The sequence below is a fragment of the Coenobita brevimanus genome, chromosome 67 (genome assembly GCF_032717465.1).
Source record: "Coenobita brevimanus isolate Jiangsu-jjx chromosome 67, ASM3271746v2, whole genome shotgun sequence".
NCBI classification, from domain to species: domain Eukaryota; kingdom Metazoa; phylum Arthropoda; class Malacostraca; order Decapoda; family Coenobitidae; genus Coenobita; species Coenobita brevimanus.
The window spans coordinates 6372811-6516989 of NC_137020.1; the positions used below are offsets into that span (position 1 = coordinate 6372811).

The 144179-nt window shown below is 42.2% G+C and overlaps 1 protein-coding gene across 1 annotated transcript; it reads left to right on the plus strand.

The window, feature by feature from the left end:
- The first annotated feature begins 15324 nt into the window (after positions 1 to 15324).
- On the plus strand, positions 15325 to 115248 carry LOC145405502 (uncharacterized). The gene is made up of 8 exons (XM_080276849.1): positions 15325 to 15474; positions 27478 to 27675; positions 29078 to 29155; positions 38121 to 38253; positions 67736 to 67908; positions 68399 to 68528; positions 98444 to 98609; positions 115077 to 115248. Exons 1-8 carry the CDS (start codon positions 15325 to 15327, stop codon positions 115246 to 115248), a joined length of 1200 nt encoding a protein of 399 aa, XP_080132975.1.
- Positions 115249 to 144179: the final 28931 nt, after the last annotated feature.

The window sequence follows — 144179 nt, forward strand, 5'->3', positions numbered from 1 at the left end:
AAAACCCGAGTTTCTCTTGAGCATAATAAAATCGCCTCTCCTATTTGGCAGGTAAAAAATTAGAAATGGGCTACCTGAGCAAGCACTGCTTTCTACCGGTTTGATTTTCTATCACACTTATGGAGTGAGTGGCGGGGGAAGCAATCCACATTTTGTGAGCTGACATACATATTTTAACCATTCATTTAGATCATTCTTTTTTTTCTTTATAAACATACCTCAGTATTTACACATTCGCAGTGTACAAAAGATAGTATTAATCATAATTGTCTCAAGTAGGCAAAAACCATAAGCTTTGTTATTTTTATTGCCTTCCACTGTGACCCATTATCAGTAAGCCTGGTAGTGGTTACAACCATGGGATGGTATTCCAGTGACGTCATGCACAGTTCGCCAAGTTACTAGCTTTACTGTACAGCATTGCCAGCGCTCTCCTTGTGCGAGGCTTGAACTCCTGGAGTTTCGGAGCACGGACTGTCAAATTATAGCAAGGGTATGATCGAAGTTAATGGGTCGTGTGGTCTATAGTCCAGTCAAAGTAGGCGAATTTAGCGAAATAAAAGAAAAAATTTATAAGAAACTGAAAACTGGTATATAACTTCCTTAGACCTCTGGAAATAACATATCAAATGTCCCCATTAATCCACCCTGAGCTTCGGCAGCCATCTTGGAAAATGGCCGCCAAATTTTCGATTTTCGCCATTTTCGTGAAAACGGTTGGTCTGATAAAGAAAAAAACTGTAGAGTACATAACTAAAAATCAATAAATTCTCAAAAAAAAAAAAAAAAGGTTCCATGCATTTTTTGTTTACGAGTGACGGTTTCGTCTGTACATTAAATTTCTGAGAGTGCAGAATAAAATATTAGTACTCCTTTCCACACCACCCATGAGGTGGAGTACGTCTGCTCGTTTTTTTTTTTTTTTTTTTTTTTTTTTTTTTTTTAATGTGGTATCCCCTTGAGGCCTAATCCGCAATATTTCTGGTTGCTTCTCTGTCACATGTGTAGTTCTTTCACTAAAAATTTAATATACTTGCTGCTTTCCTTGGACGCTCCATTACAGTAATGGTAGGTGATAAAATACTTCATTTGTATCTGAATCACTGTGGTTTTCATTGCTAATGACCTGTGGTTTCTCATGATGACTTTCCTCCAATACATAGCCAATTATGGGCTGGTTACCCTCGATATGTTCATCAGGATCTTCAGTGTCATCCGCACCGATAGCTGGACATTCTGAATCTTCCATTATTTCTTCTTCATCAAATTGTGAACAGGAAACTCCTTGACAAAATACACATACAATAGGACATTTTAGACCACCTTTCACACAGCTGCACATCCGAACACAATTCTTTGTGCATGTGCAAAATATGAAATAAAGTAACTTGTCAGGCGCTGGTGGTAAAGTTGTGGCAACAGGAACCAAACCACCAGTTGCTAGTGTCCATTCCCACTGCTCAGAGGGTAATGGAATGCTTTGCCAAAGTTGAACCTGGTGATATACTCGAAGAAAATGGTGTTTTGAAGCTGCTGCTGTCGGGGGAAGGCTTTCAAGTTTTACTTGGTTTTTACAGCGAACTGTTGCTTTCCGAAAACACTTCAATCGAAACGAATTTAGATCTTTCTCCTCTTTGGTACCTCCGTAAAGGGCAATGAGTAACTTTTCTCCTTCATCAGCTATTGCTTCCTGTGTTGATGACCTGCTATTAAATATTGCTGCATGTTCTCTTAATTCTTCTCGATTCTGTAAAAGTCTGAAAAACTTATGCTTTCCTTGTCCGAAGCAAGAGGAAACTGTGGTACAGCCACGTGCAGCATGAAGGAAAAGGATATAATCTTTCAGTGAACTAAGGGAAGCTTGTAGATCAGATGAACTGTATCTGTCTTGCAGGCATTCTGCCGCGACCAGGTTTCAGGATAATTATGCTTCTGTCTTCTGGTGTCAAAGCAGTCGTAAGTACAAGAAGGTCAACGTCATTTTCAACAACAGCAACGGTTATTGTAGCATTTAAACACTCATGTATAGCAGTCTGAATAATCAACAAATCTGCAGCGTAAGTTGCTTGTTTCACTGAAATACCGTTCACAGTTAGTTTTCCTGACAGTTGACTTATAAATCTACCGTAGATTTGTTATGCTCATTTCCTAGAAACTTTTATTGACTAACAACAACTTTGGTCCCACACTCGAAGAGGATATCTGCGCTTCGGAGTATGTGAGATCTTCGTTGTCTCTCAGCCTTTTTTGTACTATATTATTTTTTTGAATAACATAACAGAGGAAGGAAAAACAAATGAATATAAAAAAAACAAATCCATGCACCAGATTACTGGTGTCCTCTGTTCATAAAATATCTGTAACAATTAGACTTGAACAGCAGTAGGTTGACGTTTGGAGGGAAACAGCTCTGGGGAAGCGAGTTCCAGAGAGATGCAGTACGGGGAATGAAAGAATTCTGATAGGCAGAAGTTCTGCAGTATGGCTGAGTGACATTCCAGTCATGAGCGCTGCCAGCTGCCCGTGTAGCACGAGGAAAGGCATGGGGAGGTGGCACCATGGATGCAACTTCGTCTGAGCATTTGCTATAGAAATATCTGTAAAATAATGCAAGGGAGGCAACATTCCTTCTTACTTGTAGGGGAGGTAGTTTATTAGTAATAGCAGGGTTATTAATAATTCTAACAGCTTTGTTCTGAATTTTGTCTACTTGTTTTAATGCAACCTCTCCACATCCACTCCACAAGGGTGAGCAGTATTCAAGCTGAAAGCACATATGACTCTTATAAATTATAACTAACTGCTCGTCAGTGAAGAAGTTACGGACTCTGTACAATAATCCAAGTTTCTTTGAGGCGGTTTTTGCTAGTGATCTAACATGAGAGGTCCAGCTGAGGGCATTGTTAAGCAAGACGCCGAGAATTTCAATACTTTTGGAAATGGGAATATTTGTAGCATTGAAGGTAATATACGATTCTGGCAATACCTGTCTATTAGTAAATTGTATATGTTTAGTTTTACTAGCATTAAATGAGACAAGGTCATTTTGTCCCCATTCACTGATCATGGATAAGTCTTGATTTAAAGAGATGGCTGTACTGAGGTGAGAGTTAGAGATATCGGACTTTGTAAATGGGTGTCTGAGTGTGAATGAACTATGAAGTGTTGAGTCATCTGCATATGAATGGATGGGATTGTGTGTGAGAGATAAGAGATCATTAATATGAATGAGGAACAGGGTTGGTGCCAGAACTGTTCCCTGCGGCACTCCGGCATTAACTGAGTGGAAAGTGGAATATACATTATCTGCTTTTACTATTATTTTTCTATTGCTGAGATATGAGGAAATCAAAGGAACAAAAGAGTTTAGACCATAGCAAGGGAGTTTGGACAACATGGAACAGTGCCCCACTATGTCAAAAGCTTTAGAAATATCCAGGGCTACTGCATGAGTTTCACCATGTAGGTCAACTGATTGATGGATGGTATGAGTCAGGAGATTGAGTATGTCAATGGTGGATCTTTCTTGGCAAAAACCAAATTGTCTATCACTAATTAAGTTGTTAGATTCAAGATGTTTAACTATGTGCTTATTGATTACAGTTTCAAATACCTTACCAAGAGAAGAGGTGACAGCTATTGGTCTGTAATCAGAGGGGTCAGAGGAACTTCCTTTCTTTGAAATTGGGTGGATATTGGCTTCTTTCCATGAATTAGGGAATGAAGAATTACATATGCATAGTCTGAATATTTTTGCAAGAACAGGGGCAAGTTCTGGGTAACACTTTTTCAAAACAATTGGCGGAATTCCATCTGGGCTTGGAGCTTTGTTGGTAGGTAAATTGTGTAGGATGGATTTTACGTATCTTGTCTGTATTTTAAGTGGAACAATGTCGGGAGAGTCAAATTCTAGTGCTGGGACATCCTGGCTGGCTTCCTTTAAGGTAGAATTTCTGGCAAATGTACTGGCAAAGATATCTGCTTTCCTGCGTGGGTCATTTGCAATGTTGCCATCTGGAGATTTTAGTGGGGGAATGGAAGATGACTTGTTAAAGTTATTATCGAAAGAATTGAGAGTTAACCAGAATATTCTATTGTCATTAGGGCTGTTAAGTAGTTTTGATGCTTGGTTTTGAAGAAAGTTTGATTTAGCAAGATTTATTACATCTTTTGCATAGTTTCTGGCAATTTTAAATTGAGAGAATGATTCAGATGTTTTTGATTTCAAGTAAGAGTTATATGCTGATGTCTTTTGGGCTGTTGTTCTGGCACAGTTGCTATCAAACCATTTTGGAGAGTTCGATCTTTTAGTGAACTGTTGACTTGGTATGAATAAATCCATACCAGTTAGTATTAAATCGTAAATGTGAGACTGGGTAGAATTGATATCACTAGAGAAGAAAGACTGCCGCGGAATGTCAGCAAGATAATTTCAAAATTCATCCCAGTTTGCCCTATCAAAGTGTCATCGGGTCACCCTGACAGGTTCAGAATGGGGAGGTTTGGGGGGGCTAACTAATGAGGCTATGATGAGATTGTTGTCAGATGATCCAAGTGTAGACAATACCTCTATCCTGTACTGATCTGGATTATTTGTCAGGAACAGATCCAAAAGATGAGCATTATGGTCAGGATTATCTGGTATTCTGGTTGGTTGCTTTACCAGTTGCGTGAGATTAAACGATTCTGCAAACAGCTCACACTCTAGACCAGCATCGTCAGTCCTGGCAGAGTGCAATAACCATTCAACATTATGTATGTTAAAATAATCCAAGATGGTAATTTCGGTGTTAAGGGCAAGATTAAGGTTACTCACCTGTGTGGAAATGGAATAAAATACACTGGGTTCAGAAGAAGCACTGATGGAGCGATAAACTACTCAGATATATTTGGTAATATTTTGACAGTTTAATTTATACAACGTATCCATCAAACACAATGGTTGCATTTGTGTGGTAATGCTGTTTGATGTAAGAGATGTATGCATCGCAGACTTCATCATAGGTCAGTTCTTGTATGTGTGATGGCCATGTAACACGATGTAATAGAAAAGCACCATCAACGATGAAAACTGCATCATCCAGGTCTTGATATATTTGCTAATGTTATTGGAAACACTATAAAGTGCAGATTTGTTTGTTTTTCTCATTCCCTGTTCAGTAAATAAAGCAGGTGGCATTGGAGCAAGTTCATACTCAAAATAAGTTTGCAAATCATCAGCACTATCCAATGTGTGTATTATTCTTTGAAAGAGAAGAGTTTTATCAACAGGAACTACATCGCCTCGATTTTTGACACCTGAATTTACTGTTGTCAGGGGTAGCACTCGGTTGTTGCGCTTTAACTGTACATCACAGAAATTTTTTACAATAATTGCATTCATAGAATCCAATCCAATTTCATATCTTTTGTAGCAGTTTACATTACCATCACGAATCATTCCTGTTGCAACTGACATAATCTGCATGTTTTCTGAGAAAGGTGGATGAGTTAGAAACCATTCCCGAAACTCTTCTGTATCTTCATTGTCTCTCACAATTCTCGAAGGTCGAAGTTCAGTGTGGTGCTCACTGTATGAACTTCTTAAGCCACAAAACTCTTCAATTTTAGTGCATGTTTAACATGAAGCTGGCATTCCAAGTATCCACCGACTCAACACATGTCAGTTATCCCTCGCCCATGTGTCAAGCCACCTGAGATCTTCATGGTCCTCATTAGTGTTTGTTCCACTGTCAGATCTGCCCATAGGCCAGCCCATTTCTTGTTTGAGCGTCTAATTGTAAAAAATCCTTTCTTTGTGAACTCGACAAACTCTTCCTCAGGCATACGTTGATGTAAATTATGCATCTGTTGCAGGTAAAGGTGACATGATTTTCTATAAGGTAAATGACCGGCTGCATGGAAGTAAGGGATGAACTTCTGAACGCACATTAGGTGTAGATCCCAGTTGCCTAGTCTTTCAACCTCTATGTAGTGTAGCATCAAAGCTACCATCTCAAAATACTGTGTCCAAAGCTTCGCCGTTTTGTCTCTTGAGGCAACTTCCTGCAGATGACTGTTAAATTCCCTTACAATATTACATACTGCAGATGATAATTATTGATGCTGCTGCCAAAGTATGATTTTCGTACTGCTGCAGCATGGTTTGCACTTCTGTTTTATCCTCACTGGAGATTGTTATCATGTCATCTAAAAGGAGTTGACCCAGTGCAGCATGTGTTACCTGGTGTGCTCGAACAGCAAGCTATGTTCTGTCATCATTTTTTCAGTGGATTTTGGAGCATAAACAGTCTCCCACATTTCCTTTAATGCACTACCAGCCATGATGTACCCAGCTGAGCCCATAAATGACATTAACAAGTGAAAGCCTCCTAGCCGTAAGAAAACATTATCTAAATTCAAGCTGTTTTCAGAAGAAGACAAAATCTCTCTTACCTTCCAATATAATGGCTGGTCAGAGGTAACACACGTCACTCTCTTATTCTCCTTTCTACATGTGTCAGCTGCAATATGTAACACACTGTTTATTGCATCAGAAGAGATCGCTTTTAAATTTAGGAAGGGCAAGAAGCGAATAGACGTTGTATCAAAGTCCTCACTGCTAGTGATAGCCTCCATATAACCTTTCCAGTGCGGAAGACCCTGAAATTTCAACCACTTTCCACTCATCCATAACAGCTGACAAGATGATATTAAGAGTGTATCACTAGGGAATGATTTAAGTTTTCTCTCATCCTCAATTTCAACATTAATCAGCCCACTTTCACCATGACTCATGAAGGGTTTCACTGGAACAGATGAACCTGAAGAAATTTCTTTAGCAGATGGCATTTTCTTAAGCCTTTCAGTGAAGTCAGATTTAGCTATTGATCCTGCTGGTGTTACACATTCAATGCCCCCCATCCTGTGAAATGTGTGATAGCCATCTATAGTATGCACATCAAAATCTGCGTTATCAAACACAAACTGTATGAAATTATCAACCGGAATAGCAGATGGGGTAGATTTCATGCAGGAAGCTTCAGAAAGCTGTGCTTCATTATATCCTGTAGAGAAGCCAAGTTTATGAAGAATATGCACCAGGAGTCTAAATCCAAATTTCTCATGTACATAAACAGCAACTCCGAGCAGAATAGGAGAGATAAAAGTCTTGGTCGCACTGTTTGTAAAACTGAACGAGCTATCGCAATACATAACCTGTGTCTGTTTTCTGTGTCTCCTTTTCCGCCTTTTTCAGTTAATTCATGTAGTAACTGCTGAAGAGAATCAAGTACATTATTTTCGACATAATTAAAGAGTCCTTCAGGATACTGATAGTTGCAAGGGTCATACAACTTCGACTTAATGTCCTCTTTAATTATAGCTGCTGCAGTTCTAACAATCCTCAGGCGCTCTTCTTCCTCATTATCAATCTTTTCGTTATGCTAAGAATTACTTAGTATTTTGTGTCCTGAACAGTGAAAACACAGTTTTTTTTTTTTTTTTTTAAATGGAGGCTGGTTATGATTATATCTCCTCCGTACTTTTCTTCTAATTTCGTTTTCAGATATCTTGCACTTATCTGGCAGGATTTGTTCAGATGCATCACATCCACAAATTCCTGCAACGTAAAATGACAGTCTTCACTATCTTCCATGTGGGAACAGACTTTCTCAAAGGCAGTTGCTATATCTTCATCTTCCGGTCGTCCACGTTTGCCCGATGGATTTAACTGCTCATTTTTTACAGAGAAAAACTTACAGCAACATGATTCATGGTATCTAGCTTCTTCTGCAACCAAACACTGAACACCAGCTACCACCGCTTTTACTTTTTTGCCCCATTCATCTTTTCGCTCATTAGCTTTATCCAACATATTTTTTCTGAACTCTAGAGTCATCACTTCACAGATCTTCTGGCGTCTACTGAAAGTTTTTTTCTACTCTGTTTCACCACAACAAACTTCAAAGCAAAATACACAGTTTTCCTTACAATCAAATTTAGCTTGCATTGATAGTAGTTTCTTGCACAATAGGTGACTCTTTTTCCAGTTGGTTAGTTGTGTCCTTTCTTGTAGCAGCTGCAATACTTTTCTCTCTAGTATAGTCTTTTCTGTAGTGAACATGTACTTGTACATGTTAAACTAGTCCACTGCTGCCATTTATTATCTCCTTTCTTACTACTAGCTTCAGCAAACGTTGAAATGCCTTTCTTAACACAGACAGTGTCTTCACAAACTGGACATAATCTACTTTGTTCTGTTTTTCCCTCAATTTCTACACAATATTCTGAAAGAAAACAAAGGGAAACTGAGCTTATATTACAGTGCCAATATGTAGTAAAAATAAAGCAAACAATGACTGATACACAACAGAAAGGAAGTGAATAAACTATGTCCAGATCAGCACAAAATGGAATATAGGGGGCAAAAAAAAAAAAATAAATAAATAAATATCCTTAAAATGATCACTCGTACAGAAAAAATGCATAGAACCCTTTTTGTAGAGAATTTCTATCTATTTATCTATAGCCAGACGCCCTAATCCCGCAAAGGGTGGCCACAGACAAAACGCCTCTAAGTCGCTCTGTCACCCACCATTTGACTACTCTCCCCCAACTCACCCCCCCCTCCCTCATATTCCTCTCAACTCCATCCCTCCACCTCATCCTCGGTCTACCCCTCCCTCTCCCTCCCTCCACCTCACCTGCATACACCCTCTTAGTCAGTCGTTCATTTTCCATTTTCTCCACATGTCCAAACCACCTCAGTGTTTTTCTCCTAATCTTCTCAACCACATCCACATCCACCCCACAACGTTCCTTCACTTCTTCATTCATCAACCTGTCCCTCCACGTCACTCCACATGATCCTCTAAAGTAATTCATTTCCACTGCTCTCACTCTTGACTTGTTCCCCTCTTGCAAGGTCCACGCCTCGCTTCCATACATCAGGGTAGGGATCACAATACTATCATGCAGTGACTTCTTAACTTCCATACTCACCTCCCTATTTCTTATTACTGCTTTCAGTGTACCAACAACCTTCCTTCCCTGCTGTACCCTTTCACGCACTTCATCCTCCAAAGTTCCATCTTTCCTCATCACACTACCCAAGTACTAGAATGCACTCACATTCTCCATATCCTCACCATCCAGCCTCACTGCACACTCTGTGACTTCATTCCTCTCAAACACCATAACTTTACTTTTGTTTACATTAACTTTCAGCTTCCTCCTCCTACACACTGTCCCAAATTCATTCACCAAACCTTGCAACTCCCAATCATCTTCACTCAACAATACTGTATCATCAGCAAACAGCAACACCGGAATCTTCCAAATCTCACCCTCATTCATTAGAGCCACCCCCACATCCACTGCCCTTCCTGGCACCTCCTTTACAACCCCATCCATGTATATATTAAACAGCCATGGAGACATCACACAACCCTGTTTCAGTCCCACATTGAGATCAAAGAACTAATTCAGCTCGCCATCCACTCACACCGTAGACCTAGCTCCTTCGTACATATTCTTCACAGCACTCAACAATTTCCCCTCCACTCCATATATTCTTGATACCTTTCACATACCTTGCCTATCTATTCTGTCATAAGCTTTCTCCAAGCCCATGAAGGCAGCATACACTTTCTTTCCCTTCTGTAGAGAATTTAATGCTCTTTAATTATGTACTCTGGAGCCTCTGTGGTACAGTGGCAAAGTGTGCGTTTTCATACACTGAAGAACGAGGGTTCCCACCCCGCCAGGGTAATAAACTTTAGGAGCATTCTTCAGGCCACGTACTGGGTTGGCAGACTCAAGGGGTGCTGTAGTTGAACTAGTGTCGCATACTATAAAGTATCCTTGCACCCAGTTGGCTTGTGCAGGCCGATTAAACTTGGTTCACAGACTACACACGCATCCAAAGCCACTCCAACACTACAGTTACACTTACATGCACTTCTCACCGTACAAAACAATCTCTACTAGACAGCCTAAGTCACTTGGTTGGGATACGTTGGCTGTATCGTCCCCACTTCGGTCGGGATAGGCCGGTCCTGCAGTGGACGCACAAACGGCTGATGAGATGAGATGAGATGAATTATGTACTCGTTTTTTTTTTTTTTTTTTTTTCATCAGACCAGCCATTCACGAAAATAGCAAAAAACGAAAATATGGCGGCCATTTTCGAAGATGGCGGACGAAGCTCAGGGTGGATTAATGGGGACATTTGATATGTTATTTCTACAGGTCTAAGGAAGTTATATACCAATTTTCAGTTTCTTATAAATTTTTTCATTTATTTTTCCTAATTTTAGTGAACTACTAGGGACTAAGAAGGGTTTGAGTATAGAGGGGAGAAGGATGGAAGAGGTCAAAGGCATTACTTCTCTCGATATAATGTGTACCCCCCAACTTCAACTACATGTACCTTGTCATGGTGGGGGACTTGAGGTTCCTATGACCTGGTAAGCCATACCAGAGAGGGGTTTCAATGAAATACCCTTGTAGAGAACCCATGATGGAAGGGTTACCAGTGAGGAATGGTTCCCAAAGGTGCACCACATCCAGAAGGGCAGATGGTGCACCTCACCCCTGGTCCCACACCTCAGGCTAGGAGAACCTGCTTGCCCATGTGTTTGCCGTGTGTGACTACCCTTGTTACTGGGAGACAGGAGTCCTGGTGATTGAGTCAGTCCACACCATGTGATCTATGGCTAGCCGCTCTATATGCCCCTCTGGTCTTTTAATCTGGCAGAAGGAAGACTTTGACAAAGGCCCAGTCAAGTCAATCGGCTGGGCATGAATGGCCAGGGTCAAGCAACTGCCGTTTGGTTGGCACTGCAAGGTACTGTGGCTGACCTCAGTACCAGGAAGTGGAAGTGTATGCTTCTCCAGTACCTGTTGGGCTCCATGGTGGGTGGGGGGCTGGAGAAGTGAAGATAAAGTAAACAGTGTATAGCTGCCACAACCCCTTCTTTGAATGGTGGAGGCAGTGGCTGAACTGGTAGAGAGGTGACTTGTAGTCCTAATGGACCCTGGTTCGAATCTTGGCTGGGACAGGGAATAGTTTAATTATTTGAATTTCATTAAAGCAGACTTTACTGATATGCTAGAAAGCCCGCTGACATGTCATAAAAATACCCTCGCTAATTCCAGTTCACCAGTCTTGTATAAGACAGCCCTAGCATGTATTCAATATGGATGGTGGGCGTTAGCGCCGAAATGGTGACATGTGGAGGTGTACGGAATATAGGAGGACTACTGGACCTTGGAAACAGGTTGTGAAGCTTATGCCCAGAGATGGACACATAAAAAAAAAAAAAAGAAAGATCGCCAGAAAAAGCATCTCCCCAGACTATGGATATTCCGATCCTAGAGCCATGCCTACCTAGACAAGAGCTTGAAGGTCGAGAGCAGAAAAAGACCACTGGATAAGGGCCTACAATGACATGTAGGATCCCAACATTCATGGACTTAAAATTATCAAAGAAAATAGATGATATCTCAATCTTTCAGATCATGGGAAATATCAAGAACACATGTGGGCCCATTAAGAAGATCCACCAGGTCAAGGAAGACAAGCTACTATTCCTAGCAAACAGTGAAATCCCCTAATGGAAGATCTTAGACGTGAAGAAGATGGCAGGGGTAGATATTTCAGTATCTGCCAACCACTCTTAATCAGGAAGATAACTGCCTACTCAGAGGAGATGTTACAGACCGAACGTGCAGAGCAAGGTGTAACAGAGATCAAAAAGATTAAAAAAAGAAGTGAGAGAAAGCTATAAGGACACCCCATTGCTGATCATGGCAGCATGGTATGCACTGGAGGTCTTTTCATACCTACCTGCTGTGAGGCGTTGTTTTAAATGCCAGAAATTTGAACTCATTGGCGCAAAATGTCTCTTCGTCAAGAAAACCTGTGAAATACGTAGCGAAGAGCTGGTCGAAGGACACACTTTTTTTTTCAAACAGTGTCCTAACTGTGGTGACAAACACCAGACTTCTGACAGGAACTGTGAATCCTACAGGATGGAGAAAGAAGTTATCTCCTTACAGACCACAGAAAAACTGTCTTACTCCAAAGCTAGGAGGCCTGTTTACAGAAGGTACAACAAAACTCCAGGAAAGACTTTCGTGATGGCAGTAAAAGTGATTTTACAACAACAACCGACTGGTACACCTGCCCCAGAAGCCTCAGTAAGACTCGAGGCTTTTGGGCAAAATCCAAGGCTCCCGAAAAAATGCAGCTGGCTCAGGAGAATCCAACGGCTCTAGGAGGATATGATCCTCAGGGAAACTGCTGCAAAACTCTCTGCTTCTCCTGAACCAAAGGAGCAGAGCTATACCACTGCCCTGAGCCATCTGGGGATCGAGGGGAAAAAGGAGGCAAATGCAAGGCTTCAGTGTCCTTTGGAGTAATAAGGATGCACTTCATGAAACCACTGGAGTCAAGGAGTCAAGGAGAAGACCTGGTCTGCTAGGACCAGACCCAAGTCTCCAATATCCAGGACCAAGCAGGAGGTCCAAGGGGCAGAGGGGAAGGGCATGCAGGACCCCCAACCTCCTCCATCTAAGGCCTCCCATAAGATAAAAAAAACAACCTCACTCCCAGATGTTTCACAGAGCCAAGAACATCGGGACAATACGGAGCATGAGGAAGAGAGTGAGAACCATGCTCATCGACAACTCCACCACATGAAGACTATAGATCGATGGGCGATTCTCCTAAATCCAAGTCAGTCAGGAAGTAATGGATATGTTGCAGTGTAGCTGCCAAGGTATCCATGCAAAATGAGAGGAGTTGCAACATTTGATAGCTTCCTGTAATCCGGTTTGTATACATCTGCAAGAGACCATGGGCAGGGAATCCCACCAGATTTCCCAGTGATGGTACAAAGTTTATGATCACTATGGGATCTCTGACACCAGGCCCCATGGAGGAGTAGCAGTGGTGGTGTGACAAAACATTCCCTGCCAACTGCTTCCCATGCACACATCATTGCAGGTAAAGGCAGTAAGGGTAGGATTGAAATAGGCATGCACCGTAGCATCCATCAACTTACCTCCATATACGAGTAATCCAGACATAGAAGATTTGAAAGATCTGATGGAGCAGCTACCCCAGCCAATCCTGCTACTATGTGACTTCAATGGCCGACACCACCTCTGGGGAGGCTCAATGTGCTATCCAAGTGAAAGAGCCTTGGTGTCACTATTCCTGACAGGGACGTAGCTGTTCTCAACAGCGATTCACCTACACTCCTTCAAATTTTAAACTGGAACATTCTCCAGTATTGACTTCTCCATATGTTCAGCCAATGCCAAGCTGAACTTCACATGGAAAGTCATGGAGGACTTACATGGAAGTGACCACTATCCTATACCCTTGAAGGCTGTGGATGGTATGCCAGCTAATGGGCTGCAGAGATGGAGACTTCAGCACGCAGACTGGAAACTCTTCGAATCCATTGGCGCAGTGCAAGGTCCAGCTGAAGAATTCCAAAGTGGTCAGGAAGCCCTGGATCACCTGACATCCCAGACCTTCCTAGCAAAAGGAGCCATCCCCAAGAGTACTGGAAGGTACCACAGATCTCTGGAGGCTTGCTGGTCAGGTGAATGCCAAAAAGGTGTCAGAGTTAGGAGAGCTGCACTATGGCAACTGAAACAGAGACCCAGCGATGTGACCTTCGTCCACCACAAGAAGAGCAGAGCCAGTGCTAGGGGAATCTTGAAAGAAGGCAGATGGGCGTCATGGAAACATTACATGTCTTCCATCAACTCTTGGGCTGTGCTGTCATTCGTATGGAAGAAAGGTGTGCAAGATCACTGGGAAGTCAACCCCGGTTTCATCACCAGCTTTGAAGACAGATGGCACAATCGTCACTGATCAGACACCTGTTGCAAATGAACTAGCTTATTCCATGGAAGTGATCCCCTCTCGGGCATCATGCAATGTTTGGTTCTTCACCCTACAAGCAGAATACAAATGGCGCCCAGTATTATTCAGGAGCAAAGATAACATGCAGTAGCATTACAACCAATAATTCGTCCACAGGAAGCTGGAGTCAGCCCTGCAACTCTGCCATAAGACTGCCACAGGAAGTAACAATAGTCCATATCAAATGATACTGAACTTACCGCAGAGTTCCCTGTAATTTCTGCTAGGCCTCTACAACACGATATTCAGGGAGGGCACAGTGCCACAAAGCTGGAAAGAAGCTATCATTATCCCCATTCCAAAACCAGGCAAGGATGCTGCCATACTGGCAACAGCAGGCCACTCTCTCTGACCAGGCGTCTGTTCAAGCTGTTAGAGAAGATGGTCAGCTTCAGACTGACTTGGTTTTTAGAAAAGAAAAAAGTACTGACCTAATTCCAGTATGGATTCAGGAAGATGAGTTATAGTATATTGCTCTGGTGATACAGAAAACTGCTCCTTCACAGCACCACACCACACGTTTACAGTATTCTTTGACCTGGAAGAAGTCTATGACACCATGTGAAAGCATGGCATACCAATGAAGCTGTACGAAATTGGGCTACGAGGGGCCCTATCCACATTCATCCAGGATTTCCTTGCCAACAGGAAGTTCAAGGTCCAGGCAGGTGGCAGCTTCTCAAATCTGCACTGCCAGCAGGACGAGGTGCTACAAGGGAGTGTCCTGAGTGTCACCCTGGTTGAGATCGCTATCAATGCCATTATGAAGGCTGTTCAAGAGGACATCTCCTGCAGTTTGTATGTGGATGACTTTGCATTATACTCCTCAGGAGAAAGTATACTAGATGTACAAAGATGTATGCAGACTGTAATCAATCAGGTTAAGTAGTTGGCAACATACTGCAGCTTCAGGTTCTCTCCAAACGAGACTGTGGCTATGCCTTTCCACAAAAGAAGAGGAAACTTCCAGCAAACCCTCGTCTTAGAAGCAAACCTACTGCAATTTATGAATGAGGTAAAGTTCTTGGGTCTGACATTTGACCCACGACCTGCGTGGATGCCTCACACCAAACAGTTGAAGCCAAAGGCCACTAAAGCACTCAGCAACCTGCAGGTGCTTGCCCTCATGTCGTGGGGGTCGGACTGCACAACATTTTTGTGGCTAAACTGGGCACTAGTACATAGTAAGCTGGACTACAGATGCGAAGCATATTCATCAGCTACACCCATGGTTCTCAAGATGTTTGATCCTGTCCACAATGAAGCTCTCAGGCTATGCACAGGTGCCTCCTGATCTTCACCTGTGGTAGTCCTTGTATGCTGAGAGCGGAGAGTCACCTCTGTATCTACATCATGAACTCACGAGCCTGGTTTATTACATTAGAATGCAGAGAATCGTAATGCCCACCTATAGGGCTGTTACGAATTGTCTAGCGGATGAGCAGTCCTATGGAAAGAGGCTGAAGAAATCTCTGCATGATCTCAACCTGAATCTTGTGATTCTCCCAGTTAGAGTACCTCAGATCCCACCTTGGAACAATCAACAACAGGTAGATTTGTTTGGAATCAGGAAGAAAGACACATCCAAAGCCAAAATCATGGCAAAATTCTTAGAACATACCTCAAAATCCCGAGACTCAACATAAAGTTGAGCCTCGGGATTTTGATGGCGTTGGCTATGAAGCAGTGAGCAGCAAGAATACTGCTGAAGGCAGTCTTCCCCTTGCAGCCTTGATCTTCACTGCAGAGCTGTATGGCATCCTGTCAAAGATATAAAGAACCAATTTAGTGATATACAGCGATTCTCACAGTACACAGCAGGCTGTAATCAGGTTGAACCTGACACAGTCAGTGGTGAGGGGAAATCCATTATTTGATTCCAATAAGGTCAGTACTGAAGAAGATTACACTATATTGGGTGCCTGCACACATCAGGATTTATGGAAATGAGCCAACAGACCTGCTCCAAGGTCCCCAGCAAGATGCCTGCAGCCAATGTGTGACTCACTTCTTCATTTCTACAACATTTGCAGCCTTTCCTTAAACTCTCTATCTGTGGAGCACCAACTCTCCTCTAAACCACAACTTCTCGTCCTAAGTGGGACTCAGCTGTCTGAGGCAACTGATATGAAACCCTTCTCTGTATCCTCCTACTTTCCCTATACTCATTTCATAGTCAAAGGTGGCTGTTGTGTATATGTACACAACAACATATCTTGCTTTCATGTTCCTGACCTTGATTCTTCTTAATTCTCTGCTCTCTGGCATTGACTTTCGTGTCATTCTCTGACTAAATATATCTGTGGTGTTTACTTATCCCCTGCCTCTACTGACTATGATTTTTTTTTTTTACTATCTTACTTCTAGGACAGAAGACATCCAATCCATTTTTCCATTCTCTGAAATCTCCATTCTCGGATATTTCAGTGCTCACCACCGCCTTTGGTTATAATTTCCTGTCACTGATCCACCTGGTGAACAAGCTTATATATTTTCTATCTTTAATGACCTAGAGCAGTTTGTACAGCACCCTACCCATATCCCTGACCATCTTGGAGAGAGTTCTAACATTCTTGACCTCTTCGTTACAACTAATCTTTCTGCTTATGCTGTTAATCTTTCTTCTCTGTTGGGCTCCTCCGATCACAACCTTATCGCCTTAACCTTTCCTGGAGCTCTCAGGCAGTACTTCTTTTATTTTCCCTGGAATGATTATTGCTTCCATGGCTGATAGCCATCTGAGTTTGCCATGCGCATTATGGAGGTTATTCTCTCAGGCATGAAAGCATACATTCCTTTCTTATATCGACTGACCAATGCAAAAATAACTTGGTTTAATCACGCTTGTTTTAATGCCGTCCACGACAAGCAGATGGCCTGCAAAAGGTACCAGAGCCAACCCACCCCTGAATCTCATCTCTTTTATGTTTCTGCCCGGAATCGTGCTAAGCCTTTTTTTTTTAATGCGAAGAAGAAGGAACCAAAGGCCACGAGCCTGCAATAATTGTTCCTTCCAAAAGAAAAACAAAATGCATGAGACAGCCAAATTCAAGATCCGTTCATTTCAACATGCCTGGACACACTGCTTTTAAAAGACTGGAGATCATAGGAAGCAGGAAATACAGACAGAGGGAGACAGTTCCAGAGTTGACCTGTTGCATAAATGAAGGACTGGGAGTAACTCTTGCATTAGAGAGTTGGATAGAAAAGGGATGAGAGTTTGGTGCTAGACGGGTGCTATGTGCCCGTCGAAGAGGTGGAGGAATGCAAGCAGACGAGTTCAGAGGAGCAGTGACCATTGAAGCAGCGATAGAAAAGAGATGAAGATGCAACAGTGCGGCGAAGAGACAGAGGTTGATGGGAGTCAGTAAGAGGAGGAGAGTTAATGAGACAAAAAGCCTTTGACTCCACCCTATTGAGAAGAGCTGTATGTGGGGAACCTCCCCATACATGAGAGTTGTACTCCACATAGGGGCAGATAAAACCCATGTACAGAGTCAACACTTGTGCAGTAGTAAAGAAGGAAAGGAGTCGGCTTAGCACACCTAATCTCTTGGAAGATTTTACAAGAGATGTAATATGATCTTTCCAAGATAAGTCCTGAGTAAATGAAACCCCAAGCATGTTCAAGGATGATGCAGGATTAAGATGAATATTATAAAACATTAGCGGGTACACCTGTGGAAGATTTTGTCAGGTTGATAGGTGTAAGAACTGCATATTTGATGCATTAAAAACAACAAGATTATTTTTACCCCAGTCAGAGATACGAACCAAGTCAGACATTAGATGTGCCATAGCCTCAACCCTAGTTTGTTGAAGCAACTGCTGAGATGGGCATTGGGGGAACCAAATGGAAATGTGAAGGGTGGAGTCATCAGCGTATGAGTGGATACGGTTAGATGTACAGCTTAGAAGGTCATTGATGAATAAAAGGAAGAGAGTTGGTGATAGGACAGAGCCCTGAGGAACACCACTGTTGATAGATTTAGGAGAAGAACGATGGCCGTCTACAACAGCGGCTATAGAACGACCAGATAGGATGCTAGAGATGAAAGTACATATCGAAGGATAGAAGCCTTAAGAGGGCAGTTTGGAAATTAAAGATTTATGCCAGACTCGATCGGAAGCCTTTGAGATGTCAAGTGCAATGGCAAAGCTTTCGCCAAAGTCCCGAATGGAGGATGACCAGGAGTCTGAAAGGTAGGTGAGAAGATCGTCAGTGGAGCATCCCTGACGAAACCCATAGTGACGTTCAGAAAGAAGGTTGTGATAGGAAAGATGCTTTAAAATTTTTCTATTAAGAACTGACTGTTCTTTGCTGTGCTAAAAATAATATCATTCATACAAAATGTTCTGAACCCCTAACTCGATTTCTTCCCACTCCTTCTGGCACCCTGCCAAAAACCTTTGTAACGACTTTACCTCATCATCATTCCCTTCTCTTGTCCACATTGATGGCTCTGTAGCTATTTCTTCTGCTGATAAAGCAGAATTCTTCAGACTTTCTCCTCCAAATCCATCTTAGATGATTCCAGTGCTTTTCCTCCATCATTTTTCCCTTTTGACTTCCTCATGGCTGACAGAAAAATTATGAAATTGATGTATTTTCTGCCATCACTGGCCTCAATACTAATAAGGCGTAATGTGCCTGATCGGGTCCTTCCTGTTGTCCTCAAAAACTGTGCTTCTGTGCTTACACCCTGCCTAGGTACACTCTTTTGCCTCTGTCTGTCAACTTGCACCTTTCCTTCTTTCCGAAAGTTTGCTCTCATTGAGCCTGTTCCAAAGATGGATGATCATTCCCATCCCTTTAAGCATCGCCCATTTGCTTTAACATTCTGTGTTTCAGAAGTTTTCAAGCCTATTCATAACAAAATAATTTTAAAGCATCTTCCCTATCATAACCTTTCTGATCGTCGGTATGGGTTCCGCCAGGGATACTCCACTGGCGATCTTCTCAGCTAGTTTTCAGCCTCCTAGTCATCCTCCTTTCGGGATTTTGGTGAAAGCTTTTCCGTTGCACTTGACAGGCTGTCGATCGAGTCTGGTATAAATCTTTAATTTCCAAACTGTCCTTTTATGGTTTCTATCCTTTTATCTGTGCCTTCATCTCTAGCTTCCTTTCTGGTCATTCTTTCCTACTGTTGTAGACGGCCACCGTTCCTCTACAACTTTCAGTAATGGTGTTCCTCAGGGCTGTGTCCTATCACCAACTCTCTTTTACTCATCAATGACCTGAACATTAAACCCTATCCAATCATACACTGATGACTCCACCCTTCACCCTTCCATTCGCTTCACGCAGCGTCCATCTCAGCAGTTACTTCAACAAACAAGGGACGTGGCTATGGCACACCTGATGGCTGACTTAGCTCATATCTCTGATTGGGGAAAATATAATCTTGTTTTAATGTATCAAAAACTCAGTTTTTACATCTGACAAAATCCTCCACGTGAGTACCCTCCAATTTTTAACAATATCAACATCAATCCTACATAATCTTTAAACATACTTGGGTTTCATTCTGTTGAGACTTTTCTGGGAAGGAAAGTATTACCTCTCTTGTAATATCTGCTTCTAATAGACTGAGTGTGCTAAGCCGACTCTGTGCGTTCTTTACCCCTGCACATTTGTTGACTTTATACACTGGTTATGTTCGCCCCTGTGTAGAGTACAACTCTATCTGTGGGGAGGCTCCCAACATACAACTCTTCTCAACAAGGTGGATTGAATGGCTTTTGTCTCATTAACTCTCCTCCTCTTACTGGCTTACTTTAACCTCTTTTGCTCCAACACACTGTTGCATCTATATCTCTTTTCTGTCACTACTTCAATTGGCACTGCTCCTCTGAACTGTCTGCTTGCATCCTACCACCACTACAGCGGGCACGTAGCATCCGTCTAGCAACAAACTCTCATTGCCTTTCTGTTCATCTCTCTTAAGCAAGAGTCAACCATTACTCCCAGTCCTTCATGTATGCAACATGTCAGCTATGGAACAATCTCTCTCTGTGTGTATTTCCTATTTATTATGGTCTCCAGTCTTTCAAAGGCAGCGTGTCCATGCCTCTCAAAATGAACAGATCTTGAATTTGGCTTTATGTTCTCTTGTTTTTGTTTTTTCCTTGAAGGGAACAATTTGCAGGCTCCTGGCATTTGTTTCGTTTTCCTTGCATTAAAAAAAAAAAAAAAAAAAAAAAAAAACAAGACCTGAGGGCCAAGGCACCCGCCACCAAGCGCTGGAACGCCTGCTTTCCCCTCCACACACCGAGGTGAAATCCATCATTAGAGAAAGTCATCGTAACAGGTGGAGAGAGCAGTGGAGGCTCACAACCAAGAACAAGCTGCGAGAGATAAAGTAGGACCTCGGCGATTGGATGAACAGCGAACACTCAGACCGACAAATTGAGGTTGTATTAACAAGGCTTCGAATCGGACACACAAGATTGACTCATGGGTGGTTAATTGTTGAAGAACCAATGCAGTGTGAGGCATGTCAGGAGCCATTAACTCGATTTTATTCACCCCACTATTTTCTTCCGTCCTTTCCTCTTAAGTATTTTAGTATTAGTCGTTTGGGTATCACCTGTGTTTTTACGGGGATGTCCCGACTCCTCTTAATATGTTTTTTTCTATGATAGGGGGGCCATGGAGTGTGACAGGATTTTACTACTGAGACGGGTATTGGAATGAAACTATGGTAATGAGTGACAAAACCCTCAAGAGTACAGATGCAGAGATGACCTTTGTCAGAAAACCTTCATCAAAATAGAGTAGATGGTGTATTTCTGAAGGGAAATAACGATGATAAAAATGAGATGCAGAACTAATGTATGGGTGAACACGAATACAGTGAGGATGTACGAACACAAAAAAGCATACGCAGTTTACCGAAAATAATATATTTGAAAGTGAAACGAATTTATAGAGTGCGAGAGGCAGATAATGTGCGTTAGGGAAGAATAGAGGGAAGCGCATATTCGACCGATCGAGAGAGAGAGAGAGAGAGAGAGAGAGAGAGAGACTCATGCGTGTCCATTCCGTTTAGGTGTGAATGAGCGGAGATACCTATTCACTTATTAAATTAATGAATCAGTGTGGTGATGTTTGTGAAGCTTATCTGAATTAAATGCAATGTTTACATAATATGAATGCAATATGTTCCACTCGTCAGTTTATTTCAGATGAATTATACATTAAACTACACTTACCCATATCCGCACTTTTGAGCAGTACCGCTTTCTTACAGCATACATAACTAAGTGAAGGATTCTGAGTAATGAATATGAATGCAAATGTTATGTAAGTAACCTTAGAAAAATATTACAAATCCGCGCTACTTCTGTTGAATAATAAACCAAGGCCAAGTTCGTTGAACTGAATTTCTTCTTGTGAGCAGCATTAGAGGAGATTAATGCAGTTCTACCGGTGTGTCACATTTCGTAAAATGTTCGTTTTACTGGAAAAAAATATATATATATATATATATATATATATATATATATATATATATATATATATATATATATATATATATATATATTTATTACACACACATGTATGTATGTGCGTGTGTATATATCGTATATGTATAGCTGAACGTTGGCCGGCAGTTTTTTGAGTTTGCACATAGATTTATACTATACTACTTTGGTAACCATGTAATGTACCCTATCATACAGGAAACCATATACAGAGGCGTCAGGATATCCTCGTAAAGCACAGTTGCTGGTAAAGCAACCAACCAGACCACCTGATAATCCTGACCATAATGCCCATTTCTTGGATTTATTCTTGACAAATAATCCAGATCAATACAGGATAGAGGTTCTCTCACCACTTGGATCCTCTGACCACAATCTCATCAAAGCCTCATTAGTTAACTCCCCCACACCTCCCCATTCTGAACCTGTCAGGATGACCCGATGGCACTTTGATGGGGCAGACTGGGATGGATTTAGAAATTATCTTGCTGACATTCCATGGCAATCTTTCTTCTCTAGTGATCCCAGTTCTACCCAGTCCCACGTTTGCGACTTAATACTAGCTGGTATGGATTAATTCATACCAAGTCAGCAGTTCATTAAAAGATCGAACTCTCCAAAATGGTTTGATGGCAGCTGTGCCAGAGCAACAGCCCAAAAGTCATTAGCATATAACTCTTACTTAAAATTAAAAAAAAAAAACATCTGAATCACTCTCTTAATTTAAAATTGCTAGAAATCATGCAAAATCTGTAATAAATTTAGCTCAATCAAACTTTCTTCAAAACCAAGCATCAAAACTACTTAACAACCCTAATGACAATAGAATATTTTCTTCAACTCTTAATTCTTTCAATTACAACTTTAACAAGTCATCATCCATTTCCCCACTAAAATCTTCAGATGGCAACGTTACAAATGACCCACGTGCGAAAGCAGATATTTTTGCCAGTACATTTGCCAAAAATTCTACCATGGACGACGCCAGTCAGAAAGTCCCAGTTCTAGAACTTGACTCTCCCGAAATTGTTTCACTTAAAATACAGACAAGATACGTAAAATCCATCCTAGACAATTTACCCACGAACAAAGCTCCAGGCCCAGATGGAATTCCGCCAATTGTTTCGAAAAAGTGTTCCCCTGAACTTGCCTCTGTTCTAGCTAAATTATTCAGAATATGCATACGTACTACTTCATTCCCAAATTCATGGAAAGAAGCCAATATCCACCCAATTCCGAAGAAGGGAAGTTCCTCTGACCCCTCTGATTACAGACCAATAGCAGTCACATCTTCTTTTGGTAAGGTATTTGAAACCTTAATTAATAAGGACATTGTTAAACATCTTGAATCCAACAACTTAATTAGTGATCGACAATATGGTTTTCGCCACGAAAGATCCACCATTGACATACTCAGTCTCCTAACTCATACCATCCATCAATCAATTGACCTACATGGAGAAACTCATGCAGTAGCCCTTGATATTTCTAAAGCTTTTGGCAGAGTATGGCACCGTTCCCTGCTGTCCAAACTCCCTTGCTGTGGACTAACGTCTTTTGTTCCTTTGATTTCCTCATATCTCAGCGACAGGAAAATAAGAGTAAAAGTAGATGATGTTTATTCCAAGTTCCCCTCAGTTAACGCCAGCGTGCCGCAGGATTCAGTTCTGGCGCCAACCCTGTTCCTGGTTCATATTAATGATCTCTTATGTCATCCACAATCCAATCCACTCACATGCAGATGACTCAACACTACATAGTTTATTCACACTCAGACACCCATTTACAAAGTCTAATATCTCTACCTCTCAGCTCAGTACAGCCATCTTCATAAATCAAGACCTATCTACGATCAGTGAATGGGGACAAAACAACCTTGTCTCATTTAATGCTATCTATCTATATATATACCTAGGCTGCTTCCCCCAAGGAAAGGGAGGTAGCCGAGACAGGACGACACACTCCCCTTTTACTCATCCATTCAAACACATTCATTCGCATCTTAGCCCCAAAGGGGAGAACGGACAGATCCTCACCGCACCACACCGCACAAGGGTCAACTGCGCAATGCAATCAGTGACATCCGCAGCAGGGCCCGACAGCAGAGCTGATTTACCCCTGCCACATTTAATGCTAGTAAAACTAAATATATACAGTTTACTAATACAGATATTGCCAGAATCGTACATTACCTTCAGTATTACTAATATTCCTATCTCCAAAAGTATTGAAATTCTCGGCGTCTCACATACCAATGCCCTCAGCTGGACCTCTCATGTTAGATCACCTGCTTAAACCGCCTCAAAGAATTTGGACTACAGTGGGGCACCAATTTTCGCGCCTAATTGGGTCCAAAAATAATGAGCGAAAGTGGAATTAGCGAAAGTTGGGGCATTGTCTTTATGGCAAAAAGGCTAATTGGTTCCCGGTTATCCTAAAGTAACATCAGATTTTCATTTTCACTTTGCAGTACAGTACATCAAATCACTATTGTACATTGCATTGTGAGATACAAACAATAAAAACTGTACAGTACACATTATATGAGGAGAAACATACCACAGAGACCAGGTGTTGAGGTGTTTAATGGATGTTGGGGGTAAGTATCCGAGGCGCGTGGCGGGCTTATTTACGAAGTAGCCACGCCAGACGTATTGGCGCCACCTCTTGCTGCCTCGCTACCACTCTCTCTCTCTCTCTGCACTGTCGATTCTGGGATGTTAAATATACGGCAGATTTCACTGTTTTTTGCGCCCTTGTCCATGTGCTCAACTATCTTCCTTTTCATTTCATTATTATACTGCCGTTTCTTCACTCCAACACGATACTCTCTTTTAGCCTTGGCCTTTCCTCCCGACTTTGAATGTCCCGGCCACTTTTTCTCACCACCACTGCCTCCCGGCCCTCCCCCCACACCACCAGGCTCTCCCCCCACACCACCAGGCCCTTTCCCCACACTACCAGGTATAGTAGAGGCCATTGAACCGTGAGAATCCAACACAATGGAGCTAGCACGCTCGTACACAATGGCGGGAATGGGTGGACGGAGTGTTGACATGACGTCATTCAAGATGGCGGTGGGTTGCGGGCGGGCGGTGCAGGAAATTCAAAGTTCAAAATATTGTCCCAAACCCAAAATTTGTGCGCGAAAATCGATTTTTTTCAAGCGAAAGTGGAAGTTAGGGAATATTTGGTGCATGCCGCGAAAGTGGATTCCGCGAATCCTGCTGTAGCGAAAGTTGGTGCACTACTGTAATGTACAGTGTCCGTAACTTCTTCACAAGAGTCATGTGCGCTCTCAGCTTGAATATTGCTCACCCTTGTGGAAGGGATGTGAAGAGGTTGCATTAAAACAGTTAGACAAAATTCTGAACAAGGCTGTTAGAATTATTAACAACCCTGCCATTACAAATATATTACCTCCCCTACAAGTAAGAAGGGATGTTGCCTCCCTTGCATTATTTTACAGATATTTTTATGGCAAATGCTCAGACGAGTTGCGTCCATGGTGTCACCTCTCCATGCCTTCCCTAGTGCCACATGGGCATCTGGTAGTGCTCATGACTGGAATGTCACTCATCCATATTGCAGAACTTCCTATCAGAATTCTTTCATTCCCCGTACTGCATCTCTTTAGAACTCGCTTCCCCAGAGTTGTTTCCCTCCAGACTTCAACCTTCAGCTTTTCAAATCTGTTACAGATATTTTATGAACAGAGGACACCAGTAATCTGGTGTATGGATTATTTTTTTTTATTCACTTGTTTCTCCTACCTCTGTTCTGTTATTTAAAAAAAAAATGACTAATGCTATAATTCTCATTGGGAAAGGAGAAAAGAAATTTGCGGGCTGGACAAAATTGAATGGTTGAGAAAGTGAGGGAGGGGAGGGGCATAGCGTGACTGCTGGCGCGGAATTTCGTCGTAACTCATAACCGTAAATAGACAAAAGTTGTACTTCGCATGTATCACAACCTTGCGCTGATACCGTAGTGTCAAATAATGTAGCTTGAAGCGTTTATATATTTTTTCAATCGATTTTTATATAGTACATCAGTTGAAGCAATGCCTTTGCTCTCTTCCACCCTTTTTCCCTCCTTAATGAAACCGTTCTTAGTCCCCAGACCACATTACCCGTCGGCGTCAACTTCGCCCATACCCCTGCACCGCGCTCCTGTCAGTCATGAATGATTTACCGATTCATGTTTCGAAAATCCGTGAGTTCAGACCTCGCACAAGGAGAGTGTTGGCCAACGGAGGAAAATAAAAAAAAAGCCCATGGTGCAACATTGGTTCTAGGGAAAACAGGTTTATGGGAAAAATAGGTCTGGGTGAGAAATAGGTTCGTGTCATAGAAAAAAAAGTCCATGGGGAGAAATACGTCCAAGGAGAAAACAGGAGGTAGTTACAAGTGAGAAAACACATCCACTGTGGAAAAAGAGTTCAGTGGGGGAAAATAGGTCTCTGAAGGAATATTATGTCCCTGTGGTGAAACATGTGCACAGGGGAATGATCTAAAGGGATACATAGGCTCCTGGGGGGAAAGAGGTCAGTGGAGGAAAACAGAAAATAGGTCTGAGTAAGGAAAATTGTCAAGCCAGCAACAGATTCCTGAGGTAAAACAGGTGATACAGGTTTATGAGCTGGTAGTACTGTACATATGTATTAGGTAACCATCTTCCATTAAATGATAATAAATTTAAAAGCAACCATTTTATTGTAAAATGATCCTTGAAATAGAATGACGATAAACAAAAAATGAAGAACAGATGGAAGAAATAGGAAGACAGAAGGTATATATATATATATATATATATATATATATATATATATATATATATATATATATATATATATATATATATAAGGAGATAAAACACAAGCTTTATTACTCAGCACACAGTTATGTTCTTAATCAGGCTTCCTGTCAGCTAAGGTTTTTTTTGCACCTTTTCCTTAACGATTTATTTGTCATACTATACTTTACCATTTGCTTGTATGTTACATTGCTTTGTTATATAATTATAAGTTAAATAAATAACGTACAGATTATTAATGTGCCATACACAGAAATGTACAGCTAAGGTAGGGTTGCTGGGCCTCCATAATCGACCAGAATGCAAGGCCTACTGCCTCAGTTTAACTGTTTCTAAACTGTGTTCCTAATGAGTCAACTTCAGCACCGCAGCCCAACACAGCCAGACAAACAACAGAACAACTCCGAAACATTTTCCGTTTTCTGCTTAGGCTACAACAGTGCAGCTGGATAAAAGTTTTCATCTGATGTGACAGAGTTTTTTTTAACGCCTCAAATGTGGCTTGACTACAACCCAACTACATGTAATTAATCTTATTATATTTTAGAGGGACCTCTTCTATTAAAAGTATCGTTCAGTGTTTCTGGTCTGTGTTGTCTGATAGCAATCTACAAATCCAATCTGTTGCCAGGACAAATGGTATTTAAATGACGTTCCGAGCTGAAGGGGTTAACCTCCAAATCCAGTTTAAGTCTGGTTTTGTTTTGTCATTATAGTTCCTTACGTTTGATGTATTTGTATTTCTGTATGTTTTGTACACCCAGCTCAATCGCCGTGAGTAAAGGTATTAATGAACCCTATGTCAGTCAGCCAGTCTACCAGTCTCTCTCTCTCTCTCTCTCTCTCTCTCTCTCTCCATCACCGCATGCAAGAATGTATTTATATCTGTCCATCAAGCCATCCATCCATTTATCTATCCATGAAGTCATCCATCCATCTATTTGTCAATCAGTTTTGCACATACCACTCTGTTTCGACCTAAACTGTGACCGTGGATGCCTCTAGCGCAGCTTTACCGAGGGTCGAGTTTTCTGATAGTAATATCTGTCTTATCACACTTCCACCGTTCTAAGTATCTATTAGTCTATCGGTCAGTCTGCATGTCTGCCTACGTGGATGACTGTGGACAGGGTATGACCGTGAAGGCGGGAAACACAGCATTACCTGGGGCTCAGTCTTCCCAGTCTTTTGTCTAGCTATGTTTCCATCCATCCAGCTTTTTATGTATCTTATTTTATCATACCTGTCAGACTGTCTGTCTTTCTTCGGACACCACTCTGTCTCTGCTCCTAGGGTATGACCGTGGAGGTGGGCAACACAGTATCACGTGGGGTCGTGCCAACAGCCCCAGCTCTGCCGTCGTTGCCAGCTTGCCTGTCAACGTCACTGCCGTCAAGGGACACCACGCACGCCTTCCCTGTCAGATTACCAATATCGACCACAAGGATGTAAGTAACACACACACACACACACACACACACACACACACACACACACACACACACACACACACACACACACACACACACACACACACACACACACACTTTTCCAGTTCCAGTGATAAGTTTTACACAACAAATTTGTATTTAGCCCTTCGCATGCCATGAGGGGTCAAATTGACCCCAACACATTTATTAAATAATGCCATTTAGGGATCAGGCGAACCATGACTTTGTTTGTCTTTGGCCAGTGTATAAGCACACAACATTTGAATGGAAAGACTCCTATAGTTCAGGAGTTAGGAGGGCGCAGACTTCAATGGGGGTTGTCTGGTTCCCCATCTAGCATTCCGTGTAACTTTTTTTTTTCCTCGATTCTAGAAATCATTGACCATGTCACTGAATGTTGATGTGTTCTATAGCCAGAGGGGAAGAATCGTAGACGATCCTTCCATTTCTGATGCTGATAATGACACCTGTAGTGATTTATCTGATGTTAAAATCATTCAGGAGTTTTCTAATTATTAAAAAAAAAAAATGTCAGTCTTGTTTATGTTTATGCTTACATGATTTGTAAATCATTCAGAAGTTTTCAGATATAAATGTCAATCTTGTTTATGTTCTAAACATAGATTCATCCAAATTTTTCACGCCTTTTATTTTTATGATACTGTTCTTTTTTTCTATAGTACTGTATTATAATTTATAATACAGCTATTTGATTATGTTAAGAGCATACTGAATGAGTAAGAATGATGTAACCTAAAAGTATATGTCGTATTATTCATTACATGAGCAGACTTTCAAAAATGTTAAAAATCTTAAAAATTTTACTTTCACGAAAAAACACAAAAGACACAAAAATAAAACACAAAAGGGACACACGGTGGATTGGCTACACTTGCCGTGTCCTTGGCAACATATGTACAAATTTAACATTTGTAACTTTGTGCATATGACGGAAATCCAAAAATTAATTTGGGGTCTTTCAAAACCCCACATGGCGTTCCGGGTTACGTTTTTTCACCTGGCGTATAGTACAAAGGATTAGTCTATCATGGGTAACATTATTATCCATTCGGATCTGAAAATTTTCCATGGAATAATTGCTCCTTCTTGCCAAAGCTACGGCAATCAAATTCAAGCCAGTTTAACCAAACCTAACCTTACCTTATCCAGTTTAACTTGTCCTAGCCTAACCTAACCGAGTTTAGCTTTAACCTGACCCAACCGACCTCACTGCAAACTAACTTTACCTAAGACTGCCTAATCCATCCCAGTGCAACCCAACACAACACAACCTAATCCAACCCAACCCAACTCAACCCAACCCAGTCTAACAACCGTATGTATCTTAAATACCGTAAATCTTCCTAAACCTAAGCTGATTTAACATCTATGTGTTCAGGTGTCGTGGATCAGAAAGCGGGACCTGCACATACTCACAGTGGGCATCTTCACCTACACCACGGACGACAGGTTCAAGGTTAATGCATAGTGCCTTATTCTTTATACCGACTGTGATTGTAAATAATGTTTCGACCAATTAATGTTTTGCTATCAACTGTATTCTTCCTGTGTAGAGCTGTGTTGGTATACAGCAGAGCCTGATAAAGTGTGCCTTTTCTGGTTGAGATTTATCGATGTGATATTAAGATTCCGAGATCCTGAATGGTGAATGAATGGATGTGCAGATTATTCAGCTGGGCAAACCTTAATTAATATCTCATTCTAACAAGCTTTTCCTGGCTCCCTGGACCCTACCTCTACCCACTTTGGGGTCAGAGGGGACGACTGGATGATGATGATAATTCTGATGACACCAAATTTACTGAGATGTATTGTACATTGGTGGTAAAGTCGCGTTCGTGCATAACTTGGTCAAGTGTGCTTCCCCTCGTTGAGACTTAAAAATGGGTGACCAATTGTACAGTTGGCCAACTTTCCAGTTTTAACGCTTAGCGTTGCCAACGCTCTCTTTGTGCGAGAAGTTTGTCCAGGAGTTTCGACGAAAGAATCGATTCATTCAAGCTGAGAGGAGAAGGATACAGGGGAATGAGTACAGCTGGTGCGTGGTGTGGTGTAGAGGTTCAAGAGGTTTTGGGTAAAAACATAGATGCAAAAGGGCAAATTACTTGTTATTATAACTGTAAGATATAACGTACAGTAAGTTTAAAGAATATATTGGTTTTAATCTGTATTATTACACGGTAGGGTATCACTGCAAACTTGCACTACAGTCTGTTTATTTACGGCACTGAATTACTAAGACATACCACGAGAGTAGCATCCTCCCTTCTCTCACCGGCCCATATACTTTCCCATACCATTCATAATGCACTCGCATTAGTCCATCGTGTTGCTTTCCCCCTGCTTTTCTTTCCCCTATCTATTACATTGTCATTCAGGAAGCACCTCTGATACCCCAGCAGTAGGAAAAGCGGGATGCCTTTACGCCTTTAAATATGAGTTACTTGATGGTGGGGTGGGTAACAAGATAATGTGTTGTCATTGTGCTTGGCTTTTGTTGCAGAGATAACACAGTATAAACTTTGTGTCCAGCTAAGATAATAAGTTGACCAACTTCTACCTTTATGTACTCGTATACGTATCGACACACAGGATACGAAAAAATATGCAAAACTCACACACACACCACACACACACACACACACACACACACACACACACACACACACACACACACACACAGAGGCTGAAACAAATAGGAAGAGGAAGAGAAGGAATAAGTGGAAAAGGAACAGGGAGAGGGAAGGGACAAGAACTGAAGGAAGGGGAGAGGGAGAGAGAGAGGTGGGGGGGGGGAGAGAAAGGAGAAGAAATAGATGGGAAACGGGAGGCAGAAAGATAAAGAGGTAGGGAAGGGAAGAGGAAGAGATGACAGAAGGAGAAAGGAAGACTGGGAAGGGAAGAGAGAGAGAGAGAGAGAGAGAGAGAGAGAGAGAGACTCGTGTGTCTTATTTACTACGAACAAACTTCAGTGTCTCTTCACTTATCAAAGTAATTATTCTGTATGCCGTTGTTTACAAAAGTTGTTATAAGTACTAAACGCAGTAATTACGTAACAGGAATGAAAGAACAGCCTACCAATCCTTCTGTTTATTCTAAATGAACGAACATTTAAACGACAGTTATAAACATTCCCACATTTTTTCGGACTAGTAGGACATACAAAACTGATTAAAGAATTACAGGTATCAATAAAATATGTCAGATATAATATTGCAATGTATGCTATATAGTTAGGAAGCCGTGCTAATTAGCCTGTACATTAAACCAATATGTAGTTCTGGAGTTTACCTCCGTCTTTTGAGGAACACTAGCACATACATAGCACCGTTTACAGCTACACTCCCATAAGTCATACGACCTGTTTTCCTCCGTGGGCCTTTTTCGTCCTAGATACTTTTTTTGTTTTACATAATTCTTTTTTCTCCCTTGAACTAATTTTCCCCATGGACTTCCTTCCCCCATGGACCAATTTTCCACATATATATCCTCCCATGATCCTGCATTTCCCTATATCCTTCTTTCTCCCATGGAACAATTTTTCACCTTGCTCAGCTAATGCCCTATGAACGTATTTTCTCTTTATCTGGCGCCAGTCGCCTTAATCCCGTAAAGGATGGCTACAAACAGATCGCCTCCATGTCGCCCTGTCTCCCGCCATTTCACTGCGCTCCCTCCAGCTCACACACCCCTCTCCCCTATACCTCTCCCCTCCATCCCTCTATCTCATCCTCGGCCTCCCCCTCCCTCTCTCCCCCCTCCACTTCACTCATATACACTTTCGTCGTTAGTCCCTCGCTCTCCATCCTCTCTACATGGCTAAACCATTTCAAAGTATTTCTCCTAATGCTTTCAGTCACAATCACATCCACGCCACAATGCTCCTTTACTTCCTCATGTGCCAGTCTGTCTCTCCATTAATTCCACATGCCCTTTCAAGTTAATCATTTCCATTGCTTTCACTCTTGTGTCCTTCCAACAACGTCCAAGCTTCATTTCCATACGTTAGAGTTGGTATCACAATATCATACAGGAACTTTACTTCCATGCTCACTTCAGTTTGTCTTTCCACTGCATTCAATCAGTCAGTCACCTTTCTTTTTTGCTGTTGTTCTGCCTATCAGAATTCATTCAATCCCCGAACTGCATCTCTCTGGAACTCGGTTCCCCAGAGTTGTTTCCCTCCAAACTTTAACCTACAGCAATTCAAGTCCAACTGTTACCGACATTTTATGAATGAAGGACACCAGTAGTCTGGTGTATGGATAAATTTTTTTACTCATTTTTCCTTCCTATGTTCTGTTATTAGAAAAAATCCGCCAATAATCCTCTAAACTTCCATCCTTATTCATCACACTTCACAAGCACTTAAACGCACTCATTTTCCATTTACTCCTCATCCAACCTCGCTGTACATTCAGTGACTTCATTTCTCTCGAAGGCCATAACTTTACTCTTCTCTACATTCACCTTTAGATTCCGTTTCCTGCCCACTGTCCCAGACTCATTCACCAAACCCTCCAGTTCCCCTTCGTCTTCACTTCAACGCAGTATCATCTGTAAACAACAGTACAGGAAGTTTCCAAACGTTGCTCTCTCTCATTAGATCCGCTCTAACATCCACTGCCCTACCTTGTAACTCTTTAATAACCCCATCTATATACAGATTGAACAACCATGGATACATAACACATCCCTGTTTCAATTCAACATTCGGTGAGAAAAAGTCACTCAGTTCACCATCCACACACACTTCAGCCTTAGCACCCACATACACACTCTTCGCATCAATGAACAACTTCCCATTTACTCCATATGTTCTTAATATTTTCCACATTCCTTGTCTCTCCACTCTCATAATTTATGCTTTCTCCAAATCAATGAAGGCCGCATACAGCTTCTTTCCTTTCTCTCTAAACTTTTCTACTAAAGAACTAAGAATGAATATCTGATCTACACTACCCCTTTTGTTTCTCTTTGTTCTTCTACAAATTCCTAAGTTATTTCCCTAACTCTATCAATAAGTATCCTTCCATATACTTTGGATGTTGCATTAAGAAGACAAATCCCTGTATCATTACCACACACATCTTTTTCCTCATTTCCTTTGTACAGGGGAATATTTATGCCTGACTTCTAATCCTCTGGGATTATACCATCCTGGCAGGCCAATCTGTACATCTTTCATATCCATTTTACTACTATATCTCCTCCATGCTTCATCATTTCACCACAAACTTCACCAATTCCTGGGGCCTTCCCCATTTTGACTTTCTTCATTGCTTCCAATACTTCCATCCTACTGATCTCTTCCTCCCTTCTCACCACTGTTCTTCTCCCAGCCATTCCACGGCCACTTACTGTATACTCGCAGTGAAGTCGATGACGACCTCCTCGATTATTAATTAAAACTGTAATCTCTACTCTTATCAGTTAAATCAAGAAGTGTGCTTTGGAAGGTATGTAATAATTTTTAAGCCATGTATTTTCATTACTATTACTACATCTGTCCTTTCTGATGTTTTAGTGACTTTCTTTTCCACAGGAATGATACGCTTTTCAGGTATGCACACTTTATTAGGGCTGCACGGGCATACTGTAGTATTAACATTAGTGAACCCTTACAGACATTATCCAGTAGTTACATTATCTAGTTGCATAGTAACCTGCAGAGTTTCATGAATATAGGTTTAAAAGTGTGGTTCGTGCATGTTCTTAAATGCTGCCAAACTTCAAACTCTCATGTCTCAACACTTGATTTTGGCATATTCACCTCTTGTATTCCAGACTCCTCTTATATTCTCCTTCCATCTCTTACATACAAAAATACATACACACACTTTTGCCCTCTCATTCTCACTTACTCCCACTCATGTACCTCATCCATACTTACATTCTTTCACACTCTCATCTCTCCATTTAGTCTTAGCTAATCCACGTATGTCCTTTTTTGCACCTCAAGCACCTGGACAATCACTCCCTCTTTCACCTTATCATTCTCACTCCTTGCCTTCCACGTTGCAATCCGTACCATGTCCTCTGTCCGGTCCTTGGTCGTCACCTGGTCTGTCCTGAAGTGAGGCTTCTTGATGTTTTCCTGGAAGAGGCACTAACCCTCCACCAACCCACTTGTTGACACATGGGGAACAAGCGTTCTTTGGTTATAAGGTTACCACCCAGCGTATCAAATGATTCCCTGGACATATTCTAACCCATAAACATATGTTCCTCATGGGTCTGCTTTTACCATGAACTTATTCTCCAAACATTGCCGTATTTTCTCCATGGGCCGGCTTTTGCCACTGGACCCTTTTCCTTCCAAGAGAGAAGCACGAATTCCCCACATGGACCCAATTTCTTCTATTGACCTATGTCATTAATGTTTTGTTTAACACTTGTTGATTGCCCATTTCCTCCATGCATGTGTACCTCTTGAAACAATTTTTTCTTAAGGACCGGTTTTATGTATGGACCTGTCTACCACACGGACCTGTTCCCCACTGGACACATTTCCCTCAATCCACCCACTCATCCACCAAGTGTAGTAGGTCCGTCTCCTGCCTTGTCCTCTGGGAAGCCATACCTCCACTCACCTACTCACACAACCCACCCTTCTATTCGCAACCAAACCCATCCTGACCACTCACTCATTTATCCCACCTATCCACTCATCACCCCACCTCATGCACCTACCCCTCCCACACATCCACCTACTCCAACCTTCCATAAATGCCCACCTTCCCTCTCACCCCATCTACCTAGCCACTCTCCACACCCACTTCACCCACCCCTTCCGCCCATATCCCCAATCCAACCACCCTTCCTGTCCATCCACCCATCCAATCCATCCAAGCATCGTGTCCACCCACCCACTGATTCTCCACACACCCTCTGCCCACTCCACCCACTCATCCCACCCATCCTTAACATCGCACCGACCCCTTCTACCCCTCCTATCCATATACACACAGTACCAAGTTATCGTACCCATCCCACTTACTGTGCCTACCCCTCCCACCAGTCCACACCAAACTCACCCTGCCCACTCGGCCAACCCCAGTCCACCCACTTCACCTGCCTCATCCATCCCACCCAATCCACCAACTCCACCCAAGCCACCCAATCCACCTACTTCCTCCAACCCACACAATCCACCTATTCCAGCCACTCCACTCACCTGACCTGTCTACCCACCCACGCATTTGAACATCCACCTACCCGTCCGGCCACCAAGCTCGGACTACCACCAAAGTGACTTGCAAGCTTACACACACACACACACGCACGCACGCACGCACACACACGCGCGCGCGCGCGCAGGCAGAGGCACAGCTGCTTTAAAGTGTAGATTTGAGGAGACTGATAGAGTTATCAATGTTTCATATAAAAATTTGTTCCTTTTTTGAGAGAGAGATATATTCTTTCTTTTTAAATCCATACTTGGAAAACATTCCTGATGTGTCCCACTATTACTTATCTCTCGTTGGGTCACTTGACACTCAGCCCTGTGGAGGCAAATTAGGGAAAACCAACACATTTAAACAATACATAATATTCAATATGAGTATAATGGCAAGTCAGCAGTTACATTAGAGTTTCACTAAATTATATGGTGTGATGTCGCCGTGAACAGAAAACAAACTTGTCAGCACAGAACTCACATCGCCGTCTTTCGTGACACTGATCATGTAGGGCTTGGGCTTCTAATTTGTCTCACCAACATATCCCTGTCTATCTTACTGTGATTAAGTGCAGCGGGAGACTTGTTGACGAGAGAAATATGACAATGGATGAGGATATACCCGTCGCTTAAAAAGTTCGTATCGGTAATAATGCGTCATTTGATTTATATAAAACATTGGAAAATCGTAAAACAGTGGTCACTGTTCGTTATGGCTCTGCTTGCATCCTTCTACGGCGAGCATATAGTTTATCAAGTTACCCAGTTTCACTATATCTGTATCCAGCTCTCAAAGGCAAATATTATATGATATGATAGGATATTCTTCAAATGTTCGACTGACCAACTCTGGAAGTGTTTTCGTAAGTTGTCTTGTTCTAGTCTATTAAAAAAAAAAAAAAAAACGGCTCGATGAATATCGGTATGAATACACCTTCATTATGGCAATTCCTTTGTCAAGCTTCTTCAGGAAAAAAAAATAAATAAATAAAAGAACAAACTCTTACAGACTCCGAGACTTACGTTCCATCACTTTTTTCATAATACAGTAATGATAATAGTTGAAGAAAAAAATAACACTATCAGTCTTGCAGTTTCTCTCATTCCCACTTACGTTCCCCGACTGCTTTACTGTCGCATGAACACTGGCTCTCTGTCACCTCTCTTATTCACCGAACCACGCTCACTCATTAACGCTAATCCAGTAACCCATTCTATCGTACTGATACTTCACTGATTTTCCTACTTGGCCACTCTTTTGCTTTGAGTAGCGTTTATTCACTGTTAACTACCGAGTTCTCATTCGCTCTCGCAACCCGTCACACACTCGTTGTTACTTTCTCTTATATTCTCCGTTTAACCTTTTATTCATTCTCGCACTCGCTTTCACATATACTTGACATTACACTCACTCACTCTCACATAATTTTTACACTGTCAATCTTAGTCTTACTTTTCACCCACTCTCTTACTTCTATTCAATTCACTCACTCACTTCGGACTTACTTTCATCCACTCTAACTCCTACTATCGCTTTCCCGCTTACTCTTTCATACATAAGTTAATGGACCTCACTAACAGACTCTCAATTACTTCTCATTTAATTTACACATACTCCTGAATGCCTTTCGCTCGCTCCTGCAGTGACACCCATACCTCCCACTGTCGCCTACTCTTAAATTTTCCAGTTTCTGTTTTCTTAATGGCTTTCATTTTACTCACTCATACAACTTCTTTCCAGCACCAAGTTAAGCTTATACTCTCCTATCCAGCGAATGCTTAACTCTGTTTCCTACTCGTTTCATTCACTGTTCCTCAATCTCACCCATACCCTCACCATAAAGACTGACAGTCTTTCACACTCCGTCACTCAGTTCTCTGTTCGGCTTCCCATATTCCTTCTATTTTTCTCGCCTGAACACATAATCCTCCTCATAGTATAGGGGCGAATCGTCGTCGACTCTGCGAAAATTATGCCGCTATTCTCACCAAGGATACATGATGGATGAAATGTTTGCTAATATCATATAGCGTATAATAATCAAGACGTTGTATATGGAAATTGGATTTACGCTGCGCTACTTAAGCTGCTGGAAACAAACGCCCTCAAAACTCACAAACATGTTAGCCAACAGCATCGTCTTCGACGCCTTGCTCATTACTGGGCATTCACCAGAGAGAATGGCCATGAGTACTTAGCCTCTCTCTCTCTCTCTCTCTCTGTTACGCTGCTCCACTCTCCTCTTTCGTAACACATAGTCTCTGCCTCATCGAACATTTCCCTTATTTTCAGTTTATTATGATTACTGGCACCGTGTTTAAGTGTCTTTTTTATGTTATTTTTATTTCTATGCATTCCTGCTTAACCTATCAGTAATTTCCCATGTCACTCCTACCGCCATTAGTTACATTCTAAAATACTGTACTTACATATTGCTCTGTTATTTAATATCATATATACTGTTTATGCCTGAAAATGTTTCTAAAAAAGGAAATCGCTGCAGCTTGAGCTTTAAAAAATTCTCTTTCACTCACTGCCCAGGCTACACTGCCATGCATAGGTGTCAGTAGCAAAAAAATTTCCTCATGATGGCCGCCTCATCATATAGGAACCCATGTTCAAAGACGTAAGGACACCCTCCTTTTATTACCGCTGGGTCAACAGAGGTGCTATGTAAATGACAAATAACGTAAAAATTAAGGGAAAGGGAAGCAGGAGGAAGGCAGCACGATGGACTAAACTGAGTGTGTAGGCTACATATGAATGTGACGAGAAGGTAGGTAATTGGGCGAGTGAGGGAGGGGAGAGTCTGTGGCATAATATTTCCGTGAAATTTCTGTAATTAAGTACCATTAAGAAACAGATTGTATTGCAAGCTTGCAGTGATTCTCTACTGCTTAGAGTAATACAGATCAAGGTCAGCATATTCCTTCATATTATGCTGCATTACACTTTACATTTATAAAAGCAAGTCCTTTGCTATTTTCCATCTATCTTCCATTATCCAAACCTTAACCCCTACACCAAACAGCACCACGTGTCAGCTGTGCCCATCATTCTGCATCTCTCTCATCTCAGTTTCGATTCGCTGCATGCGTCAATAGCCCTGGAGTTCAGACCTTGCACAGAGTGAGCGATGGCAACGCTAAATGTAAAAGATGGAAATTTGGCCAACTGTACCTACCGTGTTCATGTAGTGATGTTCATGCCGAAGCTGATATAGTGCTGTTTTCTCCTTAGGTGTATCATCCACCCAACACCGACAACTGGGACCTCGACATCAGCTCGGTGACCTTCCGTGACTCCGGCGTGTATGAGTGTCAGGTGTCCACCAGCCCCAAGGTGTCCTTGCCCATCCTACTCACAGTGCTGGGTGAGTGCCGGAGGGAGTGTCCTGGTGACTTAAGGGGCTTTCATACATTCAGGAGTCGGACGAAGAGTCGCCAAGAGTTCAAACTCCTCACGGATTCTTGTCAATTTGGCCAAGAATCCAGCAATCTAGGAGTGCGCCAGGTGGGCGCTACAATTAGCTACGCATAGCTTACACACTGCTACGAGTTCCCTAGGGCGGCGCTATGAGTAGCTAAGAGTCACTACGCATTGCCGAACCAAATGGTCCGTAAAGGTCTACGAGTAGCCATGAGTAGCTAAGAGTAGCTAGGAGTAGCTAAGACCCCCACTAGAGTAGTTACGAGTGCAGTACGACCATCAAGAATTTGATGCGAGTCTGTCAGGAGTGTCGGGCCAAAAAATAAATATATACTGTATAAAGGATGTGATGCAGATGGACTACTCATTCAACTGCGAGCTTGCATTCAACATAGACCTAAGTATCCCGAACGACCATGGCCGGAGGTGCCCGCGAACTGAAACTACTGAAGGTGCAGATGGATTTGGCATGTGAAGCAGCTGACATCAGTGTGGCAATGCAGGGGCATAGCCAGAAAGTTCACAAGGGGGAGGGGGCGGGAGAAAGATGTCTATACATTCTTGAAAAGGTGGTCGAAGGCGGGCGAAGTAATCCTTTGCAGCTGGGGGGTCTGGGGGGTGCTGTGAGCCTCCCAAGGAAAATTTTTGAAAATTAAGTACTTTTAGGGGCTTTCTGAGGCCTATGAAAGTATGTAATGCAGTATTTAGATGATAACTCATAAAACTGAAAATGGCAAAAAGTAGAGCAAGAAAATGATTTTAGCTGACAAAGAAGCATTTTTAACGATCATTATGGAATAAAAGAACAGTAATGCATCTGGGAGTCTCATGTGCATTGTCCTCGCCTTTGTGAGCATAATAATCTTAGCTAAGTTAGTAGGAGCCTGGAAATGTCAAAATTAATATGACAATAGGTAGACTGTAGCACCAGTCGAGCAGGACATTACTCCCGAGGTGGATGGAAAGCTGACGACAGGGAGTGCTGGAGCTCCCGTTTCATCAGCACTCGGGACTAGTTCCTGACCATCCCCCTTTGCTGAACTTCTTCAGTGTCTCAGTTACACAGACAGTAAGCCAATATGCTCTCCAACACAAATTGCTCTAACTATCTACACCAAACTACATGCACAGTACACACTACACTTCCTTTTCCAAAATTCAAAAAAAAATCATGGCGACTTATCACCCAGCCTCGGAATCCCCAGGGGGGGGACCATAAATGCCCCCACCTTCCACCCCTCTCCCGGTGACGACTCGAGGTGCCTGAAACCACTGTCTGACTCTCTTCTTCTTCATTTCTGCAACATTCACGGCCTTTCCTCTAACTTTCGCTCTGTTGAGCACCACCTCTCCTCCTCTAAACCTCACCTTCTTTTTCTAACTGAGACTCAGCTGTCTGAGGCAACTGACAGCAAAGCCTTTTCTGTGTCCTCCTACTTTCTCTATACTCATTTCAAAGCCAAAGGTGGCTGTTGTGTATATATACGCAATGACTTATCTTGTTCTCGTGTTCCTGAACTCGATTCTTCTGAATTCTCTACACTCTGGCTTCAGCTTTCCTGTCATTCTCTGACTAAATATATCTGTGCTGTTTACTTATCTCCTAATTCTACTGACTATCAAAAATTCTTCAACTATCTTACTTCTACGATGGAACACATTCTATCCATTTCTCCTTTCTCTTAAATCTCCATTCTAGGAGATTTCAATGTTCACCACCACCTTTGGCTCTCCTCTCCTTTCACTGATCCACCTGGTGAACAAGCCTACATCTTTTCTAACCTTAATGACCTAGAGCAGCTTGTACAGCACCCAACCGTATCCCTGACCGCCTTGGAGACAGCTCCAACATACTTGACCTCTTCCTTACAACTAATCCTTCTGCTTACACTGTTAATCTTTTCTCTCCGTTGGGCTCCTCTGATCACAACCTTATCACCTTAACCTGTCCTATCACTCCGGTATGGCCTGTGGACCCTCCAGGAAAACGTCATCTGTGGCATTTTGGAGCCGTGGATTGGGAGGCCCTCAGGCAGTACTTTTTTTATTTTCCCTAGAATGATTATTGCTTTCATGGCCGGGAGCCATCTGAGTGTGCCTTGCACATTACAGAGGTTATTCTTTCGGGCATGGAAGCATACATTCCTTTCTCATATCCTTTGACTAGCGCAAGAAAGCCTTGGTTTAGTCATGCTTGTTCTAATGCTGTCCGCAACAAGGAGAGGGCCTACAAAAGGTACCGGAGCCAACCCACCTCTGAATCACATCATCTTTACGTTTCTGCCCGGAATCGTGCTAAGTCTGTTCTTCGCTCTGCTAAAAATAATTTCATCAGTACTAAATGCTCTCAACTCTCCAACTTGAATTCTTCCCGCTCCTTCTGGCACCTTACCAAAAACCTTTCTAACAACTTTACCTCATCATCCTTCCCTCCTCTTTTCTACTCTGATGGTTTTGTAGCTATTTCTTCTACTTATAAAGCAGATCTCTTCGCACAGACTTTCTCCTCCAATTCCACCTTAGACGATTCCGGTGCTGTTCCTCTATCACTTCCTGCCTCTGACTTCCTCATGGCTGACATTAAAATTTCTTCAGCTGATGTATTTTCTGCCATCACTGGCCCCAATACTAACAAGGCATATAGGCCTGATGGAGTCCCTCTTGTTGTTCTCAAGAACTGTGCTTCTGTGCTTACACCCTGCCTTGGCAAACTCTTTCGCCTTTGTCTGTCAACTTGTACCTTTCCTTCTTGCTGGAAGTTTGCTCTCATTTAGCCTGTCCCAAAGAAGGGTGACCACTCCCAACCCTCCAATTATCGTCCAATTGCTTTAATGTCCTGTATTTCAAAAGTTTTCGAGTCAGTTCTCAATAGAAAAATTTTAAGGCATCTTTCCTATCACAACCTTCTTCTGATCGTCAGTACGTGTTCCGTCAGGGACACTCCACTGGCGATCTTCTCATCTACCTTTCAGACTCCTGGTCATCCTCCTTTTGGGACTTTGGCGAAAGCTTTGCCATTGCACTTGACATCTCAAAGGCTTTCGATCGAGTCTGCCATAAATCTTTAATTTCCAAACTGCCCTCTTACGGTTTCTATCTTTCTATAAGTACCTACATCGCTAGCTTCCTTTCTGGTCGTTCTATAGCCGCTGCTCTAGACGGCCATCGTTCTTCTCCTAGATCTATCAACAGTGATGTTCCTCAGGGCTCTGTCCTATCACCAATTCTCTTCCTTTTATTCATCAATGACCTTCTAAGTTGTACATCTATTCCTGTCCACTCATACGCTGATGACTCCACCCTTCACATTTCCATTCAGTTCCCGCAATGCCCAACTCAGAAGTTACTTCAACAAACAAGGGATGAGGCTATGGGACACCTAATGTCTGACTTGGCTCGTATCTCTGACTGGGGTAAAAATAATCTTGTTGTTTTTAATGCATCTAAGACTCAGTTCTTACACCTATCAACCCGTGAAAATCTTCCACAGGTATATCCACTAATGTTTAATAATATTCAGCTTAATCATGCATCATCCTTGAATATGCTTGGGGTTTCATTTACTCGGGACTTATCTTGGAAAGATTATATTACATCTCTTGTATTATGTGCTTCCAAGAGATTGGGTGTGGTAAGCCGACTCCGTTCCTTCTTTACCGCTGCACAATTGTTGACTCTATACGGGGGTTTTATCCGCCCCTGTGTGGAGTACAACTCTCATGTGTGGGGAGGTTCCCCACATACAGCTCTTCTCAATAGGGTGGAGTCAAAGGCTTTTCGTCTCATTAACTCTCCTCCTTTTACTGACTCCCTTCAACCTCTGTCTCTTCGCCGCACTGTTGCATCTTTATCTCTTTTCTATCGCTACTTTAATGGTCACTGCTCCTCTGAACTGTCTGCATGCGTTCCTCCACCTCTACGACGGGCGCGTAGCACCGGTCTAGCAGCAAACTCACATTCCTTTTCTGTCCAACTCTCTAATGCAAGAGTTAACCGTTACTCCCAGTCCTTCATTTATGCAACAGGTCAACTCTGGAACTGTCTCCCTCTGTCTGTATTTCCTGCTGCCTATGATCTCCAGCCTTTCAAACGCAGTGTGTCCAGGCATCTCGAAATGAATGGATCATGAATTTGGCTCTCTCTTGTATTTTGGTATTCTCTTGGAGGGAACTCTTATTGCGGGCTCATGGACTTTGGTTCCTTCTTCCTCGCAGTAAAATATATATATATATATATATATATATATATATATATATATATATATATATATATATATATATATATTATTGTGTTCTAAAGGAAAGCAATTATTTTAAATGTTTCACAAATCTCTTAGTACCTCAAGACTCAAGTATTACATAATATATTAAGAACCACATCCATAGTCCATACATCAGTCTTAATCATAAATGTGCCATGCATTAGAAGTTTACTCACTTTGTTACACCAAAATAGTTAGCCTTTGAAGTATGCCAAATTACTTAGACTTGTCTGATATTTATAACTGAGTGTTTTAAGAATATATATATATATATATATATATATATATATATATATATATATATATATATATATATATATATATATATATATATACACACACACCTGATTTCTACTCTGAGCAAAGGCAATAAAAGCTCTAGCACTTTAGCACGGATCGTTTTCATACTCTGAACAGATATTGCTTAAGAAATCATAGTTCCGATTAATTTAATTTAAGGAAACACTGATTAACAAAAACATAAGATTCTGTCGAACTCAGACAAATAAATGTAGTTTCATTTATACTGGTACTCTATAAGCGCTAGATCAACTAAAATGAAAAAAAAAAAAAATCCAGATACACATAATATATATGCTCTCAGCAGTTTTGCATGCCATGATAGTACTGTATATTCATAAAGGGAGGTTCAGTCTTCTTGTTTTTCTCTTTGAGAACTGATCCAAAATTACACTATGTCTGCATGACGCTGACTCATCATTATTCTCTCTCTCTCTCTCTCTCTCTCTCTCTAAGTGATTTATTTATATATTTTAAAGATTTATTATTATTATTATTTTTTTTAGCCCCATACCATTTCAAGACCCTCAAGGGGGCCGGCGGCCGCCTCCTCGCCCCCCCCCCTTCGCCACGCCCCTGTGGCAATGTGTAGGCTGTTACTTGAGAAGGAGAGTAGGAAGGAAAGAGGAGAACCCTTTGGAGTATGTTATGGCTGCTCCGACGTCCTATGAACGGCCAGTAGGAGGAACATATTGAAGAGTTGAAATTAGAGGAGTACCATTGCTTCAGGAATTTTCTTCGAGTGGATGACAACATCCACTCGATGTTCATGGAACTGCTGGAAAGGGTTGGTTCCCGTATCGAGAAGCAGGACACCTTCTGAAGGAAGTAATTGTCACCTGGGCTGAGGTTTGCTGTCACTCTACACTACCTGGCTACTTTAGATAGCTACAAAACCCTTTCATATGGCTTCAGAGCGGCCCAAAATATCATCTACTTATCATTCCCGAGACCTGCGAGGCCATCATTGCAGAGTACCTGAAGTATGTCCTGGCCTGCCCAACAACGCCAGAACAGTGGAAGGAGATGGATTCCCTTTTCTCTAACAAATGGAATTTCCACCAAGCAGTCGGTGCCTTGGACGGCAAGCATATTGCAGTCAGGTGCCCCCCCAGTGGTGGATCCCACTACTACACCTAAAAACCAACGGTCACCGACTCCCAGCAAACTCGCAGAGTCTCCTACCACACTTTTACCATGCTCTTTGCATATTCGTAGCGACTCATAGATAAATCTTAGTTACTCTTCGCAACTCGTGGATGAAACGAAACGAAACTTTCGAACATACCTGTGAAACTCCTGCCTACTCTTGGAAATCTCTTTGCTACTCTTACCAACTCATAGCGACTTCTAGCTACTCTTAGTTACTCATAACGATTCTTCAACTCGCAAAGGTTTTTTGATACAAGAATCCGTTGAGAGTAGCTATGAGTCGCTAAGAGTCGCCGGAGTAGTCACGAATGCCTTAGGTACGCGCTAGGAGTTTAAAAAATTCGTAGCGGTTCTCGACAAATTTTGAACATGTCAAAAACATCAGGAGTGCGCGAGGAGTCCTGAGACAGTGCCGAGAGACCACAGGACTATAAAGGAATTGTCAGGAGTAGGGTGCAGAGTGTCTCAGGAGTAGCAACTCACAATGATTCTTCGTACGACTCCTGAATGTGTGAAAAACTCTTTACATTTCCAGTAAACTCTTGCAATGACAATCATATCACTTAGTTCCCTGTGCAATGAATATCGTTGTTAGAAATAGCTAAATTACATAAAGGGATAAAAACCATTCAAATTTACATTCGTAATTATACTAGAAAATTCGTGAACACGTTTACTAGGATTTATGAATAACTTCGTTTTTTCTTAATTTTTCCTTCATTCTTCTTCCCCCCCCTCAAAAAAAAAAAAAAAAAAGGCACGATGCGCTGCTGACTTTCTGTAGGTCTGGTCTGTGTTCTTAGCTCAAAAACAAATTGAAAGTCTGAGACTATAACTACATTTCTGGACATAAATAAATAATCATCAGGTTAATACATTCTCTGACTTGTTGCTCGTAGCAATATCTGTTTAACAACTTGTCTAGAAGCAGAATATTCATGAGCCTACGAATGGCACTTTCGGTCTTTTAACTGAACAAACTGTTTCTTGAAGAAAAAGGTGAAAAATACGACTAATCTGGCAAAACATGATATGTGAGACAGCAACCTCTGGTGCATCCCCTCAAACATTGGAGAGGATAAGAGAGTTGCCGATTGTTCTTTCTGTGCCACTCATGTCCCACTGTGACACATTAGAATATAACGAGAATGGTTTGAATGTTTTCTAGAGCTGTTTTTATAAATTTGCTGTAGTTTCCCCCTCATATGAAAAGGGCTGGAGCTTCTGCCTTCGCGTTACTGTAAAACGATCTCGTGCACCAGGTATAACTCACTGCACTCGCTCTGCTCTACCCCCTCTTAGTACTGTTAACTGGTATTAACTTTATTGTGCTTTTGGAGAGAGTGTGGCGGAGGAGATTACTGTTACGTGCCGGGGAGTTATATACTTGTTAAGTGTCTTGTATATATTGTCTGTATATTAAAGTTTGGATGATTTTCCCGTGTTTTTGTTTTTCCATTTACTGCCTCCCGAGCACCATATCTAGATACCTGAAGGCGGAGACGAGAACGTGGCTCTCTTGCTCCTCTGCCTTTACATACGTGGCGCAGTGAGTAGGATATGGTGACTTGGTAGTTTGTGAATGGGTGGTTGTTGTAAGTCGCCTAGAGCGCGCCATTGTTGTCTGAGGCCCGGAAACAAGGTTTCACTCCTACACAGTGCTACTTATAGGTTTTGTCAGCCTTTTCTGTGAAGTGGTGAAGCTGTCTGAGCCAGTATATTACCCACTTACCGCGTGTATTTAATGCGTGTAAAGGACAATATAAGACACAACTCTGTTCCTGAAATTTGGTGAAAACATGCTGTGAAGGACGAACATTACGGTACTCGCTTCCTGACATGATCAGAGCAGGTGGTACTGGTGTCTGAGGAAACTTTACAGTTTCTCCAGTGACTCTGCCACGGAATGTTAACAGTGATTCAGCGTGACTGCTGACCTCTGCCACCTGCAACTATGTGGACGTGGCAAGCCTTCCATTATTTTTCGTCAGTTGTAATTATACATCGGACAAAAGCAGGAACAGAGTTGTGTCTTATACTGTATATTTTTTCCTTTGTCTGAGTGTTGCCGTGTTCCATTTTTTTTTCTAACTTTCTTTTTGTTTTGTGTGTCCTAAATATGGAATTTAATAACTGTAATTTGAGTACTGTTAATTTGCTTCTTTCTCTTGTTGGGGATCTTATGGAAGGTTTTGTTTTGAATGGGTTGTTTTGGGTTTCCTTATTGTAGTCTTCATTGTTGGACTTAAAGGTCTTTATACTTCCGTGTGTTGCCTTGTCTTTTATCTTTATTTTCTTTCTATTGGGTATTTATTAACTACTAAAATGTCTTCCTCCAATAAAGAGACTTTAAAAGCCCAAGTATTGAACTTAGGCCTCTCGGGAGATGATGTTGGAAAGTTTGTCCTACAGCAACAAGCCATCGAATGGGAGGAACGAGCAGAAGAGCGAAGAATGAAGGCAGAAGAAGAGGAGTGTACGAGTAAGCTGCAACTGGTCAAGGTGGAGGCAGATAAGGAGATAGAGTTGGCTGGTATAGCTGCTCAAGGATCTACTCCTTCAACCCCGCTTGAGGAAAATTTAAGTAAGGCTCGCCTTCCCCAGTACAAGGAAGGGGAAAACATAGCTTCCTACTTTGTTCGTTTTGAAAGAGTGACAGATTTGCTGGAAGTTGAGGACGAAGCCTATGCAATGTGGATCGGAAGTTTACTAACGGGTAAGGTTGCAGATATTTACACCTCTTTATCACCAGATATAACCAAATCTTACTCCCTCCTAAAGAAGGCTCTCTTGAAAGGATTCCATAAAACTCCAGATGGATATCGAGCAGAGTTCCGCAGTGGAAGATACAGAGTGGTGAAAGTTTCCTGCAATTCTCCACCCACCTGACACGACTTTTCCTGGCCTGGCTAGAGACGTCTGGGATTGCCAACACATACGACTCATTGAAAGACTTCATGATTCTTGATCAGTTTTTAGCTTCTCTCCACCCCGAGCTACTCCTCTTCGTGAAGGAATGTCTGCCAAAAACTCTAGCTGATTGTGTTAAGCTAGCTGATACTTGGGCGTCCACCCACAGCGCTTACTCCAAACCCCACTCCACCTTCTCGGGTAAGAGATCCTCTAAGACTACTTCTCCTAAGCCTACTCCTTTTTCCCCAAAAGAACAAACCACTCAATCTACCCATGTTCTGCAGGCCGAGAGAACTCCACCGTGCGGTGCCACAACTGTGGAGAAGAGGGTCACATACGGCCTGGTATCCCAGAACCCCCGGCCTTCAAGGTTGGCACCGCCAACCAACCTCACAAGGTGGGTTTCTGTCTATGCGACCATACTGTGCCTAACTATAGGGTTGTTGGAACCATCAGTGGTGCTTGGACTTCCTCCATAGTTACGGACACTGGATGCTCCTGCAGAGTTGTTGCTGAGGAAGTCTTACCAGACGCTGATGTTGTGAACTGTCGGAAGGTCCACGTCGCCGATTATCTTGGGTGTGTCGACGAGTTCCCAGTCTTGAGGTGATTTTTAAATTGCTCCTATTTTGTTAGATGGATGGATATAGTCAGAGCCCCCATTAAATTTGCTACTGCTTTGATTGGCAATGTTCCTGGTGTCAGAGCTCCTAACGACCCTGACCATGTACTTGCTTCCCCAAAGTACGACCTGCCAGTCTCAGCCGAGTACATGGAATGTCCATGGAGCACCTCTTCCATCAGCAACATTACATCCGCAAATCACTCCACACCAGCCGTCATCACACCTACGAGCACATCCAGTTTTCCTCCTAACTTCAGTTCAGATGCCACTGATTCTTCCATTCCACAGGTGCATATTGTGCAGACACAGGCCAGGAAGATGAAACGCATACATCCGCTCACCCTACCAGCCCTTCAGTCTTTGTCCATAACGCCTGACGAGTTCAGCACGCTCCAGACATCTTGTGCAACTCTTGGTGACATTAAGGATAAGGCCAATGCAGGAACCATTGACCTTTCATTTCGTCGTAGACAACGGCCTCCTTTACTGCCGGTGAATCTCATGAAAGAGGCCTGATAAGGTAGGCAAGCTAGCTTTAGTTGTTCCAAGAGACTGTCGTCCACTAATTCTTTCTGTTGCCCATGAGAGTCCCCTTGCTGACCACTTTTCACACAGGAAGACAGAGATGAAAATCATGGAGCATTTTTCTGGCCAGGTATAGGTGCCGACATAAGAGACTTCTGCAGGTCCTGCAACAAGTGCCAGCGGTTTTTCGCAAAAGGCAGAGTCTATCCAGCTCCTGAAGGCGATGCCTATAATCACAGAGCCGTTTTCACGTGTCGCCATCGATCTTATTGGTCCCCTCTCACCCCTGTCCTCGGAAGGGCACAGGTATATCCTAACATTAATTGATTTTGCCACTGGTTTCCCCGAAGCAGTACCTCTGAGGGATAAGGATTCTACAGTATATCTGTAGCTGAGGCTTTACTGTCCATCTTTGCCAGGGTCAGCATCCCTAGGGAAGTCATGTTGGACCGCGGGACTAAGTTTACCTCTACTCTGATGGCTGAATTGCACAAGCTGCTAGGCGTGAAACCCATGTTCACGACCCCCTACCATCCTTCTGGGAATGGGTGGATTGAGAGGTTACACGGATCCCTGAAGGCTTCACTTAAGGAACTGTGTGAAGAAAAACCAAGGGAATGGCACAGGTACCTAATCCCTACTTTGTTCACCCTCAGGGAAGTTCCCAGTAACAGGACCAGCTTCACCTTCAACTTGCTGTATGGTCATTCCATTAGAGGACCTCTGACGGCACTGAGAGACCTCTGGGAAGATCGTACTATCTAGGGCCAAGAGTGAAGCAGCTATCAATATGTCATTGAACTACGGGACAAGCTCGAAGAATGTGCCAAGATTGCTGCTCAAAATGCAGACATCAGCAGAAGCAGGTATAAGGCCTACTTTGACATACACTCTAAAGATCGGCAGTTCAAGCCAGGAGACTAAGTGCTAGTTCTGCTCCCGAGTGATACCAGCAAGCTGCTGCTCTCCTGGAGTGACCCACATAAGGTCCTGGAGAAAAGGGGTAAAGTAGATTATTTAACTGAAGAGCCTAAAGGACCTAAACTTTATCATGTAAATTTATTGAAGAAATACCACCGCAGGGCAGAGGTTATGCAAGTAGCTGCTTTGGACGAGGTTGATATGCTCGAACATCTGGATCCCCATGCCATCGGAGAAGTAGCTCCAGTCATCAGGAATGAAGATCAGGACTACTCCAGACAGTTACCAGTGACCCCCGGTGGCCTGAGTGACAAGCTCCTGAACACTGGGCCAGAAATTGGTTCTTCTCTGTCAGAACATCAACAAGCAACCCTACACGAGCTACTGGGTGAGTTTGGTGATATTTTTTCCAATAATCATGATTGTACTATCACCATTGAACATGACATCTTACTCACCACCACTGACAGAGTGTGAGCTATGGTCTACCCAGTCCCAGTTCACCTCAAACACTTCTTCGGCAAGAGGTTGAGACACTCCTGCAGCAAGGAATAATCCAACACTCCTCCTTGCCTCACTGTTCTCCAGTGGTAATCGTAAAGAAGTCTGATGGTATATACAGGATGGCCGTTGATTACCGTCAGTTAAACTCAATTACAGTTTTCCATGCAGAGTGTACCTGTAATGGAAAAGGACTTGCATAAGTTTTCTGGTTGCAAATATTTTTCAGAACTTGATCTCTGCAAGGCCTACTATCGGGTACCTATGTCCGACAAAGCAAAGCCCCTGACAGCTTTTCCCACTCGTATGGGTCTAATGGAATTTACCCGTATGCCATTTGGGTTAGTCACTGTCTGTGTTATGTATATTTGTTTGATGAGAGTTGTTCTTGCTGGCTTACCTAATGTGTCCTGTTATTTTGATAACATTCATCCACTCTAAAGACTGGTCAGAACACCTTAACACCCTTCGCCCTGTGCTGGACAGGTTGAGACAACACCAACCCACCATCAAACCTTCAAAATGCAGATTCGGGGTACAGTCCATCCAATATCTTGGGTTCCGGCTGGATGGTATGTATTTCTGGCCCCTACATGATAAGCTCTCTGCTCCGAGTGACATCACCCCCCCAACTACTAAGAAACTCTTAGGTAGCTTCCTGGGTCTTGTGTCAGTCTACAAAGTTTTCATCCCTCAGGCCTCCGAATACACCAGCCCCTAGTTAGACCTGCTGACAAATACTAGCCACGAGCCTCCCGCTTGGACTGAAGATCTGCACGGCTGCTTCAACCATCGCTAGTCAACATTGTGTTCTGACCCGATTCTTCACCTCCCTGATCCTAACCGCACGTTTGTTCTATGAACCAACTCCTCCCAAAATGGACTGGGAGCTGTGCTCCTCCAGTATTACGACGACTGTCCTCATCCCGTCTCCTATGCAAGGAGAAAGTTACTCAACAGGGAAAAGAGGTACTCAACAATTGAGAGAGAGTGCCTGGCAATCGTGTTTAGAATTTTAAGGTTTGACTTTTATCTCAGAGGGAAAGAATCTCTTTTAGCGATAGATCATCGGCTGTTGGTATACTTAGCAACTTTCAGAGGTAAAATTGACCGCCCTAATTCGATGGTCTTTAAATTTGCAGGCCTACAAGTTCAGGATTGTCCACATTGCCAGCAAAGATAATTTACGGGCAGACATTTTAAATAGGTTACCCTAGATCTACTAATCTTTTGTATCTACTTTGCAGTAGATTCTTCTTTGGGGGACAGAGTCAAGGCTTCGTTACGCCCTCTTTGGGAACAGTGCATTGCCACTTCACGGAGCTGCCGTTCGCTCATTATTGACGTCATTCCAACCAATACCTCATTCTTTGCTGCTGACGTGGCGTTTCAAACTGCAGATCGTTTGAAGCCCCAATACCACCTCAGGAGTCATTTGGGAGGTTTGTTCTGCTGCAGCCGTCACGTCCTCTAGCAGAACACAGCTAGGCTTCTCCACGGCAACACCTTACCTCCTGATACCCGCTAGCTGTTCTCTGAAGCACAAGTTCCTTTGGGCTGGAGCTTCTGCCTTCTCGTTACTGTAAAACGACCTCGTGAACCGGGTATAACTCACCGCTCTCGTTCTTCTCTACCCTCTCTTGATACTGTTAACTGGTATAAACTTTATTGTGCTTTTGGAGAGAGAGTGTGGTGGAGGAGATTACTGTTACGTGCCGGGGAGTTATATACTTGTGAAGTGTCTTGTATATATTGTCTTGTATATTAAAGTTGGGATGATTTTTCCCGTGTGTTTGTTTTCTCATTTACTGTCTCCCGAGCACCATATCTCGATACCTGAAGGCGGAGACGAGAACGTGGCTCTCTCGCCCCTCTGCCTTTACACACTCCTAACATGGCCATCATAACATTAAAAAGATTTGTATCCTTGTGTAGAGCTGAAAGCCAGTAACCTAAATTCGTTCATTTCAGTTCCGATGATGTGACTCATTGTTTCTCTGGAAATTTGGTCTTGGCCTATTTTTGCAGCAATATCATTACTAAAAATACCGTGGTCTGATCTCTTAAGCTAATTCACACAAACCTAGATATGATAATGTGGTTTGAAAAGATAAATCATGTGGTATCCAGCGTGAGTGGCGGTGGGTGCTGGTGACCATCATCCACTCACTTGACATACCGGTGGTGCTGTCTACTTCTACACCTTTATCATTAGTTTTCTGTGTCTGCCTTCATCTGTTTCAGTTTTTCCCATCTTTCCTGTCACTTTATATTACTCTTATTCCTTTTCCAGATGTCTTTACATTGACTGAGAAGCATAATGGTTTCCTGTAAATCAGGAAACCATTTACAGCGCTGGGTGGTAACCATTTAAACAACCCATACATGTTCCCTACATGTCAGCAAGAGGGATGGCAGAGGGTTATTCCTTCCTGGTAAAAGAAACTAACTTAAACAGCCACTCCTTATGGGTTTTGGCGTCTGGCTACAGACGGATAGATAGACAGATCCAGTCTGTTTACGGCTTTGGAAAGGCGATATGGGAAGAAGAATATACAGATGTACCTGAAAATCCGATAATAGTTTTGTGATCTGGTTTCAGTCAAGTAGGTTACTTAGACTTCATTCCGATAATCATGTCGAGTCCCAGTAACAGTCCACCACACACACACACACACACACACACACGCACACATCTACACCCTGTCTACGAATTGCACTCAATACAGCTGTTGGTTCGACCGAGTCGACGCACACACACACACACACACACACACACACACACACACACACATCTACACCCTGTCTGCGAATTGCACTCAATACAGCTGACCGAGTCGAAGCCTTTTCCATAATGACTGAATGCCATACACAGATGATTCCTACATTCATTTTTCTTCTCAGTTATTTGCTTTATTGTATGTATGTGGTCGATAGTTCAGAATCCACTTTTAACCCCCAGATGCCGGGCAGTTTATTGCGGGAGAATCCTCTCACTACTGGCAACTTCCCCAAAGCAGCCTGTATTCAAACCTTCATATTAGGGAAAACATAGTTGTTAGGAAAACAAATTAAAGACCATATTACTCACCAAACTTTTTTTCTTGCGAATGAAACCATCCCCATGTCTGCAGCTGGTCCCGTCGATGAGTAAGCAGGTGAACAGGATGAGTAACTTTGGCACTTGAGGCAGCCTGTCTCTGTAGCTAAGTTCATGGCCCGGCCTTGGGCTCACAGCAAAACAGAATGGCCAACGTTTGTAACACTGGCTTGCCCAGTTGGGTGTGTGCTTGTGATGCTGGCCTTCCTCCCGCCCCGTGAATCTGCCATTTTGTTACACATATAATGTACTATCCATTTTCAAAGCAATAAATTTGAATCATCACCCAATACATGTGGTCCGTCTTTTGTTTTCCGGCCATAACAGAATGACACTTTGTCCCATAGGTGTTTGGGAGAATTCACATACATGCATTTTAAAAGGTAAAAAAATAAATTGTTCTTATTGTCCTATGATTGTCCAAGAATTTTGTACTTTGTAATAATTGTGGGAGCAAACAATCTTTTCGATAAATAGTGTAACTTTGGCTATACCAGGAGATAGACACTTGTACTAAATGTTATGCAGTTTGGCAATTTATTTTGGCAATTTATTTAGGTATGAGCAGTGTGTAACTGTCCAAGATGGGGATATCAGGAAGGTGTAAGAAGGTCTTCTTGCACCACCGGTATGGTTTACGGAGGCAATCAGTCTCAATGATCTCCATTTCAGACTCATCAACAAGCTGCATGTTGATGTGGTCATTGACGGAACCTGGCTTGAGTATGGGTTGCCTGGTCCTGAAGTCTGTCTTGCCTGTGTCCTGCTTAACCCCCTGGTGAATTGTGGTCGACATGTTCACCTTTTGCTTATCGTGCCAGTGAATGGCCAACATGTTACCACATTTCCGGGTTACTAGTGCGCCTTCCTCGGTCTTCCCTGGGAATGCTGGAAAAGTATTCCTAGTGACACGGACAGTCCCACAGGTTCCAGTACCATGCACAAGTAACTACTTTGTCAATGCCAGGGATGTGTAACAGTTATCCGTTTACAGGCTGTGGCTTTTGTGGAAGTATCTGTCCATCAACAGTTTCATCACAGCAGCAGAAAACCCATGGGGATTGTCACTTGGCATATCCACATCTGTAACTGAATAAACTATTACATCTAGCACATATCCAGTCTGATAATCACATAGGGCAAAGAACTTTAGTTCAAACCTGTGATGTTTAGATGGCACATTCTGTATAAATGCAAGTCGTCCTTTGAACAGGACTAGCAACTCGTAAATAACCACTTTCTGAAATGGCAAGAAAAGACCAATAGATGTCTCCTTCAGCATGGTCAGAATGGGCCTAATCTTCCTCAACCTGTCACAGGGTGCAGGGCCATAACTGCAGTTGAAGTATAGGAATCTCAATATGGCTAGGTACCTGACACAGACCATTTATTATCCAGGACTAGGTACCTGTCACAGGCCATATATTATCCAAAGACAGATGTGTGGACGATTTCATCCACTGCTCAATAGTCATGGATCACATGCTTTTTTGCGAGTGCCATTGCCATAGTCAATGCAAGCCACAAATACATCTCCCCCACCTCCGCTGGCTGCCACTTTTTCGTTTTTGCACTCCTTCTCAGACACCTGCAGCCAGCGTATAGATATGGCCTGGTGGAAGTTCATCTCATCCACCAGGTACTGCATAATTGAGGTGGTAAAAATGGCTTGGAAGAATGACAGGATTGCAAATGTTCCTGCCTGCAGGAGCTCCCTCTTTGCACCTGCCCCTGTTGCATCAAAGGCAGGTAAGGCTGGCTGGAAACCTTCCCCCTCCTTCTACACAAAAGTGTCCAGCCAGCCGACGCCGGGCCTGCTTGACCATGATGGTGCATCATTAGGCAGTTTTGCAGCACCACGTGCACGCCCACGCCCACTGGGACGGCATGGGCACGGCCAAAGGCAAGGAGGGGATGGGAATGAGAGGTGGAGGTGGAGACAGGGGAGGGCAAGGGTGATGACTCACCAGACTCGGGGACTCCTTGGGGTGATGATGGGTGTTCAGACTGAACACGTGGGGCCAAAGATGGTGTTATCCCAACATGTGAAAGGCCAGGCTTTCGGGATATGGCCCTTGAATTGCTTGGTTGCGGTGATGAGGGTTGGGATGGGGATAGAGTGCAACGCACCTCACAGCCGCGTGGTGGTGAGACACGGCATTGGTATTTGTGTCGAATGTGCCTTCCACACTCACCACCAACTCCCTCACTTCCAACTGCTCCTGACTTCTCAGTCTCACAGCCAGAGGGAAATGCTTCAATGTCATAGGCACTCACAACCTCCTGAAGCACTGTGAGGGCCTTTTCAGACGTATCAGAGCAGGCAGGCGAAGGGGCACTTGTTACCTCACTCTCTACATGGTAACTTTCCCCTTATTTAAGAGGAAGTTTTGCCACTTTCACTTAGACTGGTCACTCTCATGTCCAAAGCACGCCCTATTGCACTATTACTGAGCCCCTTCGATCTCTCCTTCGGCAGGAGTTTCGAGAGGGTGGATGATGCAAGGAGTGTGTCACTGGTGGGGATGAAATCAGACATGAAGGAACCAGAAAGCATCGCTCCTCATCAGGCCAAGGCGTGGATCGGACTGAACAACGCTTATGTGCCCGGGTGGGAGTCTCTCCCAAGCCTTTGGTGTTAAAATATAACATGAATCAGTTCAGACTATGGCGGGATGGAACGTGCAACATACACCGTCATCCAGCGGCCTCTCTCTACCTAAATTGCTACTGCATATCATGTTCCCTGGTGGATGAGGGTTAAAGCCTGGTTGTTTCTTAGTCTGGTTACAATATACCATGTCTGAAAGTATATATGTTATTGTCACTGTGAATAATTTGTATATAACTGACAACAGGCAAATTGGTGGGTAGTTTTTAACATAATTCAATTCTGCTTTCATTTGTTTTAAGATAATTGCTGTTTCTTTCCTGGCTCTTGGGTCTTTTCCTTCTCTGATATGTTTCTTTGTGAGTTATGATAGTTTTTCCAGGGCACTTTTTTTTTTTTCATCTTTGATTAAATCTACTGTGATACCAACTTCTGATGCTCAGCTTCTTTCCGTAATTTTCAAAGATATTTTTGTCTCTTCTGTAGTTTTGGCTGGAATTTCTGTCGATATTGTGTTTCCTTCAATGCCTGGTCTGTCGTCCAATTTGTATAGATGACCATAGCTTTCTTCCATCACTGATAATGTCTTCCCTATTCAGTGCTGTTTCACCATTTAGTTTCTCTAAAGGGTACATCTGATTTTTCCCTGTCCTAGTGTCCTCTTTTCTCTCTTTCAGCTAGTTCTTGAGGTAAAGGCTTCGTTTATTTTCTGCATGTTGAATTTCCGCACATCTTACTGATTTTTCTCATTTCTCTGTTTTATCTCTAGTAGATATTACTAGTAGATAGGGAAGTGAACATGGAAATGAAAAAGTTATTGCATGAGAGTACTGTGATACCAGCTCTAACATATGGAAGTTAAGCATGGCCCTTATTGGAGGGGCACAAGTCGAGAGTGAGACAGTGGAAATGAGTTATTTGAAAGGACCATGTAGAGTCACGTGGAGAGACAGACTGATCTATCTATCTATCTATTGCCAGACGCCTCAATCCCGTTTGAGGTGGCCACAAACAAATCGCCTCCAAGTCGCCCTGTCCCCAGCCGTTTCACTCCCCTGCTCCCAACTCACACCCCCCACTCTCATATACCTCTCCACCCCATCCCTCCATCTCATCCTCGGCCTTCCCCTCCCTCTTCCCCCCTCCACCTCACTCACATACACTCTCTTCGTCAGTCTTTCACCCTCCATCCTCTCCACATGGCCAAACCACCTCAGTGTGTTCCTCATAACACTTCCTATCACATCCACATCCACACCACAACGCTCCTTTATATCCTCATTCGTCAGCCTGTCTCTCCACATGACTCCACAGGCTCCTCTTAAATAACTCATTTCCACTGCTCTCACTCTTGACTTGTGTCCTTCCAACAAAGTCCAAGCTTCACTTCCGTACGTTAGAGTTGGTATCACAATACTGTCATGTAGTAACTTTTTCACTTCCATGCTCACTTCCCTGTTTCTTATCACTGCTTTCAAAGAACCAGCAACCTTTCTTCCCTTCTGTACCCTTTCAAGCACTTCACCCTCCAAACCTCCATCCTTACTCATCACACTACCCAAGTACTTAAACGTACTCAAATTTTCCAATTCCTCACCATCCAACCTCGCTGTACATTCACTAACTTCACCTCTCTCAAAGACCATCACTTTACTCTTTCCTACATTCACCTTTAGATTCCGTTACTTACACACTCTCTCAAACTCATCCACCAAGCCCTGCAGCTCCCCTTCGTCTTCACTCAACAACACAGTATCATCTGCAAACAACAGTACAGGGAGTTTCCAAACAATATCCTCTCTCACCAGGATCATTCCAACATCCATTACCCTACCTTGTACCTCTTTTATTACCCCATCCATGTACAGATTGAACAACCATGGAGATATGACACATCCCTGTTTCAAACCAACTTTCAAAGAGAAAAATTCACTCAGTTCACCATCCACACGCACTGCAGCCTTCGCACCATCGTACATACTCTTCACAGCATTCAGCAACTTCCCATCTACTCCATATATTCTTAACACTTTCCATAATCCTTGTCTATCCACCCTGTCATATGCTTTCTCCAAATCCATGAAAGCCGCATACAACTTCTTTCCCTTCTCTAGAAACTTTTCCACTAAATGAGGAAATGAAGGAGCGTTGTGGTGTGGATGTGATAGGAAGCGTTAGGAGAAAATTAGGTGGTTTGGCCATGTAGAGAGGATGGACAGTGAGAGACTGGGAAGAAGAGTATATATGAGTGAGGTGGAAGGGAGGGGAGAGGGAGGGTGAGGCCAAGGATGAGATGGAGGAATGGAGTGGAAAAGTATATGAGAGAGGGGAGTGTGAGCTGGGAGCAGGGCAGTGAAATGGTGGGGGCAGGGTGACATGGATGCGATTTGTTTGTGGCCACTCCTTACGGGACTAAGGCGTCTGGCAATAGACAGATGATTTTATTTTTGTTTCTATGATTAGACATAAATTGTTTTGTTTCATTTGAGAGTTTATTGCCTTCAATTCTATTTCCAATACTGCTTGCTTCAGTTTTTTGGTGGTTTTATTTTAGTTACTCAATGTCAAAACTTTCTTAATTATTATGGACTAAGTACGTGTTATGGAAGGTGATACTAAATTCTCTTTCCCTATGACGCAAGTTAGCTAAGTTAGAAGTCACTGTATGTATGAGATTATTCCTTTCTTTTTTAAAATTAATTTTCAGTTCACATTTAATCGATGTATCATCGCTTGAGGTTTCCAAGTCCATTTGGTACATGACCTCTTCTCATAGAAGGAATTCACGATTTTCTGTGTCAGAGTTTCTGCAAATTCAACAAGAGCTTGACCTGTCTCATTTCTTGAGTCTGCTACATTACTTCTGACTGCAGTCTTTCATGCTACTTTTTTTCCTACTTTACCAATGAAGTCACCCATAATCACAGTATAGTGAGCCTTCCTCTGTTGATAGCTGACTTCACATTTACATAGAACTTAATAAGATCTTCATCTCTATAACGTCTTGTTGACATACACTTGAACTTAATCGAATTTGTATCTATCATTTACTTTTATCATGACAATAACTACTTTTTAATTTTTGCAAAAAAAAAAAAAAAAATCTACGACTTACCTTTAAACATTTTTGTTAAGTAGGAATCCTACTCCACGCTCTTTCTTTCGGCCTTCAGATTTGCCTTTCCAGTATAAGTCCATTGTTATTACTTTCTGCCACTCACCTGATCTGATTCACTAAGTCCTGTGACCTCCCATCCGATATTGGATAGCTCTTCAAGCAACATGAACAGGTCAGCATCTGTTCCAATACTTCTTATATTATAGGTGCAGATGTACATTAACATATGGAGGCCTAATCCTTTACACTGGAGATTCTTAGAACGTACTCCAGAGATATTCCGTTATCATCGAAACCTATAGCTCTTTTGCTGCAAGGTATTGGGAGCCTCTGTCTTAGGTGTCTGCCTGTGGTTTCATCTGGCAGGAAAAACAGCCTACTAGTATTACCCATCCTGTCTGGCTTATGACTCAGATGGGGTAAGTGGTATTAGTCTGTTTGCTACTTTCAGGCTCTTCTAGCTTAGGTTTCACCCATTAAGGGCCATACTATAAAAACTAAACGCCAGTATTGACGAAAGTGAGCGTCTGATGTTCCTGTTTTTCGTACCATAAACAAATCTGCTGCTCACGCCAGGCGTTCGTCACCTGGTTATGGCGTAAAATAGTATTGGAATGTCACAGGAGGATAAACGCCACAAGAGACCCCCCTTTCGTATAACAAATTTAAATATTCATAAATATGATAACCGGTTTTTCCATTATAAAAACTGAATAATTGAGGAATCAAATTTTCCCTAGCAGGCTAAAATATACGAGAAACACAAGGCTGTTCATAAGATTTTACAAGACTAAACGCTTCCGTAACGAATACGAGTGAACAAAAACTACTATGGCGGCTACGTGGCGTAATATTGAGTTAGGATATTAAATTACGCTTTCTAGTTTATTTCAGACTACCTGTGTACTTTCTGAATAGATTTTTGAAACGGCAACTGTGAAAGTTTGTGTGTTAGCCAGCTTAATGCTTTACTTAGCACATTTGAGGGCAAGCCAGTAAGCTTCTGCCTCTAGTCCAACAACATCATTGTATGACACTTCTTGCATATGAAAAGACATGAATAAATGACGTGTAAGAAATGCATATACAATATTATATTACATGGCAGAAATTACACATCAGTTTGGTCAGCGTTGGTAAATGGTTAGTTTGGTTTCTATGATTCACCTGTTTTAGTGTTCTTTGTTACAGTTAAGTTTCAGAAATTGGTAATAAAAGACACATTCTTCATCAGTACCGAAAAGTATGTGCAATCACTTCTTTCATGAAAAATGTGATTCGTTTTTGCACCAAAATAAATCGATAAGCTAATGTAGTAAAGATAGTTGGATATGTTTACCGGATACCGGTATGAGTGAATTGGTTGGTTAGGGTGCTGGCTGAAATATTACCTGTTTCAATCAAGCACTCAGATTTTGGCATAAGTGTGTTGGCTTTAAAGCAGAACTTGTTAGTAAATGCAGATTTTTTCATGCGAATAAAAAAAAAAGAGAAAAAAATAAAAAAAAGGCATCTTTCGATCTCGAGAGCTGTTCTTACAAATAGCTACAGGCCTGAGGAAATAGCCTGTTCCATGCATATACCCATATAATATAAAAACTAGTTACAGTAACTGGATAGAAATGACATTTATTGTAATGGAGGAGTAGATAGGTGTAGAAAAGTCATGGAATATTCGTTAAGGTGGAAAGGTTATACTAAAGCATGAAAGGTGCAGTTAAGCATTGACTAACAAATAGGAAGTAATGAGATAAATATTAAGTGAAGGAGACAAACATCAAGCATATGACCAGAGTAGGAGAAAGCTAGGAAAACAGAACAGTAAACAGTCTGAAAATATATAAAACAGAACTGGATGAAAGTACTATAAAAGTGGAATGATTTCTGGGAATCAAAAAGGAAAGCTTGACTAGCAGACTGGGATAGAAATAATTAGCTACTGTATGTACCATGTAACTTGGGAAATCATTGCACGGCTTGAAGGGAAAGATAATGATCAAGAATGTGAATCTCAGAGTAGTATAATTACTGAGCAAAACCGAAAATTTACTAGTAATACCTCAAACAGGGAAGGTGACAATTTCATTCATTCATTCATTCATTGCCAGACGCCATGTATCCCAAACGGGGTGGCCAAGGGCTCAGAGTTAATTGTTTTACAGGGAGGGGCACTAATCCTCCACCAACCCCACTTGACACATAGGGAATGTAAGGAAAAAACTATAGCTAGATATATAGAACTTAAAAGAACAACTGTTACAGTACACACATCTCATAACCTATATTTTCCAATGTGGTCTGCTGGTCATGGGTGGATGACAGGTGTGGAAAGAAGCAGCTGAAAAAGAATGGAGTGTTACTGCATCCCACTTGTGTTGGTGCTGCAATGAATATCACCATTCACCCAGCTTTGTAAAGAAGTAAATTAGTCTCCAGGCTAAAAATAATTCTCCAGTAACTCTGTACTTACATTTTGCAAATTTAAGAACACATGATATATTGCTGCATGAGTGAAAGTGCACATAACCTGGATAAACTGCTGTATAATTCATGACTGGTGAGCTGGCCAGGAACAACATGGAAATCTATGAAGAATGCAATAATACATTCACATTGCTCGTATGAAATCAAGTCTGGATAATCTCAATAATTATTTTCATGCAGATAACTGCAAAAGGAGGATAAATCATAATTCAGTCTAGGTTATAAATTACACTGTATCTTGGTTGTAAATGCATCCTCTTTATGCATTCTACCATCATTTGATACCAATTCTAGCGCAAATATACTTATTTCGTACATAAAAATAACAGTTTAGAATGGGTTTGCGAAGTGTCTGGTTTATTAAACAGAAGAAACATTCAAAATTTGCGCGCTTTTAGTGCTCATGCAGCGCATTCTCGCCCAATCTAGCGACTGCCGTGGCATTCAAACGCCAGAACTGGGCATTGCCAAGATTAATGGTCCAGATTTTTTATAGTAAGGATGACTGACGTTCAGGAACGTCTGACGACTGTCGCCGTTGGACCGCCTAAACTCTGGGTTTTTATAGTACGGCCCTAAGTCTGGCCTTACTAGGTCCAAGCAGTACTTAAGCCTGCTGCCCAATAGTTGGCAACATTCATCTGACTGGCTTATCTAAACCCCCAAAGGAGTATGGGTATGGAATAGCCTGGCTGACTTCCTCTGTGCCCAAGTCATCCCTGCCCTTCAAAAATTAATACCAACATTTCTGGTTGGGATATGGCTCAATAGGGTCTCAGCAGAGGTTGGGGATTGAGGTAGCTATCCATCCTCCTCTGTGCCCTCCTTGTCCCTACCCCCGAAGGACCACCACTGTTAGGGGCTCTGGCTCTCGATTGTGTCGGAACAAGTGGAAGATGAGGTGGTCATGCCGTTCTTCACTGCACCCTCCCACCCTCATATCCAAAGGGGGTAGTTGAGGGTGGAAAACAGTCAAAACATCCTCTCTGGTTGGCTGCAATTCAGGTGGGGCCGGTGATTTAGTCTGACTGCTATTATAGTCGTGGCACACGTCTGAAGTTTGTATTATCGTGCCCTGGCAACCTAGCGGTCAACAGTGCATCCAATTTCGTGTAAAATATAATACTCATAGGAAACAATTGTGAGTATTAATTGAATGGCCAAATGTGCAGGCAGTAATGAAGAATACTGTCCGTTATAGTCTATTTTGAGTTTCAAAAAATAAATACTGTCATAGACAGCTGCCTTGTTAAATTATAAGGTCGCTGATTATAATTTATAAAGGGCTTGAACACTGCCCTCCGCGGACCAAAGTAGTGCACGAAGCTGACCCATATTATGTTAATTATAAATATCTTTACCGTATTCTGACATGTCATAATACATAAGTTACCTTGTACCCTTATTTCGTGGATTATTATCTGCAAAATATGTGACATTGCAATATTGTTGGTTATTGCTTTGTGTGCTCTCTCTCTCTCTCTCTCTCTCTCTCTCTCTCTCTCTCTCGTGTTAGAGCTACATTTTAAAATAACAGAAATAGTTATCTGCAACAGTATTTATTCTGTGAAACTTAAAACCGAGTGAATGAACTGGATTCTTCATTACTGCCTGCACATTTAGCCATTCAAACAATAATGACAGCTGTTTCCTATGCATATCATATTTTACATGAAATTGGATGCATTGTTGTCCGGTAGGTTGCCAGAGCACGATAATGAAACCTTCAGACTCGTGTGCCGTGACTGTTAATAGACCCTTCTAGCATGGCTGCACCATAACTAGTCTGGTCCCTCTAGGTCTAAGCAGTACAAGCCTACCCACCAGTACAAGCTAGCACGCCATTGAGCAGTAGATTTTTTCCTCTCATGAGAGTGTTGATCGTCACAGTACCAACAGCCTTTCTTAACTAAGGAATATCATTTGGGTCCAACTGGAAAATAGTTTTAGAGAAACTGCCAACCATAAATGGATTAGGGCTAATGCAGTTCCCATCATCATGTAAACTACATCACCTGGTTCCTTACCTACTCATTTTGCCAGAGCCACATTGTTGGCAATAGATCAGCTGAGGGAAGCTGTATTCAGATAGGATCCTCATCATGCAACTACTTGCCGGAATCATGCTACAAAACTGTCTCTGTAAGTTGGAGTCCAATATAAGTATACATGAAATGATGAGAACTCGGAGTTCGAGTTATCAACACAAAGCATCACACGGTATGCCTCCGCTAAGCCTTGCACACGGACTCGCCATAGAACCACCATAACAGGGTTTATTGTGGGTCAGTTCACCTAGGTCAAAGGGTCAAATGTCAAAGTCATATGGGGTCGACTTATTTTATACTTGTGGGTGAGATATCCCCTGTACCCCTTGGCGGATTTCAACCAAACTTTTGTCAGTGATACAGGATGATGAACCGATTAGGTCAACAAGGTCAACGGTTGAAAAGTCAAGGTAATATGGGGTCAGCTTAGTTTAACCTTGTAGGCACGATGTCTCAAGCCCCTCAGCAAAATCCGACCAAACTCTTGTCAGTGATACTTTATGAAGGGATGATGAACTAATTAAGTCAGCAAGGTCATTGAGTCTGTACAGTGAGTCCGTATGCAGGGCTTGGTGGAGGAATACCAAGTGACACATTGCGTCAACAGCTTGGGTCCGGGTTCTACGCATTTAATTTTATCCAGCTTTACTTTTAATGGCATTTTACCAAGAAAAAATTCTAACATAAAACCCCTAGAGTAAGGGAATGGGCAAAAAAATGTTTTTAGGGACACATTACGTATTTCAGCTATCATACCCGATCTGCCAAAGCAGATTTTCCCTAGAGTATCCAAACCTTAGTTGAGTTTGTCATTTGTTTAATGTAACAGTGTTCAGCACAGAATCTTAACTGCTCCATAGTCTCTAGTGGTTGTTAATGGAATAGTTGTATTAAATGTAGGTAGCCTGCATGTCGCCTTATAATGCACACTCAACATTGAGATACAGAAGCCAAACTCACTTTATTATTATCAAGGGTTTAACAAACGATCGTAAAGATATGAGAGTTTGCCCAGCATACTCACGTGCACTTTAATTTCCTGATGTCTTGAGTTATTTACAGGATCATTGTAGTTTGTGTAGTCATGGTTCAAAGTGTTTTGCATTCAATATATGTTATAATTATTAAAAATCTCATAACATATAATCACCCACCGATTTTTCGTGGAGGCTTATGTTTTATTAAACACATTCGGTGATTTTACCAGCCCATAATATTTCTCCTTTTTTAGTGTAGGGTTTGGTTGACAATTTTCTACACTATAACCCAGTGAACTAAAAGAAAAACGGTTGTGTTAGTGTAACCTGCACCTGTGTCACTACGTTCTCCTGAGAGTCTGATAAAGGAGTGAGTTCAACCTGCAGCTGTCTTTCTGGAAGCTACTGAGAGAGTGTAACCTGCAACTGTGTCTGAACTGGCAGTATTCCGTTTGCTACCATCAGAAGTGATAGCGGACTACAAAATTTGCTACATTGCTAGTATTCTATCTATCTATCTATCTATTCCCAGACGCCTCAATCCCGTTCGGGGTGGCCACAAATAAATCGCCTCCACGTCGCCCTGTCCCCCGCCATTTCACTGCCCCGCTCACAACTCACACCCCCCTCTCTCATATACCTCTCCACCCCATCCCTCTATCTCATCCTCGGCCTCTCCCTCCCTCTTCCCTCCTCCACCTCACTCACATACACTCTCTTCGTCAGTCTTTCACCCTCCATCCTCTCCACATGGCCAAACCATCTCAGTGTATTCCTCCTAACGTTTCCTATCACATCCACATCCACACCACAACGCTCCTTTATATCCTCATTTGTCACCCTGTCTCTCCATGTGACTCCACAGGCTCCTCTTAAATAACCCATTTCCACTACTCTCACTCTTGACTTGTGTCCCTCCAGCAACGTCCAAGCTTCACTTCCATACGTTAGAGTTGGTATCACAATACTGTCATGTAGTAACTTTTTCACTTCCATGCTCACTTCCCTGCTTCTTATCACCGCTTTCAAGGAACCAGCAACCTTTCTTCCCTGCTGTACCCTTTCAAGCATTTCACCCTCCAAACCTCCATCCTTACTCATCACACTACCCAAGTACTTAAACATACTCACATTTTCCAATTCCTCACCATCCAACCTCGCTATACATTCACTGACTTCACCTCTCTCAAAGACCATCACATTACTCTTCCCTACATTCACCTTCAGATTCCGTTTCTTACACACTCTCCCAAACTCATCCACCAAGCATTGCAGCTCCCCTTCGTCTTCACTCAACAACAAAGCATCATCTGCAAACAATAGTACAGGGAGTTTTCAAACACTACCCTCTCTCACCAAGGTCACTCCAACATCCACTGCCCTACCTTGTACCTCTTTAATTACCCCATCCATATACAGATTGAACAACCATGGAGACATGACACATCACTATTTCAACCCAACATTCAAAGAGAAAAATTCACTCAGTTCACCATCGACACGCACTGTAGCCTTAGCACCATCATACATACTCTTCACAGCATTCAACAACTTCCCATCTACTCCATATATTCTTAACACTTTCCACAAGCCTTGTCTATCCACCCTGTCATATGCTTTCTCCAAATCCATGAAAGCCGCATACAACTTCTTTCCCTTCTCTAGAAACTTTTCCACTAAAGATCTAAGAATGAATATCTGATCTACACAACCTCTTCCCTTCCTAAAGCCTCCTTGTTTCTCTCCAACTAATTTCTCTGTTCTTTCTCTAACTCTGTCAGTTAGTATCCTACCATACACTTTTTCTATTATACTAAGAAGACAGATGCTCCTATGATTACCACACACTTCTTTTTCCCCTTTTCCTTTGTACAAGGGAATAATTATACCTAACTTACAATCCTCCAGGACTCTGCCTTCCTCCCAGGCCAATCTGCACATTTTCCACATCCATTCTAATACTATCTCTCCCCCATACTTCAGCATTTCACCACACACTCCATCAATCCCTGGGGCTTTCCCCAATTTAACTTTCTTCATTGCTTCCACAACTTCTATCCTGCTGATTTCTTCCTGTCTTCTCACCTCCCTCCTTCTCCCAGCCATTCCCCACCCACTTATACTCGCATTACTTTCATCCTCTATGTTCAACAATTCCTTAAAGTGTTCTCTCCATCTGCTCACTTTTTCTCCCTTCTCCACTAGTAATATATCATTTTTATCTTTCACTCCCCTGCTAACTTCACTTCCACCCTGTTTTACTCTTTTCACCTCTTTCCAGAACATTTTCTTACAGTCCCTCCACTTTATACTCAAGTTCCAAATTCCTCATCCACTCTCTTCTTACTCACCTTTTCACCTCTCTCTGTCTTTCTACATATAACTCTCTCTTCCGCCTCTCACCTTCTTCCACGCCCCTATTTCTCATCCATTCATTGTATGCTTTCTTCTTTTGTGACACAGCCTGTCTCACCTCTTCATTCCACCACGCTGATCCTTGCACACCTCTCCGTCTTCTCTTCCTCCCACACACCACATCACATGCTGCACATATTTCTTCTGTAAATATCCTGCACACACATTCCACATCCCCCATCTAGTCCAATTGCCCAATCGTTCCTCCACTTCTCTCTTATACTCTGCCTTTTTCTCGTCCTCTTGTAACCTTTCCACTCTCCTTACAAATACTCCTTCTTCCCGGCCTTCCCTTCTTCTATTTCTCCATCCTAATTGAACCTTGACTCTGGCCACCACCAAGTAGTGGTCAGAAAGTCCACTCCCCCAATCTCTATAAGCTCTGGCATCCATTACACATTTTCGCATTCTTTCATCCACACACACATAATCAATCATTGCCTTCCTTTCATTCAGTTAACCACCCACCCTTCTCATCACTCACCGTGTATACCTGTGGATAATTTTGTGCCTGAAGAGGGTATTGGCTATCACCAACCCCCTCCCAGCACAAATGGCCACTAACGCACTGCTATTCTCATCTATCACAGCAGGCACACCTCACTCACCAACTATTACATCCACCTTCACATTGCCTACTTTACCATTCATGTCACCGATCAAAAACACTCTCATTCCTTCCAAACTTTTCCATGCACACTTCCACATTTGTCCAGAACTCTTCTCTCACTCTGCTTGCACGATCTTGCGTTGGGCATACACACACACACAATCGCCCACATTTGTATTCCAACTTTCAATCTTACCCACACAATCCTTGAGCCAACTGATCCATACTCTCTTATGCTCTTTTTCCATCTTTCTGTTATAAGAAAACGATGCAAGATGTAGCCACATTATAATATAAAAGAAAGTACCACATGCAGGTTGATGATTATGCCCCATCTCTAAATATGAATTAACATTTCTGTTTTAATGCGAATATTATAATTTACCCGAACTGTAATTGGAAGATTCTAAATTCATGCAGTATGCAAATATTATGACTACCTGAAACCCCAGTGGACTACTTGTCCATCTCTAATATCTAACCCTGGCTTCTGTAAGCTGACAGTCTGATAACTGCGGACGTGTCCTGTGATTGCTTCCATGTATGCAGCTGTGTAAGTGTATCCTGTGATTGTGTTCATGCAAGCAGCTATGTGAAAGTTGCCTGTGACTGGGTTCATGTAAGCAGCTGTGTGAGTGTTACCAGCGATTTCCATGTAAGCAGGTGTGTGAGTGTAGACTGTGATTGTGTCCATGTAACAGCTGTGTGAGTGTACCCTGTGATTGTGTGTATGTATGCAGGTGTGTGAGTGTAACCTGTGTTTGCATCCATGTAAGCAGCTGTGTGAGTGTTGCCTGTCACTGGTTCAGTATAAGCTGTTGAAAGGATGATGAATGTGGGAGCAACTTTGCATTGCCTTGTGCAGAGCGCCAGGCTGCAGTGATCCAGGGCCCCAGTGAGGTGTTTGTGCAGCGGGGTTCCACTATCAGCCTGGTGTGTGTGGTGCCGGCGGGGCCAGACGTAGTAGACACTGTGGCCTGGTTCAGAGGCCACCATGCACTCAACTACAGCTCACCTAGAGGAGGCATCAGCTTGGAGGTGAGAAAGCAGCATGAGAGAGAGAGAGAGAGAGACAGAGAGAGACAGAGACAGAGACAGACAGACAGACAGACAGATAGACAGACAGACAGACAGATAGACAGACAGACAGGCAGAGATGGGAAAAGTGGTTCATTAGAGAGAGAGAAGGTGCCTAAGTGGTAGGTCGGTGAATATTGGAAGGATAAAATTGTTGGATATGTTTACTTAAGTTGATGCAAAAGTTGAAGGGAAATGTAACTATATTTAATAGGCAGCACAGTGGTGTGAAGAAATAACGTAAGTGGTTATAATTATGATGGTCTTAATACATAATAGAGATCTGAGTACTGAAGCTCTGATAGGACTATATGAAGATGTTAGTAACCACAAGTGTTTGAAACTTTGGTACACCATGATTGTCAAAAGATGAAAAGAGAAAGCAACAGAAATGGGAATGTTAGGGATAAGACTAGGAATTAAGACCCCTGTTGACTCCCCTCTGTGGTAGGTGGAGAAGACGCCGCAGCAAACGACCTCCAAGCTGCACATCACGCGGGCGGTGCATCAAGACTCCGGCAACTACTCCTGTAGACCCAGGCTGGCCACACTCGCTTCTGTCACTGTCCACGTCGTAACAGGTCAGTCACTCCATCATGATCATGATGGGTAAACGTGCTGCTGGGGTGAAGATACTATATTCTGTTATCATTAACTTGGCTTTAGATTGCACTCTCTCCACTTTGAACGACGAACTGTATGACGAGATTAACAAAGGATGACTTTAATCACGAAAAAATATAGTATACAATACAGTCTTTTTCTGTCATTGAACGACGTATAAGCTTTACCAAAATTAAGGAAGACGACGTATAGTGAGGTGAAGGTGCTACTGCTGTGGGATGTGGGTGCTGAAGGTGGCGATGGTAAGATATGTGAGCTAATGTGAAAGTGCCGTTGTACTTACCCTGCAAAACTGCATCAAAGATGAATGCGTAGAGTGGACTGTGGCCATAGTGGGTGGTGAGGCCTGCTGTCGAAAGTATACACCATGAAGATAGATGTTGTAATTTTGCTCTCATGGTGCAAATAAAAGGTACTTGGGAAAAAGTTGGTGGAGTAAACACAAACATTTGAGGTGGGATGGCTTTATATGATGTTGGGTGTGATGATGGGTGATGGCCAGAAGGGAGTGAGTACATCCGGTACGGATGGATATTGCGTAAAAGTTGACGGGGGCGGTCGTAAAGGTTACAGATTTCTCCCCCAAATGCATTACAGGTAATCGGGGATGAATATATATATATATATATATATTGTTACGGTGGCGCCAGCCCGGGGCTATTACAAAAAAGACAACAAGTCAGCCTTAGATGATCGGCCTCCACTGCGTTGCAAAAATAACGCAGACCCCGGCACTGACACTCCGCAAACTAGAGAAAAACTGCGCAACGGAAAAGTACTTACTTAAGAACGCAACACTCTGTACTTTGATAATAAAACGGAACAGCCTACCTATAGATCTAGCCTACTATCGTCACTACCGGAAGTAATACCGCCCGAGACAGTATACAGGAACACCTCCCACTTACTTCCGGTGGTGACGACTTTCTACTTAACCCGTGTCCAAGGGGAACGCAGTTAATAGCTCACGATGGTTCTCACTAGCCTTGAGCAAAGAGATGGGATTAACTGTGTAGGGGTTAGGGGTGTGTGTGTGTATGTACGTGTGTTGGGGAACGTTAACAAAGGCAGCGAGAAGAGCACGGTGAGCCAAACTGGCCCTCCAAAGACAACACGGTCACAAAACAAAATAAAATAACTACTTTCCTCAGTCAGCAACAAAAGAATAAAAATAAACTTAAATGAAAATGCCAGCTCGGCATAAAAATGACTGGGGAGAGAGAGAGTGTGCACACACGCACGATACGGAAGCTAGCTGGGAAGATACTGCCTCTGATCAAGGCTCGCGCACGGCCAAGCGCGAACGCATAATCAAATTAATTAATAAGAACTTATATTCGTGCCCCTCTCTCTCTCTACAATAAACTGGTACTTCTAATGCAAGCAAAACATCATTAAATATACTGGTAGCTCACACAAGACAATCAAAATAATCAAATGCATACTCAGCATGGTATAAAATAAAATTGCCCTCAGTGGCGGGAACGAAAGAAACAAAAGAATTTGTAGCACTCGCTAATATAAACTCCGCGAATGACGCGGATACATACTGCATAATCCCCCTAGCCCAGCTGTAAAGGCTGCACCCGTGGGAACGGAAAGGCGGACAACGTAACACGCCCTTCCCCAAGGGAAAATTTTGAGCCCTGGATCAAAATTTTCGAATCAAGACCCTGACCCCTCCCTGGATAAACAATCAGCAATTACGTTATCAATCCCCTTAATATGCTTAACTTCTAAATTGTACTCTTGCAAAAGCAAACTCCAGCGGGTCAAACGCTGGTTCTTAAATTTAAACTTGTTCAAAAACTGCAGGGGATGATGGTCTGAATAAATCTTGATCACAGGGCCAAAAGGGGGCAGGTAGACAGCAAAGTGTTGCAGGGCCAGGATAATCGCTAATAACTCCTGCTCTATGACGGAATAGTTCTTCTGGGCTCTATTAAACTTCTTTGAGAAGTATGATATGGGATGTTCAACCTGGCCCTCATCTGGCTGCATCAACACTGCTCCTACCCCTACTCGGCTAGCATCAACTGCCAGCACAAAAGGTTTGTCAAAATCTGGTGCACGCAATATAGGGTGGTGGCACAGCAGAGACTTAACCGTAATAAGCTTGCTCACACTCGGCTGTCCACTGCCACTTCTTATCCTTGCGCAATAAGTCAGTAAGAAGGGCAAGCACTGTGGAGTAATTCCCAATGAATCTTCGGTAATAGCCGATCATGCCCAAAAATCGCTGGAGGGCACGGCGACACTGGGGTGCTGCAAAGTTGGAAATGGCATCCACCTTAGCCCGAGGTGGAGCCACTTGCCCATGTCCCACAACAAATCCAAGGTACTGGACCTTAGCACGTACGAACTCGCACTTGTCTAAGTTGACTACTAAGCCAGCTTCCTCCAACCGCTTAATGAGCATTTCCACATGATCAAGGTGCTCCTCCCACTTGGTGTCATACACAATGACATCATCGATGCAAACGACACAATTGGGTATGCCATCCACCACTTTATCCATAAGCCTCTGGAAAGTGGCTGGAGCATTCTTCAATCCATAAGGCATCACCTGGCACTGATATACTGCACCACTGACAACAAAGCTAGCCACTTGTTTAGCCCGTTCCGTCAGCGGGACCTGCCAGTATCCTTTTACTAAGTCAAGTTTGGTGATATAAGTGGCATTTCCCACCTTGTCCACGGAGTCATCGACCCGAGGTAAAGGATAAGCATCGGTCTTAGACAGTGAATTAACTTTCCAGAAGTCCACACACAACCTAACCTTCCCATCTGGCTTCGGCTGCAAGGTAACTGGTGAACTCCACTCACTGAAACTCCTCTTGATCAATCCTTGGTCCAACATATACTTGATCTCATTATCGAGAGCTTTCTGTCTGATAGGGTTGATGCGGTAGGGAGCTAATTTTACAGGCTTACTATCCCCAACGTCAATGTCATGAGTAACCCAAGTTGTCAATCCCGGTGAATCTCCAAAAACTTTCGGATGTTTCCATAATCTGTTGCACAGCTCTTCTCGCTTTACTGGATCAAGGTGTCGCAATTTCTCCACCAGAGCTGCATAACCATTGCCCTCCCATAGGTCAGCTGGTAACATCTCACCACGACTAAGCACTTCCTCCTGCTCCTCCAACTCACTACCAACCACCAAAACTACAGGAGCGCTCTTATCCCTGGTTCCCTCAACGTCCACTCCAAAATCACCTTCCAGGGACTGTGGCTGTAACCCTGGTCCACTACTCACATCACCGGCACCAACAGCTCCCTCCACAGCACGTTCCTTTGATGCCACGTCCTCCTTTCCCCGTCCTTCACATCCCAGGTGAGAGACATCAGCAGTCATCCCACAATGAGAATCAACTGGGCGGTAGTATGGCTTCAACATATTAATGTGGCACAACTGAGTACTCTTCCGCCTATCTGGGGTAACAATTAGATAGTCAAGTTCCCCAACTCTCTTCTTCACAATATAAGGACCACTGAATCTAGCCGCCAGAGGTTTTCCTTGCATGGGCAGCAATGCCAAAACTTCATCTCCTTGCTTAAACTCACGACTTCTGACCTTATCGTAATGAGCCTTCATTTTCGCTTGAGCCCCGATTAGATGGTCACGGGCAAGCTCTAAAGCGCAATGCAGTCTCTCCCGAGTGCGGCAGACATAGTCAAGCATGGATTCCTGGTTGCCAGATTTGTTGTTACTCCAGGCCTCTCGCACCACATCCAAGGGACCACGAACTCTGTGCCCAAACACTAACTCATTGGGTGAAAACCCTAACGACTCAGTTGGTACCTCTCTCACTGCAAACATAACAAAGGGTACCGCTAGGTCCCAATCCTTTCCACTATCATAGCAGAAGGTGCGCAGCATGGTCTTTAAGGTCTGATGATGCCTCTCCAGGGCACCTTGTGACTGCGGATGGTAGGCACTGGACAAAATGTGTTTGATGCCCAACTCTGTCATTGTCTGCTTAAACAAATTAGATGTAAAATTCACTCCACGGTCTGACTGCAACTCCTTGGGCAGGCCAAAATGAGTAAAGAACAGGATAAGTTGCTTGACTACTGACTTCGCCTGCATGCTTCTGATTGGTATAGCCTCTGGGTATCGCGTTGTAACATCCATTATGGTTAACAAATACTTGTTTCCAGCAGAAACAGGAGGTAAAGGGCCCACGATATCAATGATTACCCGGGTAAACGGAGGTTCAACTGCAGGAATGGGAATCAAAGGGGCCACAGGAAGAACTTGATTAGGCTTGCCCACTATCTGACACGTGTGACAGCTCTTGATGTACGCAGCAACTTGTCCCGGCATACTTGGCCACCAAAAGTTATATCTTAAGCGCTGCACTGTCTTTCTGTTTCCCAAGTGACCTGCTAAAGGTCCCTCATGTGCTAACTGTATTAACGGCACCCTATACTGCACAGGCACCACCACCTGCACTAACTCACCCACTCCTCCATCCACCGTGGCGCCAGTGGGCGTCCATCGGCGATATAAAACATTGTCTTTAATCAGGAACTCCTCCTTACCACACTCCACACTTCCTTCCTCCCCTACTCGAGCAAACAAGGGCTTTAATGTTACATCCTCCTGTTGCTTCACCCTCAATTCTGCTGGCCCAACACCCGCCAGCTCTACTGAGGACTGAGATAAGGGACTGGTCGGGACACTGGATTGCGAAGGGCGATCAATCTCAGCGTCACCTCTAGTACACTCGACAGGGGGAGGAATGTCAGACTCCACACTGACATCATCATCACCTCTACCCTCAACAGTGACACTCTGTTCCTCAGGCGCGTTTGACGGTGGTCCTGCATCCCTGCAGTCGACCCCAGCGTCCTGAAATTCTCCTAATTCAGTCGATGGGCTGGGTTCAGTCTCCACACAGACACACTCAACACCACCTCTAGTGTCCTGAGTGGGAAGTGGGGCGGCGCCCATGCACGCATTCCCACTCTCCTCACCCACTACAGCAACACTCTGCTCACTAGGTTCCTCCATTGGTGGCCCTGCCTCACCACAGTCGACCCCAAGAACCTGTGACTTCACCAGTTCTTTCTCCCGGGCTGCAACCTGTGCCATAGATCTTGTAATTGCACAGACCGGGAACATGGCTTCCACTTCTGCATCAACTTCAATACCAATTTCTGGGGCATCAAAACACTTCTCTGCCACAACTGGTGGGGGAAGAGATGGAAATACTTTCTCCCCAGCCAGGTCGTTCCCCAGCAGAAAATCAATCCCCTCTACTGGCATTACATCAGCAACAGCTACTTGAGCTGCAGCCTGAACAATGGGGCAATCGAGTTCCACATGAACATAATCATAGTATTCATCTGAGTTCATGCCTCTACACAGCACATACTTCCCTGAGTTTACAGGCCCTCCAGTCACGTTTCTGCACACAGACTGTTGTGCACAGGTATCACGAGCCACAGTAACTGGATAACTGATCCCATGAATTTTCACTGTGCCGTGACATATAAAAGGTTTACACCAGTCTAGGGACGATTTCTGAGGCAGTTCATCCGGAGGTGGCGTAGCATGTTGGGTAACCTTTTCAGCCTGAGCTGGCAGCGAGCACAGCCGGCTGCACTCCAGCTTTCCACAGACTTCTCCCTCACCGTTACCACTCTCCCAACTCCTCTCGTTCACCTGACTCGAACCTACAATTAGTGCCACTGGTTTGGCATTTTGGGAGGCCTTCCACTTAGGGCAGTTAGGCTTGATGTGCCCACTCTGTTTGCAAAAGTAACAAACTAGCTTCGAACTGGATACAGGGCTCTTTCTCCCTGAATTCTTTTTCTCCTCTGAACTTCCCTTGGACTGATTCACGGGAGATTTATCCCAGGCAGGGCCACTCACAGTCCTCTCCCTGGAATACTGAAAATTAGCGTACTTGACCCCCATACTCCGCAAGGCAAACACCCGGTCATCAGCCCACGTCGCTGCCTCCTTCACGGTCTTGAATCTCTTCTCCCTAATTTTAACACCAATTTCTTTGTCAGCCATGTTGGTAAAATGTTCCATCAAAAGCAGTTCACGCACCTCGTTATACGAAGTGGCGCTCTCACTCAGCAACCACTCGTCTAACCTCTCCTCCAGATACCTGGCGTAGGCCATATAGGTGTCAGCAGGCCTTTTCCGAGCACCACGGAACAACAACCGATAAGCCTCTGGTCTAAGTTCATATGCCTTCAGGATGGCTGTTTTAAATTCATCATAATCATCTACATCCTCAGGGCTCAACCTATTATACACTTCCAAGGCTTTTCCCTTCAGCACATTAGATACCAACCCCACCCAGCGCTGCCTTGGCCACTCAAACTCCCTAGCCTTCTTCTCAAACCTGACAAACCATTCTGTCACCTTCAACTCATCAAATGCCGGCACTAATTTTAGACTCCTTGAGAACCAACTCTCCCTATCCTCTGCACGACCTGAGGTTTGGGTATCTGAAGTTGGTCTATTAGCAGTCACCTCCAAGCGAGTCTTCTCCAGCTCAAATCGCATTTTTTCACGCTGCAACTCCATCTCCTCTCTTGCACGCTGCATCTTCATCTCCCTCTCTTCTTTTGCACGCTGGATCTCCATCTTTTTTAACTCCAACTGCAACTGAGCCTCCGGTGACAAGACTCCAGGGTATATGGGAGTGGAATGAACAGCTCCAGGGAAAGCACCAGACATACCCGGGGGAACTGCTCTAAACTGGCTCGGCGGCATCATAGATGGTAATAGTGGGGTAGCGAAACGAGGCAACTCAGCACCATAGTCAAACTCAGGGCTCACACGGGGAGTACCTTTGCTATGTGCCTCTCGTTGTTCCATATTTTCCATATCCACAGGTGACTCAGCACGTACGCGATCTGGTGTAGACACGCGTGACTCCATGGCGACAAATCAATGGCAGTACTGAATAATGAAATACTAATGCTGACTGAGAAACTACAAACACATCAACTTCACCTCAAAGCACAGAGAACGCCAAGGTAACGATATCCTAGCAAGAAAAAGGCACTGTTAGGATATCCTGATCCGAGGTCGCCACTGTTACGGTGGCGCCAGCCCGGGGCTATTACAAAAAGACAACAAGTCAGCCTTAGATGATCGGCCTCCACTGCGTTGCAAAAATAACGCAGACCCCGGCACTGACACTCCGCAAACTAGAGAAAAACTGCGCAACGGAAAAGTACTTACTTAAGAACGCAACACTCTGTACTTTGATAATAAAACGGAACAGCCTACCTATAGATCTAGCCTACTATCGTCACTACCGGAAGTAATACCGCCCGAGACAGTATACAGGAACACCTCCCACTTACTTCCGGTGGTGACGACTTTCTACTTAACCCGTGTCCAAGGGGGAACGCAGTTAATAGCTCACGATGGTTCTCACTAGCCTTGAGCAAAGAGATGGGATTAACTGTGTAGGGGTTAGGGGTGTGTGTGTGTATGTACGTGTGTTGGGGAACGTTAACAAAGGCAGCGAGAAGAGCACGGTGAGCCAAACTGGCCCTCCAAAGACAACACGGTCACAAAACAAAATAAAATAACTACTTTCCTCAGTCAGCAACAAAAGAATAAAAATAAACTTAAATGAAAACGCCAGCTCGGCATAAAAATGACTGGGGAGAGAGAGAGTGTGCACACACGCACGATACGGAAGCTAGCTGGGAAGATACTGCCTCTCAAGGTAAAGAGAATGAAAGGTAGTTTCATGGGGGGGTGAGGGGGAGCTAAAATGCGTCTCGGTCTGCGCATGACGTCATAGTTAATACAGACTGCAGCTCATCCTGCTCAACACACGCCAGTCACACACACACCTGCCTGTGAATAAGTACTCCGTTTTCTGTTTTTAGGGGTGGCTATGGCAATACAGATAATTTTGTGAACATGCCAACAATTTGTATAGTTCGTGGATGCAAATCCATTCATGTGAAAGGTGACAAGAGAATACATTTTCATGCACTGCCGAAAGATGAAGAACTTAGAAAAAAATGGATTGAATTATGTGACACAAAGAAAAATCGGTCATCTGGTTTTGTATGCAGCCGTCATTTTGAGAGTACTGCCTTTGAACGCAACCTTAAGTATGAATTGCTTGGTTTACCAGTGCCTCCTGGACAAAGGAAATTCAAGAAAGGAGCAGTGCCTACTCTTCAACTACCGAGTTTAACAAGTTAGTTCCATTACTGTGTGAGTGTGTTGAGTAGCGACCTGTGTGAACATTCATAATACAATAGCGTACCATACATACAGATGGTTTTCTGTCAAGCTCCCGTTTTCTTCCACCACCCCCACCTCTCTCTCTCTCTCTCTCTCTCTCTCTCTCTCTCTCTCTCTCTCTTATTAACTTTGACGTCACAGAATCTGCGCGGCTCGGGGGTGCTGTACTTACCTCTCAGTATACTCTTCTCTTTACCTTGCTGCCTCTGATCAAGGCTCGCGCACGGCCAAGCGCGAACGCATAATCAAATTAATTAATAAGAACTTATATTCGTGCCCCTCTCTCTCTCTACAATAAACTGGTACTTCTAATGCAAGCAAAACATCATTAAATATACTGGTAGCTCACACAAGACAATCAAAATAATCAAATGCATACTCAGCATGGTATAAAATAAAATTGCCCTCAGTGGCGGGAACGAAAGAAACAAAAGAATTTGTAGCACTCGCTAATATAAACTCCGCGAATGACGCGGATACATACTGCATAATCCCCCTAGCCCAGCTGTAACGGCTGCACCCGTGGGAACGGAAAGGCGGACAACGTAACAATATATATATATACCGTTTGAGGAAATTGGCTGTGATGGTTGGGTGGATGGGCAAGGCTGGCACAATATACAGTATTCAGATGAGCTTTACAAGTATGGACGTGGCAAATAGTTTAATTTAAAGTTTTCTGTCAGAGATGAAAGAAAGTAAGTATGTAATCCTCTCATATACCAGGAATTCCAATGACCAAACTATGGATAAGAGTTACATTTCTGTTGTGCCAGCATATATGCGCATGAGTGTAGTGTACCACACGTAACTGCATGGTGTGTGCGTGTGTGTTTGTGTGTAATAACACCTATAAAAATTATATATATATATATATATATATATATATATATAACCAGACGCCATAATACCGTAAGGAGTGGCTGTTTGTCTTTGACTTGTTTTACAGGGAGGGGAACTAACCCTAAGCAAACCCACTTGTAGACACATAGTTTTATGGGCTGGATAAATGACTACAACCCAGCGCTGTAAATGGTTTCCTGGCTTACAGTAAACCATTAGGCTTGTCACCAAATGTAATGCCACCTGAGAAGGAAAGAAGAGTATGAGAATGTCAGAAAAGATGGGAGGAATAGGAAGAGAGGGAAGCAGAGAGAAAAAGAATGATAAAGTTGAAGGAGGAAATAATAATATAAATAATAATAATAAGAAGAAGAAGAAGAAGAAGAAGAAGAAGAATCGAAGAGAGTGTACTGACATGGTATTGTCATGTGTAGAGAATGGATAACAATGGAGTAGTGAAAAAGGTATATCTGAGCAAATTTGAAGGACGGAGGAGGCGAGGTAGGCCAAGAAGGTGGAGAGATATGTGGACGAGTGTGTGAGGAACAGAGGTTTGGAGTTTGGTGGGGCTAGGGAAATGACATGAGATCAAGCTGGCTGGATGAGTATTGTGAGAAGAGCATGATCAGGGATTTGGCACCCCTTTTTAACGTGCCAGCATCCGGAATGACTCTATTAGATACGTTTGTCTAAAGATACAGAATGTGGTGAATGTTTTGGCTTATCCGATAGAGCCAGGATTCCGGAGGATTAGATGATGAGTGAATGGAAGCGTGGCCCATTCGATTGGGCAAATTTGGGTTGTGTGGACATTGCTACTCCTCACCCTGCCCTAGGGTGGGGAAGGAGGACCGGATGATGCTGATGATATTGACAAACATTGGTTTATTGGTAATTTCGCAACATTTTCGCTGAAAGTATACAGGTAAAGTCTTTACAAAGTGCTATTAGTATTATATATATATATATATATATATATATATATATATATATACACACACAACCTACAAGCAGACTGTGAAATCAGCCATTTCATGAAATAACTATGCATTTCGTGAAATGAATTTCAACTGGTATGGTTAAATTTTGATTAGGTTATTTAGGCTGCGATTATTTTAGGCTGGGATAATCTAAGTTAAGGTCAGCAGTGGTTAGGTTAGTTATATTAAATTAGGAAATTTAGATAAACGCATAGCATAACTTAGAGTTCACCTAAGTTAAACTAACTTAACGTAGCTTGACCTAACCAAACCTAAATTAACTCATCCCAGTTTACAATGATTTCATGAACTGATTACGCATTTCACGACCTGACTGATCACAGTCTGCCTGTAAAACACACACACACACACACACACACACACACACACAAATATATATATATATATATATATATATATATATATATATATATATATATAGATAGATAGATATTCTTCGCATTTTTAGTTAGTTGTTTTCTGCGGAGGGACACTAACTCTCCGCCAACCCACTTGTTGTCACGTAGGGAACACGTGTTGGTTGGTCATAAGGTTACCACACAGCGTTGTCAATGATTTCCTGGTTTCCAGGAAATCATTATGTCTTATATATAAGCCAAAAATTGCAGCAGCACATCTGTCTGGGGTAGCGCACAGGGTGATACACAACGCAGTGGCATAATGGTGGAGACTGACCGTGGTGATAGATGTGGTGTGACCCTTACATACAGTGCATCCGCCCTCACTAGCATTGAACATTCAGCTCTACTGGACTTTGGTCCTTTTGGCAAAACATTGCTACCCCTCCTGCACGTCTAGTTATCCGCAGATGGTAAATAGACTAAGTTCTCACTGGTGCAAATCTCAAATGTATTTTGCCAGGGTTCTGTTATTGCAGTCACTTGACTATTAACTGACTTGACAGTGACTGTTAGTTCCTCCAATTTATTGGGCAGTAACGTGACATTTGACATCATCAGAGTTGGCAGGTCGTACTGCATCCTTGGAACTTTGAAGTGTTTGTAGGGTTTGTGAGCTTTTTCTTTTATTTTTATTTTTATTTTTTTTAACCAATGTTTGAATAACGTTGTTTTTATGGCTGTTTTCTCGGGCCTCTTGCATGAAAGATGTTCATTGTTTTCAATGATTTACAGGCGTTTGTATCAGGCCATCCAATCATTTCTTCAAGCGACAAAGCTGTGTTCTGTTGTATGTCAGTCTGGCTAGTTGACCAAGGGATCGACCCCTCGACCGTAACCACTGTGCGGCAGATAGTAACTCACTTCTTTCTCTCTCTCCTTTCCTTGTTTTCATTATATTCTTAGTTTTTCAACAGTCATATCACATTTGCTTGAGGTTAACTGAGACAAACCTTGCATCAAGTGTTACACCCGTGTCCAGCGTGAAAGCTGGGAGATGGGACAGGTCAACAGCTGACCCAGGCAGCTCCGGGGAATGCCAACAAAGCACGTCCTACACCAAGGAAGGTCGGACACTGTGTGTGTGTGTGTGTGTGTGTGTGTGTGTGTGTGTGTGTGTGTGTGTGTGTGTGTGTGACATCCATTGCTCATGTAACCAGCCGGATTTATCTTGACCCACTGTACTGTTCTCGTGGAAGTGGTATTTTTTTTTTTTTTTTATATATACCTAGGCTGCTTCCCCCAAGGAAAGGGAGGTAGCCGAGACAGGACGACACACTCTCCATTTACTCATCCATTCAAACACATTCATTCGCATCTTAGCCCCAAAGGGGAGAACGGACAGATCCTCACCGCATCACACCGCACAAGGGTCAACTGCGCAATGCAAGCAGTGACATCCACAGCAGGGCCCGACAGCAGAACTGGTTTACCCCTGCCACATAATAACAGACCCATCCCCTTACCCGCACCTGACCTGACTAGCTGATCAGACCAAATGCGGGAGAATATCCCCTCAGGGCTGCGTCATCACTTATTCATTCACAATTTCTCTCCATTTATTTCTGTCACGCACAGCCACTCTTCCTTGCTCAACAGACATCCCTCTCGCATCCAGCGCTCTCTTCACACTGTCCATCCATCCTATTCGTGGTCTTCCTCTCAGTCTTACACCTCTCACATCAGATCTAGTTATCTTTTTCACCAATCGCTCATTATCCATTCTCTCCATATGCCCAAACCATTGCAACACCCTCTGCTCAACTCTACCAGCCATCTCCCGAACAACTCCAGTTCTCCTTCGCACTTCATCATTTCGCACTCGATCCATACGCGTCACTCCACACATACTCCTCAGACATCTCATCTCCATTACATTCAAACTTTTCCTCTCTGCTACACCCATATTCCATGTTTCAGCCCCATATAACGCAGTCGGTACCACAACACCCTCATACAGCCTTCTCTTTACATCCATTCTAAGCGAACGACATTTAAACACTTTTTCATTCCTCCCAGCACCTTTCCTACTTCATTTATTCTAAACTTCACTTCTGCATCTATTTTTCCATCCACAGCAACATGTGACCCTAGATATTTAAAACAATCTACCTCCTCAAGCAACTCACCATTCAAAACTATATTCATCCCCCTACCATCTATCAACCTCGTACACTTCATCACTTTACTCTTATTCTCATTTACTTTCAATTTCCTCCTTTCACACACCCTTCCAAACTCCTCTACCAACTGTCTCAATTTCTCCTCTGAATCGGTCACCAATGCAGTATCATCTGCAAACAGCAGTTGCTTCAGATTCCACTCTCCTCCATCAACATTTACCAGACTCAGACCACCTAAAACTCTTGCATTCACCTCCTCTTACAACACCATGTAAATATTAAACAACCAAGGCGACATCACACATCCCTGTCGCAGCCCCACTCTCACGGGAAACCAATCACTCACAGCATTTCCCACTCTTACACACGCTCTACTATTTACATAAAAACTTTTCACCCCTTTTAGTAACCTACCATCAAGTCCATACAATCTTAAAACAGTCCACAAAGCCTCCCTATCAATTCTATCATACGCTTTCTCTAAATCCATAAATGCCCAAAACACATCCTTGCCTTTCGCTAAATACTTTTCACACACTTGTCTCACAGCAAACACCTGATCAACGCATCCCCTCCCTCTCCTAAAGCCACACTGCTCATCACTAATCACTCCCTCTGTACCCTCTCTAACTCTCATAATTAACACTCTACCATACATTTTACCTACAACACTCAACAGACTTATACCCCTAAAGCTAGTACATTCATACTTATCACCCTTGCCTTTATACAACGGGACCACACAAGCACTTGCCCAGTCAATTGGCACCATACCTTTCTCAAAGCACACATTCAATAATCTTACTAACCAGTCAACAATAGTCACTCCACCACCCTTCAGGCATTCCACAGCACACCCATCCATACCTGCAGCTTTCCCTGTTTTCATCTCCTTTACTGCCTTCTCCACTTCCTCCTTCGTGATCAAAGAATCATTCAACTCTCCCAACACATTTATTCCTTGCACCCTTCTATCTGCCACAATCTCAGCCACGTTTTCCTCCTCTACATTACCCTGTGTAAATTTTGAGCTATGACTGGGTGAGTATTAACTGTATGTTGTTTCACCAGTAAGAACAGTTTATACCCAGTTTAAACATTAAGAACTGAGTGGAACTTTGTTACCTCGCCTGGACGGACTCTGGCGATGTATTGCTTTTGGTCGAGTTTGTTTGTTTGTTTGTTAGCAACATTATGGAGAAACGGCTGAATGAAATTGCATAAACCTTTCAGGATATGTGGGCACTCGTCCCAAAAGAAAGTGATTCAGTTTTGCGGGTATGTGATCAACTTAACAGGTCAAAATCAAGGTCACGGATTTTCGGAGGGCTATACCTTGAAACCGGTTTGAGATAGAGATATTTACGCTAATGAACATACAGTAACTCGTAATATAGGCTTCCATTTGGCGCCAAGACCTTTGACCTTGAGTGACCCTGAAAGGTCAAACTCAAGGTCACGGATATTCAGGGGGTAGCTCAAAACTAGTTGAAAATAGAGGTATTCACTGGTTTCATCATATAGGTAGTTCCCTATTGGTTTTTAACTGGTACCATGATCTTTCACTGTAAGTGACCCTGACAGGTCAAACTCAAGGGCACGGATATTCCAGGGAGTTATAACTCGAATCTGGCTGAAGATAGAGTTATTTTCTGTCATCAGGATATGGTAAGTCTCATGTGGGCTTTCATTTGGCACCATGACCTTTCACCTTGAGTGACCTTGAAAGGTCAGACGCAAGATCACAGATTTTCAGAGGGCGTAACTGAAAACATTTGTGCCGTTACCTTAAACTTTGGTTATGTACAGACACTAAATGGCAGTACCAAGTCAGTTTTTAACAACAATAAAATAACTGCTGTTCAGCGTGGTTTGTTGTGCCTGGCACCACTTGTTTTGTTTTTTACTTCTTTTATTAGAGCTAACATTGTTGGCTGAGTGGAACTGTAATGCCCAGAGATTTTTTAGACCCCACCGTAATGCTGAGAATTAGTCACCATTGTAACACAAGGAATTTTTGATACCACCAGTGTAACGCCGAGAATTTTAGAGACTAATGAAAACGATGTAGTATGATCTTATTAGAGAATTTTAGAGATTAAGAGAAATATGGTAGCGTGATCATATCTGAGAATTTTGGAGGTTAAGAGAAAGAGGGTAGCTTGATCTTATTAGAGAATTTTAGAGATTAAGATAAACACGGTACCGTGATCTTATTTGAGGATTTATGGGAAATGAGGTAGTGTGATCATATTAGAGTTTATGGGAAATGTAGTAGCGTGATCTTATTATAGGGTTTATGGGAAATGTGGTAGCGTGATCTTATTTGAGAGGACGTGAGTAGTTAGATATTAGCACACCTTGTGGGCCACTCAATGTAGTCTGTACCACTCCTTAAAGTATAGCAAAACTCGAACTTGAAATAACTTAACCTAAGATTTACTAAGCATTAAGATTGAGACAGATTACTCTTCAAACTGTGAATGGACTCATACGAAATAATAATAAGGAGCTACATCACTAGAAATATGAAACTTTATGAGCTAAATTAATATTGAAAGAAAATTGATACACATAGATATATTAATCCCGTGGTCACAGTTGGACTCTCGGGAAGATTCAAAGAATACTGATTACCACCAAGATATTCTCTTAATATTAAACTCGTATAACTCAAGAATCATATGCAGTAATGTTACAGTAATTATATAAACAGTGATCAAATGGTTTGTAATCAAAATGGACCAGCCGATATATTCGGTACTTAAGCTACATGAAATAAGAGGAGGGGGGTTGATTTAGTGCGATGCGTTTGGCAGTGGCTTGAGCTGTAATGATGGAGAGAGAAGCGGCAATCTGTCGGTTGGAGCTGCCCTCCGCTCTTTTGTACTCATCATGACAGTGTTCAGGAATCAGCCAAAACTTTACCTGATTACTCTGCAATATTTTGTTTCTACTAAATCTCTAAAGAATACGAGAGATATATGCTTGCACTCAACATACGTACATAAATGACTTACGATGTTTAAAGTTCTTGTACTAAGCGTGCAGGAACTTTAATCATAATGAAGCCAAATTAATTAGGAAAATGAACAGTTTTATTACCCACGTCAATTTACATGCCTACCTGACTGTAAACCCGACTCCGATAACGTGAAATTCGCGCTTCACTAAAGATTATCATCAGCAACCTTACTTCAGACAGCTCTCAATCAGCACTAGATAGTTCGAAAGGGGAATATTATTAACTTCAGCAGGTAAATCTCTAGATCAGAATACGAACAAAGACATTCGCGATAATTAATCCTTACTAAAATTTCTGCAGTTATACATCTTTGTTAGAAAAGAGCTGGTCCATATGTATAACAATTAATCATATTCACACCAATATTTGACGTAGTTCTATCAATAACAGAATCATGCTCACATTATGAACCTCAGTTAAGACTAAACTTAAATATAGAACTTAACGGTTAAATCATGAGCTGTACAGACTGTATTTATAACCCTACCTAAACTTAAGATTACACTTACCATATTATCTTATACTAACTTATGCTAATACTTAAAATTATGGCACTACAGAATTTTATAATATTCTGACTTGTTTTTGTTCCAGCTGAGCTCACTTTGGAGTGATACAGTGTATTGTTGTGTGTTATACACTAGAGTGCAAACGATTTTTGTCATCTGAGTGGAGCAGCTAGTGGTTATACTTTGCGACTGTGGTTGGCGCCTTTGTGTTCATGGATGTAAACAACTGCAGTCTTGTACAGAATACTTGGTGTATTTACTGTAGTGTTAAGCATTCCCCTGTGCACAGTGTTGTGAGTGAACACTGTTCCCTTAGTTTTGGTCGATGTTTTCACCAGTGAAGACAGTTTATATCCCATGTATACAGTTATTTTGAGAGTAAATTTTTTTTTTTAAATTGGACTTTCCCACCCCTAGCCTACCTTTGTTTGGGCAACCCGGATAATCATTTTTTTTTTCCTCTCTCTCATTTCATGGTAAGTTAGAATACTTAGGAGGTAGATTCCCCCTTTACTTCAGTTGAAAAGACAGTTTGTATCTCAGCATTTAGATCACTATTGTTGCAAAGTAACTCCCCGTTTATGTTTCAAAAAGTTAATTTTGCATGAAATTATTTTGTTTACGGATGACATTTTTTTTTACAGATAAATTTATCTTTTTTCCCAGTTTATAGGCACTGCTTCATCTGGTATAATATTATTTCTAAGCCTATGCATTCCAGGAATTAGTGAGTTATGAGTACCTTCATTCCAGGTGACAGAACATTTTCTGCTTGACGACAATCAATTAACTCTGCATTTTTTGGAACAGCAGTAATCAAAATGCCTTGGAATGTTATGTGCACAGCCTGCTCCGGTTGCTTGACCGTATTTTTTTTTTTTCTCTGACCGTTCTTTTCTTTGCAGGATGTGCAAACTCTGTCATGATCTTTAGAAAAAGTTGCCCAAAGCTACAAACAAAACTAATATCATGACTTGCAGAATTGATACATTGGAGGCATTAGTTCCAAGCAACGTCGGGCGCAGTGTGTAGGGAATTACACCCCTAGGTCAAGGACTGGTAGTTGCCCAAGGTAACACTGACATTGTCCCCCTTTCTGCCACTGAAACTAACCAAACCCCAACTGAAAAGGATAATTTCCAGGTAGTCCGAAATGGTGCTAGGGTGACAAGGACATGAAGCATATTACCGGTCATGACCTACAATAAATTCCATATATTGGCGGACGCTGACAAAGATACTTATGATGCTCGACTGGTGGGAGAATCAATCATCCGTGGACAGCTTGTGGAGTTCAGCAGCAGTGTACCAACTAGAAAAAAGTGATATTGCATTCCAGGTGCTGGACTTGATGATGTAACTGAGGTCATGGACACTGTTTTGGAAGGTACAACTAATGATAGTCTAGTTATCATACTCACGGGACCCAACGATGTAATGCGAACCTGGTCTGAAGAGCTCCCAAATAAGTTCAAGTTGATGCTCCAGCATTACAGGAGGAAAAGAAAAAAAAAACTAGTAATATCCTCATTTCTGATGTTCTCCCCAGGACTGCAGCAAGCAATGTCTTTTATTGGAAAGCTTTTGACTTAAATTATTGTATTAAGTCACTTTGCGTACAGGAAGGTGTTGAGTTCATAGACACCTGAAATCACTGTTATAAGCAGTGGGCTCTGTAAGCATATGATGGTCTACACTTAAATGCGGGTGGCTCTGCTTGTCTTGATCGTTTACTGGATGATGCAGTGCAGTTCTTCAGGTAAAAAAGCCACTCATCATACAATACTTGTAGGCGAGTATGTAGATGTCATGAATCATATACAGACTAATGGTGGAAAGGATGTTATGTCTCTTCTTGTGAGCGTATGGAGTTTGCGAAACAAATTTTCTTGTTTAGAGGTGTATGTTCAGGCTAAAAATTATGATGCAATAGGGATAACAGAATCATGGCTCAACACGGAACAAGATTTTTTAGTGGCATACAACATACCAGGTTACAATATTTTCAGTAGTGAGAGAAATAATAGAGTGGAGGGTGGTGTACTGTTTCTGCATTAAAGTAGGACTTCATCCAGTTGTAATTTCTAAACCCTTGATTGATAATGTTGATAGTAATTATCTCCACCTTAAAAATCCATCCTGCAGAAAAACAATACTTGGATTAGTTTATCATCTGCCAGCACATTCGAATAACACAATAGTGAAATTTACAACCATATTGTTGAAATATGTAGCATACATGATACTGTAATCATCGGTGAGTTTAATTTACCAGTTACCAAATGGGGAGAGACTATTGTCACACACAAAATTGGATCTGTACACTGACTTGCAAGAAAGTTCATTGTATCAGTTCATAGACTACCCAACACAAGGAGTTAACATATTAGATCTGATTTTGGCCACATTGGAAACCTGGTAAATAATGCTACGGTAGGGGAAGTGTTTAGTACTACTGATCATCTCATGGCCACTGTCAACATCAGTTTCAGTAATGACAATGTCAGGGCTAGTTACTAGAAAGTACCTGACGATAAGAAAGTGGATTTCCATAAGTTAAAGGAAATAATTGGTTCTAGTGACTGGAATGACATTGTCCAAACTGTAGACAGTAATGAGGCATGGAATTTATTCATATATATTCTCAGTAAACAGTAACATTATGTATTCCGGTGTGAAACTGACGGCCTGCTAACATTAATAATCCCAAATGGTGGAATATGGAAATTAAGCGTTGCCTCAGCTAAAAAAAAAAAAAAAAAAAATGCACAAAAATTACATTATCACAAAAAATCAAAGTGATAAAAATAAATAGGATTTTTCGTCAAAAAGGGAAAAAAAAAAATAAAGCAAAGTAAGAAAAACTTTGAAACTCGCAGTATGTGTATCTGTAATCCAACCCCAAAATTTTTCAACTATATATATCAGAAACAAGAAGATAATATTACCATCAATTGGCCTACTAGTTACAGAAAATGTAGAGTATACTGAAGATGAAACAGAGATGGCTAAAATTCACAACACTTTCTTTGCAATCATATTTACAATTCTAGATGCAGATTCTATTCCCACAGCTTTTCCTGTTACCTTAGAAGAGGGCAACATAATTAGGAACATTATGGTTTGTGAGAATGATGTACGACTTGCCATCGGTAAACTTAAAGCAAATAAAGCACCAGGGCCAGATAAATTATCTCCACGCATTCTAAAAGAAGCAGTGGATGAAATATCAAGGCCATTAGCTGAGCTATTCAATAAATCACTAAAAAACAGTAAAGTGCCTCATGAATGGAAACTAGGAAATGTAACCCCAGTTAAAAAAAGCAACAAGTTGCAACCAGAAAATTATCAACCAATAAGAGTAACTTTACTTGTGTGCAAGTTCTTGGAAACTGTTCTCGGAGTTAAGATTGTCAAGCACTTAGAAACAAACGATCTTATCATATATTCACAGCATGGTTTCGAAATAATTGCTCATGCCTTACGAATCTCATGGATTTCTTCTATGATACATTCAAGATATATATGATGAAACCAGATCCATTGACACTGTATATCTCGATTTTCAAAAAAGCATATGATAAAGTTCACCATAAAATGACTACCTCAGAAACTGAATGAGCGTGGGTTCAGAGGCAATGTGCTCAGGTGGATCGATAGTTGGCTTACAAAACGTAAATAGTGGGTGGCAATAAATGTTTAAGAATCAGAGTGGCAAGATGTTAATAGTGGTGTGTCACATGGCTCAGTATTCGGTCCTGTTCTGTTTTTAATATACATAAATGATATAGATGAGCTTTTAATTTGTAAAATAACCAAATTTCTTGATGACACAAAAATTGGACTCAGAGCAGACACATCTTTACAGAGGATGGCAATACAGAGTGACCTGGATCGACTGTTTCATTGGGCCCAAACCTGGCAGATGGACTTTAGTAGTAAATGCATAGTGCTTAACACTGGGGATAGAAATTAGAAAATCCAGTTACACCATGAATAATGTTCAAATAGATAATGTTAGTCATGAAAAGGACTTAGGAATTATAATCACAAATGATATTAAACCAAGCAAACAGTATACAGTGGCTGTTAAGAAAGCCAACAAATTAGTTGGATTCATCGGTAGAGCATTCAAATATAAGTCAGATAATAGCATCCTCACCTTATATAATTCTCTAGTTCGCCCACACTTAGAGTACTGTGTCCAGTTCTGGTAGTCTTATTAAAAAAAAGATAGAGAGAATCTTGAAAGAATGCAATGGAAGGTGACCAAAATGATACCTAGATTGAGAAACAAACCATACAAGGAGCATTTAGAAGCCCTGAATCTCTGAACTCCTAACTAAATACAGATTACAAGGAGATTTAATTCAAGTATTTAAAATTTTCAAAGGACATGATAACATGGCTGTCGATAAATACTTCACAGTTGATCACTCCAATTATACTAGAGGCATTGGGCATTAATTGGCAAACGATTCCAGTCACATGAAGGTTCTTGACGTTTACCATAGGTTCCGGTACGAGTCAGAGTTGCCAGTTTTGCCTGCTATATATAAGCGTAGTTGTTTCATAAGTCATGCATTAATTGTTTTGCTCTTTTTCTTTACAGTGTTTTATTTATGTCATTGCTTGTTAATTATGTGATTTAATTTAGGTCAGTATGCTAAATAATTTACAGTGTTAGGTAATATAAGAAACTCTGGCATGTTCTGATGTCTCTTAGTTGGTAACTGTTAATTGTTGCCCCGTCGACTATGTGCTAGTAGTTTCTCGAATAATGCAAGCTTATATAAGGATGGGGAATAGTCTAAGGCTAGTTTAGTTGGTTTTCAGTTCAGTTTGATTGTAGTGCAGTGTCAGTGTCCGTGAAGTTTGTATTTTTTCGGTACTCACGTAATAACAATGAAGTGTTCTCAGGCATTAAGTGTAATAACAGTGAAGGGCTGTCAAGCATTAAGTGTAATAGCAGTTACTAAAGTCTGTATAACTCCAGTGCTTGTAGGAATAGTGAAGTGAAGTTGGTAAGCATTAAGCGTAATTATTTGGAAAATAAAGAGAGTGAACTTAAAAAGCCAGTGTTTATTCACCACGCCTTAGCTGATCTTGTGTACTGTACACCTCAAGGCTGACCACAGGAAGAACAACTCACTGGGGAACGTCGTGCCAATACTGTACTACTGCTGTTGGAGCCTGTGGCAGTGTGGGACGGGGACATAAAATTCGTGTCAGGAGTGTGGATTATTAGAAAGTGCTGCAGCGAGTCTAATCTTTTCACATGGAAGCACAAGGTGTGCAGACAAGGTCTCGACCTGGGCAGTAGGAGGAAATGTTCCTGGCGACAATTGTGAAGCTATTACAGGCCCAAAGTGAAGAACTGAAAGAGCTCGGGAACGAAATCAAAGAACAATTTGAGGCACAACGTGAAGAACAAAAAGAACAATTACAGACACAATATAAGAACTCAGTGTACAATTACAAGTACAAAGTGTCCAACTACAAGCACAGAATGAATAACAGAAAGAACTTAAAGAACAATTGCAGGCACGGGGTGGAGACGGAAAGAACGATATGAACAGCTTCAGGAGGCATTACAGGAGCAACAGAGGAAATTACAACTGTAGATGCAAGCACAGCTAGATGCTTTCATGAGGGAAATGAAGGAAGAACAGGAACAACTGAAGGAGGTGGCATATGCTAAGCTAAGGCAGCAGAATATGAAGTAAGCAATAATATGACCGAGTGCAATCAGCATGTAGACAACCAGTTGAAGTCAGTTAATGAGGAAATAGTGATGGAGTGAAAACAGCATGTGGACAACCAGCTGAGGATTAGTGAGGGAATAGTGATGGAGTGCAGACAGCATGTAGATAACCAGTTGAAGCATGTAGTTGACCATGTGAAGTTAGTTAGTGAGAAAATTGAGGCTGTAGATAAATATTGCACTTCTGAACCTCAGGTTAGTGTACAGGAAGCATATGAAAAGAATAGACAGTATATGGTGAATCTTCACGGATCCCAGGCATCTAAAGGTAGCATTACAGGGTTGAATAATCAGAATGCAGAAGGGTTAAGTCCTGGACTTGATTATGATGCCCCAGATTTTAGGCCCCATGCCAGTTAAGTGCATGGCTATAAGGGGGGTCCAATTAAAAAGAAACCTCAGGAATTTGATGGTAGAGTATCTTGGGAAGCTTACCATGCACAGTTTAAGCTACTTGCAGATCGGAATGGTTGGGATGGTATGCAGAGGGCAGTGCAGCTTCCTACTAGCCTTAAAGGTGGTGCAATGGAAATTCTGGGTCAGATGTCAGTAAAGGAGAGGAACAGTTATCAGTCCTTAGTAAAAGTACTGGAATGATACATGTACCAGACTGAGGTTTACAGAGCAAGATTCCGGAGCCGTGTACGGGCTCGTGGAGGATCCCTACAGCAGCTTGTTCATGACCTGGAGTGTATGGCATATAACGTGTACCCCGGAGCTACACCTAACCTGTTGGCTATTCTTCTGAGGGATCATTTCGTCGATGTTCTTGACAGTGCACAAATGAAAGTGCAAGTGAAGCAGGCACAACCAAGAAGCATGCAAGAAACACTAGCCAGGATTCTAGAATTTTAGTCCTACGTCATGTCCAGTACATCCACTTTTCAGACTGGTCGCAAGGCAAGAAAGGCACAGGTATGGGAAGTGGAAAATATTAAAGGAAGGTGCTGGTACTGTGAAAAGCCAGGACATGGGAAAGTGGATTGCAACAAGTGGAGGAGAGAACACGAGAAGGTCAGAGGAGGTTGGTGGTTCTGCAGGAAGCTGGGACACAAGAAAGTGGATTGTTACAAATTGAAGAAGGAGCAAGAACGGAACAGTGCAAGGAAATCTTATATTGCAACAAACGGGTTTTGGACATGTGGTGAGGTGGGACACTTCAGCTATGAGTGTGCAATTGAGAAGGATGAGGGTAAATTAGTGAAGGCTGGTGACGAGAGGCAACAACTAGCCCAAGAAGCCCCACTATTGAGGATATGCAGGAGAACCTTGATGAAGAGTGTGTGAGAAGGAAAAGAACAGACAGCAAACAGTATAGTGGGAATGGGAATTTAAGTAAGAAATACAGCCGTACTGCAGTGACAGGGCCAGAGTCAGATGAAAACCTAAAGAGGATGCAGACGGAGGAAGCAGATTTACAACCAGTACTGCAGCGGAGTACAGTGCGACCCTCTTGGGAAGAAGTTTCCAGGTTAGGCCCTATGACCAAGAGCTACTGGAGTCAGTGGGACCTTCTTCATTTGAAAAAAGGACTACTGGAGTGTCAGTGGGAGACACCTGATGGTCTTGGCAAGTATTGGCAACTGGTGTTTCCGAAGAAAATGAGGTATAAGATCTTGGATGAGTCTCATAACCAGATCACTAATGGGCACCTGGGAGTGAAAAAAACCCTAAGCTGGCTCCGACAAAGGTTCTACTGGACTGGCATGTGTCAGGATGTTGAAGAATGGTGTCGGGCCTGTGATGTATGCTGTGCCAAGAAGGGACCCAAGAAACGTGGTTGTGCCCCTCTTCATCTGTACCAATTGGGTGCACTGATGGAAAGAGTTGCGATGGACATTGCTGGACCTTTGCCACTCACTGAAAAAGTAAACCGGTATATATGTGTTGCCATGGACTACTTCACAGAGTGGCCAGAAGCCTATGCCATCCCCGATGAAGAGGCTGCGACTGTTGCTCAGATGTTGTTTGACTAGTTTTTCTGTTATTTTGAGATGCCACAAGAGTTACATTTAGACCAGGGTAGAAACTTCGAGTCTTCTGTGAGTGCTGCAAGTTATTGGGGATCAAGAAGACCCCACTAAGGTCACAGTCAGATGGGATGGTGGAGAAATTCAACTGGACCCTAGGACAAGAACTGGTCAAGTACTGCATATATGGACAAACAGAATGGGACCAGAAATTACCTGTGTTGCTGATGACATTATGGTCTGCATCCCATGAATCTACCAGCTACACACCTGCAAAACTGATGTTGGGCCACAAGTTACACTTACCTGTTGACTTGTTAATGGGAAGACCACTTGGTGAAGAGCTGCCTACAGACACCACCGGCTATGCGAAGGACCTTCAGGAAAGGCTGGCTGAGGTACATCATCAAGGGCGAGGAGCCCTCAAGTTTTCAGGAGAGGTGATGAAGTGCAAGTATAATGTCAAGGCAAGTGAGGTGAGCTTCAAGGGTGGTGACCATGTTTGGTTATACAATCCTCAGCGAAAGAAGGGACAGTCACCGAAGCTGCAGAGCCCATGGGATGGGCCTTACACTGTGTTGGACTGCCTATCAGATGTAACGTATCGGGGAGGCAGGAAGTCTCACACAAAGGTCGTACATGTGAACCGTCTGTGGCAGTACCATGGGCCAGGACAGTACAGCTGGGACGTCTCTGAGGAATTGTGCTCTCCCGCATTCGTGGATGTTGAAGAGGACTACGGAGCTGAAGTGCAAGTGGATGGTGACAGTTTCCCAAGAGAAGTGAATCAAGAAGAGGACCAAGACCTTCCAGGAGGAGTGGACTGTGTGAAGGAACAAGGACATCGTCAGAAGCAGCATGGAAGAAAATCTGATAGGTCAAAGGATTATTTCGTATATAGTTAGATGTTTCATTAGGATTTATTATGCTTGTATACAGGTATACTGCGTAGTTTTGTCGGGACGATAAAGGACTAGGGAGGGGGTAATGTTAAGAAGCGAGATTTCCCAGGTGGTTGGTCGAGAAGCTTCTCAATGTTTAGGTTCTGGTACAAGTCAGAGTTGCCAGTTTGCGTGCTGTTTGTGAGCATAGTTATTTCGTAAGTTATGCATGAAGTTTTGTGCTCTTTTTCTTTATAATGTTTGTATATGTGATTGCTTGTTCATTATGTAATTTCATTTAGGTCAGTATGCTAAACAATTTACAGTGTAATGTATTGTAAGAAAACTCTGGCATGTTTTGAAGCTTCCTAGTTGGCAACTGTTAATTGTTGCCCCGTCGAATTTGTGCTAGTAGTTTCTCGAATTATACAACCTTATATAAGGATGGGGAAGAGACTAGAGCTAGTTTAGTTGGTTTTCAGTTCAGTTTGAGTGTAGTTGAGTGTAAGTGTCAGTGAAGTTTGTATATTTTCGGTACCTGTGTAATAACAGTGAAGTGTTGTCAAGCATTAAGTGTGATAACAGTGAAGTGTTGTCAGTCATTAAGTGTAATAGCAGTTATTAAAGTTTATATAACTCCAGTGCTTGTAAGAATAGTGAAGTTGGGAAGCATTAAGTGTAATTATTTGTGAACTTAAGAAGCCAGTGTTTATTCACCACTCCTTAGCTGATCTTGTGTACTGTACACCTCAAGGCTGACCATAGGAAGAACATCTCACTGGGCAACGTCGTTCCAATACTGTACTACTGCTGTTGGAGCCTGTGGCAGTGTGGGACTGGGACGTAACAATATGTTTATTACTGAATAAAACAGTTCCTCTCTGTCTGTCTGTCTGTCTGTCTGTCTCTGTATCTATCAATATTTATACGGTATTTATATATATTAATGTATATTCAGAGCTCAGATGATGTAGCCTGCAGAACATCACTAATAAATATTGTTGACTTCCTTTTCAGGTAGAAAGTTTAGATTAAAATTTCCTTTTCCTCTTTCTTATGAAATTTCCATGACAGTTTTTCTATGCTGCATGGTGATCCTTCTCACCATTTCCTGTCGGTTTCGGCTGGAGGGTTTGGTGGGGGAGAGGGGGGAGCCTTCCTGCTTTTCTATCCGTGTCCTTAACTGATAGAATAAATGTGTTAATTACAACCTCCCCTACACCAAACAGCCACGAAAGGACCAACAGGCCTGTTACTTTTTGCCTTCCTTTGTACTCCTTTTGTACTTTACCCTTCAACCTCGCCCATCCTTTGACCTGTCTTAATTTTCATCCTTTTTCGTCAATTGGCTGAGAGTGTAGTATGCCCTCCTCAGCCGGTGTGGGGGAGTGGCTGATGTGAGATGCTGGGCTTTCACTGCCTCTTGTCCCAACATTATGATTCTTCGTCTCTGTCATGTATATCAATTCACACAAAAAGACAGAGCAAACCAAACACATCGTTAATGATCACTACAGCTCGTTATGTCCCCATAACAGAAATCTGTTAGCCTTCTGATAACAATACTGACTAGTAAATATCATCAGAAAGCGGTACATGGCCTCTTCGTGAACGAAAGCTTACCAAATTGAGATAGAATCATTGGGCACAGTGTAATAGCCAGCGTCAATAGTTTCAAATGATTTCTTGCGAAATGTGCATTAATACATATGTGATGGATTGTAAACTGCATAAGGTACTGTACAAGGGTGTGAAACCACAACTAGTAGTGGAAAGAGTGTAAGGCGATGGGGCAAGAGGTTGAAAAAATGGGCAAGGAGTTGAGAGAAAGGGAGAGAGACAGTGAACTGGGTAGAAGTACGAGGGAACAAGGTGTGGGGACAGCGATGAAGAAATGGATGAGGGAAGCGGGCGAGAATATACAATGAAGAGGGGAGGAGGATGGGAGAAAGAGTTAAAAGAGAAGGATGGATATAAGAGGTTTCGCAATGGAAGGAAGGAAGAAAGAATGGAAGTAAGCTAGTGAAGGGGAGGGAATATAAGGAAGAAAAGAAAAGAAGGCTGTCAATCGGTAGGCATTGTTGTCAATAAAAAGCATGGAAAAGTGGTAGCAGAATGAGACAAAAGAGGATGGAATAAAGAACCAAAGATGTGAAAGGGTAGGGATGATAATGAACGAACACGAGAGATTCGCTGGCATGGATAAAGAAATATGAAAAAGTTGGAGGGAGGGTGATGAATATACCGTGGTGATAGGAGGACGAAGAAGCGGTGGAGGGTGGATATGAAAGTAATGAAGGAGGGACTGGTAGAGCTGGTGCAAAGTGTGGAAGGATGAGGTGTAAGGTGAACAGACATGGATGGATGATGCGGAATACCGAGGAGTATGTACACGGAGGTCGGGGACAGAAGGATGATAGTGGATAAATAATGAGGAAATGAAAATGAGTGGCAAGAGGGCCTGCGAGAAACTGGGAGGTGGAAGTGTAAGCGGTGAAGGTTGGCAGTGGGATGGAATGGAGGGATAAACGAGAGCTAACACAGGGAGGGCATAGCACTGCTGGGGCTGAGGGAAAGAACCGCGTCACCAACATCCACTGATGAGAAAGACTGACATGAGGAGGTGTGAAAATGTGGAAGCGCGAGTTTCGCTACAAGAGAAGCTTGTTACCTTTGCCAAGGATATCATGATTTTGATTTTATTTGTATGACAGACTCTTTGTGTGTCTATAAAATTATGGAAAAACTACTGGACTGAATTGCATCAAAGTTGGCAGATTGACTGGCACTTTAGTAGACGAATAAGTCATTATATTTTGGGCAAAAATAGTCAGAGGTCAAGGTCACTTAAAAATGGAAGGAAGGATGGAGCTACCTTGGCGTAGGTATGCGGTTCTTTACTACTCATGTTGGTTGATTTGTAATAGTGGAAAGCTACGCCACACACACACACACACACACACACACACACACACACACACACACAGGGACAAAGCAGCTTTGAGAGAGAGAGAGAGAGAGAGAGAGAGAGAGAGAGGAACATCAGCGAAAGAATATAATTATCATATATGAGAGTCTTTGAAGAATTTCTATTTTCCTGGTGATATTTGTTTAACAAGAAAAGTACTATATTGTATTTGTGCCTTTAAGGTGAATTGCGTCTTTAAAAACGGTGGTTACAATACAAGATGTAAAAAAAAAAAAGAATGTTGATATTAAAACACTTAAATATGGCGTTATGTTGAAGTAATGAACTTAATACAGTCACTTGAGTCCTTAAGTAAATTATTGATCTTTAGTGAATATACTGAAATTCCTGGGAATTCTTTAGTAAAACATTGGCCACTGGCGGTCAGGTTGGAATCAAGCGTGGCGTCATCAGTTGTCCTGAACTGTGGTTGATTCCACACAGGGATAGATGTTTACGAGGGTGCAGTAGCTTATGTTGTTTCGTGTGTTTTTACGTGTTTGCATTCTGTCCAGGTTCTTTCGACAATATACAGGGTACAGGCTCACTAACACAAACACTCTAACACGAATTTCTGCCACGTGTATATCATCCAACACTTCTGTAAGCTTTCCACACATAGAACCATGCGTGCAGCATTGGGAGGAAGAAAATTACTTATCCAATGATTGAAAGTGGTGTTCCTTGTTCCTTACAGGACGTCAACCCTGTTCCTGACTCATATTAATGATCTCTTATCTGTCACCCACAATCCCATCCATTCATATGTAGATGACTCAACACTTCATAGTTCATTCACACTCATACACCCATTTACAAAGTCTGATATCTCCAACTCTCAACTCAGTACAGCCATCTCCATAAATCAAGACTTATCTACGATCAGTAAATGGGGACAAAACAACCTTGTCTCATTTAATGCTAGTAAAACCAAATATATACAGTTTAATAACAGACAGGTATTGCCAAATTCGTATATTACTTTCATTGCTCCTGTACAAATATTCCCATCCCAAAAAGTATTGAAATTCTCGGTGTCTCACTTAACAATACCCTAAGCTGGACCTCTCATGTCAGATCACTTGCTAAAACCGCCTCAAAGAAACTTGGATTATTGTACAGAGTCCGTAACTTCTTCACTGACGAGCAGTTAGCTATAATTTATAAGAGTCATGTGCGCTCTCAGCTTGAATACTGCTCACCCTTGTGGAATGGGTGTGGAAAGGTTGCATTAAAACAACTAGACAAAATTCAGCACAAAGCCGTTAGAATTATTAATAACCCTGTTATTACCAAAAAACTACCTCCCCTACAAGTAAGAAGGAATGTTGCCTCCCATGCATTATTTTACAGATATTTTTATAACAAATGCTCAGACGAAGTTGCATCCATTGTGACACCTCTCCATGCCTTCCCTTGTGCTACACGGGCATCTGGTAGCGCTCATGACTGGAATGTCACTCAGCCATATTGCTGAACTTCTGTCTATCAGAATTCTTTCATTCCCCGAACTGCATCTCTCTGGAACTCGCTTCCACAGAGTTGTTTCCCTCCAAACTTCAACCTACAGCTGTTCAAGTCTAACTGTTACAGATATTTTATGAACAGTGGACACCAGTAATCTGGTGTATGGATTATTTTTTTTTATTCATTTGTTTTTCCTCCCTGTTCTGTTATTAAAAAAAAAAAAAAGTTGCCCTTCGAGATGCGCAAAATTTGGCCTGAGTTCGTACAACAGAACTGCTTGCCTGTGTCAGACGCGTGCAAGTTGGCTAGTGAAATACAAACATGCAAGAAAATATTTTATATTGTGAGATATAGGCTATAGTTTCAAAATGAATTCCTCAAAGATAAAATACAGTAGAACACGTGTGAGGCTTTGTAGCTAAGGTCTCCCCCTCAACCTAAATACATTGTCCGGTGACAATAAGATTATACGGCAAAAATGGCTTGACCATGCATGATCTGACGACTGATATTGCCTCTGATGGTATCTATGTAGTGTTTACATGATTCCTGGTATGTATATCGGTCAGTATTTTACCTGGCCTTTAAGTCTCCGCTTGGGAGGAATCAGTAGTAGCGGCGGTACAAGATGTCTGGGAGATACCTCGGTCACTATTATGATTGCCCTTTTTTTAACAGATGGGGAGGAGTCGGCAGCAGCGGTACAAAGTGGGTGTGATGCGTCGACGGAGAGCATGGTGGCGGTGCTGACTTGTGTAGGGGCGGTGGTGGTGTGGGCGTATCCGAGGGCGGTGTGGGTGTGGCTGGGCCTGGTGTGGGCATGTCCTAAGGCAGTGTGGGCATGGTTGGGAGTGGTGAAAACTATTATACACTGTCATTCACTTGCACCTTCAGCTGCCCTCCATACCTGATGCTCTTGAGGGTGTCAGGTGAGGCTCTACTCTGGCTGGGATATAAATGGCTAGAAAAATTTTTACATAACCATTAGGTGAGCGTAATAATTCTGCACCTTCGGTTCTTCCACCTCCTGACATACTGTACATGGTCGGCCATAAGCAAACATTCGCCGACAGTCCTGTCAGCATCACATCCTGAAATCCACATTTTTCATACCTCACGAAGCGTCAGATGGTTTTCTTATGTGCTTCATATTGTTAGATCATATAAAGAGTCCATGTAACATCTTCCACTGCAACAACCGGCAGAGAAGTGTCGACGAACCTTTGCTTGTAGCTACTATGTTTCGCGAGGCATAGAGGTACTGTGAATTGTTGCCTGCTGCGAAGTATTTCTTCCTCTCCTTTCGTGGTACAGTTTCACTTGACTAATGTGTTTCACCATTTTATTTAAGGTGAGGTTTGGCAGTCAAGTGTGGTAACCCTATGTTCCCTTCGTCCATCCACCACCCCAAATAAGACCTCTCCCTCTCTCTCGCGTCCTCCAGCTATCAGTGGTAAGCTCCCAACTTTCATTTTCTTACTCTGCGATATTGATCTGAATGTTTTGGTAAATGGTGCTTTGTTGATTCATGTTATTGTAAAGTGTGAAATAGATATGCACCATACTTGGAAGGGACTAGCTTCTTGTACAATAAAGCCGTGAAAGTACCAAAATTAAGCTGATATGGGAAGTTGTAAAATAGGTGTAAAGTACTGGATTATTTAAATTTAATGGCGACAAATACCCATAGTTTTTTTTTTTTTTTTTTTTAAGCACAGAAACCTTCCTAGCATATTGTTCTCGGATTTATTTCTACTTATTACACCTTTAGAATGTCTTGCATTTAATTAACGTTTTTTCTAACATTCATATGGCTTGTGTCACTAATATAAAATATAATTATATAAGGCCTAAAATGGCAAATAAATAGCTGAAGAAAAGGCATTAAAAATCAAGCTGACACACCCACCCACCCACACACACACACAAAGTTTCTTCACCTTTCTCCTCTTCTCAACACACTGTACAGCTCCTCTTCCACCTTTCCACACGCTGAGTCTCTCTATATCTCATCCGGTCACTACATACTTTCTCTTCTACGACTTTTTTCAGCTCCTCAGTTTGCCACGTTGTTCCTTTCGACCCCTTACTTCATTCTCCACACTTTACCTCTCATGTTGGAGAATTTTCTTCTGTGAACAGCTTAGTCGCACAACCAACTCCTTTAATCTGTTATAGGTCATACCTACAAAATAGCATTTCCACTTCTCTTGTACTGTCGTACAGCTATTCAGTACACTGCCCAACAATTGACTGTTGACATGATTAGAAGCTGGCTGCGAAAGAAATCCAGCCACTTTGATAGAAGGGACATGATGTGCAAATGGGAAAATTAATGTTAAATGGAAGTGTTTCTAAATGGGTGTGGTTGGGGAAGTTATTAGTGACGTCATGAGTATGTATTATTATTATTAGTTTCTTTTTTCTTAATATGTGTTCCTGGGCTGCTAGTCCCTGACTTCAAATTACGACTGCAGAGACATAATGCGTTGACCATGGGAAGGAGAATGCCATTGAAATAGAGTTACACTAAGTACTTTCTCATTACAATACACCTCTTTCCTCTTTTCATTATATATATTACCTATTACATCAATGGTTTTGGAAAATGTTTGCAAATGATACCCGAACATCTGATCATTGAAATGACATAATAGGAGAAAAATATATTAAGTAGTTAAGAAGTGCTGAATGGACAAATGCAGTAATACAGTAAGTTGAGCCGGTCGCAAGTGGCAGTGAAGAAACGGTGAGGCTTAGGTGCAAGATAACTTAATCCCAATTTTGGTGATAATCGAATAACTAGGTGGTGCAATAACAGTTTCGTAGTTCTAATTTATTAACATGAATTAAACAGTGTAAGCAGAGGACATAACTGATATATTATTCCGACAGTCCATTGACGATTTTATTCTAGTTTGGGAAAGATTTATTAAACCGTGGTGGATACACGAATACACATAGTTTTTGCTGACCTTTAATTATAAACATTTCCTTCCACATGCATAAAATTGTCAAGAGGTAGCAGAAACAATAACAGAATACGTGACTTGATTCAATAGGTTAAAGTAATATTTTCATTTTGTTTCTTCAGCTGGTAATTTACTCTCCCCCACCCATCTCACCCCAAGTCGAACATCAGCCCCGTTCTGCCTCTCATGGACCAGCGCCTCGTGCCTCACCATGCCTCGCCACCAGCTTTTCTACGTGCCTTATTGTTTTGTACATAATGATCACATTTATCTATAATAAACCAAAGGATGTTTGAACTCGATTTATTTTCCTTTACTAGCAACACTAGATGGGGGCACCCATCATGCACCCACTTAGTGTAGTAGTACTCTATTTACGGGCAGCTCCACATTGAGCGGCAAGCCAAATAAGTTCCTGTAAAGCAGGAAATCATTTACAACCCTGGGTGGTGACCTTATAACCAACCAACATATCTTCCCTACGTGACAAGTGGGTTGGTGGAGGGCTAATGCCCCACCCCGGGAAACAATTAATTACAAATACAAACAAGAAGCCTCGGATCAGGACTGACCAACAGGTGACGACAAAGGACCGAACAAAGGACATGGTATAGACTACGACATGGAATGTAAGGGTGCTAATGATGAGGTGAGAAAGTGAGAGTTGTCCCGGTGCTTGGGGGTACATAAGCGGATATATGTGAAAAAACTGAAACTAAATGGAGGGTATGAGAGTGTGAGACTGGGAGTATCGATGGGGAATATGAGCATAAGTAGATGAGAATGAGAGGGCAAAAGAAGGAGAATGTATTGCTGTGTGCAAGAGCTGGAAGGAGAATGTAAGAGAGTATGGATCACTTGGCACAGTGACTGTGTAGGTATGATTGAAAGCAGGACTACAAATGTGGGCGATTGAATGTGTGTGTGTGTATGCGCCAATGCAAGATATTGCAATTAGAGTGAAGGGAATTCTGGACAAATGTGAAATCGTCCATGGAAAAGTTAGAAAGGAATGAATGAGTGTTTTTGACTGGAGATATGAATGGAAAAATAGGGAATGTGAAGGTGGATGGAGTAGTTGGTGAATGGGGTGTGCTTACAGAAGTGGATGAGAATTGCAGTGCTCTAGTGGACATTTGTGTGGGGATGGGGTTGGTGATGGTCAATACCCTCTTTAGACACAAAATGATCCACGGGTATATGTGGCAAATGATGAGAAGGGTGGGTGTGGTACTAACAACCAGAAGACAATGATTGATTTGTGTGTGTGTGTGTGTGTGTGTGTGTGTGTGTGTGTGTGTGTGTGTGTGTGTGCGCGCATATTTACCTATTTGTAGTATACAGGAATTGAGCTAAGCTCGTGTTATCTTATCTCCATATCTACATTTATCTAGTCTAGTTTAAAACACGTGAATGTTTTCTACCTGCACCACCTCTTCGTTTAAGTCATTCCAAATATTTATGCTTTTATTCAGGAAACTGAACCTTTTAAGATCATTAAGACATCTTCTTTTCCTCAGCTTGAAGTCATGACCTCTTGTACTTCCATCATACAACACAAAAAGATCCTCTCTATCCACCCTTTCCAATTCTCTTACATTTCTAAATATTGTGATCAAGTCACCCCTTTCCATTCTCTCGCACAGTGTTGGTAACTTCAGTTTTTCCAATCTCTCCTCTTAGGCGAGTTCCTTTAACCTACACCATCCCGACGTTTTCTGGGCAGTGGTACGCCCCAGTCCCAACATTTTTGGACCTTTTTATTTTTGGCTCAAACATCCGCTTTTGGTGAGAAACATCGAAAATTCATAGAGAAATCGCTCACCTGAGGTTTAAAATACTCGATCCAGGTAGGAGTACCTCCTTACCTTACAGGGTTTTCTATCAGGCTGGCTGCAAAGAAAACGAGTTCTATGGGAGGATAACTATTCTACACCACTCATAAACGGTATTTATTTATCTATTTGGTACGATTTATATGTAGTACGAGAGTATATTGGTTTTCAAACGGTAATATAGGCATTATAAGCATTGTTTCACTCACTAACTCATCACCATTCCTGACCTTTTTTTGCCACATTACCTGATCATCATTTCTGACTGTTCCTTCCTCCAATGTTTGTCCTCCACATTGTCATCGATTGGGGAATCACTCTGGCCCTGAATTTTGTACCGTGGCATGACATGGCTTTACCGGCCAGGTCACTGATAACAGGTGAATTGCTGAGAAAAGGTAATGCAGAGGGGGGAGGAGGTCATGCTGGGTAAGGCATTGTTCCTGCCTGGCATCTTGTAGAGGAAGGTGTCCCGTGTATATGTGCTAAAAATCACTCGCGAAAATTGAAAATTGTGCAAATTAGGGACCTTGCAATGTTGCCGCGTTAATTTACGTCTCCGGGATATGAGTGCATATCATGTGAGGACGTGAATTCACGTCTCTGGGACGGGGCGGGTTAAGCACGGTATCATCCTCGTTGCCACACGTTGAACCCTCTCTAGTTTATCAATATGTTTCTTCAAATGAGGTGACCATATCACAGCTGCATACTCTAGTCTTGGTCTTATCATGGTCACTATCAACTCCCTCAGCACTTCCTCATTCATATAATGAAAAACCGATCTCATGTTGGTCAGTAATCTGTAAGTTCCTTCAGTGATTTTGTTTATATGTTTTCTGGTGACAAGTCATCCTGAATAATCACTCCCAAGTCTCTCTCATCTTTTCTTTTACTAATTATCTCATTGTCCAGTGCGGTCTTTTTCACTCATTCCCATTTCTAATACATGACACTTCCTGGCATTAGAATCCATTTTCCAAGTCCGACTCCAGCTGTGGAGTTTGTCCAAATCTTCTTGCAGTTTTTTACAACTAGCAATACATGTAATATGTTTCATGAGTTTTGCATCATCTGCAAACATACGCATGTAACTATTCAAACCCTCTGGCAAACCATTTACATAAGGTGTATCAGAAAGATTTTTGGGGATAAGACAGAGCCCAGGAGTACCGCACTAGTCACGTTTCTCCACTGTGAAATCTTGTCTCTTATAACTGTTCTCATCTGCCTTCCTATCAAATAATCGCCCATCCACTTTAATAGTTTCCCTTGCACCCCTCCAAAGGTCTTCAACTTCCACAGCAGTCTCCTATAGGGCACTCTGTCAAATGTTTTCTTGAGATCAAGATAGACACAATCTGCCCATCCCTCCCTCTCTTGTATGACATCTATTACCTTACAGTAGAAATATAATAGGTTAGTAACACATGATCTTCCTTCCCTAAAACCAAATTGTCTTGGTGTATCACTTCATTTTCTTCTAAATGCTTTTTCCATCTTTTTCTAATAATCTTCTCACAGATTTTACAAACAATACTAGTAAGTGATATAGGTCTGTAATTGAGTGGATCTTCCCTATCTCTTCCCTTGAAGATTGGCACAATACTTGCTCTTTTCCAGTCTTTAGGTAACTGTCCCTTTTCCAACGAGGTTTTGATGATGACATAAACAGACCACACTAACTAGTCTGCACATTCCATCAGGATCCATCCAGCCACACAATCTGGCCCCATTCCTATTCTCACATCCAAATCCTTCATCAGCTGTAGCACCTCATTCACATCAACTGTAATTTCTGCCATTCCCTTCATCCTGGGTTCCATTTCGGGTTCCCTAAATTCCTCTTCCAACACACAGACTGACTGCAGCTTGCTGTTCATTATTTTGCACAATTCTTCTTCTCATTTGTAAGTTTCATCTCCATCCCTCAATCGTATTATACTGTCCTTAACTTTCATTTTACCATTTACAAACCTATAAAATAGTTTCGGCTCTTTTTTTACATTTAGTTACAATAACTTTTTTGTATTTCCTTTCTTCTTCTCTCCACATCCTTACATACCGGTATTCATTTCTTACCTGCCTGTACTCCTCCCAAGCCCATTCACTATACCTTCTTCTCACTATATTCCATGCTCTTTTTCTTGCCCCATGTGCCATACTTCATCTGTTGTTAAACCATTCTTCCTTTCCATAGCTGCGGAAAATTTCGGGACACATTTATTTTACTAACTCCTGTTTTATCTACTTCTATAAAAACTCATAATTCTCGTCAACATCTGTGATCATATTCATTTTACTTCAGTCTGCGTTTTGGAAATATTTCCTAAGGGAAGCAAAGTCTGCCTTCCCATAATTGTACCTATTTTCTCTGTGTTTTTCATCTCTCTCCCTTACTCCCGCCATTCACAATAACCAGGTGATCACTTGTACCGAAGGGGCATTGGTAGGTTATTTTCCTTACATCATTTGGGTACCTTGTGAATACTAGGTCGAGCCTTGATGATTCGTCGACACCCCTAATTCTTGTATTTTCTTTAATTAACTGGGTTAACATGTTTTCCATCACCAATTCCATTAATTTACTTCCCCATGATTCCTCATTGTTCCCAGCATCCATACTTTCCCAATCAACTTCTCTACAGTTCAAATCTTCCATTATTATTATTCTATTTCTTCGTTCAGTTAAAATCTTTAGTTTAATACTGGATTCTCTTATTAACTGTTCATAATCTTCTTTTGTCCATGCTTTAGTTTTGGGGGGCATATAAAATATTATTACATCTATTTTTTTCTCCAAAACTGTCCTCTATTTCAATTCACAAAAGTTCAGCCATGGTATTTTCAATTTCTATATTATATTGTACGAGGTTGGTAGATGGTAGGGAGATGAATATAATTTTGAATGGTGAGATGCTTGAGATAGAGTGTTTTAGATATTTAGGGTCACATGTTGCTGTGGATGGAAGAATAGATGCAGAAGTGAAGTTTAGAATGAATGAAGTAGGAGAGGTGCTGGGAGGAATGGAAAAGGTGTTTAGATGTCGTTTGCTTAGAATGGATGTAAAGAGAAGGCTGTATGAGGGTGTTGTGGTACAGACTGCATTATATGGGGCGGAAACATGGAATATGGGCGTAGCAGAGAGGAAAAGTTTGAATGTAATGGAGATGAGTTGTCTGAGGAGTATGTGTGGAGTGACACGTATGGATCGAGTGCGAATTGATGAAGTGCGAAGGAGAACTGGAGTTGTCTGGTAGATGGCTGATAGAGTTGAGCAGATGGTGTTGCGATGGTTTGGGCATATGGAGAGAATGGATAACGAGCAATTGGTGAAAAAGATATCTAGATCTGATGTGAGAGGTGTAAGGCTGAGAGGCAGACCACGAATAGGATGGATGGACAGTATGAAGAGAACGCTGAATGTGATAGGGATGTCTGTTCAGCAAGAAAGAATGGCTGTGCGTGACAGAAATAAATGGAGAGAAATTGTGAATGAATAAATGAGGACGCAGCCCTGAGAGGATATTCTCCCACAGTTGGTCTGATCAGCTAGTCAGGTCAGGTGCGGGTAAGGGGATGGGTCTATTATGATGGGGCAGGGATAAACCAGCTATGCTGTCGGACCCTGCTGCGGATGTCACTGATTGCACTGCTCAGTTGACCCTTGTGCGGTGTGGTGCGGTGAGGATCTGTCCCTTCTCCCCTTTGGGGCTAAGATGAGAATCAATGTGTTTGAATGGATGAGTAAATGGGGAATGTGTCGTCCTGTCTCGGCTACCTTCCTTTCCTTGGGGGAAGCAGCCTAGGTATATAGATAGATAGATAGATATTTTTTTGCTCTTAGGTCATTACAGTTTGAAATCATTGTACCTCCCCCAAACTTGCTTTCTCTATCCTTCCTCCAAATATTATAATTGTTCCATCCAAATAATTTTGTATCAACATCTCGGGGCAATTTAGTCTCCACCATGCACACAATTTCAGGTTTATTTTCATTTATATAGTCTCCAACTTCTCCTTTCTTAGATATTAACCCATTTACATTACTATACATGATACTTGGATTTCCTGCACTGGTTTTATCTTTACTCGTTCTTCTCTTTTTCGAATTCATATCCATCCCCCCTTGTTTCCTTCACTTCTACTTCCTCACATACCACTTCCTTACTTTCATATCCATCACTTTCCAAAAAAAAAAAAAAAAAGTTTTACATTCTTTATCTGTCCTTCCGTCATTTTTTTCCTTTACTTGTTCCTTCAAAGATTTTAAAACTTCTCTTTCTTCTTCATTCAAATCTTTTCTTACTATAATATTTTCCATGCGTGCCTCTTTACTTTGTTTCCAGGTCACTTTAAATATATTGTTACTACACTTTCTGATGAAAACTTAACTCTCATTGGTTTTGCTTCCCCTTTCTTATATGGCCTTATTCTCCCTACCTCCTCAATTTCTTTTTCCCACTTGTTTCCTTTGGGATCGATCTTGCCCAGTATTTTTCTCACTTGGTTCGAGTCTCTCTCTCTCTAGTCTCACAGATCTAACCTTTTCTTCCTCCTCCTTGTTTCCAAATATTACCACACATCTGTTCCTTTCTGCAGTTTCTCTCACTATTTTCTCTTTTTTCTTCAATGTTTTCACTACATTTTCTTCCACTGTGTCCTTGTTCATTTCTCTTTCTTCCTGAATGATTTCCCCTTAAGCTGACAACTTTTTTCCGTTCTTCTTCCACATGTGCCCACTTTGCTTTTTGCTCTTCTAATACACTACTCACCTTCTCCGTTTAGTTACTGCTCTCTTCTAGTTTTCTTCTTAATTAGATATTTTCTCTTTTCATATTTTCGATCTCCTGGTTCGCCGTCTCATTGGACTGTATCGGACCCTCTATTGTGCTTTCGGTATTTTCAGCATGTTTCTTGATACTAGATCCTCCACTTTCTTTTCTAGATCACTAATTGTCATAATCAGCGTTTTGACTAAGTCCGTCACATGTGTTTCACTGTCAAATCCTGGAAATTCGGGTCCTTCGATGTTTACATTGTCGGCCATGTTTGAGGTTTGGTACAATACTAAACCGCTGATACCGAGATTCCAGTAAAAATTCATGTGTACTCACTGTACTTTAAACTTTAGACAAGAATAGTGGAGGCAGGACAAACATAATTCCTGAAAACTTCTTAAGGTTTGCTACTGTGGTCAAGAGGCGGTTAAGACACGTCCGATCGCTCATGCTTGTCGTGTGTGTGTGTGTGTGTGTGTGTGTGACAGAATGAGGTGTGTAATGGATGCAAGAACATACAGCGGTTTGGAGAGAGGACTTTCTGATCACCATGTGGTGGTGGTTAAAGTCAAGGTTCAAATGCAATGGAGGAATGGTGAGAAGGAAGGACAGGAAGAAATAGTTCATACAAAGAGGGTAGAAATGTTGTAAGAAGATGTGAAAAAGGCAGAATATAAAGCGACAAATGGAGGAATGATTGGGTAAACATGATTTGCAGCAGATGGAGGAGGTGGAAGGTTGTGCAATATTCACAGGAGAAATCTGTGCGCATGTGAGGTTCTGTGTGAGGTGAAGAGAAGACGAAAGGGGGTACAAGGAACAGCATGGTGGAATGAATAGGTGAGACAAGCTGTGGTGCAAAAGAAAAAAAACATAGTGAATGGTTAGGAAGCAGGGACGTGGAGGAAACTGAGACAGAGGAAAGAGTTATGTGAAAAATAGCCCGGAAAAGATTAATTTCAAGAGGAAGAGAGTGGATGAGGAATTTGGAAGAAAATCTGAGTGTAATGTGGAGGGACACTAAGAAATTGTTCTGGGAAGAGGTAAAGAGTAATGGACGCCGTTGACAGGGCCAGAAAATCTACATGCTCGTTTCCAACAATACCAACATGACTTGAGACCCAACAAAAGGTACCTACTTTCATTTTGGTGGCTATCCTGTACAACGACTCCTGGATTTCAGTGACCAATGGGTTGTCTGTGGAAATGGTCCTTAAGGAAGAAAGGGCACTAAAAGAACCCGTGAAAACAACAAAAGATGAGATTGGAGAAAAATATATATATATTGAACGGCAACTACAGGAGCATAAAATTCTGCAGTGAAGACACTGGCGGCATCAAGGAAACGTGACTGCCATGAACTGTCGAGAAATAAGACAGGAAAACTAGTGCCAGTGCAGGATTTTGGAACTTCCATTTAGATGAGAGCAGCCGAGGAATGACAGGACATATGACTAGAGAAGGGGGGATCGAAGAATGTAGGGGGAGATTGAGGATGTTGTAGCAGGAAGGACAGATGAACAGATTTGGGGGGGGGGGGATGAATTAACCACGGAGGGAACGCATGAGGGCGAGTTGAAAGGACAACGTGCACAAACTAACTACCCTATAAGAAAAAGAGTACTCCTGATGTGCGGGGGTTAAGGATGGAAATGATGGAAGCGATGTAGGAAGGAAACCAGACGAAGAATGTTGAAGAAACCCATAACAATAACGAAGGGTCATTTCATCACGACGATGCAACAAAGAGGGCAGTCCAGATTCAGTATACATGTTCTGAACCGGAGTGGAAAGGAATGCTCCTAAAGCAAGACGAATCCCATTATGATGGACAGAATCCAACCTGTGAAGAATGGCAGAGGACGCAGAGACATAAACTGTACAACCACAATCAAGAGCACAGAGAACCACAATAAAGTCTAAACGTAGGTGAAAAGAATTATCAGATCCCCAGGCTACATAACTCAAGGTTCGTAGAAGTTGAAGCCTCTGAATTGTAGACGTCTTTAGGATAGTAATATGTGAAAACCAAGTCAACAGAGAGTCAAAAGACAGACCCAAGCATGCAGCAGTAGCGTGGTAGATAACAAAGGGGTTATAAAGATAAAGAGGTGGCCGTTGAATATTACTCCATTTAAAAAACATTACTGCATGAGAGTTTGATGGCGAAATATGAAACCCATGAGAAGTTGCCCAAGTGGACACAGAAGTTATCACTGACTGCATATGATAAGGGAGACGAGAAGCACCAGCATCAGGTAGATAAATTGCAAAGTCATCAAAATATATGGAGGTATAATCCCCGAAGGGAGAAAAAAGACAGTACTGTTGATTGCTACGAGGAAAAGTCATATGCTGAATACATCCCTGTGGAACGCCTTCCACCCTTGAAAAGGATGCCTATAAACTATTGCAAACACGCTCCTGAAAAGTTGGACCTCTCAAAAAATTCCCGTTAAGAAACTCAAATTACTGTTTGTCTCAAAACTAACTAGAGTCTGAAGAATGTTGTACTTTCACGTAGTGTCATGAGGTTTCTTAAGATTAAAAAAAAAAAAAAAAACTTACGAACTGACTGCTTGTGACAACAAGGCTGACGAATATAAGACTCTAACTCCACCAAGGGATCTAGAGTACTGCACCCCTTGAGAAAACTGTACTGGAAATCAGAAAGAACACTCTTAGATTCTAAATACCACTCCAAGTGAGCATTAACCATTCATTCCAGGAGCTTACCAAAGCAACTAACAAGGTCAGTTGGTCTATAATCCTGGGAAGAATGACCAAGCCTCAGACACAGAAAAAGAAGCGTCATATGACTCAACAGATGACAGAGCAAAATCCACAGGAGTACGTTCAGCCTCTTACTTATATTGGTGGAACTCCCGGGAGAGATAGTATCCTCTGCAAATATCAATAAAATGGCCCCCAATAATATCAGCTACCCTAGTAGGATCTGCAACAGATGCACCATGGACACACAATACTGGGGCTGGCAGAGGAGAGTATTTGCCTGGAATTCGGTGAATACGATTCCATATGACAGGAATTGGCGCAGAAGATATAACGGAGGACACATAAGAATGCCAACTAGGCTTTCTGGCAGCTCTAAATGTCCTGTGCAAAATGACACTGGCCCTTTTGAATACAAGGAAAGCAGATTGACGGCCAGGAATATTAATCTTCCAATGGTAGGTCCTCCATTGAGCCCGTCTGATCCAAACGGCTCGAACACAATCAATGGACCACCAAGGGGCATATTTGGATGCAAAGGAGCATGTAGTCTGGGGAATGGACGCGACTGAGGCGGCCAGCACTAAGTCCGTAAAATAAGAAACCATATCATCAATGCTAGAAAACATAAAGTGATTCAAAATGATACATTTAAAAGATGCAAACATATCCCACTTGGCACGCTCAAAACACCAACCAGGAGGATGGAGAACTGGCGAATGGGATGTAGTAGTGAGTAAAATGGGAAAATGACCACTTACCAAACAATAATCAAGCACAGACCAATAAAAATCTAGAGACTGAGATTGTGAACAAAGAGAGAGTTCTATACAAGAATATGTATGAATGTGAGAATCATAATGTGAAAAGCAACCAGAATTAAGAATATACTGTAGAGGTCTTGATTAGAGAAAAAAAAAAAGCAAACTGAGTAGTAGAAATGATACTGTCATCCCAAATGGGATGCCTGGAATTAAAATCACCCAATAACAAGATGGACTGAAGTAAACGAGACAAAAGACAGGAAAGCTCGGGGAACTCCATAGTGACAGAAGGCGACAAGTAGAGGGAAATTACAGTAATCCAATGATGAAGGAAAACCTTCACTACACTAAACTTAAATGACAAGGAAATTGAAGGAAATTCAAAAGGGGCTGCACAGGGAACGAGGATATATGATTCAGGAATCGAAGTAGGCATACTAACAAAAATATAGCCTGAAATTGGAGCATGGGGATCACAGAGGCGGGTCTCCTGAAGGCACACAACCAAAGGGCAATGTTGGAGAAGAAGTCATCGAAGGCCAGAGCGATTCGAATGAAAACTTTGAAGGTTCCACTGAGGGAATGCCATAATACCATGCTATCTATACTGAACAGAGAGCAGCAACTACAATGACTCGTGACAGACAGAGATGGGAGAAGGAACAAAACTGGGAGAAAATAAAACTGGGGGACGAACATTGCTAGGAACATTAGAAGAAGAAGGAGTTAGTGACTGATCGGGGGAAGGGGAAACAGGAGTAGGTGGAAGAAAATCTGGGACTAGATGCACTTCTGCAGATGCTAGCAGGGTTCGTAAAGGTCCCCCAGAGAAACCAGGCCCAGGGGAAAAACACCTATCTGGAGGAAGTTCCATAACAAAGGACACACTCACATTAGACTTAGCAGGTCAAGAGACACATGTCAGTGATGAACACTGCCATTTCACGCTACCAGGAGAGGGAGATGATGAAGAGTGGGTGTAAGCAGTACTCTGTCGACAGGCAGGAGGAAGAGGAGGAGGTAGTTCCGAATGAGGGATGGGAATTGCACCAGCTCGACGGCCAAGAGGACTTCTGCTGGTGCAAGAAGCAAAGGAAATGGGAACATGATGAGGACTGTGCATAGACTGTGTACGGGATACAGACAATGACAGGCTGAACACCAACCTTCTGGGTGGCCTTTGGTAATCGGCCATCGCGAGACTGACTGGGGGAGGCAGAAGCTGGAAGAAGGTGGATGACAGGGGAAGGGGTCGATGACGAAGCTGCAGGGATGGAAGAAGTTGATGATGTAGGCAGATGGTAAGGAGGGCTAGGAGCAGGAACTGGTAAAGAGGTAGAAGAGGCCCTGACTGACCAATGAATGCTGCTTGCATACAAGGGACAGTCATCAAAACCCATACTATGAACAATCTATGTGTCTCCCTAAGTGACATCAGTTGATAGTAACGAGTACGAGAGACTTAACTTTCAAACATGAAGGTGGGGCAAGAACGGACGTAAGCTCGATGACCACCTCCGCAATTAGGACAGCAGCATGCAACAGCAGAGCAGTCTACTTTGGTATGACAGGACTGAGGCACTGAATGACACCATTTAGGCCCGATTCACACAACCAGCTTTTGTTCTGACAGGCAGGCCACTGGCTTGATGCCTTCAGAATGTTGAATATTCACATGATGCGTTCCCGGTCCGTCCAGACTCGTCATTCAGTGTGTGCTCATTGTTGCGTGAGGATCAAGACCGGTCGGTCTCTAAGGAATTTGGCGGCAACTGCTCTACTATTAGAAGAGGAGGAGGAAGAATAAGTTCGTGGAAAGAGGAAAAGGTTATGCGTACACCAGTCACTGAAAAAGAGAAAGTTCGAGGGAGAATTCTGGACCCCGTATAAAGAACTGGCAGATGATGAGGTAAAAATTTTCAGTAGTCCTGTTGGAGCACTACCTTGGGAGTGATATAGCATGTCCTGTAGTGCCCATAAGTGATAATGAGTTGTATCTAGTTTATTTTATATGACCAAAAGTTCGGTTAAGTGAGAGTGGCCGAGGCATGACTGTTACCATGCGGACGTGTCCAGAACATAGATTAATTACCTAGTTGCTAAGTCACTTTTTTTTTCCTATTAGTATTACGTCTCTTTATAATATAAAATCTCGAGTCGATGGTAACATGTGCCTTTGTTCACATAATCCAGCATAATGTACGCGTGCGCAAAGTGATGTAAAGCACGATAATTTTCATTATTTTTCGATGTAAGGGTATAAAGTGAGAGGTGGTGTTGAGTAATTATTGTAACTAGAGAATGTTATTTTTTTTGAGTAATCGATTGTAAAGGGAAAGACATCACACTGAGTCTATCTCGAGTCTGTAATAATTAAAATCTTAAATTACATACGCCGTCATCCCCCCCCTCCCCTTTGCATCACTCAAGCAGTTTTGGCGTCTCACTCGCTCACCGGCTGTGATAGATGGCAGTTGGTCGGTACGGTTGTCATCCTCACTGCCCCCCCCCCCTCCAAGGAATTCTGTAAGTAATTTGATATTAATGATGTCTGATATGTTGAAGCGCAAATAGTGATATCTCACGAGTGATAATAGTGACGAAATAGAGAAACAGACTCGGGTAGAATGAAGTGTTGTCGTTCCTCAGGAAATGTAACGGTGACGCCATTAGCCTTTGGACAAGCGAGTCCTGTGTTCCCACTCACCTCCCCTACATTTTTGAGCTGGATAGTGTGGTATTTCCCATATATTTGTGTACTGTACTGTATAGTATTATTATTTAGCAACTGAATACGAGAATGCTAGCTAGTTCTGTCTGAGCCTCAGATAACTGTGAGTTTTGTAGGCCAAGTATCAGGTGCCTTGGGACTGTGAATTATTTATTATTGTGTTGAAATGACTTTGCAATTCAGTACTTATTAGGGCTATGTTATGAGTTAATGTTCACGTAGTTACTTTATGAGGCACAGTGATATTGATGCAGTGATGATTTTCATGGTTAGAGTTACAGTTATTTATGCTTACTGTGTATGTTACAGTATTTTTTTTTTCTATATTATCCCTACAATAAGTATTATTTTGAGCAGACCTATGTGTCTTTAGTGCCCTGTGTTATTCTGTTATTACTTGAGATGCCGAGTGTTGTAACTCACGTTTATTATGAGACTTTCCTGATGATGTGAAGGGATTACTTGCATTGGAGAGAATATTTCATTATTCATATTAACTTCTAGTGAGTCCAAGCGTGGAGGTCGAAGTTCCAGTGAGTCAAAATCCAAGTGTGGAGGTCGAAGTACCAGTGAGTGAGTCAAAATCCAAGTCCAGGCGTGGAGGTCGAAGTCCCAGTGAGTCAAGGTCCCAGTGTGGAAGTTAAGGTCGGGAGTTGCAGAGGACTGGACCAGTAAAATTTGTGCTCAGAGGGACGATTATGAAGAAACACATTGGACTGGGACAGAGGAGCTAAGTTTTGTGCATTTGATATTAGGACCTTATAGAGATATATTTTTCGAACAATGTGCCAACTGATTCATGTTTAATCTGTAAAGCAAGTAGCTGGGGAAGATTTCTACCTTTTGGTCTTGTTAATACACATTCCCTCCCACTCGAACTTTATTGTTTGTATAACCCTTGAGAACTGGTGGTATGGAGCTTACCTAGTAGTTTATTAACGTGCAATTTAGAAACATTCTGGGAAACTGCGAAGGTTGGGCTTGGGTTGGCCTAGTTGGAGACTGGCCCCGTCATTTTGGCATGCTACCACTCTTAACTTGGCCACTTGAAACGTAATAAACGCAACCAAAGAGGCCGCTAATGGGAGAGTCTCCATCAATCTGAGTTCCCGACAGTTCCAGCACACAGTGGTCATCAATAGTGACCTGTTTTCTGCCCCTTTTGACCATGTAAAAGTCTGGATCGCAGAGGTGACAGTACAGTCCTGTATTAAGGCTGAGTGATATAGCGTATCCTGTATTAAGGCTAGAAAAAACAGTGAATTTTACCTGCAAAGATTATGAGTTGTAATTTCATGTATAATAAGCTAATGACACACTCACCTTGTTTGTTTACTTCCTCGTCAATCACTTTCCATATCTTATCTTTATGCATATTATCACTGTACATCCTGCTAGTCATATCAAATAACTCTTCATAAGAACGCACAAGTTCGATATGCCTTTCGTCCATTATGCCAAATAATGAACTGTATGTGTTATCTACATGGACAGGGCGGTAACAGCGAGTCGTGGAATGGACGGGTACGCTACGTGTCTTTGTTTACATGAGCCATCACCAACCCATCAGCCCGGCGTTAAGTCGCCAGCTAGCCTGCCAGGATTTCTCGAGAAGATATCCGTGACGTGTCGGTCGGCTGACGGACGGCTGCCGCCGTCAGCTTAACGGGTCATGTGAACAGTTACATTAGAATCCATGTAAGAAATCTCGACGGCGTCTAGCCGCCAGACTGCCTGTCGGAACCTAAACGGGTCGTGTGAATCGGGCCTGAATCGGCCCTTGCTGGGATGGCCATAGCACCAACAGGAGCGGCACTGGCGAGGAGGATCAATAAATTCACTGAGAGTTTCATACCACTGATAAAAACTTGATCAGGAAGAAACTGTGAATCGAACGTGATCTTGGGATTATTAATAGGGCGTGCTCGATATCCTCGTGGTGGAATACTCTAGCAACGAACGGACAGCACAACATAACCCAAGTTCTGTGGGTCGGCCTGGATATGTAGTGAACAGTCAGAAAACTCCCTGTCACCCAACTGAATATACATAGGGACCGCAGTGGTACCAACAATAGAACTGAGGCGCAAATTTCTAGAAGTCGGACTGGGAGCACCAGTAGTATCCAACATAGAAGTCTTTGCATCAGCCTAGGTTTTATTCCTGGACAGTAACAATACGATGTCCGCTATGCAGGAAACGGAATGTCACATCCTTCCCAACACGACGGAGCAAAGTAGATGGAACTTTAAATCATCCGAGGAAAAGCAGGCATCAGGCGGAATGGAAAAGTACTTTGTCCAGTTCTGAGCGTCAAAAATTGGCTATGAAAACGACTGACAAGGTTAAGAAAGACTGGGAGGACGGAGTTGAGAGGAAAAAACAGTGGAGGTAGACTTGGACTGGGCTGGGTTCGAGACAGACGAAGCAGGTGCAGGGAAAGAAGCGGGGTTATAAAGCTCTAATGTGACAATGAGGGAAGAGGCGGCAACACAGGAACTAACACGAACTGGTGGTAGTTTTGAGGGAAGTGTTGAAGAGTTTGTCAGATTGGTTGAGAATTGGTCAAATTTAGTGTCCATAATCAGCCGTCGTCAAGATGTCAGACGGGGGTGGCTATAGGCAGGTGGGGGGTCCATCCTGAAGCCACCGCATTCAGAGCTTCGAGCTCCAAAATGAAGCCTGGCTGAAAAAGGCAGGCAGAGACGTCCACACTCTGCCAAGGCTCGGTGTGGACAGAAGAGAGAGAGAGAGAGAGAGAAAGGAAGGAAAAGTATTAGTAATATATACCTGGAATTTAATTACACAACTATGTCAAGAGTTTTCAGACAAAATGTTGCTCCTACTTCTCCCTTATTTGAACTGCTGTCCCTCCCTTCTTCCACCCTTCCTTCATCTCTTTCTTCCCCTTATCTTCCACTTTTACCCATTCCCTTCTTCCATTCATCGGTACATCTTTATTCCTATTTAGTCTTCATTCCGTCATTCCCTATTACTTACATCCTCCACTTTTACCCTTTTTCCCAAGCAATTTCTCCTGTTCAGCCTTTTCCTTCCATCCATTTTATCTCTTTTCCTTGAGTCATCTCTCTCTCTTTTTCTATCCCCTTTCCATTTTTTCCCTTTCCTCTCCTTTTCTTGGTTTCCTCTTCCCTCCTAGCGTTTACAACCATTGGCCATCACTCTTCTCTTCCGTTTTTGTAGTCGCATCTCTCATCTTTCTTCACCATCCCCTTTTCACCCGTTTTCCATCGTTTCCATCTGTTCTGCCCATCTTCTGACATTCATTCCCTTCCAACTTAACCAGTTCCTTTAACCAATTCTACGGTGGTTTCACTCTGTTGTACTGTATGTTTTTTGCTGGCGGAATGACTAGTGACTGACAATTTCTCTTTCCGTTTCGTGTTTCATTCCATGCTTTCCTGTTTTCCATCTACGTAACTTCTCATTTAAATTTTATTTTATTATAATTTACCTTCCTAGTCCCTGTTTACCTTGCTTAGCTCCATCCTCCATCTTTCTTCACTCTGCTACATTCTATCCTTCCATGTTCTATTTGTTCATCTCTGTATTTTTCCTTTGAGCCCATCACTTAGTTTCTTACATTTCGGGTTCCCTTCCCTAAATATAACCATTTCTCGTATTTTTTATCTCCTCCAACGAAGTTGGTGGAGGTTATGTATTCACCTGTTTGTTTGCTCGCTTTTTTGTTTGCTGATGGATAACAATGAAACTTTGCGGATAGTACTATCATGGGCCATGGAAGAGTTTCTTCATTTCTGGTGGTGATCTGAATTGGATTCCAACTTCAGGACTGTTTTGTTGTTTGTTTGTCCACGAGACATCTCAGAAAGGTAGTGATAGATTTCAGTGAAATTTTGTGGATGTTTTATAGGAAAAGAATAGTTGATTATATTCTCGTGGTGACCTGCGTTGTGTGGTATCAGCTTTGGCCGAGATGCTTTCTCTCTAAATACTCTTAACTAGTGCGTATAGGTTCAGTTACTTCTTTCTTGTCATCGATTACTTCTTTTCGTTCTCCATCTGAGCCTCCTTCCATCTACTTTGCTTTTCATTCCCTCCATCATATCTACACAAGCCTTCTTTTAATCTCTCTCTCTCTCTCTCTCTCACCTCTTTTCAGGCCTGTACCCCTCACTTCCTCACCCCTTTTACTTCTGCCAACGGAGCTGGAGGAGGTTTCGTATTCACCCGTGATTGCCTGATTGGTTGTTTGTAAATTAGATATCTCAAAGAGTTGTTTTATGTATTTCTGGGAGATATAGTGGCCATATGCGTCATTAGCCAAGGAACAGTCGATTAAATTTTGGTGGTGTTCTTAATTATGTCTTGTGTATAGGCGTTGGCGGACGTATGCGCCCTTAGCAGTGTTCTTGCTTATATATCCATTCATTATTAAATCCTGTTTTGCCCCTTTGGGAGCGTAAGGGCCCGGGGTTAGGCTACTCCTTCCCAACATTTAAAGCAAGGGTGACCAGCCTCACAGTCCCGGAATGGCATTATATGGGAAATACAATCCAACAACAGCTCAGATACTAACACGTACAGTCTCCATCCGGTTGGAGCGCCTTAACCCACTGGATGATCAGGCGTCATTTGGTTGTATATTTACGGTATCACCCACCGTAGTAAATTGTTTTGGGTGGTATCGTAATCCATTTGGTTTCACTCAGTGTATAGTCACCTGAAGGCTGAACTACATCGAGTGAGTGGATGATGGGAGCCCCCGCCTACCCTCCTTCATACTCCTGCATGTTCGGTGCACGTCATTTCATGGAGCCACCTCATTTAACGGACAATTTGCATCTTCCCTACACCTATATATCTATGTAATTCAGTACACCAGCAATCCTCTTTGCATCCTTCTTCCTTCTTAGGGTTATTCTACTTTTGTATTACCTGTCTTTTTTTCCGATCATTCTTTCTCTTCTCATTTATTACAATCTTTACCACCTCCTACTACCCTCACGCTGATCGTTTCCCTCCCATTTCCTTCCTCTTCTCTCTTCAATCCAACATCAACTCTCCTTCGTATATTTCCTTTCATTTCGTATCTCCTTAGCCGTATTGTCCATTCAGTCACCAGTAGAATCCCTCTTCCTCTTCTCTAACTGTTCTCTGCTATACCCTCCATCAGACCCAACGCCTCATTTCTCCCTTCTCTAACCTGCTTCACCCCTCCCATATTAACTCTATTTTACTATCACCTACATACTTTCCCCAGACTTCGTCATTGTCCGTCATATAATTTTCTCTGCCCTCATCCAACCCCATCACCCCCTACTCGATAGATAAATAGATAGATAGATAGACTTACAGATATTGATATAGATAGATAGATAGATAGATACACATACTGTATAAGAATAACACGATCATAAATGTCACAGTTACCAAAAACGAAAATATAGGAAGTGACCATAGAATGGTGGGCTGCACAGACAGACTCAATTTCAGAAACGAAAAAGGAATCTGATTAAAAATACAAAGATATGCCCAAAAAAAGTAGCCGAGAACAAAGCCGCCTTTCAGTTAGGAATAACGAGCAGACTTCAGGCTCTAAGTTAGGCTGACTGTGACATTGATGAGTTGAATGATAGACTAACAAAAGTGATAAGATAATCAGCGGAGGTAGAAGGGAAAGTTAATACAACCAAACCAACAAGTATTCAAAAATGACTCCAGCTCATGAAAAGAAGAAAGGAGATGAAAGTAAAAACAAAGAAGATGAAACAAAGAGAGCGGAATTAAATAAGCTTATCAACAGAAGACAGAGAGAAGAAGAAAGAAAGAAACAGATTAGATCAAAGAAACCATCAAAAACATGAAAAAGTATGAAACAGGTCCGAAAAAACATGGCACTGGCAAAGCAACAAATTATATCACTGGTAGACAAAAAAGGTGCGGTCATTAAATGCAGAGATGGGATGGTGAAGAGAGATGAAGAATTTTACAGAGAAATGAATGTATCAAAGACAGTAGTACCAATAGCTAACTTTTCAGATGACACAAGTGAAACACCTGAGGTAACACCAGACGAAGTAAACAATTCTCTTAAATACATGAAAACAGGAAGGCCCCAAAAGGTGGAATAGTAGCAAAGTTGTTGTCGGATGTAGGAGGTGAATAACAAAACAGGCTCGCCCACCTACTTAGCGTATAAAGAAGATGAAATTTCCCTAAATATGGTGTAATGCAACAGTTATTTTGCTTTACAAAGAAGGCGACTCAAAAGATTTTAGTAACTATCGACCTAATGACTTATTACCAGTCATTTACAAACTCCTGGCTAAAGTCCGTACGAACAGAATAACAACAATTTAGAAGAGAACCAACCTCGTGAATAGGAAGGATTCCGAAGCGGGTATTCGATTGCTGATAATATACACACAATGATTCAGGTATCTGAGAAAACTACGGACTACAATAAACCACTATGTTTATTTATTTATTTTTTTTTAATACGAAAAGACTTTCGACTCAGTGGAGCACATAGCAATTACAAATTCCTTTTGGGAACAAGGCGATAATGAAAAATTGTACCACTGCTCGGAAACTTATATAAAGAGGAAACTGCTACAGTAAAATTACAGAAAGATTCGGAAAAAATTAAGATTGAGATGGGCGTGCATCAGGGAGATACAATTTCACTAATATTATTTACATTTTACAGCATGCCTAGAAAGTACTTTCAGAAAGCTAGACTGGGAGTACAAAAAAAGTAAATTTAGATGAAGAGAACCTAAATCATTAAAAATTTGCAGTTGACATGGTCCTAATCTCAGAAACAGCAGAGACATTGCAAGAAATGTTAAATGACCTGAATAGAGTAAGTTTCAATGAAGGGCTACAAATGAACCGGAATAAAATTAATATTAATCCAAATATACAAAAAAGTGCCATCAGAATAAGCAAAGTATTTCTTAGAGAAGTAAAGGGCTACAAATACTTGGGGCAGATGCTAAAAGTAGCGAAAGCCCATGATAGTGAAATAAAAAAGAAGCGTTTCAATTGGATGGAAAGTTTTCGGGAAACACGGAGACATCATGAAAAGTAGCTTCCGAATATGAATGAAACGAAAAGTATATAAAGAATGTATAATTCCAGCTATGTTGTATGGTTGTGAGACCTGGAAACTGGCAAAATAGATGGTAAATCAACTATTCCGTTCTCAAAGAGCAATGAAAAGGTCAGTGTTGGAATTATCTTTAAGAGACAGGAAAAGATCAGCATAGGTGAGAGCAGACAAAAGTTCAAGGCATTATAGAAGTTGTAAATGAACAGGAAAAGGTGGACTGGTCAAGTAGCGCGATTAAGGGATAACCGATGGAGCAAGAGGCTGACTGAGTGGACTCTAAGAGATTCTGAGCGTAGCAGAAAAAGGCCAGAGAGAAGATGGAGTGATGAATTAGAGAAGTTTGTAGACGAATATTGGCAGAGTTTGGCTTAGTCATGGAATTCGTGGAAAAGGATAGGGTAGGCCATTGTTCAGCTGTGGACTTGACATGGATGATGACGATGATGATGAAGATAATGATGATGATGATGGCGACATATAATCACAACCCCTTCCCAACATTCTTTTCTTTCTCTTGTATTCTTGCTTCCAACCCCTCCATACCTATTCATTTGTCTTCCATCTCACTTCTCCATATCCCCTTCCTCCCTCCCTCCCAATACATCAAACACTCACGTCCACTTACTGACTCAGTTTTAATATTCCCTTCATTTATTCTCTTTCCTTCTCTTTCAGTTTTAACGTTACACCAACCCAATTCCCCTGCCTGTTCCTATGTCGCCTCGGATCTTTCGCTTTCTCTGTTTCAGTGGCCTCCCTCCTTCATTATACCTCAGTCGTACATTCAGTTCTTCTGTTTATTGTCCTCTTCCCTATTACATGTTTCTCTCTGTACATCTGACCTTTATCTCGACTTCATTCTCTCATTAAACTTTACATTCACTGCCACATACATCCAACCGGTCTCCTTTTTTCATGTTGCTTCCCCTCGCTGCCCACTCATTTGTGTTGCATACCCTCGCTGCCCACTCACTTGTGTTGCTCGCTTTTTTTTGCCCACCCACTTGTGTTGCTGATTTGCTGCCCACTCACTTGTGTTTCATACCCTCGCTGTCCACCCACTTGCTGCCCACGCAGTAGTGTTGCCTGCACTCCTGCCCACCCATTTGTTTTCCTGCCCTTGTTGCACACCAGCTAATGTTGCCGCCTTCCCCTGCCCACCCACTTGTCCTGCCACCTCTCTCCATGCCCACCCACTTGTGTTTTCTATCTTCGCTGTCCACCCACTTGTATTGCCTCTCCTCGCTGCCCACCCATTTTTGTTGTCTACCTACGGGTAAGCTGAGGACCTGGCTAAGGGTCTCCTACATTGACAATAGTATGATTCAGGTATAATGACTGTCATTTATGCACAATTACAGTAAGTAAGCATTAGCGACAAAACTATTATCTCATCCAAAAGCCAGTAATATATCCACCACCAGGTCTATTTATTACAAGCAGGCCCGCACATCACAAAATATATCCCTAGGGGGAAACTATTTTTTTTTTTTTTAAGTTGAACGGCTGTTCATAATAATTGTGGTTAACTTGTAGTAATAATATTCCATAATAAGTACAGTTTCTTGTTAACTTTCTCGGGGTCCCATGACTCATTCATTGATGAATATAATCATCTGGTGTTAGAGGAAACAGAATAGTGGAGTTAGTCCGAGGATAAAAGGTTTAAAAGCCAGCAGTTGTAGTTTTATGTGATTAAATCGCTGGCTTCACAGCCTGGATAACATAATCATGCCTTCGAGTCGACAGTCCTGCTTGGCATTGTTTATTTATCAATTCCTTCTCACTCCTAACCCCGTGTAGTTGTTATCTTCTTTATTCCTAATTCATCCTGTAAACTTATTCCAAACAGTATGCATCTACTACATTTGTTTTTCCTCTTCTCCCTCTGATTTTCATATAATAGTTTTTTTTTTCTTTTAAATAGTCACTACCCCCCCATCCAGTCTCCTTCCCTTTAACCGCTACCCATCGCCATTTTCTTACCCTTCCCTACTCTCCCCCACCCCTTACCCAGTGATCACCACACTTAACTTTTTATAACTTTTACCCTAAGCTATGTTGCTTGTCATTTCATCATAATATTCTGAACTCGGCATTGTTATGTTATTAAAACTGCACAATTGATGTGCACATTTCCTCAGGTAACCTTATGATTCTACGAGGTAAAGTCGTCCGCCATGAAGGTCGGCAAGCGGTGTTCGGCGCTTCTCACCAAAATATTATGATTGAAGAAGCTCATCCCTTAATCTTGGATGGAACTGATCTACATTGCATAGGATAGAGAACGTTAGCTTAAAGAGGTCAGTTACCAAACAGTCAAAAATGTATCCCAAAGTTTCGTCGTCTCCTGTTTTTCTCTTGTTTTGGCTAAACAGTGTCTTGGGTAAGTTCATGCCGCATTTCACTTAGCAGATGTATATAGAAAAAGTGTCCTATATGGCTTGGCTTGCTCGACTTTGTTCGATTCGGCTGGACTTGACTCGAATCGAATCATCTTGATCTTTCTACCAACATGCAATTTCCCAAATTACAGGTCACTTCTGTATTTTAAGCAATACTACAATTCTGATCTTACCTATGTGTTTTAAACATTGAAACGTTGGACAGATTATAGTGGGATTATCGTTTGAATTATTTTATCCATCCTCTCCCTCCTACCGAACTATTCCATTACCCCTTTCTCACATTCTCCTTTTTCAACTCTTCCTCTTTCCCTGGGTTTTCGTTTTCGCTCTTTCTCATGTCAGTATACTTCTCCACTCCGATATTTTCAAAGTCCCTCCTCCTTGCTCCACATACGTCCCTCTTAGTCTCTTTCTGTACCATATTTGTCTCCTCTGTCCCATTCTCCTTGATTTTATTTCCTTTCTCAGATCACTCCCCCCATTCGACACCATTCTCATTCCTGTGTTTCCTTCTTGTTTTACTCACTTTTGTTTCGCTCATGTCTAGTCTGAATCTACTCAATCCTCATTCGTCGTGCCATTATTAAAAATTATCTTTTCCCCTCTCACATCTCCATCTCTTCTCGTCCCTCTCGTTATTCCACAGCAACCATTGTTTCCAGTCGTTTTCCCTTCTCCTCTTCCCTAAGTTATTTCCTCTAAATTTATCCTACCCAGTGTCTCTTTCATGCTGGAGCAAAAATCCCTCAATGTTCCAAGACACATTTTGTTTATTTATGTCTATTTTCATCCTCCCTCTCTTTCCAGCGAATTTTAATTTTCTTCCCTTTTCCTACTGTCTTTTCATTTACGTAGCTTTGAGTATTTTTTCATGAAATTTCATAACATATATTGTGTCTCTAAGTATCACTACGTGTACTGTTATCAGCCAGTAATTAGTGACTGCGTTAAGAATAAAAAAAAAAAAGGGGGGGGGGTTACTAACAGTGATGCAAACAGCAGGTTGCCTTAATGAAGAAGATATCAATGGAAACCATAAACATCTCCCAAACCACTAACAAAATCATGTGAATAAATTCGTTGGGATAGAGTGGTATACCACAGAATACTGTTAATGTATTGCTGACATAAACAGTTAACATTCACAAGACAAGAGTTGGTGCACCAACTTCAGAGAGTGATTTTTTAAAAGTCATTCTACGACATAAATGTTCAAAGAAAATATGTAGGATTCACAGCCATTACGGGGTACAGAGTATTTATATACGGATTATGGTAATGGAAGAAAATATCTATTTTAACTCTTCATTACCAATCTTATTCTTTCCTAATTTATTTGTCAAGTTATTGTCTATGCTAAAGAGAAAAATAAAGAAATAAAGAGTACATTGGCTATCAAGACTGGCTACATATCGATAATTCTATCATTACTACCATTCATAAAAATACCGCGCTCTCCACGTATGACCGGGACGGATTCGAACTTTTAACTTTCATCATTTATGCCTTAGAATGACCCAAGTGATCACCTTCAGAAATTACTGCATCAAGTCCTTGGACACCCAGGAAGCAGTGTATGTCTGCATCATCAGTCTTTCACCGATCAGCCAGGCAGGCTCGTAATCCCAGATTTCATCTATGGTGTCCCCCAAAGCACGCCATAAACAAACAACAGCAACGTCCGCTAATCAGAGCCAGCCTCTCTCACGTCCTCTTCCACTTTACCCTGCTGCCTAGTTCTCGTTGTTCCTCTCCTTATATGCTTTCCGAATGATCGTGTTTGTATTGTATATTTCTTGCATTCTATTATCAAAGCTTTCCACACACACACACACACACACACACACACACACACAAAAGTATTTCAATTATCTTAACGTTACTGTTATTACTATTACTATTCCTCTTAGATTTCCATCCATTCATCATCCAATCCTATGTCGCCCCATAAGGAGCGTAGGACCCCGGAGCTAGGCAAGTTGGTCATGACATTTATGATGAGAGCGACCAGCCTCATTCATCCCTGAGTGGCATTACGTGAGCAATAAACTCCAACCACCTCTTGGCTCTAAACCTTCACAGGTTCAATCCGATTGGGGTACCTTACTTAACCACTAAACCACCAGGCGCCATGATTTGGTTATATGGTTACCATCCAGCCTAGTAAATGGTTGTAGCCAATGTACAGGAAAACATTTGGCTTGTCAGTGTAACAAAGCAAAATTTTTAACGACTGATTAGGGATAAGCGAAATTGCGGTATTAACCTATCATAAATCAAATTACTATGTTTCCATGTTTTCTTTCAATCATGGTACTTTCCCTTCTTGTTACCTGCCATCTCTAATGTGGGGGATTGTGGTCGACAGAGAAGAACCATTCCAATCTCACATTCGTTTGTTAGAATTTTAGTGTAATTCTTCTTATCCCGGCACATTATCTAGTTATTTATGCGTTCTCCCAGTGCTTCACAATTTCTCGTTAGTCCATCCTTTGTACTCCTCTTCATGCCCTTGCATCATTTCATTATGTCTCATATATTCCAGAGCTCTTTTCTCAGTCTTTCTTAAAATATCCCATGATTTTAGATTGTTAAATTTATTTTATGTCGCTTTTGAACCAATAGCTTCATACCAAAGTGTGGAAAACAACTGTACATTCTCCATTTCATTCTTCTTTTGCTAAATGCCTTTTCAGCTTGGTGCCATTCCTTTATTTCCTCATCAGTTCACATCAACCTTGCCACAATTGCTCTTTAGGTAAGTAACTGCAGACATATTTTATTTATTTTTAAATGAGCTTTTACAGGGATTTGTGGAGTCAAACATCAAGCATTATAATCAGCCAATTTGCACAAAAAAATTGTAAATGTATGGAATCTGGCAGTATTGTGTAATAAACATTTTTTTTTTTATAATTTCTTTAGCGTCAGTAATCTCTTCCATTACTCTGTTCAATTTTCTTTCACTTCATGTCACTCCTTTTCTTTCTTAAGTACAGAGGAAAAGCAGAAAGGATGCAGAGGACAACGACAGAAAGATGGTCAGGTGAGGAACAAAATGATGAAAAGAATGAAAAATATGGAAAACGAAAAGAGAAGAAATGACATTGAGAATGGGACGACGAGAGAGAAATAGGGAGGGGAAAGAAAGGAGGAGGAATAGTGAATGAAGGAGACTACGAGTGATGGTTACGCAGGAGCAGAAGTTGGGCACTGTTATCAATGGGTTAATGGGACACTGAAGTCAGAGATGAGCACAATTTTCAGAGAGTGAAGAAGGGGATGCAATAGCCAGAGAGAGATACTGCTATCAGTCAGCGCAGGGAACACAGGAGCCAGAGAACGCCCTATTCCCAGAGAGTGAAGAAAAGAACACAGACCCCTGAGAGGGGCACTATTATCAGTAAGTGAAGAAAGGGGCACTGGAGCCAGTGAGAGACATATTATCACTGATGGCTCACCAATTTATAACATATATCCCTTCATTACATTTCATGAACTTTTGGTTAGGATGCCCCAGTCAGTGTGAGGCCTTCAATAAGTTCGATCTTTCTGAGGTAGCTGAAATCTATTCGATCATATAATGAAACCAAGGGAAGTAGTTTTGTCATCGTCCCTAATGAATACTTGAGTACACTAACACAGCCTCGGGCTTCAATTCCTCTAAATGTTTATTGAAGGATTTGTCTATATATCTATCTATCTCTCTGTCTGTCTGTCTGCCTGTCTGTTTATTTAATGATTTATCATTGCTTGATTTAATTCGTTTTACCATGCATTACGATAATGTCTTACTCGTATTAAATTTAACTACTCCCTTACGCTTTTCTGTAGCTCAGAAGAAAAGTCCAGAGTGTAGAAAATACTTTCATTAAAATCTGACACTACAATAACGTGTTGTGTATTTTATTATAATTCTCCGATTTTTTTTTTTTTTTTTACTTATCTTAAGGTTGACCTCTAACCCTAAAGACATTAAAACCCTACCCGAACCTCCACTCCCTGGTTGTGCGATTTTTGCTATATGCTTTTGCAGCGTAATCCAGGTAGACCTCAATGTACTCCTCGGTTACCCTTCAACCCTTGTTTCTCGTTACCTTCCCCTCCCCTCCCCACTCTCAGGTATCGGCCCTTCCTTGTTTCCTTTCCTCTCCTTTCATCTTCCTGTGCTTCCTTTTCTCATATTTTACCAGACGCGATCGAGAAGCTGGTATTGTTTTCAACCGTGTGTGTGTGTGTGTGTGTGTGTGTGTGTGTGTGTGTGTGTGTGTGTGTGTGTGCACAAAAATTTCTCCACTCAGGATATCATAGTGAAATTTTACAGGTGTGTAGTAGGAAAGAAAAGAGATCACGAGTTCGAAACTGGTGAAAGTAGGTCAAGGTCTGTGTGTCTGTTACCATGATAACTTCGCAACCGCTCAAGATATCATAACAAAATATTACAGGTGTGTATTAGGGATAAAAATCTCCTTCGCGTGTTTTTTTTTTTTTTTTTTCAGTTTGTTTGTCTGTCTGTGCGTTTGTTAGCACGGTGACTTTGCAACCGGTCAAGATATAGTCACAAACTTTTTTAGGTAGGGATGAAAAGCTCCTACAAATTCGAAATTGGTGAAACTAGGTCAAGGTCTGTGTGTCTGTTACCACGATAACTTCGCAACCGCTCAAGATATCATCAGAAAATTTTACTGGTGTGGAGCAGGGTTAAAATCTACGAGTTTAAAGTTGGTGAAAGTAGGTCAAAGACAGGGTCACACTCCAAGTAGTGCTAGATATGTGATGCCCTCCATGGGGGGGGGGGCTCTAGTTGCTTCTGTAGAGTCTTTCATTCCTTTCCATTCTGTCTTCACTTTCCGTCGATCAATTTCTTACACTACCACTGCTTTGTGTGCTCTTCCAAAACTTTCTTTTATTTATTATCTGTCTACCTTCGTTATGTCCCCTTCAGTTGTCATTGTAATGGTTTCCTCCATTCCCTAGTAATGTATGATTCACTACAAAATATTGCCCCCATATAATATACTAATCTATCACCTACCTACCACACCATTCTTACTCATATGTTCATTACATAATTTACTATATTTTGGCCTGCTTACCATTTCTAAATGACAATTATAATGACGTCGCACTACACAACCCGTTACATGACTTACCAAGTACTGACTGCAACATGATTCACCAGGAACTGGCATTATACTGACATATGCTACCTTCTACACAAGCTAGAACCTGTCATTGAAGGTACTAACATAATTCTGACATACGGTACCTATCACACAATCTAGTACTGAACATGTATTAACAGATCCTAACATTACTATATGCTGACATACGATACCTACTATACACACCTGGCAACCTAATTACCATCTCACAATATTCAGCCAACAAATTAACTACATGACCCACCTTCTACTGACCTGGCCCATTTACTATTCACAAGACGTCAGATGCTCTACTGTGCTGGGTAAGTCAAAATGAAAACCGTATGCTACTATGTACCCACCTTTCGAACTATCCCATTTTTTCCCCATCATCTATGATGCTTGGGAAGTTGCTGATCCTCTGACTATAAAACATTTTGGCTATGTTAGCATGATGCTGGGCCCCCACACGCCCAGGAAAAAGTATCATACGACAGGCTATTGGGCTTACATTTTTATTTTACCATAATTTACTACATGTTGACTCCGGAAATGGACAGCAAACGGATGACAAACAGATCGACTGTTTTCTTTATAATTTAACATCTCCTGGCCGTTAAGAGTCATAAACTGTTGATCTACAAAAGTCCTCTCCCAACACATTCATGCTCTTTATCCTCCATGTCTCGTCTTCTTCCCACCACTTCTTCCATCCCTCCCACTTCACCGACAAATTCACCCCCAAACTATTGAATTATCTGCTCCATTACCCACTTCCCGCCCACCGCTCGTCCCTCCCTGGCCACTAACACACTTACCTACACTGTCGCTCCCTTCTGCCTCTTTAAACACACTTACTCCTTCAAAAACACTTTTTCCCTTAGCCAACACATTTCCCTCTTCTCTTTTCCTTAAACGGTTAATCCTATAAAGCTATTTTATTCCTCTTTTCTCTTCCTTAAATATCTTACCTTAATTTCTCATTTACCTTCTCTTGGTTCTTTATTCTATTATTATTATTATTATTTTTTTAACAGTTCCACATCATCTCTTCAACTGCATTTCCAGTTGCTCCTTCTGCAGTCCGTTTTACCTAGTTTTAACATTCTCGTGTCCAGACAATGCCATAAAATTTATTTTTCATCTACCTTTGTTTGCTTCTTCCTTCCTGCATTCTCTGACACCATTTTTCTACTTCCCTGCAATCCCACTCCCTGGCTTCACTTTCTCTCCCATGTCCAAGTTGTGTCTCTTCTCTCTCCTCCGTCTCCTCCGCTGCTGAAAAAAAAAAAAAAAATGAGTTTCGAGGTACTGCTAGCCAAAAGGGTCTCTAGGGAGAGTGAGGGACAGTGTTGGTCTTCCTGTGGTCCATCAATCAATGGGCAGAGGTGAAATGGGAAGTAGGTGAGAGAGCAGAGTGAAGGCGAGAGAGAAGTTGAATAAGACAGGTGAATTTGGGCGGTGATTAGTGAGAAACGACAAAGAAATCAGAAATATATGAAGGAGAGTTGATGGATGTGATGGAGAAGAGGAATGAAAGGGATGAACTGGGCTAGGGGTAAAAAGTACAGTACAGTAAATGAAAGCACGAGAAGCAACAGGTGTACAAAGGAAAGCCAACAGCATCAGACCTGTTGGTCCTCTCGTGGCTGTTAAGTGTGTGGAAGGTTAAAACGAATAATGCTATTCTATCAGTTAAAGAAATGACAGGAGAGCAGGAAGGATCCCCCCACCCACGAAACCCTCCTGCCCAAGCTGGCAGGAAATTGTGAGATGGACCACCAAGCAGCATTCAACACTATCTACCTGAAAATGAAAGCAACATTAAGTCAACATCATTTATCGATGTTGTTCTGCGGTTGCATCATCCAGGTTCTGAAAAAAAAAAGGCATATACACCATAGAAACGCATTATGCAGGAATGAATATACTTTAATGAGGTACTGACGACATTTACTTTTCAGAACAATTTTCAAAGGTTAGTACTGTATCACACTTAACCACACAGGAGGGCAGTTTGTTCCATGTATTTACAACTCTGTTAAAGAGGGTATGCTTAGTTTCTTGCGTCTAAAATAGTTTGCCGATAATTTTGTACCCATCACCTCAATATAATTTGAGTGATCAGCTGTGATATATTTATCGATAGCCATATTATCGTGTCATTTGAATATTTTGAGTCCTTGAATAAAAAATATCTCCTGACAACCCATGTTTGGTCAAGGTAAAAAAAATTTGGGCTACTAAGCACTCCTCGATTTTTTTTCTAAGTCTAGCTAGGTATCATCATTGTCACCCTTTGTTGTGCTCTCTTATGATTCTCCATATCCTTTTTATATGGTGACCAGAACTGAACATAATACTTCAAAGATGGGCGTACTAGAGAATTGTACAAAATGAGGACAGTATTTTCGGATTTATTTTCGAATGTTCTATGTCTGAATCTGATCAGTCTATTGTCCTTTTTTAACAGCCACTGTACATTGTTTGATTTCAAATGTTTGTTCATTATAATTCCTAATCTTTTTCATGGCTTACACTATCAAGTTGGACATTATTCATGTTATAACTGACTGTTATGTTTTTACTGCCAATGTTTAGCACTTTAGATATCTTAATATTGAAGTCCGTTTGCCACAAGTGAGCCCAATTAAACAGTTCATCAAAACCTCTCTGAATTGTCTGTCTCTGCAATGTTGTATCTGCTCTGTTACTTATTTTTGTATAATTGACAAATTAAAAATCTTACAAAGTAATCCTTCATCAGTACCATTTATCTAAAAAAAAAAAAACAGGACCTAAGACTGAACTCTGTGGCACTCCACTTGTACCGTCTGTCCAGTCTGATTCTTTTCCATTTATTACGACTGTTTGCACTAATCTGGTGAGGCGGTCGACGATCCACCCGAGCACAAAACCATCATCTACAGCTTATGAAGATTTCTTTTGTGTGGAAATTTGTCCAAGGCCTTTTGAAAATAAAATAGACAACATCAATGGATTTAGCCTCGTCGCACATGTCCAGTATATCGTTGAGAAAGTCCAACAAATTCTTGAAGCAAGATCGATTGTTCCGAAAACCATGTTGCGAATCTTTAATGAGATTTGTTTCTAAGTGTTTCACAAACTATTCTTTCATAAAAGTTTCAAGCAATTTACAAGCCACTCATGTTAAACTAATTAGACTATTCTTTTTTTTTTTTTTTTTTATGCAAGGAACAAGGAACCAAAGGCCAGGAGCTTGCAAATTGATCCCTAAAAAAAAAAAAAAAAAAAAAACACACACACACACAGCCAAATTCTAGGGGCGTCCATTTTGAGATGCCTGGACACACGGCGTCTGAAATATTGGAGATCTGAGGCAGGAGGAAATAAAGACAGAGGGGGACAAATCCAGAGCTGACCTGTTGCGTACATGAAGGACTGTGAGTAACGGTTAACTATTGCATTAGAGTTGGACAGGAAAGCGATGAGAGTTGTTGCTAGATGGATGCTACGTGCCCACCATAGTGGTGGAGGAATGCAAGCAGTTCAGAGGAGCAATGACCTTGGGACTAACGATAGAAAAGAGATAAAGATGCAACAGTGCGGCGAAGAGACAGAGATTGAAGGGGGCCAGTGAGTGGAAGAGAGTTAATGAGACGAAAAGCCTTTGGCTCCACCTTGCTGAAAAGAGCTACACAGGGACAAATAAAACCTGTGTATAAGGTCAACAACTGTACACACCCAAATACTTGGAAGCAGATTTTACAAGAGAGGTAATATGTTCTTTCCAAGATATATCCGAAAAAAATGAAACCCCAAGTATGTTTAAAGATGAAGCAGGATTGAGCTGGATATTGTTAGGAACTAGAGCGTACTCCTTTGGAAGATTTTGTCTGGTTGATAAATGTAAGAACAGAGTTTTGGATACATTAAAAAATAAGATTACTTTTAACCCAGAGATATGAGCCACGTCTGACATCAGGTGTGCCATAGCCTCATCCCTTGTTTGTTGATCTAACTGCTGAAGCGGATGCTGCAGTAAGCGAATGGAAAGGTGAAGGATGGAGGCATCAGCATATGGGTAGATAGGGTAAGATGTACTGTTTAAAAGTTCATTGATGAACAAAAGGAAGTGAGTTGGTGATAGGATAGAGCCCTGAGGAACACCACTATTGACAACTCTAGGAGAAGAACAGTGGCCGCCTACAACAGCAGCTGTAGAAGGACCATAAAGGAAGCTAGAGATGAAGTGACAGGTAGAAGGATATAAACCATAAGAGGGCAGTTTGGAAATAGAAGAGTTATGCCACACTCGATCGAGAGCCTTTGAGATATCAAGTGCAATGGCAAACCTTTCACCAGATTCCCGAAAGGAGGATTACCAAAAGTTTGAAAGGTAGGTGGGAAGACCGCCAGTGAAGCGTCCCTGGCGGAACACATAGTGACGATCAGAAAGAATGTTGTGATAAGAAAGATGCTTTAAATTTTTTTTTGTTAAGAATAAACTCAAAAACTAATGAAATACAGGATGTCAAAGCAATTGGGCGATAGTTGAAGGGCTGGGAATGGTCACCTTTCTTTGGGACAGGCTGAATGAGAGCAAACTTCCAGCAAGAGCGAAAGTTACAAGTTGATAAGCAAAGGCAAAAGAGTTTACCTAGGCAGAGTGAAAGCACAAAAGCACAGTTCTTGAGGACAATAGGTGGGACCCCATGAAGCCCATATGCCTTTTTAGTACTGTGGTAAGTGATGGAAGAAAAAACATCAATTGAAGAAATGTTAATGTCACCCATATGGAAGTCAGAGGGGGGGAAGTGACCTACATTAAGTTGGAATTAGAGGAGAAAGTCTGAATGAAGAGTTCTTATTTATCAGTAGAAGTAATAGCTACAGAGCCATCAGAGTAGAAAAGGGAAGGATTATGAGGAAAAGTTGTTAGAAAGGGTTTTGGCAAGGTGCCAGAAGGAACTGGAAGAAAATGAGTTGGAAAGCTCAGAGCATTTAGTACAAAAGAAATTATTTTTAGCTAGCAGAAAACAGACTTCGCACCATTCCAAGCAGAAGCATATAAGAGATGAGATTCGGCAGTGGGTTGGCTCTGTTAATGTAGCTTTTGTAGGCCCTCTCCTTGTTGTGGACAGCATTAGAAAAACCGTGATTAAACCAAGTTTCTTTTTTCTTTCATTACCGTACACTGTGTAACAAACTTAAAACAGCTTTTTTGTTTATGATGATTTTTACGCTATTTCTGATCAATGTCAATGCGTACTGTAGATTCCGAATATGCTTTTTTTTTTTGGGGGGGGGGTAAAATCCAGAGTTACAGGAATTATGCAACAACATATGTATCGTACAAGGACAGGAACTGTAACTTGCTACCATTTCTAGAATGATGAAAATGTCAAAGATTTTATACATTTCCTGGTGTATATTATGAATGTAACTAGAAAATGAACAAACAGTAACATCACAGGGACTGGAGGGCACATAGTATCTAGAAATGCATTTTTGATCTTGACTTTCTTCTGTAGCTGTGACGACAATCGCTCAACAATCCCCAGACGTAATTGTTCATCATCGCCTCGTTCCACCTGCCCTGATATCTGGTTTCCATCAGCAGAATGTCCTGGTGGAACCGTTCACCATGCTCCTCGCTGACTGCACCCAAGTTGCCTTTGAAGAAATCAAGGTGGGAATGCAGATAGTGCAATTTGATTGACATTCTGCATCCAAGTCGGTGGAATGCACCGATCAGGTCATCGACGAGCTGTGCGGAATCTGTCTCCTCTGGTTGCCAAGAAAACCTTCCAAAACCCCTTTGAAAGCATTCCAAGTGTGCTCTTCATCATCGGTCATTTTACCCTAGAGTGCACGAGTTGCAGGCAATCTTCAAACCTGCAGCCCGGTAAATATGCCAGCCGTCACCTTTGCCACACTCAACTTGGGAAACATCGATTGGATATGCAGAAACACATCGCCATCCTTGTCGATGGCTTTCACGAATTGTTTCGCAAGATCAAGTTCTATGTGTACTGGAGGTAGCAATACCTCTCTCTGGAGATCAGTGGAGCTCTCAGAAAGTTGCATGAGCCTGGTATGAGACTCTTTCTGTGAGGTCAATGTTTCCTTGAGAATGTTTTTCATCGCTCCGGCTGTCCCACAAGCATAAAAAATATGGGTATTTCGTATAACCGTCTTGAATTCCAAGTAGGAACGAAATCATTTTGAAATCCCCACAAACCTCCTAGTTGTGATCTGAGTACTTGATCTTTGTCAGACAAATCTTCACATTCTCATAGCCTTCTTTCATTTCCACAGAATGTGTAACTGGAAGTGATGGGAGTTCGTTGCCGTTATGCAAGAGTGCAGCTTTTAGGCTCCTAACAGATGTGTCTACGAAGAGTCGTCATTCTCAGGCCTTGTAATCGATGCCCATGGCTTGGAACAAACCCTTAACATCAAAACAATAACACAACGAGTTTTTTCTCCACAAAATTTGAAGAAGGATGCAAACTTGCTGTGGCAGTTCCTATAACTCAACTTGCAACTGCGATCCAACAAGTTCCATTCACTTAGATGTGACGCCAGCAGCTCAGCATTGGACTTAGTGAGTCCTAAATCACGTCATCCAGTTCTTGCTGTCTGGGAAAGTGTGGAGTGTCTCCGGAACATTCTCCAACATACGATTCATCATCACTTTCCCCTCCATCATCGAAGATGTCCTCATAGTCCCCCATTACGTCAGCCATTACATCAACGTGCAGTAACGAGACTGGAAATCTGGAAATAAACAATTGCCAATTGTTGACAAATACCTAGAAATAGACAAATAAAACATACACAGTTGGAATCAGCGTGGAAAACTGAGCATAACAAGACCAAAAACATGAATAATCAAAATCTATGTTACATAGAGTTAGTCAAAGGATATGAGAAAGAAATGTATGCCTCCATGCCGAAGAGAATAGCATCCGTAATGGACAGGGCACACTCAAAATGGCTCTCGCCCATGGAAGCAATAATCACTGCAGGGAAAATCAAGGAAGTGCTGCCTGAGGGCCTCTCAATCAGCAGCTCCAAAATCCCACAAACGACACTTCAATGAAGTGTCCACAGGCCTTACTGGAGCATTAGGACAAATTAGGGCGATATGGTTGTGATCGGAGGATCCCAATGGAGAGTAAAGACTGACAGCATTAGCAGAAGGATTAGTCGTATGGAAGAGGTCAAGTATGTTGGCAATCTCTTCCATGCAGTCAGGGATACCGGTAGGATGCTGTACAAGCTACTGTAGGTCAGTAATGATCACTGAAATGAAAGGAGAGCCAACAGTCGTGGTGAACATTGAAATCTCCTGGAACAGAGATTGCACAGAAAGAAGTAATGGTCGTGCTTTGATGCCCTGTCTGAATATTATGGTTATGTTTGCAAGCTTCCAATCCTGTGGCACATTGCTGCCCTTTAGTGACATTTGCCAGAAATTCAACGTTAGTGGAAGTCAGCCAGAACGTCCCAGCACTAGAACTTGACTCTCCCGAAATTACTCCGCTTAAAATACAGACTAGATACGTAATATCCATCCTAGACAATTTACCATCCAACAAAGCTCCTGCCCCAGATGAAATTCCTCCAGTTGTTTTGGAAAGGTGCCCCCAAGAACTTGCCTCTGTTCTAGCCAAATTATTCAGATGATGCACACGTGTATCTTCATTCCCAGATTCTTGGAAAGCAGCCAATTTCAACCTAGTTCCAAAGATAGGAAGTTCCTCTGACCCATCTGATTACAGATCATTAGTTATTACATCTTCTCTTGGTAAAGTATTTGATATCGAAATGTATAAGCACACAGTTAAACATCTTGTATCAAATAACTTAATTAGTGATAGACAGTATGGTTTTCGCCGTAAAAGATCCACCATTGATGTACTTAATCTTCTGACTCACACCATACATCAATCAATTGACCAACAGGGAGAAATTTATGCAGTAGCCCTTGATATTTCGAAATCTTTTGGCAGAGTGTGGCACCGTTACCTGCTATCCAAACTCCCTAGCTAGTGACTAACGTTTTTGTTCATCTGATTTCATCATATCTCAGCAACAGAAAAATAGGAGTAAAAAAGGATATATAATGTGTTTTCCAATTTCCACTCAATTACCACTGGAGTGCCACAAGGATCAGTTTTTGCTCCAATCCTATTCCTAATTCATATTAATGATTACTTATCTGTCACCCATAATTTCATCCATTCATATGCATATGACTCAACATCACACAATTCATTACACGTAACCACCCATTCACAAAGTTTATATCTCTAACTCACAACTCAGTACAGCCATCTCCATAAATCAAGACTCATCCAGGATCACTGAATGGGGACAAAATAACCTGGTCTCATTTAATATTATCTCTCTCTCTCTCTCTCTCTCTCTCTCTCTCTCTCTCCATATATATGTGTATATATATATAATACATATATATATATATATATATATATATATGCAGTACATCCCCTTAGTGCGCGCCTATATGGGCGGCAGAGGACGTCGCGTACTAGGAATTCGCATCTGTGAATACATAAACTTATGGGAAAAATTACATATGGGAGGAACCCCCCTTCATGGGCAACCCTTGAGACGCCTTTCAGACCTAAGTATTGTACTATACAGGGAAACTATCTAAGACATATTACGTAAGATAAAGTAAACCTACAAAATCATGGCTATATTAGGTAAATCATTGGTGGTAGGTGGTGGCGACCATCATCCACTCACTTGATGTAGTGCTGCTTACTTCTTCCTTAGCCTTTATCATTCTTTTTCTGTGCCTGCCCTCCTCTCTTCCTATATCTCCCATCTTTCCTGTCACTTCTTATTGCTCTTCTTTCCTTTACAGGTGGCTTTACACTGAGTGACAAGCCAAATGGTTTCCTGTAAGCCAAGAAACCATTTACAACGCTGGGTGGAAACCATATAACCAACCCATACGTGCTCCCTACGTGTCAACAAGTGGGTTGGTGGAGGGTTAGTGCCCCTCCCCGTAAAACCAATAACTCAAAGTCAAATGGCCACCCCTTATGGGATTATGGCATCTGGCAATAGATAGATAGATAGACCTTTACCTGTTATCGCTTCTTGGGGAGGCAATGTCGTGTACTCGGGGTAACCCCAGATTTGGGTCACTCTTCGCTGCCTGTCTTGCTTACAAGGAGTTCAATTCACGTATTAATAAAAAATACACTAAAAAAAAGAAATAGATCCTCGCAACAAGGGGGATCGTGTACTCGGAACTCACTTACTATGGGGATGTACTGTATTATATATATATATATATATATATATATATATATACTGTACTTAGGCTGCTTCCCCCAAAGAAAGGGAGATAGCCAAGACAGGACGACAACTCCCATTTTGCACATCTACATACACATATTTATTTGTATCTTACCCTCAACAGAAGAAGAGACAGATCTTCACTGCACCACACCACATGACGGTGAACTGCTCAGTGCAGTCAACTACATCCGCAGCAGGGCCCGACATCAGAGCTGTTTTACCCTTGCCGCATCATAACGCACCCATCCCCTTACCCCAGTTTACCCCTGTCACATCACAATGGACCCATCCCCTTACCCTAGTTTACCCCTGTCACATCACAATGGACCCATCCCCTTACCATGGTTTACCCCTGCCACATCATAATGGACCCATCCCCTTATCGACACCTTACCTGATCAGCTGATCAGACAAAATGCGGGAGACTCTCCCCTCAGGGCCACATCACCACCTATTTTTTCACAATTTCCCTCCAGTCATTCCTATTACACACAGCCACTCTTCCTTGCTCAACAGACATCCCTGTCACATCTAACGCTCTCATCACATTGTTCATCCATTCTATTCGTTGTCTTCCACTCAGCCTTACACCTCACACATCAGATCCACTTATCTTTTTCACAAATCACTCTTCATCCATTCTTTCCATATGCTTAAACCATCACAACACTGCTCAACTCGATCAGTCATCTCCCGCATAACTCCAGTTCTCCTGCACACTTCATCATTTCTCACTCGATCCATATGTGTCACTCTACACATACTCCTCAGACACCTCATCTCCATTACATTCATACTTTTCCTCTCTGCTACACCCATATTCAACGTTTCAGCCCCATATAATGCAGTCGATACCCCTACACCCTCATACAGTCTTCTATTTATATCCACTCTAAGCGAACGACATCTAAACACTTTTTTCATTCCTCTCAGCACCTTTCCTACTTCATTCATTCTAAACTTCACTTCTGCATCTATTCTTCCATCCACAGCAACATGTGACCCCAAATGCTTAAAACACGCAACCTCCTCATGCAGCTCACCATTCAAAACTATACACACCCTTCTACCATCTACCAACCTCGTTCACTTCATCACTATACCCTTATTCTCATTTACTCCCAATTTTCTCCTTTCATACAGCCTTCCAAACTTTTCTAACATCTACCTCAATCTCACCTCCGAATCAGACACCAGTGCAGTATCGTCTGCAAACAGCAATTGATTCAGATTCCACTCTCTACCATGAGCATTCACCAGACTCAAACCTCCACCTAACCCTCTCGCATTCACCTCCCTTACAACATTATTCATATGAATATTACACAACCAAGGCAACATCATACATCCCTGCCGCAGCCCAATTCTCATGGGAAACCAATCACCCACAGTATTCCCCACTCTTACACACGCTCTACTATTTACATAAAAACTTTTCATTCCTTTTAACAACCTCCCATCAAGTCCATACAATCTCAAAACAGTCCACAAACCTCACTATCACAACTATCATACGCTTTCTCTAAATCCATGAACGCCAAAAACACATTCTGACCTTTCACTAATTACTTTTTACACACCTGTCTCACAGCAAACAACTGATCCACACATCTCCTCCCTCCTCTAAAGCCACACTGCTCATCACCAATCACTCTCTCCGTACCCTCTCTAACTCTCTTAATTAACACTCTACCATACACCTTACCTACAACACTCAACAGACTTATACCCCTAAAACTAGTACATTCATACTTATCATCCTTACCTTTATACAGTGGAACCACACAAGCACTTTCCCACTTAATAGGCATCATACCACTCACAAATCACACATTCAGTAATCTTACTAACCACCTAACAATAGTCACTCCACCACCTTTCATGTATTCCACAGAACACCCATCCATACCTGCAGCTTATCATGCTTTCACTTGCCTCCTGCACTTCCTCCTTCATGATCAAAGAATCATTCAACTCTCCCAACACATTTATTCCTTGCACCCTTCCATCTGCCACAATCTCAGCCTCCCTTTCCTCCTCTAGATTTAACAGTCTTTCAAACTACTCCACCCATCTCCTCCTTACTGCATCCATCTCAGTTAACATCCTTCCATCCTCTGCTTTTGCCCTCTTTTCCTTCCAGACTCTCCATTTCACACCCTTTTCACCTCCTTCCAAAACATTTTCTTATTCTGTTGAAAATTCTCAGTCAACCGCCTACCCAACTCATCTACTGTCACTTTAGCATCACGCACAGCCCTTTTTGCCTCATTCCTCATGTCCTTATACCTCTCATATGGCACTTCATCCTTTCTCATCGGCCTCACTTCATATGCATGTTTCTTCTCAGCCACAGCCATACTTACTTCCATGCACCACCATTCACATACATATCTTACACCACCACCCACTCATCTCACACCACACACCTCTTCCGCACACCCCACCACAGTACTCTTAAACAACTGCCATTCCTCCTCCACACTGCCATTTTCGTGATCTTTCACGGCGTTCCACTCATCTTTCAACTTCTGACTCAACTCACTCACTTTTAAAACCTCCCTGCCACACCTAACACTGCTGGCTCTCACCCATCACATACCGACCCTCAACTTTCCCTCCACCAGGTAGTTGTCAGACATACCTCCACCCTCCCTTCTCAAAACTCACACGTCCAACAATCTTCCTTCTACATTCGTAGACACAGCCACATAGTCCATCATGCTTTACTGTATCAACAACCCTTCCACCCTCCTGTCTCACTAATGTATACTTATAAATATCTTTCTTCTCAGACAAGGTATTTTCAATCACCATCTCTCGCTCAACACACATCCCTATTCTTCGTTCCCCATTTTCATTTCTTTCAGGCACACCATGCATACGAACTACACCTTCAACTGCTACATTTCCCATCCTAGCAGTCAGATCTCCCTTCATTACCACATTCACGTTTGCTTCAAAACTCTGCAGACACTCATCAATATCATTCCAGGAAGACTCCCTCTCTTCTTCATCCCTTTCGCTACCAGGCCCATATGCACTCACAAACACCCACAACTCACGTCCAAATTTCGCTTTCACCCACATCAGTCTCGATGACATCTTCCTCTATTCAGTCACACACTGCTGCACATCTTGGCTCACTAACAAGGACACTCCTTCTTTCGCCCTTCCTCTGTCAGCACCTGACAAATTTCATTCACACTTCCAAACTTATACTTACCTTTCCTTCTCATCTTTGTTTCACTCTAAGCTAACGCATCCAGCTCTTCTCTCACAAACATTCTCCAAATGTCTTCTATTTTAGCCTCAATCGTACTACATCCACGCACATTCATAAACCCAATCTTCAGAGAGGGGGATAACTTAGTCCCCCATACATTTCTATGCACTGTCCCATTGTAGGAACTAAAAAACAGAAGAAGGGGTCTCTAGTCCCCTCACCCCGCCCTTTTTAGTCACCTTTTACGACACGCAGGGAATACGGTGGCAGAATTCTTCCTAACACAGCCTGCCCACAGAATGGTTGTACAACCCCACAGTGCGGCCAGATGGTGTCCCCTTCATCACAGACAGATAGTGCCTTCAGTGTTACTAATATTCCTGTCTCCAAAAGTATTTAAATTCTCGCTTTCGCTTAAAAATGTTCTCATCTGGATCTCTCATGTCAGATCACTTGCTAAAACCGCCTCAAAGAAACTTTGACTACTGTACAGAGTGCGTAGCTTCTTCACTGATGAGCAGTTGGGTATAAATTGTAAGTCATGTGCTCTCTCAGCTTAATTATTGCTTACCCACGTGGAGTGGATGTGGAGAGGTTGCGCTAAAGCAACTAGACAAAATTCAGATCAAAGCTATTAGAATTATTAACAACCCTGGTATTACAAATAAACTACCTAGCAGGTAAGAAGGAATGTTGCCTCCCATGCTCAGGCGAAGTTACATCCATTGTGGTACCTCTCCATGCCTTCCCCTGTGCTACACGGGCATCTGGTATCGCTCATGACTGGAATGTCACACTGTCATTTTGCAGAACTTCCTCGTATGAGAAATCTTGTATTCCCCGAACTGCATCTCTTTGGAACGAACCTCCCAAGAGTTATTTCTCCATAATCTTCAACCTACAGCTGTTCAAGTCCAACTGTTACAGGTTTTTTATGAATGGAGGACACCAGTTATCTGGTCTATGGATTTTTTATTCGTTTTTCCCTCCTCTGTTCTGATATTAAAATAATATAAGTTAAAGTTTTCAGGTAAAGGTTTTGATCTCTCATTTGTAATTCCTTTAATACACGTGGAGATATTTTGTCCAGTCTTGTTGTGTCATTCTATATGCTTATGGAGAATTTGTGAGCGAGGGACTTTATTCTCCCATGTGAGTCGATGGATGCACTGTAAGCATGGAATGTGAAAAGACTCAAGCTGTTTGATGTGATGCTGGTAGGTAGTCGGATTCAGCACTGTATAAGATGGTGGAGTGGCATACAGCTGTATGTACTGATACTTTCGTTTCGATTCGCAAGTTGATGTGATAACACAGATATCACAGAACACAACACTACCCTCACATTAGCATAACCACCACAACACACTACACAACCCTCACATCAACACAACCCTCATACCAACATTACCATCATAACAAACAAGACAACCTTCACATCAACACAACCCTCACATTATTACAACCCCAACATCAACACAAACATTACAGCAAACAATATAACCCTCATATCAACACATCCATTACAGCACACAACACAACCATCACATCACACATCACCACAACCATCACAAAGCAAAACACAGCGTACATATTAACTGAACCATCAAAACAAACAAGATCCATCCTGACACAACACTGTGGCAAAGCAGCAACTCTTTCTTCATATCATACCACAGTTTATCTCCGATATAAAGACGACGTAGCATGACCTAATAAATTTGTGTGACTTATTCCAGAAAGGGTGTCTGGCGTGGCTTGTTTGGGAAAAGATAGGATGGAAAACTAGTGGCTGGAGATGATGGAAGGGAGTGGGGGTGAGTCACTGCACTAAGTCTCGTATAGGATGTGTTAATGATACAATCCAAGTAGTTCCTTACTTTACTGGGCTATGTCCACTGTTTACAGAATAGGTACAAACTGACTACGTGTTTACCGGACGGGAGCTTATGCGTGACTGATCTGGTGGTGATACCACTTCCGGTATTGACGCAAGCCAGACGTATGACATGTGTCGAGAGTATCTTATATCATCCCAGAGCTTGTATGTGTAATGTGTATGTAATCACAGACATATAATTAACCCACACCTCCCTCCCCCTTTTAAGCTGATAGCGAAGTCTTCAGCTTGAAGGTTCTTGTGGTTGACCATGGAGACGGGGCGAACGGTGGAGATGTGGTAGGGCCTGGGATGTGTTGTCTTGAGACACCGGGACCTCAGGGTCCTCGGTGGTGATGAAGACTGCTGGTCGGAGGTGGCGGCGGTTACGCCACAGCAATCGTCCGCTCGGGAGGCGGACGAGCAACTGCCGCGATCTACCACACCCCATCACAGTGCCCACCTTGTCCCAGAAACCTGACACTGGGTCCTGGATACTCACTTGTTGATTGATGTGGAGTGAGGGCAGTGGATAGGCATGCTGATCATAGAGGGCTTTGGTCTCTTGTGCTCACTGTGCTGCATGGCGATCACACTCCTCTGCCTTGGCTTGCCATTCCTGCCAGAAAGACGCAGGGTGGGCTGGCACGCAGGTGCGGAGGGGGTGGCCATACAGGATCTGGGCAGGGGAGCAACCAGAGAAGTTGGGGGTGTTGCTGACTTCCAGTAGACCTCTGTCGAAATCCTCAGTGTCAATATTTCCATTAGGGGCCACTTTCATAATCAGGTGCTTCACTGTCTTGACGGTTGCTTCTGCGTGGCCATTGGACTGTGGGTAGTGGGGTGAAGTCACCATGTGGCGGACACCCCACCGAGTCAGGAACTCCTCAAAAGTGCGACTTGTGAACTGGGGCCCACCGTCAGTCCTGAGGCGTACGGGGACTCCCAAGTCACAGAAGTAGCTCCTGAACTGGCGTATGGTGGCGGCAGCGGTTGTGTCCCTGCCACACGGGATGACAACCGGCCAGCCTGATAGACGGTCCGCTATGGCAAGGAAGGCTTTCCCTGCCACAGAGAAGTAGTCTGCTGACACGGATTCAAAGAGTCTAGTGGGATGATCGTCGTTGGTATATTCCTCTTGCTGTTGGCTGGGCAGCAGGGTCTGGCAGGCGTTGCAGGCACGTACAGTGTTGGTGATATCCAAGTTAATGCCCGGCCAGAAAACTGTCTGCCTTGCACGGCGCTTGGTGGCCTCGGCTCCGCGATGGCTGTCATGCAGGCGCTGTAATACTTGCTTGCGGAGCACCGCAGGAACAACAATGCGTGGACCATAGAGCACTAGGTCGCCATCGCTGCAGAGCTCATCACGGAGTTTCCAGTAGGGTAGGAGTGGGTTGTGGAGGTCGTAGCGGTTGCTGGGAAAGCCATGGCATACACACTCCAATAGCTTGACATACGCAGCATCTCTACGTGCTGCTTGCTGGTACTCCTCCAATCTGATGTCTCTTGTCGTG

Bases quoted from the DNA above. Each gene is read 5' to 3' on its own strand.
- LOC145405502 (XM_080276849.1), top strand. From the start codon at position 15,325: ATGCCCACCTATAGGGCTGTTACGAATTGTCTAGCGGATGAGCAGTCC. The intron at 15,475-27,477 runs GTAGATTTGTTT...CATACCTGTCAG, and splicing joins CTTGGAACAATCAACAACAG to ACTGTCTGTCTTTCTTCGGA. The intron at 38,254-67,735 runs GTGAGTGCCGGA...TGCCTTGTGCAG, and splicing joins CATCCTACTCACAGTGCTGG to AGCGCCAGGCTGCAGTGATC.